Source organism: Odocoileus virginianus, chromosome 5, assembly GCF_023699985.2.
Source record: "Odocoileus virginianus isolate 20LAN1187 ecotype Illinois chromosome 5, Ovbor_1.2, whole genome shotgun sequence".
Taxonomy (NCBI): Eukaryota; Metazoa; Chordata; class Mammalia; order Artiodactyla; family Cervidae; genus Odocoileus; species Odocoileus virginianus.
The window spans coordinates 48,577,907-48,722,085 of record NC_069678.1 but is presented as its reverse complement, the minus strand read 5'-3'; the positions used below and the strand labels follow the sequence as shown (position 1 = coordinate 48,722,085).

The 144,179-nt window shown below is 38.5% G+C and overlaps 1 long non-coding RNA gene across 1 annotated transcript; it reads left to right on the top strand.

The window, feature by feature from the left end:
- The first annotated feature begins 26,735 nt into the window (after nucleotides 1–26,735).
- LOC139035058 (uncharacterized) lies at nucleotides 26,736–135,360 on the top strand. Its single transcript, XR_011487571.1, has 3 exons — nucleotides 26,736–26,857; nucleotides 130,491–130,587; nucleotides 135,272–135,360. It is a non-coding gene; the product is annotated as an uncharacterized lncRNA (long non-coding RNA).
- Nucleotides 135,361–144,179: the final 8,819 nt, after the last annotated feature.

Sequence of the window (144,179 nt, the reverse complement as noted above, 5' to 3'; positions counted from 1 at the left end):
TGATTCCTCCAGTTCCATTCTTCTTTCTCAAGATTACTTTGGCTCTTTGAGGTTTTTTGTATTTCCATACAAATTGTGAAATTATTTGTTCTAGTTCTGTGAAAAATACTGTTGGTAGCTTGATAGGGATTGCATTGAATCTATAGATTGCTTTGGGTAGTATAGCCATTTTGACAATATTGATTCTTCCAATCCATGAACACGGTATATTTCTCCATCTGTTTGTGTCCTCTTTGATTTCTTTCATCAGTGATTTATAGTTTTCTATGTATACGTCTTTTGTTTCTTTAGGTAGATATACTCCTAAGTATTTTATTCTTTTTGTTGCAATGGTGAATGATATTGTTTCCTTAATTTCTCTTTCTGTTTTCTCATTGTTAGTGTATAGGAATGCAAGAGATTTCTGTGTGTTAATTTTATATCCTGCAACTTTGCTATATTCGTTGATTAACTCTAGTAATTTTCTGGTAGAGTCTTTAGGGTTTTCTATGTAGAGGATCATGTCATCTGCAAACAGCGAGAGTTTCACTTCTTCTTTTCCTATCTGGATTCCTTTTACTTCTTTTTCTGCTCTGATTGCTGTGGCCAACACTTCCAAAACTATGTTGAATAGGAGTGGTGAGCGTGGGCACCCTTGTCTTGTTCCTGATTTCAGGGGAAATGCTTTCAATTTTTCACCATTGAGGGTAATGCTTGCTGTGGGTTTGTCATATATAGCTTTTATTGTATTGAGGTATGTTCCTTCTATTCCTGCTTTCTGGAGAGTTTTTATCATAAATGGGTGTTGAATTTTGTCAAAGGCTTTCTCTGCGTCTATTGAGATAATCATATGGTTTTGATGTATCAATTTGTTAATGTGGTATATTACATTGATTGATTTGCAGATATTAAAGAATCCTTGCATTCCTGGGATAAAGCCCACTTGGTCATGGTGTATGATTTTTTTAATATGTTGTTGGATTCTGTTTGCTAGAATTTTGTTAAGGATTTTTGCATCTATGTTCATCAGTGATATTGGCCTGTAGTTTTCTTTTTTTGTGGCATCTTTGTCTGGTTTTGGAATTAGGGTGATGGTGGCCTCATAGAATGAGTTTGGAAGTTGACCTTCTTCTGCAATTTTCTGGAAGAGTTTGAGTAAGATAGGTGTTAGCTCTTCTCTAAATATTTGGTAGAATTCAGCCCATCTGGTCCTGGGCTTTTGTTTGCTGGAAGTTTTTTGATTACGGTTTTGATTTCCTTGCTTGTGATGGCTCTGTTAAGATCTTCTATTTCTTCTTGGTTCAGTTTTGGAAAGTTATACTTTTCTAAGAATTTGTCCATTTCATCCAAGTTGTCCATTTTATTGGCATAGAGCTGCTGGTAGTAGTCTCTTATGATCCTTTGTATTTCAGTGTTGTCTGTTGTGACCTCTCCATTTTCGTTTCTAATTTTGTTAATTTGGTTCTTCTCCCTTTGTTTCTTAATGAGTCTTGCTAATGGTTTGTCAATTTTGTTTATTTTTTCAAAAAACCAGCTTTTAGCTTTGTTGATTTTTGCTATGGTCTCTTTAGTTTCTTTTGCATTTATTTCTGCCCTAATTTTTAAGATTTCTTTCCTTCTACTAACCCTGGGGTTCTTCATTTCTTCCTTCTCTAGTTGCTTTAGGTGTAGAGTTAGGTAATTTATTTGACTTTTTTCTTGTTTCTTGAGGTAAGTCTGTAATGCTATGAACCTTCCCGTTAGCACTGCTTTTACAGTGTCCTGTAGGTTTTGGGTTGTTGTGTTTTCATTTTCATTCATTTCTATGCATATTTTGATTTCTTTTTTGATTTCTTCTATGATTTGTTGGTTATTCAGAAGCGTGTTGTTTAGCCTCCATATGTTTGAATTTTTAACAATTTTTTTTCCTGTAATTGAGATCTAATCTTACTGCACTGTGGTCAGAAAAGATGACTGGAATGATTTCAATTTTTTTGAATTTACCAAGACTAGATTTATGGCCCAGGATGTGATCTATTCTGGAGAAGGTTCCGTGTGCACTTGAGAAAAAGGTGAAGTTGATTGTTTTGGGGTGAAATGTCCTATAGATGTCAATTAGGTCTAGCTGGTCCATTGTGTCATTTAAGGTTTATGTTTCCTTGTTAATTTTCTGTTTAGTTATCTATCCATAGTTGTGAGTGGGGTATTAAAGTCTCCCACTATTATTGTGTTACTATTAATTTCCTCTTTCATACTTGTTAGTGTTTGCCTTACATATTGTGGTGCTCCTATGTTGGGTGCATATATATTTATAATTGTCATATCTTCTTCTTGGATTGATCCTTTGATCATCATGTAGTGTCCATCTTTGTCTCTTTTCACAGCCTTTATTTGAAAGTCTATTTTATCTGATATGAGTATTGCGACTCCTGCTTTCTTTTGGTCTCCGTTTGCGTGAAATATTTTTTTCCAGCCCTTCACTGTTAGTCTGTATGTGTGTCTTGTTTTGAGGTGGGTATCTTGTAGACAGCATATATAGGGGTCTTGTTTTTGTATCCATTCAGCCAGTCTTAGTCTTTTGGTTGGGGCATTCAACCCATTTACATTTAAGGTAATTATTGATAGGTGTGGTCCTGTGGCCACTTACTTTGTTCTTTTGGGTTCACGTTTATACAACCTTTCTGCATTTCCTGTCTAGAGAAGATCCTTTAGCATTTGTTGAAGAGCTGGTTTGGTGGTGCTGAATTCTCTCAGCTTTTGCTTGTCTGTAAAGCTTTTGAATTCTCCTTCATATCTGAAAGAGATCCTTGCTGGGTACAGTAATTTAGGTTGTAGGTTATTCTCTTTCATTACTTTAAGTATGTCCTGCCATTCCCTTCTGGCCTGGAGGGTTTTTATTGATAGATCAGCTGTTATCCTTATGGGAATCCCTTTGTGTGTTATTTGTTGTTTCTCCCTTGCTGCTTTTAATATTTGTTCTTTGTGTTTGATCTTTGTTAATTTGATTAATATGTGTCTTGGGGTGTTTCGCCTTGGGTTTATCCTGTTTGTGACTCTCTGGGTTTCTTGGACTTGAGTGACTATTTCCTTCCCCATTTTAGGGAAGTTTTCAGCTGTTATCTCCTCGAGTATTTTCTCATGGCCTTTCTTTTTGTTTTCTTCTTCTGGAACTCCTATGATTTGAATGTTGCGGCGTTTCACTTTGTCCCAGAGGTCCCTGAGGTTGTCCTCATTTCTTTTGATTCTTTTTTCTTTTTTCCTCTATGCTTCATTTATTTCCACCATTTTATCTTCTAACTCACTTATCCTATCTTCTGTCTCCGTTATTCTACTCTTGGTTCCCTCCAGAGTGTTTTTGATCTCATTTATTGCATTATTCGTTTTTAATTGACCCTTTTTTATTTCTTCTAGGTCTTTATTAAACATTTCTTGCACCTTCTCAATCTTTGTCTCCAGGCTATTTATCTGTAACTCCATTTTGTTTTCAAGATTTTGGATCATTTTTATTATCATTATTCTAAGTTCTTTTTCAGGTAGATCCCCTATCTCCTCCTCTTTTGTTTGACTTGGTGGGCATTTTTCATGTTCCTTTACCTGTTGGGTGTTTCTCTGCCTTTTCATCTTGTTTAGATTGCTGTGTCTGGAGTGGGCTTTCTGTCTTCTGGAGGTCTGTGGTTCCTTTTTATTGTGGAGGTTTTACCCAGTGGGTGGGGTTGGACGATTGGCTTGTCAAGGTTTCCTGGTTAGGGAAGCTTGCGTTGGTGTTCTGGTGTGTGGAACTAGATTTCTTCTCTCTGGAGTGCAATGGAGTGCCCAGTAATGAGTTTTGAGATGGGTCTATGTGTTAGGTGTGACTTTGGGCAGTGTGTATGTTGACGTTCAGGGCTATGTTCCTGTGTTGCTGGAGAATTTGCATGGTATGTCTTGCTCTGAAACTTACTTGCTCTTGGGTGGTGGTTGGTTTCAGTGTAGGTATGGAGGCTTTTGGACTGTCTCTTATTACTTAATGTTCCGTGTAGTCAGGAGTTTTCTGGTGTTCTCAGGTTTTGGGCTTAAGGCTCCTGCCTCTGGATTTCAGTTTTATTCATTCAATAGTCTTAAGACTTCTCCAACTATACAGCACTGATAATAAAACTTCTAGGTTAATGGTGAAAAGATTCTCCCCCGTGAGGGACACCCAGAGAGGTTCACAGAGTTACATGAAGAAGAGGAGAGGGAGGAGGGAGATAGAGATGAGCAGGAGGAGAAAAGGGGGACTCAAGAGGAAAAAGACATATCTACGCAGTTGTCTGTTCCCAGAGTGTTCTCCGTAGTCCAGACACCCATAAAGATTCACAGAATTGGATTGGGAAGAGAAGGGGAAAGGAGGAAATAGAGGTGTTCTGAGGTAGAAAACAGAGCGTCAAAAGTAGGAGAGAGTAATCACCACACTCCTGAATAAAAATGGGAACTGAATATTGGATTCTTAAATGTCCAAAATTTATATCACATACTGAGAAACAAAGATTAAAAATCTAGAGTAGACGTTAGACTCTTAAAAAGACAATATTAAAAACAAAACAAAAACAAAAAATTTTAGAAATATATATGAAGTTCGGTTTAAAAATAGGGCTCCTTTTTTTTTTTGCAAGGTTATAGTGAAATGAAAATGAAAATTAAGGAGTAGTAGAGGAGTAATAGAGGACTTTAAAAGGAAATAAGAGAGAAAGAAAAAAAAGAAAAAAGAAAAAAAAAAACAAGAAAAAAAATTTTTTTCCTAATTAAAAAAATCGTAAAAACCTATGAAAATGAAAGTTAAGGAGTAATGGGGGAGTAATAGGGGATTTTAAAAGAAAAATAAAAGAGAAAAAAGAAAAAAGAAAAAAAAAATTTTTTTTAATTAAAAAAAAAAAGTAAAAATATATCTAGGAATTTCTCTGGAGCTGTTGCGGTCAGTGTGGGTTCGGTTCAGTTTCAAATAGCTCCTCGTTCCAGCTTACACTTCTCGATATCTACAGGCCCCTTCCAGTGTAGTCAGTGTTATCTACAGGGATTTTAATCTGTTGCACCTGTCCCTTCTGAAGCGGTTCCCTTTGTTTATTTGGCTTCTGTGTGCCGGTCTCTTCAGTGCCTAATTTCCGCCCTGACACAGGCGGGCGGAGGTGGTCTCTTGTTCAGGTTGCTAGTTCCGTAGTGCTTCGGGGAGGGACTGGCGCTGCTTTCCCCGTCTATGCTGCTCAGGCTCCTAGCTGCTCATATGGAGCGTGCCCTGTGCTGCGCGTGGTTCCAGCCCTCTGGTGTTCCACAAAAGCTCGGACTCGGCTGCGCCTGCATTTTGTGCCTTCCCCGCCAAGCGGCTCAGGCAGCCAGGAGCTTGACGGGCGCACTCTCCCCTGGTGCGGCGCGCCTTCTCCCCTCCATGGTCTCAGCCTCAGTTTCCGCCCACGCCAGTTGGGTGCCTGCGCCTTCTCCCCTCTGCGTCCCCAGCCCCAGTCCCCGCCCGCGCCCGTTGGGTGCGTGTGCCGTGTCTTGCCTCGATCGTCTTTGATTAGAAACTGGAGGCCTGTTTGCAGTGCAGTAGGGGATGCGGTCCTTGGGGCCGAGCCTGTCCCTTTCCCCTCCCCCCTGCCTCCTGCCTTCGGCGGGGCTGGGTCAGTCCGCAGCTCTTCTCTGGACTTGCTCAGTCCCTTTGTTCTGCGAACGGCTGGCAGTGTGTTCGAGCTGGTTAATTTTCTCTCTCTCTTTTGCTGCCCCACAGTTTAAGTTGGTAACTCACAAAAGCTCCCTCTGATTGTCCTCAGGGCACTCAGGCCCGGTCCTTACCCTAAGCAATGCCGCCCGCTCCTCTCCATTCCGCCCCCACTTGCTGATGGCGGATGCAGGCATCTGGGGTACTTTTCTGCTGGGAGTTGCTTTTAGGCACGTAATCTGTGGGTTTTATTTATTTTTCCTCCCAGTTAGGTTGCCCTCCGAGATTCAAAAACTTCCCCCAGACCCGCCAGTGCAAGGGTTTCCTGGTTGGAAAACTTCCTCTATTAAGACTCCCTTCCCGGGATGGCTCACCGTCCCTCGCTCTTTTGTCTCTCTTTTTATCTTTTATATTTTGTCCTACCTCCTTTCAAAGACAATGGGTTGCTTTTCTGGGCGCCCGATGTCCTCTGCTAGTGATCAAAAGTTGTTTTGTGAAGTTTGATCAGCATTCAATTGTTCTTTGGATGAATTTGTAGGGAAGAAAGTGGTCTCCCCGTCCTATTCCTCTGGGATCTTGGCTCCTCCCCCTGTCTGTTCATTTTAGAGTACATAAGAATCATTTATTCAGTTCACCAACACTGTTCAGAGCCCTGGGGATCAGCAGTGAACATGAAGATGAAGCTTCTGCCCTCCTGGATCCCAGTGTAGCAGGGGAGACAGATAATGTAGGAAGCATGATAGGAGGTGTTGGGGTTGCTTGTAGGCTTGGTGAGGGTCCAAAAGAGACTTTACTGAAGGTGCCATTTCTTAGCTGAGTTTTGATGATGTAATTATCCAGGAGCTTATTAAGAAGGGAGATCTCTAGCCTCCAACCTCAAAGAATCTTATTCACGAGATCTGGGGCAGAGAATCTGCATTTCGCACAGCATGGTAGGTGATTCTGGTGCAGGTGGACTCATCGAAGGGTTCAATTTTTTTTGATTCCATTAAATGAATCTCAGATGTTGAAACTTCTCTATGTCCTGATTCAGAAGGCTCAAACCGCAAACAGCCTTATTGAGATGTTGTAACACACGTGATACTTAAGAAAAACACTATTGCAATAAATTAGAGCTGTCCAACCCACATCTGGATGTCTCTTGAATGATTCAGAGGGAAACTTTGGATGGTATATGGTTAGAAGCAGTTTGGGAAGTTCCCTTTAAAAGATTGAGTAATGTGAGAGCATGCTTCCACAGATGACTGAAGAATGGGTGAACAGTCCCTTCCATAATTCCTCTACTAGCTTCCATCAACTTTCTGCTTTTGTCTCCCACTGCTTTTCAAGAAAATGGGGCTCAAGTATTTAATCCTTAGTCAGGAATTTGGGCTGCGGATATCTCCAATTCCTGTGTAGAACTAGCATCTCTGCAAAATTTCCCAGATGGTAAATGATAGGTAAACAATTTAGATCTTTTTATTCCAGGAAGCAGAGTAATAGAGTAGAAACAGCACACACATTTTGTATGTGTAGTTTTATTTATTAATTTAATTTATTAAAAATTTCTATAGTGCTTTATGGTTTTCCAAAGTTTTACATACATGATTTCATATAATCCCATAATAACCCCTTTTATTATTATTATTATTATTTTTTATAATAGCCCCTTTTAAAAAAATCCCCAGTCCCTGTATTGCCTCTCCCCACACTGGTGACCACTAGTTTGTTCTTTATAACCATCTAGTCTGCTTCCCTTTTAGAAACAGCATAGAATTTGAAGCCAACCTTCTCAGTGAGTATTTACCTGCTTTGTACCTGGCACTGTGCTAAATGCTCACAAAACAAAAAAGAAGATCTTGTCCTTGATCTGTAGAAGCTTACAGTTGAGTAGAGAAGACAGGTAATCTTAATGACATTGTGGTAGTGAAATGACAGAGCTAACAGGATACTGTGGAATAAGAGATAAGACCTTCACTTGAGTCTGGAGTAAGGGCTCACAAAATAGATAAACCCTTAGCTGGGACTTGAAGGTTGGGTAGACATTAACTGGAATAGGAAAGTGAGGGTAGTGCACATTTTATTTCTGTCTTTTATACTCCGTGTTTCATTTCTTTTGTGTCTAACCACAGAGCCTTTTTATGGTGTGTACACAGCAGGTTTGTGGTCTGATAGAATCACTGTTTACATATCTTTATTAACTTTTTAATTGGTTGGAATGAAAAGATCACTTATTTCTGATTTGGATGACCTAAATTGGCAGTTTACTCAGAGTTTACTAATAGATCATGTTCAAAGCAGAATACATTTATTTACAATGAACTTGCCCTTTGAGGCAATACTCAACCAATCTATTAGCTTTGCTTGAAGTCTTATCAGTGCACATTTAGTCCATTCGGTTGTTTGGGGATGCAGTATGGGTAGAGTGGATAGTCATGGTGGTAGCCTACTTATGGACCAATCTGACTGTGAGAGAATAGTCAGGTGGCCTTGCTCAGTTCCTGAGAATCACAGTGCTCTCCCTACCCCTGCCCCTCCAGCTCCCTCCCTTGTTCTTTTGATAGTTCTTAACAAATTCAACAAAACTTTTCAGATTATGATGAACACCAAGACTCTGCTAGAAAATGCATAAGACAAAAATGATTAATATTGGAATGTTCAGATATTTTTCTCACCACCTTCCTGCCTTGCAAATAGAATCCTCAGCCCAAGTGAAGTGATTTTTTTCTTTCTCTTCCTTCAAAAATTTATTTTTGCAGAAGAGAAGCTAGGTTGATCTACTTGATAAAGTTCTTAAAGAGGAAGGGAAGAAGGGATGGATAGAAGAGAAAACACTCTGGGCGATGAAGGGTTGGTGGAGGAGTGTTTTACCCTGGGAGTTTTGAGGAGAGAGATCCTGGTATAACTAACTGTAGGAGAGGACTAAAATGGGCAGGAGATTGGAAGGTATTTTAGTAAGTGCTTTTATGCATTGTGTTTGAGTCCCTTTAAGTAATATGAGTAAAATGTGGGATTTCTTAATTTTTAAACTTATTTTTGGCATTGCACTGTGATTCTTAGATGTAACAGAACTTTTAGACTAAATCACGTTATGGGTACATATGCATCCTCATATGATTCTGTAAATATAGCATCTAGGAAATTGTGGATCACTCCCTCCCAAGCCTATCTATAGGCTCCAGGTTAAGAATGTCTGTTTTGGGGTCTGGATTACAGAGATAATCTGCTAACTTGTCTTCTTATTACCACTTTTCCTTTTCTCCAATCTCTTCTGTATACTGTAGCCACACTGCTCTTAAAATATAAATTGGATAATGTTATTTTCTTGCTTAAATCCCTTTAATGGGATCCCTGTTTGTGTAAGTTTTATGGGCTGAATTGTGTCCCCCCAAAATCCATATGTTGAAGCCCTCACTCCTGCTACCTCAGAATGTGACTATATTTGGGGATAGGGTCTTTAGAGAGAGAATTAATTAAAATAAAGTCACTAGGGTGAACCAAAGCAATCTTGAGAAAGAACAAAGCTGGAGGTATCATATTCCAGACTCCAGACTATACTACAAAGCTACAGTAATCAAAACAGTATGGAACTGGCTCAGAAACAGATACATAGATCAGTGAAACAAAATAGAGGGCCCAGGAACAAATGCATGCACTTATGGTCAATTAATCTATGGCAAAGGAGGCAAGGATATACAATGGAGAAAAGACAACTTCTTCAATAAATGGTGCTGGGAAAGCTGGATAGTCATGTGAGGAATATTCAAATGGGACTACTTTCTCACACCACATTAAAAAATAAACATGAAGTGGATTAAAGATTTAAATCTAAGACCTGAAACCATAAAACCAGAGAAGAAAACATAGAATACTCTATGAAATAAAGCCTAGAATTTTTTTTTGATCTGACTCCTAAAGCAAAGGAAACAAAAGCAAAAATAAACAAATAATTGACCATAAGTGCTTGCATAAGGACCTAATTAAACTTAAAAGCTTTTTCATGACAAAAGAAGCTATCAGCAAAATGAAAAGACAAACTACTGAATGGGAGAAAAGCTTTGCAAATGATATGACCAACAAGGAGTTAATATCCAAAATGTATAAACAGTTCAAACAACTCATCAAAAAAACAACCAGATTAAAAATGAGCAGAAGACCTAAATAGACATTTCTACAAAGGAGACATACAGATGGCTAACAGTATATGAAAAGATGCTCAACATTGCTTAATAATTGATTATAATTTTTGTATTATATTTATATTATTATATTATATTTTCTTATAATAAGAGAAATGTAAATTGAAACCACAATGAAATACCATCTCATGACTGTCAGAATGACTGTCATTAAAAAGACCACAAATAACAAATGTTGTAGAAGATATGGAGAAAAGAGAATCCTTGTAAACTGTTAGTGGGAATGTAACTGGTACAGTCACTATGGAAAACAGTATAAAATTTCCTCAAAAAAGCTAAAAATAGACTACCATATGATAGTAGTTTAGGTATATATTTTATCCTAGGTATATATTTAAAGAGAATGAAGACACTAATTTGAAAAGATACATGCACCCTAGTGCTCATATTAGCACTATGTATAATACCCAAGATATGAAAGCAACCTAAGTGTCCATCAATGGATGAATGGATAAAGAAGACGTAGTATATATATACAATATAATACTGCTCAGCCATAAATAAGAATGAAATTTTGCTATTTGAAACAAAAAGGATGGATCTGGAGGGTATTATGCCCAGTGAAATAAACCAGAGGGAGACAAATACTGTATGTTTTATCACTTATATGTGGAATCTAAAAAATTGGACAAATGGTAGAAACAGACTCACAGATATAGAGAACAAACTAGTGGTTATCACTAGGGAGAGGAAAGAGAGGAGGGGCAAGATAGGGATAAGGGATTAGAGGCACAAAATACTATGTATAAAATAAATAAGCTACATGGATATATTGTATAGCACAGAGAATGTAGCCAATATTTTACAACTTTAAATTGAGCATGATATGTAAAAATTTTGAATCACTGTGTTATCACCTGAAACTCATAATATTATAAATCAACTATACCTCAGTAAAAAAAATTAAAAGGTCTTCCAATCAATGAAAAAAATACGGTATAGTCATGGAGTGGGATAGTATACAGCAATGAATATTAGTGAATCAATGCTCCAACAATATGAATCAATGTATGAATCAATTACACATTTATAATGTTGAATGAAAGAAGCTATACATAAAATAATACATATTATAGGAATCCATGTATGCAAAGTACAAAAACAGGCAATAATAACCTGTCGTGCTAGAAATCAAAATAATGGTTAAGATTGGGGAACAGGGAAAGGATAGTGATTAGGAAGGACTCAAGGGGGGCTTGTGGGATGCTGACATACTTCTCTTTCTTCACCTGGAGATGTTTCCTAAGTCTATTGATTTTTTGATGGTTTTATCAAGCTACGTGCATATGATTTTTGTGTTTTTATGTTATACCTCAGCTATCATTTTATTATTGAAAAAATGCATATGCAACAATATTCATCATTGCATTATCCACATGTCAATGGATTCATCACTTATGGTATTAATTGAATAAATTGGGGAACATCTATGAAATGAAGAAAAATCATCAGAGTGAACCCTTTTACAATATGACTGGTGTCCTTACATGAAAAGATTTGAACAGAGACAGATACAGGGGGAAGACCACAAAGATACAAGTAGAACTTGGTCATCTACAAGCCAAGAAGATAGGCCTCAGAAGAACCTTGTCCACAACCTTTATCTTGGACATCTTGCTTCCAGAGTTGTGAGAAAATAAATCTTGTTTTGATGCGGACTATTTTTAAAGTCTTTACTGAATTTGTTACAATACTGCTTCTGTTTCATGTTTTGATTTTTTGACCTGGACGCATGTGGGATCTTATCTCCCTCACCAGGAATCAAACTTGGCATCCCCTGCATTGGAAGGCAAAGTTTAACCACTGGACCACCAGGGAAGTTCCAAATTTTTGTTTTTATTTTTTGAGCCATCAAGTCTATGGTACTTTGTTATGACAGTGCTAGTAAACCAATATAGCAAGTAAAATGCAAACATTTTATTGTGTCTTACAAAGCTCATGATTTGATCCTGCCTAAATTTCTGCTACTCTTTAAACTCTAGGCATCATGGTCTTCTAGAAATTCCTTGATGACAAGACTTTTTTTCTTTTTTAACGTATTGAGTCTTCATGCTCATTGTTCCCTGTGTCTGAAGTTAGTGTTCCCTTATTACTTTCACCTCTTTGGACAGCTAGCTCATTTTCATCCTTCATGGCTCAGTTTAATTGTTACCTCTGTCTCTACCCTCCTTCCCATTTATGTATGCACCTACATATATATTTTACTTTTGTTTTCTCTCCCAATACATAACACTGCTGTTGTTGTTGTTTAGTTGCTAAGTTGTGTCTGAATCTTTGTGACCCCATGAACTGCAGCATGCCAGGCTTCTCTGTCCATCTCTATCTCCCTGAGTTTGCTCAAACTCATGTCCATTGAGTCAGTGATACCATCCAACCATTTCATCCTCTGTCACTCCCTTCTTCTCTTGCCTTCAATTTTCCCCAGCATCAGGATCTTTTCCAATGAGTCAGCTCCTTGCATCAGGTGGCCCAAGTATTAGAGCTTCAGCTTCAGCATCAGTCCTTCCAATGAATATTCACGGTTTATTTCCTTTAGGATTGACTGGTTGGATCTCCTTGCAGTCTAAGAGTCTTCTCCAGCACCAAAGTCGAAAGTGTCAATTCTTCAGCACTCAGCTTTCTTTGTGGTCCAACTCTCACACCTATACATGACTACTGGAAAAACCATAGCTTTCACTATACGGACTTTTGTCGGCAGAGTGACATCTCTGCTTACTGTCTAGGTTTGACATAGCTATTCTTCCAAGGAGCAAGCATCTTTTAATTTTGTGGCTGCAGTCACTGTCTGCATTGACTTTGGAGCCCAAGAAAATGAAATCTGACACTGTTTCCACATTTCCTCCATCTGTTTGCCATGAATTGGTAGGACTGGATGCCATGATCTTAGTTTTTTGAATGTTGAGTTTTAAGACAGCTTTTTCATTCTCTTTCACCTTCATTAAGAAACTCTTTAGTTCCTCTTCATTTTCTGTCATTAAAGTGGTATCATCTGTGTAACTGAGGTTGTTGATATTTCTTCTTGCAATCTTGATTCCAGCTTGTGATTCATCCAGCCTGGCATTTCTCATGATGTACTCTGCATATAAGTTAAATAAGCAGGGTGAAAAAAATACAGTCTTGATGTATTCCTTTCCCAAATTTGAACCAGTCTGTTGTTCCATGTCCAGTTCTAACTGTTGCTTCTTGTCCTACATACAGGTTTCTCAAGAGGCAGGTAAAGAGGTCTGGTATTCCCATCTCTTTAGGAATATTCCAGTTTGTTGTGATCTACACAACAAATAGCTTGCAATTATTTTGTCTCACTGGACTGCTAGCACCATGGAGGCAAGGACTCATTTGGTCTCGTTTACCCTTTTATTTCCAGACCAGATCATAGGTTTTAACAAATAATGAATGAGTGAATATGATCATTTTTTAAGGTCATCTTTATTTTGACCATTCCCATCCTTCCACTGAAACAGCTTTTGCTAATGTTACCAATCACCTCCTTGTTCTAAATCCAGTGCACAATCCAACTACTCACCCTACTTGACCTCATCCTTCTCCTGGCTTTTAAATGTAGGAATTCATCAAGACTTTATCCTAGGCACCCCCTTCTTATCTGATGTTCTGGTTTTTCCAAAATGCAGACAAATCATCGCCCATATAAATGTTTAGACTTTTGTTGAAGTTTCAGATGCTGGAGGAGCTTACACTTGAACATATCCAAGTCAAAATTTATGATCTTCCTTCCAAAGCCTGCTTCTCCCTTGGTGTTTATTGTTTCAGAGATTGCACCACAATTCAAACAGCTGTGGAAACCACCTCACCCCTGTTTCTAGTCTATGGTTAAAGCCCTGTTTGATCTTGCTGCATGAATATCTCTAAAATTTCCTCATATATCTCTCCATCTTTACTACTGTCATCAGCCTAAGCCAGCACGTTCTCTTGCCTGCACTGTTACTGCAATAGTCTCCAACGGGTCTCCCTGTATTAACTCTTGCCTGGGTCCTGTCTGTTTTACATTCTACATCCCAAACTATCATTTCAAACCGCAGATTTAATCATGTTATTTTTCTGCTTACAACCATTTAATGGCTTCCTCCTGCTCTTAGAATAGCAACTGAAATCATTAACAGGGCTTCAGAGCCTACATGTCTTCTTTCTGCTACCTCATCCTGAATCTCTTCCTTTCATCTCCCTTCCAGTCACATTTGTTTTCATCACTCCTGAAATGGCCCTTCCTTCCCCTTTGCTCAGGCCTTTTGTGCTGTGTGCTCCTGTGCACTTGTGCACACCACAGCCCACTTTACCCTGTGTCATCTAAAACACTTCAGCTTGTCCTTCAGATCCTTGCTCATCAGGTCAACTTCTTAAATGTATTTTTCGGTGCACTGAATGCAGTTTGTAATGATATTTGGGTGATTAGCCAAAGCACCCATATGGTTAGGACAGGATAGAATGTTATACAGTGACAAATAACCTCAAATTTCAGTGGCTTAATATAATAAAAATATAGTTATCCTTCATACTATGTTTAGCAGGGGAAGCTCCACTTACCATTGTCACTTAAGAACTCAGGATGATGGAGGTCCCATCAACAAGTGTTCCATTATCACCTTGTCAGAGGGAAGAGAATGTGGGGACAGGAGCCATGACTTACAAGTTTAGCCCAAGAGGGACATCAGTCCATCCTATTCATGTGTTGGCCAAAGGAAGTCATAGGGGCATACCTAATGTCGAGGCAAATATAGTATTATCCCACCATGTATTTGGAAAGAGGAAAGCTGCAAATATTTCATAAGCAGCACTGCTGACTCTGTACTACAGCAACCCTCCAGATACACAGGAGGAGATTTCCATGAATCAAGTTGGTTTTGTTTTTTCCCTCTGAACTCTGGACAACCTGTCTAGACTCCAAGTTCTGTAAGGACAGGGGCTGTGACTGTCTCGGTCATTTTTGTATTCCCACTGCAGAGCATCTGACACACAGTAGGCTGTTGCTAAACATTGACTGAGCAAATGAATACGAGCAGTCATTGACTGATTATTGTGTTAAGCCCTTCTCAGGTATTGCCTCCTTTACTCCTTATGATGTGCCTCAATACAGGTTTTATTATTTTGTAAATGTGCAAGCAGTTTCCCACTAGCTATTTTACACATGGTGGTGTATATATATCAATGCTACTCTCTCAGTTCATCCCACCCTCTCCTTCCCTGCTGTGTCCACAAGTTCATTCTCTATGTTGGTGTCTCTATTCCTTCCCTTCAGATAGGTTCATCAGTAGCATTTTTCTAGATTCCAAGTATATGCATTAATATATGATATTTGTTTCCCCTTGTGAATTACTTCACTCTAACAGGCTCTCAATTCATCCACCTCACTAGAACTGACTCGGATTCATTCCTTTTTATGTCTGAGTAATATTCCATTGTATATGTGTACCACAACTTCTTTATCTGCTCATCTGTTGATGGAAACCTAGGTTGCTTCCATGTCCTAGCTATTGTAAATAGTGTTGTGGTGAATATTGGGGTTCATGTGTCTTTTTCTGTATTGATAAGATTTTAACTAATCCCCTTTTTTAGATGATTGGTTTCCATTTAAATTGGAAATGTAATCCAGATTCTAAAACAAGCAAGTTAAAATGAACATTCCTTCTCTTTCCAGAGATCAGGTTTGGAGGAAGGAGATGAGAAAAATATGCTTATCTAAAGTCTTCCTGAACCATATTTATTGTTGTTGAATGGACATCCCTTGACATTTTTGAGTTGGAACTGTCAGGGAGAATTAGGTGAATGCCTGAAGGGAGCAAGGTGGAGCAGGCCTAGGTTCTTCGCCAGCCAAATGTGCTCCCCCACAACTTACATGGGTCAGCTTTCTGGAAACCCCAACCTTCAGTTTATTCATAAAACACTTTTGTTCACTGATAAGTATCTTCAAGAGAGGAAGTCTAACACTTGGTTACCTGCTCTCTTGTGATACCTGTCAGTTTGCCTGTTTTCTTGGATTAACTGAAAGACAAAAATGCTGCCGATGGCTGCTGATTGAGCTGATCGTTCTTGTTCAGTTGCTCCAGTCGTGTCCGATGCTGTGTGACCCCATGGGCTGTAGCTCGCCAGGTTCCTCTGTCCATGGAATCCTCTAGGCAAGAATATTGGAGTGGGTGGCTATTTCCTTCTCTCGGGGATCTTCCCAACTCAGGAATTGAACCTGCATCTCCTGCATTGGCAGGCAGATTCTTTACCACTGGTTACCTGGTCTCCTGTGGTACGTGTCAGTTTGCCTATTCTCTTGGATTAACTGAAAGACAAAATGCTGCTGATGGCTGCTGACAGGGCTGATCATTATAAAAACCCCTATTTCATCTCATTTCATTACTCAGTTCCAATGATGCATCTATGGCCTTGCTGTTAGGTATTTACTACATCTTAGTAAATCTTAATGCTCAGCAGAATACAGTGTGATGAAGACAAAGGGGATAAATACCTGTTCTTTTATTTGTTTTGCCTAAAAAGACCACAATTTAAGAAATGATAAGGTAGGCTCTTTGGAAATAAGTTGATTTCCTAAACTGAACTAATACTGAGCAATTCAGTGCAGTAAAAGAAATAAAAAAAATTCAGCTATCATGTCATTTTACTTTTTTTTTTAATCTTGTCATTTTAAGTGTTCTATTTGTTCTCAGGATGAGAGGTTTCTTTAATAGCTTTCAATGTGAGAGTATCCTTAGAATTTTGCTCATGATTATATGGGCTATTAGTATTACATGGCACATGTATCCTGTCAGTAGGGCATGAAATTCTTTTAGTTCCTGGCATTTATTTGCTGTTAGAGGTATTTGATTAGACCAATATCTCCTTGTGTTATAAGGAACTGTTTTCTTATTTGCCTTTCCCATATGATTGGGAGATTGAGGGCAAAACTTATATCTTCTGAATATTTCAGTTAATTTAAAATTATAACTCAAAATGCTTAATTGCAGCTAGGACTCTGTTGTTGGATAAAAATGATGCAATGGGTTTGGGGATTAACCCAGTTAGAGATGCTGGCCTTAGCTGAAATCAGCCTTTTCCCTGGCCCATGTGCTCCAGTCCTTCATTGCATGCTGTGTGATGGGCCTTGGGCCATCATCACTCTGACTCCTCGGGTTTGCTCAGGTGTGTTGGGGATATCAGGCAAGGTCCCAAGCGAAAGTCTTTATTCACAGTTCCAGGCTCACACCTCCCCAAACCCTTGGAATTTCCCGAGCAATAGAGCAATGGGATAATATTTGGTCTCTTGTCCCAGTTCCGGAAAATATTTCAGGGAAGGTGACTTTTGGGTTCTACCCAAGGGCAGGTGCTTCCCTGATGGCTCAGATGGTAAAGAATCTGCCTGCAGTGTGGGAGATCTGGGTTCAGTCCCTGGGTCAGGAAGATCCCCTGGAGAAGGGAATGGCAAACCATTCTAGTATTCTTGCCTAGAGAATTCCATGGACAGAGGCTGCGGTCCATGGAGTTGCAAAGAGTAGGACACGACTGTTTGGAACCTTGCCTGATACATGTGTACCTTCATTTGGCTGTTGATTCATAACTTTTAATATCCTTTTATAATAAATCAGTAATCTGGTGTGCAACTGGGTTTTCTTGAGTTCTGTGAGCTGTTCTAGCAAATTAATTGAATCAGAGAAGGGGGTTCATGGCAATCTGATTTGTAGCCAGTTGATCATCAAAAGTACAGGTAATAATCTGGACTTGAAATTGGTGTCTAAAGTGGAGGATGGTCTTGTGGAACTGAGCCTTTACCTGTGGAATCTGATTCTATTTTCAGATAGTGTCAGAATTGAGTTGACTTCTCAGACACCTGGTGGAACCTGAGAATTGCTTGTTAGTGTGGGGAAGCCTCCACACACACACACGTTGGAATTTGGTCTGGGAACCCCTTTTCAGTGCCAAATATATGCTTGGTGAATGAACAAGTAAGGGTGTGTGTGAATGCCTTAAATACCTCTTGTGCTGATTTTTCAAGTTTCCCATCACAACAGTTCCTCCTTTGGGATTTAAGCATTATTTACAAAGACCTAAATGAAAACCCCTTACAGGAGAGAGACATCATTGCTTTTTTGTATCAGTTTGGAGGACAGATCTTAAACAAATTGATTCAACTTGGAACAGAAACAATTTGGTGGGAGAAAGGAGGATGGAGGATTACAGAGGCCCAAACTAGGGATCCTTCCTCAGGGTGCCAAGCTAGGATGCCTGCTGGTGAGGTCTCTGAGTGACTAGGGATCAGTAGGAGGGCCCTGAGCTCTATGGAAGTTTATGATATTGTTGAAAAAAGGAGAGCTAAAGAGGTCAGGCCCAACCCAGAGATCAAACCCAGGTCTCCTGCATTGCAGGCAGATTCTTTACCAGCGGAGCCACAAGGGAAGCAAAGAGGATGGGAGGGGGTTGCCAAAGGCCAACAACTGGCTTTAAGATTTTTTGTAGGGAGACCTATCTATCCTGCCCACAGCAAAGCTTGTATCTAATGAAATCGTGAGTGTGGTAAAAACAGACTGACTAAATACAGGGTCACTCGGAAGCCTGTGAAGATCCCAACCCCTAACTTACCCTCTGTCTTAGGAGTGTTTATAAAGCAAGATCAAGGTCATGTTGAACATAATGAATCAAACAAAACAGAAAACAGAAAATACCCATAGATAAATTGCTAGTTGACTGGGAACTCATAAAGGCTTGCTTGCTGAATGTGGAGCATATCTGATAAACAAAATATTAACAGTATTAACAGCTTGCGCATAGCACTTCATCAGTGTTTGTTTTTATAATTTTGTTTTTGGCTGTTCTCTAGTTGAACAGGCTTTTCTCTAGTTGCAGCAAGCAGGGGCTTCTCATTGCAGTGGCTTCTCTTGCGGCTTCTCTAGGGCACATGGGCTTCAGTAGCTGTGACAAATGGGCTCAGTAGTTGTGGTACACAGGTTTAGTTGCTCTGTGGCATGTGGGATATTTCTGTATCAGGGATTGAACCCTTGTCTCCTGCATTGGCAGGCGAATTCTTTACCGCTAAGGTACCAGGGAAGCACCACACTTCATCATTTATAAGGCACCTTTAGTATTCCAATAAAGCAGGTAATTCGTTGTTATCCCCCATATACAGATAGGGACACTGAAGCTTGAAGCATTAACTTGACATGTATTTGCTTATGTGGCTGGTGAGTGGTGGAGGTTAAGACCAGACTTCATTTGAGGTCCATGTGTTCTTTTGTGCCAACCTGCCTGGAGCATTTTCCAGGAGAGCAGCGCAGGTTTAATTGCCCAGGGCCTTCTTACCTTGCCATGTTGACCCAAACACTTGTAGGATAATTTCTTGTGTTCAGTTTTGAACTTGGTAAAGCTGTTTAAATAAAGGTGGTGAAAGTTTGGGCTGATAGAGAGTAAGATTATTATGTTTCCTCTTTCTTGAATCTGGTGTTCATTAAGGTTTTCCTGGCCGTAGCTGAAGTTACGATATTTACACAATGTATTAGTGTGGGGGTGGAAGCATATTAGTGCTGAGAGGTATTTATACAGCTTGCAAAAATTTGGAACCCTACTGATGTCTTGACCATGTTGTGTTTCTTGGAAAGAGAAGTTGCTCATGGAAGTGTGTGGTACCCTTAGGTTGAAACTTGATTGTTTCCAGCAGGCATTTTAGGGTACCCCACAAATCATGTGGGGGAAGGGAGTCCTTAACCATGACCTCAGTATAGGGTCAGCTCTGCTTACTTTGAGTAATTATTATTATAATTAATTATTAATAATGGATGCCACTTATTGAGTGCCATCTTTGCCAGGCACAGTGTTGCCCACCATATATACATTATCTTTAATCTGAAAACCATCAGATAAAACAGGCATTGAGATCTCTATTTTATCAGTAGTGGGACCAGAGAGGCTAAATATACAGATTCTAAAATTAAGATGGTTTAAATTTGGTCAGTTTCACTCTTGTCTATGAAATGTTAGTGATGGATGATCCTATAAAGACTTAGACATATACTGAATTTTATTAATTCTTCTACACTGTGGATGAAAAAAGAGCTTTCCTAGTGAATGTGTCTAATTGTGGGACTTCTCTGAGCATGTTATTGTATCTCAAGTCTTTTGCTCCAGAGGTGATGGGTATGTATCTAGCTACACCTGGAGTCTTTTCTTTCGTGGGGGGAGAACAGGATAGTCCTATGCAATTCTCAGATAAAAGGGTCCCCTTGAACATTTTCTCCACCCCCCCACCCCGGTTTTGATTAGTTGAACTTCTCATTACTTCTCAGTTCAGTCACTCAGTCATGTCCGACTCTTTGCAACCTCATGGACTGCAGCACACCAGGCTTCCCTGTCCATCGCCAACTCTTGGAGCTTGCACAAACTCATGTCCATTGAGTTGGTGATGCCATCCAACCATCTCATCCTCTGTCGTCCCCTGCTCCTCCTGCCCTTAATCTTTCCCAGCATCAGGGTTTTTTCCAATGTGTCTGTTCTTTGCATCAGGTGGCCAAAGTATTGGAGTTTCAGCTTCAGCATCAGTCCTTCCAATGAATATTCATCACTTCTGGATCAGTGAATTCAAAGGGTTCATGCTTCTGCTAAAGGTAGATGTAGACCCAAACAATTTACCTTAGAGAATACCTATCAGGTAGGCATACTGGCTCTTTAAATTAGTGTCTTAGAGTTGTTTGCAGTAACTGCTATCCTGATCTCCTATATGAGTAATTTATCTCAGGAAGTGGCTTGAGCCTCTGGGAAAATCTGGCTCCTTACAGCATCAGCACAGCTGGGCTTAGGAAAAATTGTGTTGGTGAGGCTGCTGTGGTGGAGTGGACTTGACCTGGAATTAGAAGACTGAGCTAGGGCTCCAGCTTTACCAGGTAACCGGCTATACAACTTTGGCAAGCTCACCTATCTTATTAGTGCTCAGTTTGTGTAATTTGAATTTTCATATGAAATCCAAATTTCAGCTGCTTGAATGATGGGCCATAAATCCTCTGGTGATCTGGAATGACCCTTAAAACACATCTGTGTAAAATATCTTGATTTCCTAACATATGTGATATGAACATGTCATCACCAGTATTTCTATGAGTAATTTTCTTTTTTTGGTGAAGGGGATGGGAGAGCTTAGGTTTCTCCTGATGCAAGTTACTATGAAGCCTGCTTCTTTGTTGTCCCTCTTAAAAAAATTATCAAAACTACACTGATACCAAACACTCACGAATGCTGGGGGAGAGCAGTGGACAGGGTATGTGGGGTCACTACATCCCAACATGGAGAAGCAAACAGCTTAAAATGGAATGTTAGCCATTATTATGGCCAAATTCTCAGTGGCTTAGGCTGCTCTTTCTTCTAGCATCTTCTTCCTAATCCTACAACATGCTTAGTCACTTCAGTTGTGTCTGACTCTTGAGACCCTATGGACTATAGCCCACCAGGATCCTCTGTCCATGGGATTCTTCAGGCAAGAATACTGGAGTGGACTGCCATGCCCTCCTCCATGGGATCTTCCCAACCCAGGGACTGAACCAGCATTTCCTGCCTTGGCAGGCTGATTCTTTACCTCTGAGCCACCAGGGAAGTCCCCACAACAGAGCAGCCCAAATCTGTGTCTACCCCTTCTTACAGGGGAATACTAAACATTTGCCAGTTAATCATAAAGGGTAATTTCACTTTTTTCTATTTAAACCTCTCCCATCTGCGATCTGCCCCAGGTGAAGCTTACCTTAAAAATCAGACAAGTTCATTAAGGTTTTTCCCGTTGGACACAAGTGAAGCGATTTAGCAGCAGCAGCAGCAGTGGAGAAAGAGACTAGAGCATGGAAAACTTTTTTTGTCAGTTTGTTTTCATAGCTGTTAGTTCACTCTGTGAATATATTCACCTTGGTCTCCCACAAAAGGCAGAATGATTGTTCTAAACACGGGTTAGATTATGTCTCCTTTTCTCAAACCTTTTCACTGTAAAACTCAAAGCTCCTGGTTGGCCTTCAGGGCCCAAAGTGCGGCTGCCCCAGGTTCCCTCTCTGAGTGGCCATGGCCTTTCCTCTCTGTGGTCCCCCCCACAGCAGCTTCTTAGGACCAGCCAGACTCCATATACCTCAGGGCCTTTGCAGTTCCCCGAGAGCCAGCCCACAGCTTCCCCTAGCTTCTTTCGGCCTCTGGTTAAACGTATCAGACTCAGGAAGGCCTTCTGTGGCTGCCGTGTAAAACTGCACCCCTCCCCTGTTCCTCTGGGCTCCCCTGGTGGCTCAGATGGTAAAGAATCCACCTGCAATGTAGGAGACCCGGGTTCGAGCCCTGGGTCAGGAAGATCCCCTGGAGAAGGAAATGGCAACCCACTCCAGTATTCTTGCCTGAAGAATTCCATGGACAGAGGAACCTGGTAGGCTCATGGGGTCACAGAGAGTTGGACAGGACTGAGAAACTCACACACTTCACTGTTCCTCTACCCTAATGTGTTATTGTTAAATCATTTCTAAAGTGTTATTATTAAATCATTTGCATAATTATATGATTAATTTCTATTTCCCTGCACTAGAATGAAAGCCCCAAGAGTAGTTTTGTTACTCTCTCCTGGCTTATTGCTCTTTCCACATCTCCTGGTAACAGTGTGTTGCACTTGGTAAGCTCTTGATACATATTAACTGAATGAATGTATTTAGCCAACAGATATTTCTTGAGTACCTACCTGTGCCAGAGCCTGTGATATCAATCTTTGCAGATTATACTGTGAGAATTAGTTATTCAAAGATCCTTCCTTAAAGGCAGTGTTCCCAAATGGAAAGCATTATTACTTTAAATTCCCCAGCTCCTCTTTCTTTTTCTCTTGACTTCTAGGATCCCAAGAGGCCCATTGTTCTATATCAAGAATTCATAAACTTTTTCTGTAAAGCACCAGATGGTAAATATTTTAGATTTTGTGGGCCATACCATCTCTGTCTCACCTCTTCCACTGGGTTGTTGCAGCAGGAATAAGCCATAAGCAAGAGGTGAGGAATGAGCATGATTATTTCCAGGAAAACTTTGGCCCATAGTTTGCTAATCTCTGCTGAAAAGAAAAAGCTCTTTCACAAACCAACCCAAAACTTGTTAGGGCACAGTGTGATACCTTTCTTATGGTAATTGTCATTTTAGGGGATCCTGAGAGAGAAGGCTTCATTTAATACAAACCTGGGGCTTTTGTGGTGGAATCTACCTGCAATGTGGGAGACCTGGGTTCCGTCTCTGGGTCAGGAAGATTCCCTGGAGGCGAAAATGGCAATCCACTCCAGTGTTCTTGCCTGGGAAATCCTGTGAACAGAGGAATCTGGTGGGCTACAGTCCATGGGATTGCAAAGAGTTGGACACAACTGAGTGACTTTCACTCAACCAAATCATTCTAACTTCCATTAAGTTCAAAGTGGTGTGAAAAATAAGGTGGCTTAGATGGTAAAGAATCCACTTGCAATGCGGGAGACCTGGGTTCGATCCCTGGGTTGGGAAAATCCCCTGGAGGAGGGCATGACAGAGGAGCCTGGTGGGCTACAGTCCAAGGGGTTGCAAAGAGTCAGACAAGACTGAGTGACAAAGCACACAAGTTCAAAGTGGTGTGAAAAATAAATGTTCTTTCACGATAGGTTTAATACATTTACTAGTGACGATCTGTGTCATCTGAAAATTATAGGACCTCACTTGCCAGAATTGTTGTGCATCTTGTAGGCAGTATATTTCTAAAGACACATCTGGATTACCACTGGTGCTGGGAAGCTATATCTCAGGTTCAAGTTTCAAATTGCCTTACGGTTTATTTTTTCTTGGCTTTATTTGTTATCAAAACTGTCTTTTGTGAGTGTACTTGATGACACTGCTGAATTTCTGGATCTACAGACTGGCTCCAATCTTTGTAGCCATAGGAGAAATTTTATTAAATGAATTTTTAGGTTATGGGCAAGTCAGTGTGTTCCATATGTTCACTGTCTTATGCCAACTCTGTTAATTTGAAACATACTGATATCTGGCAGGGCCAGAATGGAATTTTGATTAGTCATTATGTAGGTGTATATGTGTAGCATTTCTTTTGCAAAAAATTACTAAGGGGAAAAAGAGCTGATGAGTCAAAGTATTTCATAAAACCAAATTTCCACATATAGATGACAGAAAAATGTGCCTCATTAGTAAGATGCTATTGTATTCTTGTAACCAAAATTAAAAGCATATTTAGGAAACATTCCATCACTTTTTCAAGATTCCAAGTTCAGTATGGACTATGCATTACTTAAAAAAATTTAGCGTTTATTCTTCTTGAGTTATAATCAGCTTATAAAATGATATTTCACAGTGGAACATTGAATGGTAATGTCATGCCACTGTATATTTGTAGTTTATTTTATTTGATGCAGAATGGACTTTATCCTGAGTTAAAGCACATTCAGAAGCTCACATCTAGTAAAGCAGAGACTGGAAAGGCGGTACAGAGGTGGGTGGCCAGGAGAGCAGAGTAGAACCACCCTGGGCCCACCTCCTCCACTGGGCACAGCAAATCACAACTACTTACAGAGCAACTACCCATGAGAACGACCTGAAGACTAGCAGGAAAGATTTCCCACAACTAAGGATACAAAGAAGGCTTACCAATGAGATCTGTAGAAAGGACAGAGACACTGTAGTCAAGACCCACACCCCTGAGGTGGATGACCCACAAATGGGAGGGTACTCCCAGCTGTAAAGGTTTTCCTCAAGGAGTGAGGGGTCTGAGCCCCACATTGGCTGGCCCAGCCTGGGGGTTCTGCTCTGGGATGATGAGCCCCCAGAATACCTGGCTTTGAATTCCTCCAGGGCTTACATACGGGAGAGGCAGGTGGCTATAGGAAACAGACTCTGATCATAAAGAGCACACACAAAATCTCTCATGCTCTGAGATACCAAGGCAGAGGCATTGATTAGAAAGGAGCCTGGGTTAGACTTGCTGATCTTGGATAACCTCCTGGAGAGGCTAGAGGCAACTAGGACTCCCTTTGTGGATACAGACTCTGGCAGGAACCATTTTTGGGAGCTCATTCTACCACGAGGACACTAGTGATAACAAACTGCGTTTTGGAGCCTTCCTTCTGGTCTATTAGCACCTGGGGCTCACTCACCCAGCAGCTGGCAGGAACTAGCCATCCCCTGCTCCACCCCTTGTAAGGGCTGCATAGCCAACAACCGCAGGGACCCTAGCTTGCCCACTCGTAGTCTGGCACCTGCCCTGGCCCCATCCACCACCTACCAGGCATGCTGCCAACTCACTGGGAACTGGCCCAATCCACCGGCAAGCCAGCACCAGCCTCAGGCTCCCTGAGCTGCACAGACAGTGGTGCTGGGTCCTGGCCCCGCCCACCAGTGGACTGGTAGCAAACTGGGCCAGGCAGTAGCCCCACCTATCAGCATATCCATAGTAGCTGACCGACCACAACAGAAGGGACAACACAACTCAGAGAGGGGCACCCCTACTGCACATGCGGTTCTGATGGCCGGAGCGGCCCCATAATTTGCTCCATGTAGCTAAGATCACATGTATATATACACACTTCAAATAGGAGTTTATCCATCAGACTGATTACTTGCCAGTCTCAAATTGTTTTTATTTCTTCCTTCTCCTTCCTTGTTTCCTACTTCCCCTTTCTCCTCATTTTTTACTTGAATCTATTATATTTTTTTAAAAAGTAACATTAGACAAATATTTAGTTTTAAAATGAGTTTTATGTAATAAGACAATTCACATAATGTGGACATTAAATGCAAAGCCAAATTGTTTGGTTAGCATGAATGCATGCCCTTCCCGTTTCTAGGATAAGATGTATTTACGTAAAACCCTGATTGTTTTTCCTTTTAAAATCCAAGTTAGCTCAATTATGTTAGTATCAGCAGATGGATTTAATTTGTGTGATTTTTCACTTTGGACCACCTCATGTGTTTTTCTGGGAGCCAAAAATGAGAGTGATCTCATAGAAGGGGTTGCATAAATGATACAGGTTGTTTAAGAACCTGAGTGGACATGCCCCATTGATATTAGAAACTAAGCAATAATTTAACATTATCAAAAACTCTACCAAAACTTTTTTCATATCTCTGGATATTATAGGAGCTAAGTCAGTTATTTTGAGTAATATGTTATTTGGAAAGTAAATTTAGGGCAGTTTTTTTTTTTTTTTTTGCAAGTTTGACCTTTCAAATTTTACATAAATAATATATTAATTTTATTTTGATTTAGCGATTTAACAGCATTTCTGTCTTTATTATTTAATTTGCTGATCATGTTAACCACCTGAGATGGGCATATTATCCCTGTTTTACTGGAATGGCAAGCAGTCCCCAAAGGTTAATCCAATCCCTGGTGAGTAGGAGTGAAATTGGACTGGGAAACAAGATAGAATTGACACTCAGATGTGACCACTAGATTTTGACCTTGGACACATGCTGTGTGAATTTGTGAGTTTTGTTTTAGAATGAATACAAAGTGGTAGCTTCTTTAATTCAGCCTAAGTCTAACAGAAACTTTAGAAATAGCTAGAAGATAGCATTCTATAACTGGACATTTGCATAACATCCCACTAAAAGCTACAAATTAAAACAAAACTTATATATTATCTTCTTTACTTTAACAAAGCAAAGAGAAATAGTTTCAGTTAAACTATTCACATTAAAAACTATTTGTGGAATCATGTTATTTATACATGATGTTTGCAACTATGCATGGTAGGTATCAGGCTTCTCTGGTGGCTCAGTGATAAAGAATCCACCTACCAAGGCAGGAGATGTGGGTTTGATCCCTGATCCAAGGAGATCCCCTGGAGAAGGAAATGGCAACCCACTCAAGAATTCTTGCTTGGGAAATCCCATGCACAGAGGAGCCTAGTGGGCTGCAGTCCATGAGGTCATAAAGAATCAGACACGACTTAGCAACTAATCATGACAACAATGGTAGATATTACTTTTGTGCAGTCATCTGATTCTTTCCTTTTCCCTTTGGCCATATGAATGAAACAGTTCTCTGTCCCTGGGAAGGTAGATACGGCCGTGTGACCTGCTGTTGTCAATGAAACCTGAGGTGAGAGGCCCTCTAGGGGGAAACATTTAAGAGCTGGGTGTGTTTCTGTATGCTCTCTTCCTTCACTTTGACAATCACGGAGGCACATGTTGAGATGGAGATGCTATTACTCCGAAGCAGCCAGGAGTACCCAGCCAACACATGGAGACCAGCTGCCCTGGAGAAAACCCTGCACCAGCCATGGACTCTGAAAGAGAAGTAAACTTGTGTAGTCTTAAGTCACTGGAATTTTGGTTACTGTGGCAACCTCCTGTGTCCTCATAAATTAAAAATGAAACTGAGCAAACAGTTTTTTTATTTCCAAAAGATTCCAACTGGGCCAGGAGTGCTTTTACCCCTGTCAAGTGAGCCGTTTTCCTCCTATACCACCCTCAAAAACAGTATTTTTGAGTAACGTGGATCATATTATCAAAGAGTTTTTGAATAATGAATTTGTAGAGAGTCTAGAATCATGAACACAAATTGTCCAAAATGTCTTTTAAGTTATTTTTTTCAGTGATGTGAAGCCAGCCAGTTTACTTTTTGAGAACTATAAAAAATATCTAACCAACCCATCAATCACATTTTATCATTAATTATCAGAAACATCTGTTTTAATGTAATGCATATATGTCAGTGAACTAGTTCAAAGCTTATTGATTATATATATATAATATACACAAATAAAATATATACACACACACACATATATATAAGTATTTAAAGTTATATGACTATTTTGTAACTTTTCTTTTACTAGGTGCTATAGAAATGAATCACCATTTTAGGGGTTTGTTGCCTTTCGGGGGAGAAGTACAAACTAGATCATAAACTCCATGCTGGCAGTGATGATACGTATAGATTTTTTCACTTTGTACCTGAAGCCTATAATGCAGGCCCATAGGTGGGGCTTAATAATTATTTAAAAGAATAAACCAGTGCTGGGAATTTGAGTGATTGTGCCCACAGGAAGTGAAAGGTGTGGTCTGTATGCCCACAGGTGGCTCTCACCTTTCTAAAGCATCTGGGCAGTGAGATGGCAGATGAGCTCGGTCTGGACGGGTTGTCTGTGGAGCACCGAGATAACCGTATGTGGGTATTAGGAAAAACGTCGCATTTGGAGTCAGAGGATCTGGGGTTCGCATTTCTGCTCATTGACTCATTACTTTGAGAAAATTAGTTGACTCCTTTGGGACTCAGTTTTCTTCTAATAGGAAATTACCTCACAGAATTTGAAACCTGGAGTCAACCTGAAATCCCTTGGAGTTATATGCAATTTGAGGGTGAGCATATATAAGTATATATGTGCTTTTCTAGGCTTGAGAGTCAGTAGCTTGGCTCATTCTCAAAAAAGTTTAATGAACCAAAAAGGTTAACAATAACTGATACAAATCTGATGTTATTGAGCTTCAGAACAATGAGAGCAGAGTTGGGACTGAGAGTACTTTTATCTCCAAACATCCATTTAGCTCATTTTGTATGCTTAGTGGCTAGTCCCAAGGACCAGTTTTAAATGTAAAATAGGAAAATCAGTATAAATCAACAAGAATTTGCAATGTACATGAGGTTTTCTTACCCATATCTTACGGTGGAGACAGGCAGTGTGATTAGTTCTTTGAGTTGCGTTGGAGATTGACTTGGAGCTGAGTGACCTGAATTAGTGGTTCCAGGAGCCTCCCCCTACTCCCCTCAGTGATGGGGGCTGCCCTGACTTCACTTCCTGGAGCACCTGGTCCTCCAAGGCATCCAGGTTCTGGGCAGCTCTTGTTTCCCGCACTCCTAACCAGTAGCTATGCTCACATTGCCAGCTGCCTGAACCCAGGAGTTCTTTCCCCCTTTGAGAGTGAACTCATGGCTGTCCCATAAAAAGAGAGAAGTCTTGAGTGGAGTCCCACACCAGGAGCCCAGCTACAGGGCACAGCCACCCAGTTCTGCTCCAGCCTGTGAGTGTCACAGGCGACTTCCTGAAAGGGGACCCTGAGAAACCTACCAAACCTGTGACCTGTGACCTCCAACTTGCTCCAAAGTGATGCTGACGTTTGCTGAGCCTCTTGCCCGACACGTGTCTCAATTAAAAATGTAATCCTAGCAACAAGACCGTGAGGTAGACAACCTTCTCCCTTCTCCAGGGCTCAGAGCACTTAACTGATTTGTCAAAGGTTGTAACTGCAGGACCAGAAAGCAAATGCTGGCTTGCCCACTCAAGTCTGGGGTTCTCTACCCTGAAGCTGGCTCTTTCTTAATTTAATAGTTTTGAGCCTTTTTATGGATGTGTAAAACAGTAATAATGATGTCCACGTCCCAAATTGTTGTGGGGACAATGGGTCATGTGTGTGAAAAGGCTTTGTGAAGAAGAGGAAGTCCCAGGGATTAGCCTGGGACCTTTCCCTGTCGTCGTCGTTGTTTAGTTGCTCAGTCGTGTCCGACTCTGCGATCACATGGCTTGTAGCCCACCAGGCTCCTCTGTCCATGGGATTTCTCAGGCAAGAATACTGGAGTGGGTTGCCATGTCCTTCTCCAGGGGATCTTCTTGATGCAGGGATCAAATTTTTGCACCTCCTGCAGTGGCAGGTTGGAGAAGGCAATGGTAACGCACTCCAGTACTCTTGCCTGGAAAATCACGTGGACGGAGGAGCCTGGTGGGCTGCAGTCCATGGGGTCGCAAAGAGTCAGACATGACTGAGCGACTTCACTTTCACTTTTCACTTTCATGCAGTGGAGAAGGAAATGGCAACCCACTCCAGTATTCTTGCCTGGAGAATCCCAGGGACGGCGGAGCCTGGTGGGCTGCCGTCTATGGGGTCGCACAGAATCGGACACGACTGAAGCGACTCAGCAGCAGCAGCAGTGGCAGGTGGATCCTTTACCACTGAGCCACTAGTGGGGTTTATTCCAACAGCCATCTAGGAACAAGAATGGGAGCTTGGAGGAATATGAACACTGGGGACAAAGATACAGTTATTAGAAGGAAGGAAAGGGTTCTTTTGTGGGAGGGAGAGGTTTTCTGTTTTTTCCAATTTTATGTCACTGGGTACTAGATATGGTCATATTCCTTTCAATGGTGTCAGACTTTGTTCTGCTTTGAAGTTAAGTTACTTAAGCTCAGTTTGATCCCTTTGAGGCTTGCCTTTAAGTTTTACTAGGGCAGACCAAGCTGTATTTAGTCTAGGGCTCATTTAGTCTCACTACCTTTCTGAAGACTTTATGCAATACAGTGGGTATTAGGCCATCTTTCCGTTCTGGCTGGTGGGAACACAAAATATTCCCAGTCTTGGGTGAGTTCAAGGAATTGTTTGGTTTATTAGTTCTTTGCCTGACCTGGGGCAATTTCAGTTCATGCATGCCGAAATAGTCACATTATAATTGCCAAGGTTGGAAGAGACACCTCTGCATTCTCTCTGTGCAGCTCTCTTGACTTTGGGGAGCTTTTCCTACACATTCTAGCTTCCTTGGCTTCTCTCTACTTTTATCTCTGTCTCTTCAATCCAGTGATACCACTGATTTCTGTTTGGGTCACCCATGCTGTGTGCTGCAGCCTGGAAATTCTTCTAGGGCTTATCTCATCTGTTGCTATCTTCCCAGGGATCAAGTCTCATGCTGTCTGTTGTCCAATGTCTGAAAATCATTTTTTCCATATATTTTGTTTGGTCTCCTAGTTGTTTAAGGTGGAAGGGCAAACTGGTCCCTGTTACTCCATCTTGGCAGGAAGTGAAAGTTCCTGACATGCTGATTTCTCATTGATGGCTAAGAGCAATATGTTTTTCCACAAATATTCTAAGAATTTGTTTTTTAAACATATAAACAAAGGCCTGCTATGAAAATAGCTTGTTTTCTATTTCTTTCCAGGTCTAAACCTCCCACAGTGGAAAGTTTTTCTTCTTACTATGTTGAATAAATTTTTTTAAAAGAATGAGTTTTCAAGAAAATCTGCAGAAAAATAGATGGAAAGAGTAAGAATTCAGTTCTGACAGTCATTAGCTTCTTGAGAGAAATACCTCTCAGTAATAATTAGTTTTCACTGCAGAGTAGTTTTTCCTGCAAGATCTACATTAGTTATAAAATGTATTAATGACAAATGCAGGCCCCTCATGTGCCTCTTAGTTTATCTAAAAATTGCCTTCCTGTGTTATTAGAATCTGTAAACAACAAACAGCCTCACCAGTCAAATGTGAAATCATTTTCATTTTATGTTTTCATTGACTGTGAAAGAACTGAAATGAATTGCAAATTGCACACCAACAGCCTTCTAAATACTGTATTCCCTTTGTAATAGTTATTTAAAAAATGTTTTTATTGTAGTATAGTTAATTTACAATGCTATGTTAGTTTCAGGTGTACATTTAAGTATATGTATCAGTTATGCATATACATATTGTTGTTGTTAATGTGCAGTCGCTAAGTCATGTCTGATCCTTTGCAATTATAGACTACCAGGCTCCTGTGTCCATAGAATTTTCCAGGCAAGAATACCGAAGTGGGTTGCCACTTTCTACTCCGGGTAAATCTTCCTGACCCAGAGATCGAACTCACATCCCTTGAGTCTCCTGCATTGGCAGGTGAATTCTTTAGCACTGGGTCACCTGGGAAGCCGCACGTAAACATATGCTGCTGCTGCTGCTAAGTCGCTTCAGTTGTGTCTGACTTTGTGACCCTGTAGCTGGCAGACCATCAGGCTCCTCCACCCCTGGGATTCTCCAGGCAAGAATACTGGAGTGGGTTTTCCTTTCCTTCTCCACATACACATATATTCACTCTTTTTAAGAGTCTTCTCTTATATAGGCCATTATAGAGTATTAAGTAGAGTTCCCAGTGCTATACAGTAGGTTCTTATGTAATAGTTATTTACACAAATGATTCCATCTCTTATTGACTCCAGAGTGAGGAGCAATAGAGAGAAGTTCTAAGGCAGCAATCCCTGTCCAAGCTGTAAACATTGCCAGTGTATGTTCTGAAACTGGAACGAATCTTCACTAAAGGTTGAAGCTTAAAGCATATCCTTATGAAACATTTCTTTTTCTACTGAACCATTTTAGAAACTTGTTTCATGGAATCCAATCTTTCTGCTCGGGTTAGTTTTATACAGAAATTTCCGAGAGAAAAATTCACTTTTGACATAGTTTTGAAGAAATTTCAGATTAGAAAGAGATTATAATTTCACTGAGGAATTAGGACAAAGGAATGCTTTATTGCCAAGACACATAAAACTGTCCTTCACTTATTTGTCAAATGTGTATTGAGTGATCCACTGTATTTGGGGTACGGTGCTGACACAGGAGAATTCAGACAAAGAAACCAACAAACCTTTCTCAAAGAAAAAGTGACTGCTTTGAATTTCATTGCCATTTGAGTTGCTTATTTAATATTAAACAATATTTTCTCCATTGATTTATAGAACACCATGAAACAGAGGGTAATTCTTTATCCTAAGGCAAAATTGATCTTCAAGGTTTTGTTTTCAACTGCCACCAATGCGTTAATTTTGGCTTTTAAAAAATCTCTACAAAAGAAGAATTCTTTTCCATTAGCTATGCTTGTTAAAAATTTAGGGCGATTTTTAGTGTTCAAATAAAAGTTGCATTGTGTAGCAATACTTTTTAGATTTTAAATTAAGGTACTAGGGATCCTTGCCTATTGTTTGGCATGGTTCTGCTGGGTTGTGTTAAGTTCAGTTTCTGTATTGACCTTAAGTTTTTGGCTTTTGATCTCATCTATGACTGCCTGGTTTTGACTGAGACTCCTTTCCTCTGGATTTCTGTCTGCTTGACTGTTCCAATTTGAGACCAGCTCAATTAAACTCTTTTGGCTCTTGGACTTTCTGCATCACTTCCCAGTCGATGGTTTGCTCACTCCTGGCACAGGATTTTCTTTGGATGACTGTCCTGTTGGTGGTTACTCATTCCCCTACTCCACCCAGCACTGGGTCTCTGGCACAAGCCTAAGGCAATGTAGCCGTGCACCTAGAGGGAATCTGTAGACAGGACCAGGTAAATACCTTTAGCTTTTATACTTTCTTCCAAAAGGGGTTTGCTACCTATAGTACTTTTGTATTGTTGAGGCTTTTATTTTGTATTATAACTTACAGAAATCTTTGGGCTATGTGTACATTGGGCTTATCCAGGGCCTCACTACTTAGCTCTGAAAAGTGAAGAATGAAATCTCAACTCACTATCAACAATCTTGCAGGTTATTTTGGTCAGTGTAGCTCTAGCACTTTCCAATCACCAGATTCCATTTAAAGAGCTGTCTTAACTTTGAGTGTATTCTTTTATTTTAAATTGGAGTATAATTGCTATTCAATGTTGTGTTAGTTTCTGCTATACAATGAAGTGAATCAGCCATATGTGTACATATATCCCCTTCCCCTTGAACCTTCCTTCCCCGCCACCATCCCAGCCCTCGAGGTTATCACAGCCCACTGAGCTGAGCTCCCTGTGCGGTACATCAGCTTCCCACTAGCTATGTGTTTTACGCACAGTAGTAATATGTGTGTGTTAATCCTGCGCTCTCAGTTCGTCTTACCCTTCCCTTTCCCCTTTACGTCCATGTTCTCTCCTCCTGCCTGTGTCGCTGTTCCTACCTGGGAAGCAAGCTTATATGTGCCATCTTTCTAGATTCCATACATATGTTTTTTCCAAACTTTTAAAAGATTCACTTATTTTTGGTTGTTGCTTTGTAGGGGTTTTCTCTAGTTGCTGCACGCTGGGGCTACTCTGTTGCCATGCAGTTTTCTCGTTGCGGTGGCTTCTCTTGTTGCAGAGCAGAGGCATGCAGACTTCACAAGTTGTGGCACACAGGCTCCATCGTTTTAGCCCGTGGGCCCCAGAGCGTGTGGGCTTCTATGGTTGCAGCCTGTGGGCTCGGTCGTTGTGATACAGGGGCTTAGCAGCTCTACAACACGTGGAATCTTCCTAAGCCCATGTCCCCTGCATTGACAGGTGGATTCTCATCCACTGAGCTACCAGGAAAGTCCACACATGCATTTTAATGTCATATCTATTTAAGTATTTGATTAATTAGAACAGTGAGAAGTTTTGTTAGTTTAGGTATCTTACTAATTTTCTTAGAACTCTAACTAATAAAATAAATAAGCCAATAAAATTCAAATCTGTCCTTGAATCACCAAGGACATCATTAGGATAAAGTAGCAGTGACTAGTAATTGTTAATTGAATAAAATATACAAAGTTGAATAAAATATAAAAGTCAATATACAATATATGTACTAAATACCAGGTTCTGGGGGTATAATGGTAGGTAAGACACGGACCGTATCCTTTCAGAGCTCATGGTCAAGGTGGGTAGGTGGACGCTCAGCAGACAATTTCAAGAAGATGGAGAAAGTGCCGTGACAGTGCTGGCTGTGCACTGTGAGTGAGGACAAGAGGCCATCCGATCCAGTCTGGAGTTAGAGGTGCTGAATCAGTTGAGCAAGAAAAGGCCCCAGAAGAGGGAGATGGAATTGAGTCCTAAAGAGCAGACTTATCCAGGTAAAGAAGCGGGGGCAGGGAGTTACAGGAAGAGTCATAAATGACTTGCCCTAAGTGAGGAAGACGTGATCTCTCCCCTTCTGGAGGGAAATGACTTTATTGTAATCCTATATTTTATCTTGGGGTTCCTCTGGTGGCTCAGATGCTAAAGAATCCGCCCGCAAGGCAGGAAATCCCGGGTTTGATCCCTGGGTAGGGGAGATCTTCTAGAGAAGGGATTGGCTACCTACTCTAATATTCTTGCCTGGAGAGTTCCATGGATAGAGGAGACTGGTGGATTACAGTTCAAATATGTTTGAATTTTGTGTAACACTCTAGTATATCAACATTAGTATCATACATGTTCAAAAAAATTTTTTACAATGTTAATATAACTATCATTCCAAGAAAATGCTCTATGTTTATATTGTGTTTTGTTTGTTTTTTAATAGCCCTGGCATATCATCAGGTACTCTTGTGAAAAGGAGAATCTCAGTTTGAGAGGCTTTGATGAACATTTAAGAACCTTGATTGTGGATTTAGATTGACCTGGTTTGAATGCTGACCCCCTCTTCCTTAATGGACATTTTCCTTAATTATTACTCTTAAACTTTAAATCCTTCTAGTATAAAATGGGGATTCTGCACCACATTATAAAAATAAGTTGTCTTACATTAATTCAGTGTAATGAGGCCAAGGGTAGAACCTTGACAGCCAAGGCGGTCTCAAAAAACCCTTAAAAATAAGGTAAAGGGATTCTGGGAGACAAAGATGAGAGCATAAACTTAGGGATCCTGTACAATATCCCACTAATTCATGAATGGAGATTATATGGACTTCTTAAAGTTGGGAAATGTGTCTTTCTTGGTCCTCCATGTATGCTTAACACAATGCCTGGCACCAAGGAGGTACACAATAATTAGTTATTAAATTAATAAAGTGATGACATTATGTTGTGTTTTTTAATCTATAAATTAAAAAGTCTCTTTTTATATATAAATAGATAAAAAAGTCTCTTTTAATCTATAAATTCTTCTTTCACTCCTATCTTTCCCTTGCAAAGTTTCTTTGAAGAACTTGGGCTGTTTTGTTTGACTTCCAGAGTTTCCCACCATCTGGAGTGAACACTCATGGTGCAATTCAGCTTTCTTTGTTCCTTGTAGTTTCTGGAAATTGGCAGCTTTATCCAAGTAATGATTAGATAGAGCTTCTAACCCTTTGACAAGACTAGGTGGTGTTTTTCCCCAGCCATCTTTCTCTCTCTCTTTCTTACTGAGATGTAATTGACATAAAACATTATGTTACTTTCAAGTGTAAAGCACAATGATTAGATATTTGTCCATATTGCAAAAGGATCAACACAATAAAAAGTCTAGGTAACATCCATCACCATACATAATTACTGATTTTTTTAAAAATATGACTTTTAAAATTTACTCTCTTAGCAATTTTCAAATATGCAGTATGATATTATTAGTCTCTATGCTGTACATTACAAACCCACTACTTATTGTTTATAATTGGAAATTTGTACTTTTTGACTCCCTTAACTCATTTCTTTCATCTCCCACTCCAACCTCAGGAAACCAATGTTTTTTCTGTATCTGGGAGCTTATTATTTTTTAATTAGTTTTTCCAAGTAATGTTTTAATTTCTGCTGTACAGCAAAGTGACTTGGTTCTAAATATATGTATCTTTCCCATGTTTGTTTCCATTATGATTTATCACAGGGTATTGAATATAGTTCCCTGTGCTACTCAGTAGGACCTTGTTGTTTACCCATTCTATTTATAATAGTTTACATCTGCCAATCCCAAACTCCCAATCCATCCATCCCTCACATCCCTCCTCCCTAGTAACCACAAGTCTGTTCCCTCTGTCTGTGAATCTGTTGTAGATAAGCTCATTTGTGTCATGTTTTAGATTCCACATAAAAACGGTATCATATGGTATTTGTCTTTCTGACTTACTTCACTTAGAATAATAATCTCTAGGTCCATCCATGTTGCTGCAAGTGGTATTATTTCATTTTTTATGGCTGAGTAGACGCCACAGTATATAGGTACCATATCTTTATACCTTTATCTGTCAGTGAACATTTAGGTTGCTTCCATGTCTTGGCTATTGTGAATAGTGCTGCTGTGAATGTCAGGGTGCATGTATTTTTGAATTATAGCTTTATCTGGAAATATGCCCAGGAGTGGGGTTGCTGGATAATATGACAAATTTACTTTTAATTTTTTGAGGAATTGCCATACTTTTTTTAATAGTGACTGGAGAGATAAGAAAGCCTTCCTCAGTGATCAAAGAAATAAGAGGAAAACAATAGAATGGAAAAGACGAGATCTTTTCAAGAAAATTAGAGACACCAAGGGAACATTTCATGTAAAGATGGGCTCAATAAAGGAAAGAAATGGTATGAACCTAACAGAAGCAGAAGATATTAAGAAAAGATGGCAAGAATACACAGAAGAACTGTACAAAAAAGATCTTCATGATCCAGATAAACACGATGGTGTGATCACTCACCTAGAGCCAGACATCCTGGAATGTGAAGTCAAGTGGGCCTTAGAAAGCATCACTACGAACAAAGCTAGTGGAGGTGATGGAATTCCAGTTGAGCTATTTCAAATCCTAAAAGATGATGCTGTGAAAGTGCTGCACTCAATAGGCCAGCAAATTTGGAAAACTCAGCAGTGGCCACAAGAGTGAAAGGGTCAGTTTTCATTCCAATCCCTAAGAAAGGCAATGCCAAAGAATGCTCGAACTACTGCACAATTGCACTCTTCTCACACGCTAGCAAAGTAATGCTTAAAATTCTCCAAGCCAGGCTTCAACAATACGTGAACTGTGAACTTCCAGATGTTCAAGCTGGATTTAAAAAAAGCAGAGGAACCAGAGATCAAATTGCCAACATCTGCTGGATCATCAAAAAAGCAAGAGAGTTCCAGAAAAACATCTATTTCTGCTTTATTGACTATGCTAAAGTCTTTGACTGTGTGGATCACAATAAACTGTGGAAAATTCTGAAAGAGATGGGAATACCAGACCACCTGACCTGCCTCTTGAGAAATCTGTATGCAGGTCAGGAAGCAACAGTTAGAACTGGACATGTAACAACAAATTGGTTCCAAATAGGAAGAGGAGTACATCAAGGCTGTATATTTTTACCATGCTTATTTAACTTATATGCAGAGTACATCATGAGAAGCACTGGGCTGGATGAATCACAAGCTGGAATCAAGATTCCAGAGAAATACCGATAACCTCAGATATGCAGATGACATGAACCTTAAAACAGAAAGCAAAGAAGAACTAAAGAGCTTCTTGATGAAAGTGAAAGAGGAGAGTGAAAAAGTTGGCTTAAAGTTCAACATTCGGAAAACAAAGATCATGGCATCTGGTCCCATCACTTCATGGCCAATAGATGGAGAAACAGTGGAAACAGTGGGAGACTTTGTTTTTTTGGGCTCCAAAATCCCTGCAGATGGTAACTGCAGCCATGAAATAAAAAGACGCTTACTCCTTGGAAGAAAAGTTATGACCAACCTAGCCAGCATGTTAAAAAGCAGAGACATTACTTTGCCAACAAAGGTCCATCTCATCAAGGCTAAGGTTTTTCCAGTAGTCATGTATGGATGTGAGAGTTGGACTATAAAGAAAGCTGAGCACCGAAGAGTTGATGCTTTTAAACTGTGGTGTTGGAGAAGACTCTTGAGAGTTCCTTGGACTATAAGGAGATCCATCCAGTCCATCCTAAAGGAAATCAGTCCTGAAGGTTCATTGGAAGGACTGATGTTAGAGCTGAAGCTCCAATACTTTGGCCACCTGATGTGAAGAGCTGACTCATTTGAAAAGACCCTGATGCTGAGAAAGATTGAAGCGGAGAGGAGAAGGGGTTGACAGAGGATGAGATGGTTGTATGGCATCACTGATTCAATGGACATGAGTTTGGGTAAACTCCGTGAGTTGGTGACGGACAGGGAGGCCTGGCATGCTGCATTTCATGGGGTCACAAAGAGTCGGACACGACTGAGCGACTGAACTGAACTGAATTGTACCAATTTACATCCCAGTAGCAGTGTAGTAGGGTTCCTTTTTTTTCATGCCCTCTCCAGAATTTGTGATTTATACTTTTTAATAATGACTATTCTGACTGGTGTGAGATCACCACATAATAGTTTTTTAAAAAAATTTTTTATTGAAGGATAATTGCTTTACGGAATTTTGTTGTTTTCTGTCAAACCTCAACATGAATCAGCCATAGGCATACATATATCCTCTCTCTTTTGAACCTCCTTCTCATCTTCCACCCCATCCCACCCCCTCTAGATTCATACAGAGCCCCTGTTTGAGTTTTCTGAGCCATACAGCAAACTCCTGTTGGCTATGTATTTTACATATGCTAATGTAAGTTTCCCTGGTACCCTTTCCATTCACATCACCCTCTCCTTCCTTCTCCTACGTCCATAAGTCTATTCTCTGTGTCTGTTTCTCCACTGCTGCCCTGTAAATCAATTCTTCAGTACCTAGATGCCCATCAACATATCAGTTTTGATTTTCATTTCTCTAATGAGATAATTAGAAGGTGTTGAACACCTTTTCATGTGCCTGTTGGCCATTCTGAAGACATCATATGTTTTCTTTGGAGAAATATCTATTTAGGTCTTCTGTTCATTTTTCTGTTGGATTATTTGTTATTGAGTTGTATGAGCTGTTTGTATATTTGGAAATTAAGCCCTTGTTGTTTGCAAATATTTTCTCCCATTCTGTAGGTTGTCTTTTCATCTTGTTTATAGTTTCCTTTGCTATACAAAAGCTTGTAAGTTGATTAGGTTCAATTTGTTTATTTTTACTTTTATTTCTATTGCCTTGGGACACCAACCAAGAAAACATTGGCAGGATTTATATCAGAATGTTTTGCCTCTGTTCACTTTTAGAAGTTTTATGATGTCATGTCTTGTACTTAAGTGTTTAAAGCCATTTTGAATTTATTTTTGTGAATAGTGTGAGGGTGTGTTCTAACCACATTGATTTACATGTGGCTGTTCAACTTTCCCAGCATTATTTGTTAAAGAGAGTGTCTTTTCTTCACTGTGTATTCTTGCCTCCTTGTTGAAAATTAATTGACCATAGGTGTGTAGGTTTATTTTGGGGCTCTTTCTTCTATTCCATTGATGCATATATATGAACTTGTTTCTTGTTTGTTTTTGTTTTTAGATTCTACATATAAGTAAGATCATACATTATGTGTCTTTCTTGGCCTGACATTTAATTTAACATAATACCCTCAAGGCCAATCCATGTTGTTATAACAATTAATTATGTTAAATTAAATATCAGAAAGGAAGACATATACTGTATGATCTTACTTATATATAGAATCTAAAAACAAACAAAAAATATGTTCATATATATGGATCAAAGGAATAGAAGACTTAACTTATATGCAGAGTACATCATGCAAAATGCTGGGTTGGATGAAGCACAAGCTGGAATCAAGATTGCCGGGAGAAATATCAATAACCTCAGATACACAGATGGCATCAACCTTATGGCAGAAAGTGAAGAAGAACTAAAGAGCCTCTTGATGAAAGTGAAAGAGGAGAGTGAAAAAGTTGGCTTAAAGCTCAACATTCAGAAAATGAAGATCATGGCATCTGGTCCCATCACTTCATGGCAAATAGATGGGGAAACAGGGGAAACAGTGAGAGACTTTACTTTTTTGGCCTCCCAAATCACTGCAGATGGTGACTGCAGCCATGAAATTAAAAGATGCTTGCTCCTTGGAAGAAAAGCTATGGCCAACCTAGACAGCATATTAAAAAAAAAAAAAAGACATTACTTTGCCAATTAAGGTCCATCTAGACAAAGCTATGGTTTTTCCAGCAGTCACGTATGGATGTGAGAGTTGGACTATAAAGAAAGCTGAGTGCTGAAGAATTGATGCTTTTGAACTGTGGTGCTGGAAAAGGCTCTTGAGAGTCCCTTGGACTGCAAGGAGATGCAACCAATCAATTCCAAAGGAAATCAGTCTTGAATATTCATTTGAAGGACTGATGCTAAAGCTGAAACTCCAATACTTTGGCCACCTGATGCAAAGGACTGACTCAGGGTCTCAGAAAAAACAGTGATGCTGGGAAAGATTGAAGACAGGAGGAAAAGGGGATGACAGAGGATGAGATGGTTGAATGGCATCAGCAACTCGGTGGACATGAGTTTGAGCAAGCTCTGGGAGTTGGTGATGGAGAGGGAAGCCTAGCATGCTGCAGTCCATGGGGTCACAAAGAGTTGGACATGACTGACTGACTGAACTGATACGTATGTGTGTGTGTGTGTGTGTGTGTGTGTGTTTAACCACAATTTATTTATCCACTCATCCATTAGTGGACACTTTAGTGATTTACATATCTTGACTATTATAAATGATAGTACTTCAGTGAATATGGGGTGAATATATCTTTTCAAGTTAAGATTTTTCATTTTCTTCAGATAAAGAAGTGGAATTGTTTGATCACATGGTAGTTCTAGTTTAAAATTTTCTTTTGGAAACTCCATACTGTTTTCCTTAGTGGCTGCATAAATTTGCATTCCTGTCCATAGCACCTGAGTTTCCTATTCTCCATATTGTTACCAAGTCTCATTATTTGTTGCCTTTTTGATAATAGTCATTCTAAGAGGTGTGATGTGATATCTTGTTGTGGTGATATTATTTTGATTTGCATTTTCCTGATGATTAGTGATGTTGAGCACCTTTTCATGTACCTGACTCGTGTATGTCTTCTTTGGAGAAATGTCTATTTGGATCTTCTACCTGTTAAAAAATCAGATTATTTGTTGTGCTGTCTTGTTTCATTGGGAAGTATACTGTGCCTTGATTTTCATACATTTGCTTTTCCTTGGTGTTAGAAACTGTTAATACTCAAAGATTTAATTTGTTACTTCAGTGGAGAATTTCTAATTCTGTAGTTTCTTGTTTATATCGTAACTGGAATACTGTTTATAAATAAATGCTTTATTTCTTTACCTATTTGTTGTTTAGTTGCTAAGTCGTATCTGACTCTTTGCAACCCCATGGACTCCGGCACACCAGGCTTCCCTGTCCTTCACTATATTCTGGAGTTAGCTCAAACTCATGTCCAATGAGTCAGTGATGCCATTCAGCCATCTCATCCTCTGTTGCCCTCTTCTGTCTTGTTGACCACTGTTTCACTTTATATAAGAAAGGCAGGATTAATTCTTTGATCCTTTATCAAGGCTGGATCTCCCTTCTCCTTCTAAACCATTACTTAAGATATTAAATTTGTTCTCTATTATCTTTTGAGTTTTCAAAATATAATGGAGTCATGGATTTAAGCATATTTGATAAGTTTCATTGACATTGTGGGAATCAGTGAACTAAAATGGACTGGAATGGGTGAATTTAACTCAGATGACCATTATTTCTACTACTGGGGGCAAGAACCCTTAGAAGAGTGGAGTAGCCATCATAGTCAACAAAAGAGTCCAAAATGCAGCTCTTGGGTACAATCTCAAAAATAACAGAATGATCTCTGTTCGTTTCAAAGGTAAACCATTCAATATCATAGTAATTCAAGTCTATGCCCCAACCAGTAATGCTGAAGAAGCTGAAGTTGAATGGCTTCTGTGAAGACCTACAAGACCTTCTAGAACTAACACCCAAAAAAGATGTCCTTTGCATTTTAGAGGACTGGAATGCAAATGTAGGAAGTCAAGAGATACCTGGATTGGCTGATTCTTGTCAATGTATGGCAAAAACCACTACAATATGGTAAAGTAATTAGCCTCAAACTAATAAAAATAAATGAAAAAAAAAAGAAAGAGATACCTGGAGTAACAGGCAAAATTGGCTTCAGAGTACAGAATGAAGCAGGGCAAAGACTAACAGAATTTTGCCAAGAGAATGCACTGGTCATAGCAAACACCATCTTCCAACAACACAAGAGAAGACCCTACACATGGACATCATCAGATGGTCAATACCAAAATCAGATTGATTATATTCTTTGCAGCCAAAGATGGAGAAGCTCTATACAGTCAGCAAAAACAAGACTGGGAGCTGACCGTGGCTCAGATCATGAACTCCTTATTGCAAAATTCAGATTTAAATTGAAGAAAGTAAGGAAAACCACTAGACCATCCAGGAATGACCCAAATCAAATCCCTTATGATTATACGGTGGAAGTGACACATAGATTCAAGGGATTAGATCTAATAGACAAAATGCCTCAAGAACTATGGATGGAGGTTTATGACATTGTACAGCAGGCAGGGATCAAGACCATCCCCAAGAAAAAGAAACATAAAAGTGCAAAATGGTTGTCTGAGGAGGTCTTACAAAGAGCTGAGAAAAGAAGAGAAGCAAAATGCAAAAGAGGAAAGGAAAGTTATACCCATTTGAATGCAGAGTTCCAAAGGATAGTAAGGAGAGATAAGAAAGCCTTCCTCAGTGATCAATGCAAAGAAATAGAGGAAAACAATAGAATGGGAAAGACTAGAGATCTCTTCAAGAAAGTCAGAAATACCAAGGGAATATTTCATGCAAAGATGAGAACAATAAAGGATAGAAGTGGTATGGACCTAGCAGAAGATATTAAGAAGAGTTGGCAAGAATACACAGAAAAACTATACAAAGAAGATCTTCATGACCCAGATAACAACACTGATGTGGTCACTCACCTATAGCCAGCCATCCTGGAATGTGAAGTCAAGTGGGCCTTAGGAAGCATCACTACAAACAAAGCTAGTGAAGGTGATGGAATTCCAGTTGAATTATTTCGAATGCTGAAAGAAGATGCTATGAAAGTGCTGCACTCAATATGCCAGCAAATTTGGAAAACTCAGCAGTGGCCACAAGAGTGTAAAAGGTCAGTTTTCATTTCAATCCCAAAGAAAGGCAATGGCAAAGAATATTCAAACTACCACACAATTGTACTCATCTCACACACTAGTAACATAATGCTCAAAATTCTCCAAGCCAGGCTTCAACAGTATGTGAACCAAGAACTTCCAGATGTTCAAGCTGGATTTAGAAAAGGCCAAGGAACCAGAGATCAAATTACCAACATACATTGGATCATTGAAAAAGCAAGAGAGTTCCAGAAAAACATCTACTTCTGCTTTATTGACTATGCTAAAGCCTTTGACTGTGTGAATTACAACAAACTGTGGAAAATTCTGAAAGAAATGGGAATACCAGACCACCTGACCTGCCTCCTGAGAAGTCTGTGTGCAGGTCAAGAGGCAACAGTTAGAACATGACATGGAAGAATAGACTGGTTCCAAATCGGGAAAGGAGTACGCCAAGGCTGTATATTGTCACCCTGATTATTTAACTTATATGCAGAGAACATCATGCAAAATGCCAGCCTGGATGAATCACAAACTGGAATCAAGATTTCTGGGAGAAATATCAATAACCTCAGATACACAGATGACATGAACCTTATGACAGAAAGCAAAGAACTAAAGAGCCTTTTGATGAAAGTGAAAGAAGAGAGTAAGAGTTGGCTTAAAACTCAACATTCAGAAAATGAAGATCATGGCATCTGGTCCCATCACTTCATGGCAAATAGATGGGGAAACAGGGGAAACAGTGAGAGACTTTATTTTGGGGGGCTCCATAATCACTGCAGATGGTGACTGCAGCCATGAAATTAAAAGATGCTTGCTCCTTGGAAGAAAAGCTATGACCAACCTAGACAGCATATCAAAAAGCAGAGACGTTTCTTTGCTGATCAAGGTCTGTCTTGTCAAAGCTATTGTTTTTCCAGCAGTCATTATGGATGTGAGAGTTGGACTGTAAAGAAAGCTGAGTGCTGAAGAATTCATGCTTTTGAAATGTGGTCCTTGGAAAGGCTCTTGAGAGTCCCTTGGACTCAAGGAGCTCAAAGCACTCAATCTTAAAGGAAATCAGTCCTGAATATTCATTTGAAGGACTGATGCTGAAGCTGAAATTTTAATACTTTGGCCATCTGATGCAAAGACCTGACTCATTGGAAAAGACTGTGATACTGTGAAAGACTGAAAGCAGGAGAAGGGGATGACAGAGGATGAGATGGTTGAATGGCATCACTGATTCGATGGACATGAGTTTGAGCAAGCTCCGGGAGTTGGTGATGGACAGGGAAGCCTGGCATGCTGCAGTCCATGGGGTTGCAAAGAGTTGGGCACTACTGAGTGACTGAACTGAACTGAACTGATGAGTTTCAACCCATCGCATTTCTTTTCTTTAGCAAAGCTTATATCACCTCATCATTAACCTGTGGTATCCTGTTCTTATTGACTCTTGAATCATGTTTATAGCCTCCTTGTTGTCTGGTGTGTTAAGATATTACAGATTCTTCTTGTACATTTTCTGTCTTAGACTTGAGATCAACAATTTCTTTAAGAAATTTTGGTTTCTTTTAATAAGAATTAATTGCATTAACGGGATTTAGCTACTGTGCTGATCATTTTCTAGGCTTCTTCAATGGACAGTTAGGACATACATAATAATACATGTATATGTATATTTGTGTATATATTCAAAGATGTATTTTTTTAATTGAAATAAATACCTCAGAGCTATTTCAAGTTTAGTGCTTGTTTCATGTACACAAGCATTTTTAATAGGCAAAGTAGAGAATCTGGCTAATACTATGTCAGCTGACTCTGAAGCCACTTGATTAAATAATGAGTTCCTAAGGCTTTCAAATATTCGATATAACAATGCAAAATGACCTCAAATATGTGCATGCTATTAACAGTATATCATTTCTGTACACTTGAAACTTCAAGGTGTTCAAGGGGAAAATACAGAAAGACTACAAGGATATTTATAGTAGACTGTGCTTCAGTTTTACAATTCAATTTAGCCTATGTTGTTGTAACAGTATTCTATTTGGTACAGCCCTAAATAAACAGTAATCTATAAGCTCTCTGGGTGCTTGCTCTTCAGTTTATTCCCAGAACCTAGTATAGTGAGCTTAGTGGGCTCATAGCAAGTGCTTAACTAATGCTTATAAAATGAATATTATTGCTGATAATACACTGATGAGTAAGTTGGGAGACATTGTCCTTTCTTGGCCCCCTCTCAAAACATTATTCATAAGCATTGACATTAGTTTTAAGTAATTTGTTGGGTCTGTCTGACCTATGCTGGCAAGTGAATTGAGAGTTTTAAAAGCTTATGAGGGGCTTAACTTAATAAACAATATTAAGAGGTTCTTAATATTATCGTTAGAGTCTGTAAATTTCCTAAATGCAGTCTCTCTGTGGTTTGTACCTTGTATTTTTCACTACATCATAAAGGTTAATTTGGTAAAACAGATGATAAAAAATGCATTTTAAGGATAATACTAATTAAAAATTAAAAGAAATAATGTTGATGAATAAATTCTGGAATTGGAGATAATGTTAACATCTAAAAGTTTTCATTAAATGGCTTTTAATTAATTCCTGAAGGGTTACTCATTCTGCAGCATTATGTAAAAATATTATCAGTCAGTTATCAGGAATTTTTTCAGAAATTATTTTATTCTGCTACTTTCTCAGATAGAATTTGTTTTTTTACCTTTATGACTAAATTATCGAATTTAAATATGAGTTATTTATCTCCCATTTCTCCTTTGGTTATGGTATATTTTGTTTTGTTTTTACTTGGTGATTTCAAGCATTCTGGTACTTTTAATATTGGGAAGCCATAGAATGGCTTGATCCTTTCAGATTTGATAAAACAGAGAAGGGAGGGAAAAGGAGAACAGTGGTAGCTTCATTGTGTGTAAAGACTGAAGGGAAAAGGTAACTTGATTCCATTTATCTTTCTATTTCAATATTGCCCCAAGTGAACTTGCATTGACCCTGGGCCAGAGATCTGTGGTTTTGTTGTTTAACTAGGAGTACAGATATTTTTCTGGAGAGTTTTGGAAACCAATATTTAATTACTTGCCGCTGGAATCCTCTGTTTCTGTGGGAACCTCCTAAGTATTTTAACTTAACTTTGTATTTGATATGGTAACATCAACAATAGAAACACTGAAGCCTTTATTGGAGCCTCAAATGGATCTACTATAGGCTATCCCTGGCCAGTGATGTGTTTTATCTGAGCTATATTGTATTAGAAAAAAAGTGAATTATTTGGCAACATTAAAATTTTTGAGTTTTTTAAAATCTCAAATGTGTATTTCTGGTACCTCTTGAGAGATCAAGATATTTCACAATAGTGGGCCCACATTTTCATACCATAGTTATCGACTGGAGGTGGATACTGGAGTTGTTCTTCATATAGTCTCTCTGATGTTGAGACTGAGTGTAAGTTACCATTTATTAATAGAGAAGTGGAACACTTCTTGTATCCTTGTCTCCAGCACCAGAAGCAAGGTAAAAGACCAAGAAGGTTGCCTATGTCAAGAAAAATGGGAGAGAACAAGAGAGAATATTTTGTGTGTGTACATGTAAGAGAAAAATATTCCATGCATTTAACATCAGAGTATGTCTGCTTTGAAAGAATACAACTTAATAAGACCTTAAGGAAGCAAACCATCCCTAGGACTGTTAATGGTAAAAGGTAAAGATAATTGATAAAAAAAAAAAGAAGAAATCATAATGGTCTGATAAAGGAGCTCACATTTCAGTAGAACTTGTTTTAGAATGTGGATAACATAGGTGCAGATGCTGTAAAACACAATTAGTTATTAACTGAAAAAAAAAAAAAAACTGACCAGGTATCAGAACTTTTTGCAGATGGTAAACTTGTATAAGATTATCTACTGAATGTAGCAGAAATCATGTGCTAAACAGAAGCAAGCATTTACGGATGTAAACCTCTCTAGAAATACTGCTTCTCAGTATGTTGTAGTACATATGGGAGTATTTGCAGAGTTTTAAAATTGTGGATGCTGGGAACACAGATATTTGTCTTGGAATTAAGGGAGATTTAGATGTGACTGAAGAACTTTCAGATATGGTACCTATGACAACTGTAACATTAGGATATGTGATAATATGTTGGGAATAATATAACACAGGATGGTCAAAATTAATGGTTGGGACTCTTCAAATGGTCAGCATTAATTTGTATTTATTATGATTTTATAACATTTATGTCCAAGGTGGCAGCATTTTACAAGGATATGAGACTTAGGTCCATTCATTACAACATCATCAAGAGTCATTTGTAGTAAAAAGTGAAATATAGTCAGGCCATTGACTGAAGGTACTTGCGGCCTAAACTCTGGACAGCTCAATCACAGTGACTGGAGCCCCTGGTCAGTGGTCTATTGTGCTGAAAAGATTTGTTTCTGTTTCTAAAGGAAATTAACTGCTGAGGAAAAATGCCTACCTTGACTCATCAAGTAGGAATGGAATATAGACTTAACATTTTTGGTTGTTTCTTTGAATATTTTCTGTAAGCATTTACATGTAATTGCAATAGTAGGATTTGACCTGCTCATTCTTAGTAAAATTCTGTTTTTGAGAACTGATTAACGTCATTTTACTCTTCCCCCACATAGAGGGCTTTCCATGGGCTGTGTTGGAAGGCAAGGCCTAGGCCTGAGGCTGAACTAAGTCTTTTTGTTAATACTTTCTGCCCCAAATGTAGCCCTCGGGGCTGCTTGTTTGATGGTCACAGTTGACTCTGTCCACTCAGCAGCCCCGGAGACATGCAGCATGTTTTACATCTCCGTGGCCAGAGAAGCAGAGAAAACCACTGAGAGACAAGAGCCAAACCTGCATTGCCCTTTTAATTCTTGGTTGTATTATGTATTTACTATGTATGAAATAGCAATATACCAAGCATAAAGGTAAAGCGAGCACCTGTGTATTTCCCATCCAGCTAATAAAGAGAAATTCTGTACTCTCAACTCATCCTACCCTTCTTTCTTAGCATCCAGACTCTTGATTTGATCAAGAGATCATCTCTCTTGATTTTATATTTTCTCAGTCTCTCACTCTTGTCTATAGTTTTAGGAGATAGTCATGTATCTCTAAACAATATGTCGTTCACATTTCACATTTTTGAACTTTACATAAAGGGGGTCATACTACACATACTCTTTAGTGACTTGCTTTTTGCTTAACAGTCTGTTGTTAGAACATGTTGATGCATATAGTTCACTTTTTTCACCATTGCATGATATACATTTGTATGCATATGTCACAGTTTATCCATTTTAATGTGGATGGATGTTAGGGCTATTTATTTATTTTTTTCTTGCTAAGACAAGCATGACTCTATATTATTTCAGTGGCACGTCTGCTATATGCCAGGCATTGTTCTAGATTCTGGGGATATGTCAGTGAACAAAGAGACCAAAATCCTCACTCTTACTGAATTTATATTCTAGTTGGAGGAAGCAGATAAAATAATAAGTAAATTTTATGTTTTGTGGTAATGTGATTAAGTGTTATAGACACATGGCGGAGAAAATGATAAGGATGGAAATGATTGGGAATGGAATTGGGATTTTAAACAGGATGATCAGAGAGGATCTCACTAAGCATTTGAACAGCTGAAAACAGACTTGAAAAGGAAAGAACCATGCAGTGGTCTAGGGAGAGTGCTCCAGGAAGAGGAAACAGTACAGAGGCCTCAAGGGGGTTGCTTTTCTTATATTTTATAAGTATGTCCTGGTGCACATGTGTAAGAGGTTCCTGAGATATATTACTAGGCATGGAACTTCTGGATCATGAGCTGTACTGTTATGTACATCCTTAATTTTACTTGTGTATTAATTTGTGTGGACTGAGGATTGAGACATACAACCTTCTCTTTAGTTTCCTTTTCCTCTCATTTCGTCTCCTCCTTCTTACATTAGTTTGGAAGTTAAACACTCAGTGCTTCCCTGAAAATTTTGACTTGCACACTTAGGAAGTTTAAAGTTGATCAACAAAATTACTTCGTGAATAATGTAACCTTAAATGCAATGATTCAGTAATACCCATCCCATTTTATATACATTTCTGTGATATATTTTAGTTCTTTTAAAAAAAAACCACTAGCTAGACACCATTGCTACTGTTTTGGACATGTTTATTGTTATTTTCTGCAACAATGCTTATTCATATAAGCATTCTAATCTCTTTTTCATCATTTCTTCTCACATCACATACTTCAACCTAGGATCATTTTATTTTTCCTTATAACATAATCATGTAGAATTTCCAGAATTCTGGCAAAATTTTCCTGTTTATTGGATGAATATACCTCCTTTCTCAATTTCCAAGTAAGCCATTTTCCATTTCTAGCAGTTTTATGATTTCTTTTCAGTGATCATTCAAATTCGGAATCTTTTTTTTTTTGCAATGAATGCTTGGTGAGGCTGGCAGTTATTCAGAACTCTAGTCAGACATCTGGAGAGCAGGAGGTACTAATAATTTTCTTGTTCTATTTTTTTGTGCTTCTATGTATAAATATTATGTAGATGTGGTCATTAGATAGTGCTTCAAAAATAATAAAATGTTAATTCATAGAGTAAGATTAGATATCACTGTTTTTGAAAAAGTGGAAGTTAGAGCAACATATTTTAGAACTGTTTCATGAATCCGGGTTTATAGGACATTTGTTTTCCTTTTCAGCACATTAGCTAGATTCTTTTAACTATCTTGGGACCAACTTTGCTCCACTGTCATAAATTTTCCGATAATAACTGTGTCAGCACCAGAAAATTCTAGTAAAAGGACTGTATTTTCTAACAGAGATTGAAACAGATTGACTGTATTTTATACTTTTTTATGATTCACTTAGTTTTTTAACATAACTTCTTCACTTGCTTTTGACAAAGCAGATTCCATATTATTGGTGCATTAATTCTTGACTTTTTTTTAAGTGCCAAAGGGAGGAGAGGAGTAGTCAAAGTTTATATACTGCAGCATTTTCAAATATCCTTTTTTCACTTCCTTCCTGAATCTTGGCTCTTTTAATTGTAAACAGTGTGACCAACTTTGGACAAATTACCTGAACTCTGTTTTCTCATTTGAGAAATAAACATAATTAATAATAGTACCTAATTGAGAGTAATAATGTCAGGGTTAAATAAGACAGTCACATAAAAATACTAAGGCTATTTCTAGCAAATAGTAAGGACTTATTAAATGAACATGACTTTTATTACTATTAATTCTGGAATTGTAGCTGAAGTGATATGAAATTGAATGCATTGGAATTAAGGAAATGAAAGTATTAAAAAGAGAGTGTAATGAGTGGTTGTCCACATGAATGTCAGAGTCACCCATCAGTCTCCTGATGGCAGGAAAAGGCTAGAAGGTCTAAGTTATCTGCCAATGTCTTTGGTTAATCAGGGAGATGTGAATGGAGGCTGGTAACAACAGTGATGAGGAATAAGAAAGGAATGGTCATAGAGAAACAGAGATTTTTACCTGAAGGCAGGGGAGAAGGTCTTCAGATAGCAGACTGGGGAAGGAGGAAAAGGCTGATCCAGATACCTAAATCCGGTATATATGGGAGTATGGGCGTTGGACCCTGAGTGCCTGTGGGAGGGTTGTGTACTTGTGGTGTATCCAAGATTCGGTTTAGGCAAGGAATTGGAAGAAGCTGAGGATTTGTAAAGTTATTTTTAATCTGAGGAGAGTTTCTCTGAGATACAATAAATAAGTTTTAGAGGGAGAGAAGCATTATGATTGGTTTAGAGGAAAGAAGTGCAAAGAAAAATAGGAATGAGACAGTGGAAGAGAACTGACTAGTAGGAATTTTAATGATGATCAAGAGTAACGTGAGTGTAAGGTCCAAGGTTTTCAGGAAGAATTAGAATGGTTTCTTGATTCCTGTCAAGATGGAGAAATCAATCCTGAAGAAACTATAAAATGAGGGAGTGGGGCTAAGGCTATCTTGCTCTGGTGAGTGTGGTGGCTGCAGTTCAAGGCAGCAGGCTTCGAGAGGCAGGGTGGAGGGAAGCTTTAAGTTATGCTCTTGCCTCTCTCCCATTTCCTTGGGACAATCGGTGCCCACCCTTTCTCCACATAAACTGGCAGCAGATGCCCAGGGGCAATAATGAAGTGGCACACAAGTTCCACTGAGGCGCGATGTGGCCAAAAGTAGCCATGTAGAGACCAACTGTCCTCGGACCTTAATTCCTCAGTCCCTTTCCTCTCCAGAGCTCAGGGATGATGGGATTACAATGTAGGCAGACTTCCTTCTTTCACTGGTACTTCTTTCCAAGCATTTACAAGAAGCCCAGGTTAGAGGATCTGCCTGTGGCGTGACAGCAAAGGGGACTATCAATGGTAGTTTGTTGTGTCTGCAACTCTCTACCCTCTCTTCTCTCAAATAGAGCCTGGCTTTCAAGTGATTCTCATTACACAATTCCAGACAGAATAGCTAATGCTATTCACATGCCACGAAACAAACAGATACTAGGTCCCTGAAGAGTTGACTACGACAAATGAAAGACGGTGAACTGAGCAACATATACCGTCTGGAGTAGCATCATCAGAAGAGAACGTACCAATAATTTAAAAAATGCATGGAAAATATGCTTTTTAGTAATATGAAGCAAGAAAAAAAGTTATAAATAAGAATTAAAGGGAAATATCCAGAGTAAAGAATGTGATATTGAAATAAGGTATATAAGCACTAGTATCAGAAAGGATGTAGCCAAGGAATGAATTAGTGAAGGAAAAAAGATTGAGGAACCTAACCAGAGGAAGTAAGATAAAATACAGAGAAAAAAGTTAAATAAATGCTGAAAGATAGATAAGGAGGAGAAGTGCAAATATCCAGTTGATAGAATTCATAGAGGGAGAAAAGAAAGAGAGGGGATAAATACTTGAACACATAATAAGGCTTAATTTCCCACTATTGATGATGGAAAATCCCAGCTTGAGAGAGAAAAGAGAACAGCCATGCACAGAAATTTAATAGTGGAATATAGGAACGTTAAAGACAGAGACAATTCTAAAAGCTTCCAGACACAGATTCCTCACCAAGGCAAATGAACTAGATTGAGACCATGTTTCTCAACAGCAACATTACATGTAAGAGAATAATAATGTTTTTAAGGTGTTGAAGAAAAATAATTTTGAACTAGAATTTGTTTATTCAGCTAAATTTTCATTCAAATGTGAGAATATAATAAAAAATACTACTCATTTGTAAGGCCTTGTTATACAAACTCCCCACCAAATACTCTTGGAGAAAAATCTCTAATCAGAAGAGATAAGGGGTTAAGTAAATAATAAAATATCATGTAAGTTTGTTGTAAAACATAAAATCCAGTATCAAAGGAATGAAGATAGGAAAGTACAATAGAATGAACCAGGAAAAAATACTTAAATAATTTTACTAATTATTTAAGTGTGTGTAGGAATTAAAAGGACATAAGTGCATGCCAAAGGACCTTTGTTGAAGGGAAAGATGTCAATGTTGATAACTGAGAAATCATTGGGGACTTCCTCGGTGGTCCAGTGGTTAAGACTCCTTGCTCCCCAATGGTTGGGGAACTAAGGTCCCACATGCCACATGGCACAGTAAAAGAAAAAAAGAAGAAATCATCAAGGGTAAATAGATGTCTCCTATAAAAAATAACCACTGTAAGAACAAAAATAGTATTTTTATTTTTTAAACCTATGGAAAGAAACAGTTATATCCAAATAAAAATCATGGAAGGAGGAAAAAAGGGAAAATACAAGAAGTAGAAAATATGAAATAAGATGGTTGAAATATATATGAATATAAAATAAATACAAATAGTTTAAGATCATCAATTAAGAATCTACAGTCTCAGATTGGATTGACAAGACCCAATACAAGACTAACATACTGTTATAAAAATATACCTTGTGTTAGCCCATAAAGTTTCAACAAATCTTAAATGAATAATAGGAGCTATGTTCTTTGGTCTCAGTGCAATAAAATTAGAAATTATTAACAGAAAGGTAGCTTAAAAAAACCCCAATTTGTGTTTGAAAACTACATTATTACTATTATTTATTATAGTATAAAATAATTCTTGGATTAAAAAGGAAACTATATATTGAAATAAGAAACATTTAGACCTGAATGATAATGAAAAAATTTGACAGACTTTTGGGGTACAGCTGAAGAAGTGCTAACTTGGAGAGAAATATATAGCCTTAATGGAACTGGTAGGAAATAAGTTTTAAGACAGATAAGATGAGCATTCAATTCAAGGAAGCGGAAAAAGAGCAAACCCAAAGAAACCAGAAGGAAATAATGAAGACAGAAACAGAGAAAGATGGACTGTGTATCAAATGTAATAAAGAAAAAAGTTTTCCAAAATAAAAAATTGGCTTTTTGAAAAGGTTATTACGACAACTATATTTCAGACAAGACTAATCAAGAAAGCATCAAAATTCATATAAACATGAAACAAAAAGGCCCATTGAAAACCTTCTTCCCTTTTTATTCATGTGCCTGATGGAGTAAAGGATTGCCTGAGATCCATAGAATGGGCCATCTTGCTCATCTAATTATTAAGATTCTCCTCTGCTAAGAGGACACATATTTACACATTGTGTCCCCATTTGGAGAGATTTGTCAAGATGCTTCCCCCTTCCAAACACTCATACCCTCCTAAACAAGTGCACAGTGAGTGAAATGTATACTAATATCCCAAGCTGGAAATGTTTTTGAGCTGATACAGGCATGTTGTGTAGTTTATATATAGAAAAGCCTTTGAGAGTTGAAAATGAATACAGTCAAGAATGATGACAACAGGCTTGAAAAATTCCTTCCAGCCCAGCCCAGTCCTGTATGGCTTCCTCAAACACCCGTGCTTGCCTCTTTCTTCCTACTCTTCAGATATCAGATATAAAGGGCAAATTCTGTTCAAAGGCAGAAATATCAAATCTTTTTACTCTCTCATACTCCCCATATTTTCTTTTTGATTATTTAGGACAACTGTCTCTTCTCTTGCCTCTCTTTTGAGTTGGCCTATAATGCCACTTTCCCAAATGGGACCCTGGTTGTCCTTGACTATGAATTCCTCTTGCATCCTGGAAATAGATCCTCAGGTCATCTCAAATGATACCCCACAGATCTTAGCTGCTGCTTCATGACCCAAGTCTATGCATTTTCATCTGACTTTGTGGACTCTTTTAAGGGAGTTTGACAGCTTTATCCAAGTCACCCCAAGGTAGTACATGGGTCTGCTTTCAACAGAAAGATATCATTTATTTAGTCTATCAACTGTTATTGAGCACATGGCACCTTCTGTCTAATCACACCTTTTAAGTGGATTTCTTCTCAATTTCTTGATTGCCAGAATAATAGAAACCAACCCTATTTGTTTCTTCTGTTTTTTCCTTAATGTCACAGGGCTTCTAGAAATCTCAGGAATAGAAAAGAACTTTTAGCATATTGACTTCTGGGGACATGAAAACTTCTGTTACTCATGTCAGAGCTGTTTGTTTTAAAGATAAATTTTGTGTCAGAGTTATCAACTATTAATATTTATGGTTTCAAGTTCATGACATTGTTTTTAAGTAAATGAGACAAAATCAAAGAAGCACTCTATCAGCTAATTAGAATTTATTCCAAGTTGTAAAAACTGTTTATTAAGTTGATGTAAGTTAATTTAGAGACCTTCAGAAATGAGTTTGAATTAAGATGTAATAAATCTATTACTATTATCTCATTCTTCAGGTGATTGTGGCCTTGGTAGTTAAAATATGGCTCATAAAATTTATATTTGTAGTAAGGTTAATTGGCTTTGAAACTTTTTAGAAAGTTTCAAAGTTTCTGACACCTTCAGAAAAGCATCAAGTTGGAGTTGATAAATGTAGAAAAGATGAACCAAGTGAATCAACATAAGCCTCAGAAGAGAATCTTAATGATAGGTCAGTCAAATGGTACATCCACACTTATTTCATGTGACGTTCTAGATATGAACATCATATTGGCATAAGATTCTGGCATATTCAACATTGGCATAGGATTCTGGGCAAAAATACGTTCTCTCCCAAAAGGTGATTGTAGAGTTTTGGGGGCCCCTTCTTATGGGAGTGGAGGTAAATGTAATTACAAATATGGGTCTTAAAATATTTTCCAGTATGCCAATGGAGCACAAAGCTGAAATAGCTAGGTTACAGCTACCCAAGGACAGATTCCTTCCCCACCCAACATAATTCTTGGAATTACTTATAAGCAATTAGGCCCTTGTGGCTAGAAACAGGATCAGTTAGGTTTCAGCTAGGGTTCCTCAGAGAAGCCAAACCACCATGAATATTATGGAAATAAAGGATTTATTTTAGGATTAGACCTTACACAAATATGGGAAAAAAGCAGAGAATGTGAAGGTCTAAAAGGGAGAGTTGGAGGATCACTGAACATCCTTCTGAAGTACTGGAGTGGGTGGAGTTGACACAATGTGCAGACAATTCTGAAAGGCCAAGCATATCCAGCTGTTGAAGTGGGACTTCAAAGTAGGAGAGGTGGAGAGGTCTGTTGCAAATGGTTGCCTCTGTGAATCCACAGCCAAGATCCTGGTGTTAGTCCTGGGGCTGCTGGGTCAGCAGGGCCAGTAGTTTGGAAGACAAGCTGAATGAGGAGCAGATGAGAGTGATTTACATGCTGGCCACCTCTGCCTCTGTCCCTCACTGTGTCTGTGATGAACTTCTCAGAATAATAACTGCTGCTTCACTTCTGCCTTCCAATTCTTGAACAAACTGTACTAGGAAGAGGATTCTAGGAGTTGTAAATTGCATTTTAAACAAATGCACCTCTTATTTATTGGAATTTATGCATACTTTTGACCATATTTAACATCCAAAAAATTTCAGTACAATATCATCCTTCAAGCTAATGTGATGCAGTCAGTCATTCCTCATACAAGCAAAAGCATGCTAACCTTCTTTATTCATTTGTAACTCCTTTATATATTTTTCACTTTATCCATTTTTTAACTCCTATCTGAGTCACACTTCTCTCTTGATAGTCTATATCTTAAATATTGAAACATAAAAGGACCCACTATTAACATATAGTATGTTTAGTAGAAGGAAAATAGGAAAGGAAAAAATAGAAACAAAAATAGTTTATAACACTCCAGTTGGTTATACTTCTTTATCTGTTGGGGTGACCCAAATCTTCCTAATTGAAAGATCTGAGCCATTAACAGTCCTGTCTGTATTGAATAGAGATTCCCTGGTGGCCAAGACTGTAAAGAATCTGCCTGCAGTTCAGGAGATTAGGGTTTTACACCTGGGTATAAAGATTCCCTGGAGAAGGGAATGGCAACCCAGTATTCTTGCCTGGAGAATTCCAGGAGAGAGGTGTCTGGTGGGTTCCATCGGGTCGCAAAGAGTTGAACACAACTGAGTGACTAAGACTTTCACTGTACTGAATTGTTGTTTTCTATTGACTTAGATCACAGATCTTAGAACTCCTAAGATGCACTTCAAGGGAATTCTTGCATTTTATTTTTTAATTTTTATTTACTTTTTAAAGATATTTTTGATGTGGAACATTTTTAAAGTCTTTATTGAGCATTACAATGGTCTCTGTTTGGTCTCTGATAGGTTTGGCATTTCTTCAGCTGTTATAGCTGAATAGGCCTTGGTGAGTGAAAGTCCAAATTGTTGAGCTCATGTAGAACTTCTATCCTTTTGTTCTTATACCCATCATAGGAAAGATTGCCCGAGATCCACAGAATAGCCATTTTACTAATTAAGATTTTCCTCTGTTGACGTCACTGAAAGAAACTGCTTCTGATGGCCTTCACTGACAGGTATACAGGAGTAAAATCAACAGATCAATAACTGCCTATCAGAGAGAGTGTTGATTTACTTCAAGTAAAGGAAGAGCATCTGGAATAGTAGCTGGATTTGGAGTTGCCACCTGATTAAGTTTATGAAAACATGTTATCATTTTCCAAGCTACATCTGGAGAGGTCAAACATGTGAGTTGAATGGGGATGTGGAGAGAATCTCTGCATCCTTCAAATTCTTTTTGATGTATTTAATTTGCAATTCCTCCAGAAATACCATATTATTTCTTAAAGTACTACTTAGCTTTTCCATAGTAGCCCTCATTTCATGACATAGAGGACCAAATGTGGGATTTTGCTAGTTGCTGATGATGTCTGTTCCCACTATGCATTCCAGAAACTGGGGAAATAACCCCAGTGTGGGTTGGGAAACACTGAGCTCACTGTATAAAGATGTACATTTAACAGAATGACCTACCCCAAGCCAAAACTCTGTTGACTGCCTACTCTACAGAAGCTCCTCCTCTGACTGGTAGACTCCACTGGCATTTGAGATAGAAGGAATTGGTGCCAATACAGAGCCAATGTCCAGTAATACCTCATAAGTCTAAGTATTTTTTTTTTCTCCAATTGCACAGTCACCTCTAAGTCCCTTTGGAGAAGTATAAAATCAGAAGTGTAACAGTTTAAAGTGTTCTGACTCACCTTTTTTATATGTAGAGATGGTATATATTAGTTTTTTTTTTTTTAAAAAAACAGCATTAATTAGCCAGGACATGGAAACAACCTAGATGTCCATCAGCAGATGAATGGATAAGAATGCTATGGTACATATACACAATGGAATATTACTCAGCCATTAAAAAGAATACATTTGAATCAGTTCTAATGAGGTGGATGAAACTGGAGCCTATTATACAGAGTGGAGTAAGCCGGAAAGAAAAACATCAATACAGTATACTAATGCATATATATGGAATTTAGAAAGATAGTTATGATAACCCTATATGCAAGACAGCAAAAGAGACACAGATGTTTAGAACAGTCTTTTGGACTCTGTGGGAGAGGGCGACGGTGGGATGATTTGGGAGAATGGCATTGAAACATGTATATTATCATATGTGAAGTGGATCACCAGTCCAGGTTCGATGCATGAGACAGGTGCTCGGGGCTGGTGCACTGGGATAACCCTGAGGGATGGGATGGGGAGGGAGGCGGGAGGGGTGTCCAGGATGGAGAACACATGTACACCCATGGCTGATTCATGTCAATATATGGCAAAACCACTACAATATTGTAAAGTAATTAGCCTCCAATTAAAATGAATAAATATATATATAAAAAATAAAGTGCTTTAGAATATATGTCTGATAAAAAAAATAAAAACAGCATTATTCAGATATAATTTACATACCATAAATTTCATCTGTTTAGAGAGTAGAGTTCAGTGGTTTTTAGTATTAATACATTTATAGAGTTTTAAAACCATCACTATGATATAATTTTAGAACATTTCAGCATTGCCCAAAAAACATTCCCTCCTCTCATTTCCCATTTTCACCTCCCAGCCCTAGGCAACCACTAATATATATTTTATCTCTATAAATTTGACTATTCTGAATATTTTAAGTATGATGATGCAATATGTGGTCTTTTGTGACTGGTTTCTCTCACTAAGCATAATGTTTTTGAGATTCAGCCTTTTTGCAGCTATCAGTACTTCATATATTTTTTTTGATTCTGAATAATATTCCATTGTCAGGATGTACTATATCTTATTTGTTCAATGGATGAAGGAAATTTGGGATATTTCCATTTTGGCTATTTTGAGTAATACTTCTTTGAAGATTCATGTACATATATATATATATATATATTTTTTTTTTTTTTTTTTTGGTGTGTGTATGGGAATATGCTTCATTGTGCTTCAAAAGATACCATAAAGAAAGTGAAACTATAACCCACAGACTGGGAAAAAAGTTTTGAAAATCATATATCTGATAAGTACTCATACACAGGACATAAAAACAACTATTACAATTCAGTAATAAAAAGATTATCCTATTTAGAATAAGGCAAATGATTTGAATAGACATTTCTCCAGAGAAGTGATTCTTATATGGCTAATAAGCACATGAGAAGATGTTCAACCTCACTAGTCATTAGAGAGATGCAAATTAAAACCACAGTAAGATCCTGCTTCACACCTATTATAATGTTTGTAGTTAAAAAGACAGACAATAACAAGTGCTGGCCTGGAGGGTGTGAAGTAATTGCAGCTATGCTATGTTGCTGGTTGAAACACACAATGGTGCAGCCACTTTAGAAAACAGACTGGCGTTTTCTCAGAATGGAATAGAGTTACCATATGATCTAGAAATTTCATTCTTAAGTATTTAATCATGATGACTATAACTCTTTGAGAAACTTACTGAAAGTCTTGGTTTAAAGCATCTTTGGAATTAATTGAACTGGTTCTGGTTCTGGAGTCTCAATTTAAGTTTCAAAATTAAGAAGACTGAAAATTTGGAAAATTTTAAAATTATGGCAAAATATTAATCAAAAAAGATGAAGACATCTTTGGAAAAATAGTTGTTTACAATTTTCACTCCAAGAAAAAAAGGGATAATGTAATCTGAGTATTCTCTGGCCCAAAAATCTGATCTAGAAGTCAAAACTACCACAATAGCAAGTTGGCTAAGTGATGTCAATGTGAGTAATCATGGAAACCAGTCAGTGAAAAACCTCTGAAGAGGGAAGCAACTTCAAGATTTTCTTGTGGGCTTTGCCAGTGTTTTCTTTGATGTTGTTGCTGTTTGTTTCTCTGGTTGTCATACTTCACCATCATCAGAGGTAGGATTTCATAACATCACTAAATATTTTTCGTGTTAAAGAAATAAAAAATTATCACAGCACTGTTCATAATTGCCAGGACATGGAAGCAACCTAGATGCCCATCAACAGATGAATGGATAAGGAAGCCATGGTACATATACACTATGGAATATTACTCGGCCATTAAGAAGAATTCATTTGAATCAGTTCTAATGAGATAGATGAAACTGGAGCCCATTATACAGAGTGAAGTAAGCCAGAAAGATAAAGACCAATATAATATACTAATGCATATATATGGAATTTAAAAAGATGGTCATGATAACCCTATATGCAGAACAAAAAGAGACACAGATGTATAGAACAGACTTTTGGACTCTGTGGGAGAAGGCGAGGGTGGGATGTTCTGAGAGAATAGCATTGAAACAAGTATACTATCAAGGGTGAAACAGATCACCAGTCCAGGTTGGATGCATGAGACAAGTGCTCGGGCCTGGTACACTGGGATGACCCAGAGGGATGGGATAGGAAGGGAGGTGGGAGGGGGGATCAGGATGGGGAACACATGTAAATCCATGGCTGATTCATGTCAATGTATGGCAAAAACCACTATAATATTGTAAAGTAGTTAGCCTCCAACTAATAAAAATAAATGAAAAAAAAAGAAATAAAAAATTATAGTCTAATAGCTATAATTATTTTGTTCTCTTGAAGAAAATGCTAATTTGATGCAAAATAGATTTAGAGTGTCATCTTTTAAAAATCTGGGTTTCTATTTCAGGCCCCAAAATTTCTTCTGAAATACAGTAGAACAGTAAATTGTTTCTGAATTTATAAAAAAAAAGTCATCTCATTCAACTAAATGTTTTATGTTACAGTATTTGTTTTTATGGATGATGATGATTTGGTAGTAAGACTGAATGTTTAAGTTGAAACAGACTGAGTTACTGCAAATTTAAAGTATTTAAAAACATGCTGTTTATAAGTTCTCTAGTTTTAGTTCTTAGATGCTTACAAGTGAAGATCAATTTTACCTTGAGGGTAGATTTTAAATGAAATGTAGCAGAATATCTTCAATTTTACATTAATTATCTTTGAAAAATGTTTCTTTTTACTGAATTGATAAAGTAATATATTTTGCAATGAAATGTTAACTTATAGCCTTCATTGCTTACTGATAGGATTAGTTAGAAATGAATAACCACACATACCAAAATGATAAGCCATGTCAGCACACAGACTGGATAGAGTGCTCCAAAAAAAGTTAAACTTTTATAAGTTCCCATATACAGTCTGAGAAATTGTTGAAATGATGCGAGAAGAACAAACCTATTCCGAAGTTGATCTATGACAATTTTTTCCTGTGAAATTCTTTGGGATAGAAATCTGGAAATACTTCTTTTAAAGAAGGGCACACATAGAAAATGCAGGCCAGTGAGAAGGAGAATATATACTACCAAAGAATCAAATACATTAACATTAAGATTGCATTTTGAAATTCAAAGTTTACTGAAAAGCAATGTCCAAAAGCCAGTGTGTAAAACTAGACAACCATTTAATTTTTTTAGCAAATAAATCTCAAACTCATTCTAGATTCTATTAAACTAAAATTTTTTCATAAATCTTATATGTGGACACATACATTTATCCTGAAGGTAGATCCACTAGTCCTCATCAAGTCAATATTTTTTTAAAATTATTTACTTATTTATGATTTATTTTGGCTGCACTGGGTCTTAGTTGAGGCAAGTGGGATCCAGTCCCCCTGCACTGAGAGCTCGGAGTCTTACCCACTGGACCACCAGGGAAGTCTACATCAGGTCAGCCCTTTGCTTTCTTCTTTTCTAATTTTCTCGCTGCTCTCTCTTTCTCTCTCCTTTTTTCCCTTTCTCTCTCTTTCTCCTATACTCTCATCGCTTTCTCATTTCCTCCTTTTCTTAATGTCTCTTTTACTTTCCATTCTCTTTCTTTCATTTCACTTGTTCTCTCTTCTTCTCTCCCTCCTTCTCTTCTGTCTTACTCTCACCATATCTTTCAGCCTTTATCTCTTTCTCCTCTTACCCCTCTTTCCATCTCCCTTTCTCCCTGCTTCTTCCTCTACTTCCCTCCATCTTTCTCTCTCCACTCTCCTCTTCTTCCCTGTCCTTCTCTTCTTTATCCTTCAATTCTCTTCCGTGTTTGAGTTTGCTATACTGATAAGGTAACGTTGCTAGAACTCTATTGCCTGAGAAAACAGGTGGCCCTGATGTATGCATTTGTACAGGTGTAACTGGAGAAATTTCAGGTTGAGACCCATAGGGATTCACTTTCCCAAGGGATGAAAGTGCCTCCTTGGGAAAATTCTTTTTGTAAGGAATATATATATACATATATATATATATATATATATATGTATATATATATTAACTCAGTTCAATGTATATAATTAATATTTATGGAGAGCTGTATGGTTCTTAGTAAATGGGGGAATTTAACTCAGGTGACCATTAATCTACTTTGTGGGCAGGAATCCCTTAGAAGAAATGGAGTAGCCATCATAGTCAACAAGAGTCCGAAATACAGTACTTGGATGCAAGCTCAAAAGTGACAGAATGATCTCTGTTCGTTTCTAAGGCAAACCATTCAATATCACAGTAATCCAAGTCTATGCCCCGAACAGTAACACTGAAGAAGCCGAAGTTGAACGGTTCTATGAAGACCTACAAGACCTTTTAGAACTAACAACCAAAAAAGATGTCCTTTTCATTATACGGGACTGGAATGCAAAAGTAGGAAGTCAAGAAACACCTGGAATAACAGGCAAATTTTGCCTTGGAGTACAGAATGAAGCAGGGCAAAGGCTAATAGAGTTTTGCCAAGAGAATGCACTGGTCATAGCAAACACCCTTTTCCAACAACACAAGAGAAGACTGTACACATGGACATCACCAGATGGTCAACTCCGAAATCAGACTGATTATATTCTTTGCAGCCAAAGATGGAGAAGCTCTATACAGTCAGCAAAAAAAAAAAAAAAAAAAAAAGACCAGGAACTGACTGTGGCTCAGATCATGAACTCCTTATTGCCAAATTCAGACTTAAATTTAAGAAAGTGTGGAAAACCACCAGACTATTCAGGTATGATCTAAATCAAATCCCTTATGATTATACACTGAAAGTGAGAAATAGATTTAAGGGACTAGATCTGATAGACAGAGAGCGTGATGAACTATGGACGGAGGTTCGTGACACTGTACAGGAGACAGGGATCAAGACCATCCCCAAGAAAAAGAAATGCAAAAAGGCAAAATGACTGTCTGAGGAGGTCTTACAAATAGCTGTGAAAAGAAGAGAAGTGAAAAGCAAAGGAGAAAAGGAAAGATATACCCATTTGAATGCAGAGTTCCAAAGAATAGCAGGGAGAGATAAGAAAGCCTTCCTCAGTGATCAGTGCAAAGAAATAGAGGAAAACAATAGAATGGGAAAGACTAGAGATCTCTTCAAGAAAATTAGAGATACCAAGGGAACATTTCATGCAAAGATGGGCACAATAAAGGACAGAAATGGTATGGACCTAACAGAAGCAGAAGATATTAAGAAGAGGTGGAAAGAATACACAGAAGAACTGTACAAAAAAGATCTTCATGAGCCAGATAATCACGATGGTGTGATCACTCACCTAGAGCCAGACATCCTGGAATGTGAAGTCAAGTGGGCCTTAGGAAGCATCACTAAGAACAAAGCTAGTGGAAGTGATGGAATTCCAGTTGAGCTATTTTAAGTCCTGCAAGATGATGCTGTGAAAGTGCTGCACTCAGTATGTCAGCAAATTTGGAAAACTCAGCAGTGGGAAAAGGTCAGTTTTCATTCCAATCCCAAAGAAAGGCAATGCCAAAGAATGCTCAAACTACTGCACAATTGCACTCATCTCACATACTAGTAAAGTAATGCTTAAAATTCTCCAAGCCAGGATTCAGCAATACGTGAACCATGAACTTCCAGATGTTCAAGCTGGCTTTAGAAAAGGCAGAGGAACCAGAGATCAAATTGCCAACATCCACTGGATCATCGAAAAAGCAAGAGAGTTCCAGAAAAACATCTATTTCTGCTTTATTGACTATGCCAAACCTTTGACTGTGTTGATCACAATAAACTGGAAAATTCTCCAGGAGATGGGAATACCAGACCACCTGACTTGCCTCTTGAGAAACCTGTATACAGATTGGGAAGCAACAGTTAGAACTGGACATGGAACAACAGACTGGTTCCAAATAGGAAAAGAAGTAATAGGAAAATGAGTTCCAAATAGGAAAATGAGTTGGCGATGCCATCCAGCCATCTCATCCTCTGTCGCCCCCTTCTTCTCCTGCCCCCAGAGACATTACTTTGTCAACAAAGGTCCATCTATAAGGCTATGGTTTTTCCAGTAGTCATTATGGATGTGAGAGTTGGACTATAAAGAAAGCTGAGCACCGAAGAATTGATGCTTTTGAATTGTGGTGTTGGAGAAGACTCTTGAGAGTCCCTTGGACTGCAAGGAGATCCAAACAGTCCATCCTGAAGGAGGTAAGTCCTGGGTGTTCATTGGAAGGACTGATGCTGAAGCTGAAACTCCAGTACTTTGGCCACCTGATGCAAAGAGTTGACTCATTGGAAAAGACCCTGATGCTGGGAGGAATTGGGGGCAAGAGGAGAAGGGGTTGACAGAGGATGAGAAGGTTGGATGGCATCACCGACTCACTGGACATGAGTTTGGGTAAACTCCAGGGGTTGGTGATGGACATGGAGGCCTGACATGCTGTGGTTCTTGGGGTCGCAGAGTCAGACACGACTGAGTGACTGAACTGAACTGAAACTTTAGAAAATAGAAATTCGGAATCTTTACAGATCAGTAATGGCATGACATAAAATGTATCCAGACAGTGAGGGGAAAAATAAGAAAGTGAATTATCATTTCCAGTATTTTTTCTATTCTTTTTCACCAAAAAAGAAGGTCGTCCTAATCCTCTGAATGCATTAGTAAGTTGTTATTGCTCCTAATTCATCAAACTTTTCATGTCTCTTGTTTGTGTTCTTCCCTTGCCTGGCTACCTTCTCTGCCCTTCTGATCTTTTCCTTACCCTTTATCACTCAGCTCTTAATTCATCTCTTGAAGCCCACTCTAGCTCTTGGAGCCCACCAGCTATGTGAGTTTCTCCTGGCTTTGTGATTCTGTAACTATTTTCATATACATTTTTTCTACAGTAATAACTACAATTAGTCTTTCAAAGGTCAAGGTCTGTCTTACTCATATTTTCCAGAGTTGATAAAATGTAAAAGAAAGAACTCGATGTGTTTATGGAACACATACTATTCAGTGGAAAGTGGGTTAAAAATGTGTATATTTGTGCAAGGATATCAACAGCCTATTTTTTTTTCCTCAAAATTGATTCAGTGTCACTTTTATCTCAACATATCCCAATGAGATTTCAGTAAAATAGCTCTTTTACATATTAATTGCTCTTTTTCAACAGCCTCCCTTCCCCTCCCCAGAAACTCAGGTTTTAATCTGTATGGTCTGAGCCTGATTATAAGCTCAGTTATAAATTCACAGTCATACTTCCCCATCCCTGAATCAGTATCCCTAGACCATAGAGCTTGAGAGCAGTATTACAGGTAAGAGAAGTCAGAGAAAGACAAATACTATATGATTTTACTTTCATGTGGAATCTAAACAAGCAAAAAACAAACAAAAAAAATAGCAACACCCCCTCTCCCCAAACTAGACTGATGGGAAAAGAGATTTGATTTGTGGTTATCAGAGGTAGGGGGGGTGGGAGGATGAGAATTGGAGGAAGATGGCCAAAAATTACAAACTTATAAGATATATAAGTACTCAGAATATAAACATAATGACTGTAGTTAACATGGTTGTATGATAACATGAAAATTGTTGAGAATATATTCTAAGACTTCTCATCACAAAGAAAATATTTTTTCCTTTTCTTTCCATTGTATCTATATGAGATTAAGGGTGTTAACAAAACTTACCGTGGTAACCAATTCATGATATATGTAAGTCACACCATTATGGTGTACATTTTAAATTTGTACACTGATGTGTGTCAGTTATTTCCCAAGAAAACTGGAAAAAAAGTCCCTGGACCGCTTTTGGTGGTAACTTGGGATGAGGATGAGTTTTTCTCTAGAAGGCTTCTGCACCTCCAGTGTAAATAGAATTCTGCTGGGTCCACCTAATTTTTTATACACAGTTGAATCATAATATCAACATAACTTGAGTTTCCAAGTTGGGACTCCTGGACCAGTAAACAAAACATGCTTAGGTCCATGAGAATGCTACAATGATTTTCTTGAGATCTTTTTTGAGAGCAGAACAATGACTTACATCGTCAATGCTAAACACAGTCTTTTACATAGAGAAGAAACCTACATAACACTTGTTGAGTAAATGAATCAACTTATAAGCATTTCCTCACAGAGTTGCTTTTTTCTTAATTGTAAAATCTATTTTGCTTCTCAACATTTTAATCGTTTGTAATTAGAAAGTACTTCCCTTGACCGTCCACTAGAGGCAGCACTGACTATGTGGAAGCTTTGCTGGGTCATGTTCCCAGCATATCCTTTAAGAGATAAAGCAGTCTCATGTGTAAATCTCCACACTCACAGAGACAGCATTCTATTGTACCTTGCATGAAGGATTGGAGAGAGAACTAATGTTAATGTTATGGTATTTTATAGACATTTTGGAATATGCGTAACTTATTTCCAATTTTCGAGGGAATGCTGAAGGGCCCTTAAATGTATTCCCAGGAATGTATTTCTCCCTCTGTATCCAGCATAGACCAGGAAGCTATAGACTTAGTGAGCACTCAGTTTAAGAAATCGGTTGACTCCAAGCTTAAAATAATTCTGAATTTAAAAATATCTGTACATTTTGTAATGTATAGAAATATAGAATCACTGTGTTGTACACTGGTAGTTAAAATAGTGGTGTAAGATAGTTATAAGATAAAAAAATTCTAAGGATAATGTATAACATGATTGATGTAATTGATACTGATGTATCTTATATGAGAGATTTTAAGAGAGCAAGTCCTAAGAGTTCTAATCACAAGGAAAAATGTATTTTTCTTTTTTTTCTTTTGTATTTATGTGAAATGATGAATGTTCACTAACCATATTGTGGTAATCATTTCATGAGGAATATGAGTTTATGTACACCTTAAACTTATACAATGCTGTATATTAAACCTCAATAAAACTAGAAGAAAAAATAAAAACATTTAGTAAATGCCTATAGGTCTGGCTAAGAACTGTAAAATGTAAAGGAAAGATGGAAAGAGGAAGAAGAAACTGAAAGAAAGCAAAAATAAATAATTGGAAAGTAATAATTACAGACTGATTGAAACCTAGTTTAATTGGCTTTAAAACTAGGAATTGTCTTTCTCTGTTGCTGTATGGATTATCATTGTATTTTAAGACTTTTGAGACCCGGCAGATGGAGGTGTTGAGAAGTTAATGGTTGCTATTGCATTTTGTATATCATTTCACTGTGTGGTTGTTGAAACTATGCAGTGGGTGTTGAAAGATGGGCAAACCTTTCGTTTAAAAATGTTTTATCTTAACATGTATTTGGGAAAGTCAGTTTCTAATTATGGTAAGGTTAGAGATCTAACTTGGAAATTTCTGTAATTTTCATCATGAAATGAAAAGAAGAAATGAAACAGGATATTAGATCATTATATATAATTTTCTTCCTTTTTCAGTTAAAACTGAGACACAAGGTGACTGACTTAATTGATTATGTAGTTTATGTAGTTCATTAGTATAACATTGGTCTAGTTTCATGTCTCTTGATTCTTGATCTAGTGTACTTAGTAATTAAAGGATATTTCAACTAAAGAATGAAATGTAAGGTAATGAAATGTATCAACTAGGATACATTTTCTTTATATAATTATGGATTTAAAATAAATGTTTAAGGTAAATGTAAAGGTTCCTTACATACTGAAAAGAAAGTGACTCTCATTTTTACTGTTTGACTCACGGATATTCATTAGATTTGCTTCCCTTCCAATCTGGCCTGGACCCACTAATGGATTATTTCAACTCTTCTCACAGTCAGCCTTAATTCCCTTAAGACCTTTACTGCTCCTCTCACCCCTTTGTCAGACCCTCTGCTCTGGATCAGTGATCTGCCTTCTTGGTTCTGCCTCTGGCTTTCTGAGAAATGCCGAAGAAAGTTGCATAACCACATTGATGGTGCTATTACCACTGCAAGTGTTCCAAACTCACTGGGGCTTCTGATGATGCTTAGAAATTCCTTCATTAATCCATAGCAGGGTTCCTCTTCTAGTCTTATATGAATTTTGTAAGTGTCTGCTCTCTCTCTCTTTTTTTTTTTTTCAGTCCATAGCCTCATCCTTGTTCCTCCATGAGCAGATGTTTCTTCTACGTTTATTCAGAACATCAGGGCCATCACGTAAACATTTTCTCAGTATTCTTCTATTTGTGGCTGAAATTGAATCCATTTTTATCATCTTTCTTTCCTTAGGGAAAGCATGGAAGTGGTCAAAAGCAAGGGATCTGGAGTCAGATTGACCATCTTAGTTCTTCAGTCTATTAGGTGTGTGATTTTAGGGAGATTGCTTACTCTGTCTATGCTTAGGTGTCCTTCGTTGTATATTGGGAGTAATGACAGTATTTGCCACATAGTCTTGATATAAGAAGTAATGAGGTAACGTACATGTAGGGCATGGTACGTGGCATAAAGCAAGTGCACAAGTTAGCACACCTAGTTTGTTGTTGTTGTTATTGCCTAGGAAAGAAATTGTTCCATTTCTTTCATCTTTCTTCAGCCAAGTTCTCCCCAATACCATACTCTTTCCAGTGTAACATTATGCTCAAATATTCCATTTCCTGAAAATATCAGTACTGAGATCCTGACTATCTTGTTAGTTAATACCTAACTCTCACCCTATCCTGACCACCACTCTGCCTTAATTTTTTCTTTCCATTATCACATAATGTGGGTAATTCTCAGTAGCTTCTCAGCTGCCACTGGAACTCAAGTGCAGAATGCATAGTTGAGTGGAATGGTAATTAAAATCTACTCATCTGAGGTGCTCTGACCAAGACTAAAGACTCTATGACTAATAGATGTAGAATCGTCTCCTCCTTATCATTAAAAGTGAATTCAGGGACATTAGAAAGATGGTGGAGCAGGGAGCCGTGGACTTTCCTTTCCCCTATGGAAAGGAAACAATTAATGGACAAATCAGCAATAGTTCATGGAGAAATTCCTTTTTGAGAAATCCAGAAGCTAATTGACTTCAGGAAAACATAAAACTAGACTCAAAGAAGCCAACAGGAGGTTCAAGATATCTTCCTGCTGGAATCTCAGTCCCTAAAACTAGACTCAAAGAAGCCTGGAGGTTCAAGATACCTTCCTGCTGGAATCTCAGTCCCTAGCACAGTGTCATACAACTGTGAGGAAACCCCACATCTCAACCTTCAGCTTCTCTCAAGGGGAGGGAGAGAATTGGTCCAAATGTCTAGTACTCCAAGTGTTCTGTGAGGTCTCCCTAGGAGACTGACATCTGTTTTTCCAGTCTGAGAGTGCTGATGGGATCAGCATAATCTAATTGCCTATAGAAAAATAAAGATGTTGACTAGGGCTAATAGTCACCGTAGCTCTTCCTTTAGCTGAAGCAGAATGAGTGGAGGAACATTCCTAGCCCCTAACATCTTCTTAGGGAGGGAAAGAGTGGGTTCATCTGTCTAACACCTCAACTTTTATGGGAGATACACAGAAGACTGGCTTCTTTCAGACTTTAATGACTCAAGAGTACAAACAGAAACAAGGAAAGTCTAGCCAACTAGGGATTAGTGAGAACATAAATAGAGATTTGAAAAGACCCTGGTGCTGGGAAAGATTGAAGGCAGGAGGAGAAGGGGACGACAGAGGATGAGATGATTGGATGGCATCACTGACTCAATGGACATGAGTTTGAGTAAACTCTGGGAGTTGGTGATGGACAGGGAGGCCTGGCGTGCTGCAGTCTTTGGGGTTGCAAAGAGTTGGACATGACTGAGAGACTGAACTGAATGAACTGAGATAGAGGTTTGGAAGTAGTCATAGCCCCTCCCCTGTCTCAGTACAGAATGAGTGGATGAGAAGCCTCAGACCCAACTTCTGTTTGGGGTGGGAAAAAGTTGGATGCAATGTTCAATGCTTCAAGTTTTCTGAGAGCTGCCTGAGGGACCAGCTTCCATCTGACTTGTTCTGGTATACTGGATGCTTGAGGGTTGTAAAAGAAAAAACAAAGAAAATGGATTGTACAAGCAAGAAGATTTGAGAGGCCCCCGAAATCTCTGGATAGGCTGACTGGTGGTGGTCTTTCCCTGACTGAAATCAATCTGTGGAAACGAGGGTAGGTGGCTGATTTGTCTAATCCACTGACACCAATACAGAGAATCAAGCAAGATGAAGAAGCAGGCAAATATATTTCAAGTAAAGGAACAAGATAAATCTCCACAAGGTGATCCTAATGAAATGGAGATATATTGTTTACCTGATGGAGAATTCAAAATAACCATCATAAAGGTGCTTACCAAGGTCAGGAGAACAATGCATAGAGAAAGTAAGAATTTTAACAAAGAGATAACAACAAAAATGTAAAAACATACCAAACAGAAATCATGAACCTAAAGAATACAATAACTTAGCTGAAAAATTCACTACAGAGCTTCAGTGGCAGTCTTGACAAAGCAGAAAAAAGAATCAGTAAACTTGAAGATTGTTATTGGAAATCATCCAGTCAGAGGAGCCAAAAAAAAAAAAAAAAAAGTGGGAAAGTTTAAGGGTCTTATGGAACAACATCAATAAGATTAATATATGCATTGTGGGAGTCCCAGAAGAAGGAAGAGAGAGAGAAAGAAAGAGAATCTTTCTGATTTAAAAAAAAAATTAAATCTTGACTGGAAACTTCACAAATCTGGGGAAGGAAATGGACATCTAGATCCAGAAAGTATAAAGGACTACAATAAGATGAATTAAAAAAACAAAAAGCAAGCAAAGAAACAAAAAACAAAACACTGAGACAATCAAATTCTCAAATGTCAAAGACAAAGAGAAAATTTGAAAGAAAAGAAAAGAAAAGTGGAGCTTCCCTGATAGCTCAGCAGCTAAAGAATCTGCCTACAATGCAGGAGACGTAGGAGACACAGGAGACTGTGGTTCGATCCCTGGGTCAGGAGGATCCCCTGGTGAAGGAAATGGCAACCCACTCCAGTATTCTTGCCTGAGAAATCTCATAGACAGAGGAAGCTGGAGGTCTATAGTCCACAGAGTCACAAGAGTCAGACTGACTTAGTGACTGAACAACCACAGCCTCCTACTTTCAGCAAATTGCTGTATTTTTATGCCCCTACTAATGGCTTTCGAACAGACTTAGGAAAGGAAGGGCAGGGAAAGAGAACTGGACAGTTGTACTCACTGCAATTGATCTCTAATCCTAGCATCGGCTTCCAATGCAGACCAACCATAGTCCATCTTGCCTGCTTACTGAATCATGAATCTTGTTAGTTCATCATAATTTCTTACTGATTCCTGTCTGTGGTTTGTTCCACCCCTATCTGTGCCCACTGAATGTAACCTTGGCTTAAACTGTTCCAGTGCTGCATCCCCATCCAAGCTCCTAGATAGCAAGCAGTTCAGGATCAAGTACCTTCTGATTCAGCCTGTTTCTGGAGCAGTCACACTGTTCTCAGGAGGAACAGATTGATGAGTGACATCAAGCCAAGAATCATCTCTGAAGGGTGGTTGTTGAAACTGTAGGTATGGAGGAGCTTGAGAGTGAGGAAAAAGAAGAGAAAACTGAATATACCATGGGAAGAATGTTTATGTGTTTTTATTTAGGGAACAGCAAGAGGACGGAAACCAGAGTTAGAGAAGGGATAACTTGGGCTTAATCTACCCCATGGAAAATTTCAAGTAATTGCTCTAAAGTGACTAATTTCTTGAGAAGAATTTGGCTTAATACTGTGTCTTTAAACAATTTAAATTGGCAAAGTAGTGGTATTATTATAGACCTGGGGTAGACTGAGAAATATGACATTATAGAATGACTTGTTACAGTAAGAATGACTCAGTGTCTTGAGTCAAACCAAGTGATTCATCTATACAGCCTGTCATCCATCTGACAACCATTTGGCCTGACTTTGGAGTTCAGGGTCAGTTAGAGGGAGACTTTCCTCTTCTGTTTTAGTCGACTTTTGGGTGGATAGTTTGTTCTGATAGTAATAGTGTTGGGAATGCTTTACAAAAATCTTGTGGGAAAGAGCTTTTGGAAAGCATAGAGCTGTCTCTTAGGTTGCTTGGCTGAGTTTATTTGCTGAAAGAAACTTTTTTGCCTAGGTGACCTTGCTCAGATTGGCAAATTCTCTAGAAAAACATGGGTAGTATGTATGTTCATTATATTCACCACTGTATCCCCAACACCTAACACAGTGCCTGGGACACTGCAGATTTTAGATAAGTACTTGTAAAGTGAATGAATGCAGGGAAATTGTTCTTTACTTCTTTGTGAAGTCATCATCTAATGGTGAGAGAAGCAATTACAGAAGGTTTTTTTTTTTTTTTGAGACAACTTTGGGAAGATGGTGACAGCTTAAAAATTTTCCAAGACAACCCTCAAGGAACATTAATAGATAATATATTAAAGATTTTATCTGCGACAATGACTTTATTGTGCATTCCCTTCATATAAATAGATACTATTTAAAAAATTGTGCTTATAATTTAAACCTCTCCTAGAAAGTCAAATGGTAAATCACCAGAGAAACAGGCAACGGGATGAAATACATTTGGAAGTACTTTTTAGAAGCAAATAGATGCAAGTGGCTGCACACCATTCAGAAAGACAACTATGCTGACTGGATCTCTCCCAACCTTGTGTCCTGCCTTCATCCTGCCCCTTTCAACATACATAGTAAAATTCAAATAACTATGACAATAAACCCATAGCCATGTATAAGAAAATTATTGCAGTAATAAAGTAGTTCAATAATAATATGTCTTCCAGATGAATTAATGAAAATTATTGTAAGATGGTATTTCCATCACAAAGTTGTGTTCACCCCTTCTGTTACATTAACCAAACTACATTTTCAATAGTTCAGGACTTACCTTTTTCAGAAGGCAGCATTCAAACAAATCTTTCCCAAATGGGAAGAAGGGAATTAACATTTATTAAGCTCATACTCTATTAAATAGCAGAAGGCTATTTAATCTTAAAAGATTTATTTTTCTATTAAGTGAAACATAGATAATAATTAGTGGATATATTTCATTAAAGAAAACTAGTTGTAAAAAACCCAAATGATTAAGAGCCAGTACTCAATAGCAGACAGATTTGGGTTTAAATTCTGGCTTCTTTCTTTTCTCATTGGACTTTTGGGCAAGTTATCTAATTTCTTAAATTTGCACATCAGTAAACTGGATTTAATCATATTGCTTACTTTGCTGAGAGGTTTGGAGCATTCAATGAGATAATGCATATAAAGCACTTAGCTTAGTACCTGGCACATAATAAATGCTCAGTAAATATTTATGTTCTTTATTATAGAAGGATTTGCTACTGATTTTCTTCAAATACTGTGCTCCATTTAAGTGAATCAGTTTACATGGTACTTTCTAGAAATTCATGGATTAGATAAGTTATGCACTGTGTATGGAAGAATTATATTTTTTGTTAAGTTTAACTCATAGACATATGGTTCTCAATGCAAGTAGGATGGAGAAGAGGGTACTGCTTCCCTGAGGATGACTTTTGGAAATGTGTATGTAGGTTGTTTTTGCTACTCAGATACTAGATAAGGATCTCTGAGCGAGTAAAATTTACCTTCCACAATGTAAAGAACAGTGCTATTTAGCATTGTCTTTGTCAAGTGTGTGGGATGATAACCAATTTCATAAATGCTTATTTCCACTTAGACATTAGAGAGAAGCATTTTAAGATTTGGGATATATTTTCTTATGAAATCACTATTTTGACTCATCATAACAATTTAAAATGATGTCTAATAAAATAAATCACTGACTAGAAGTGTTGGCTTCCCAACAGAGGGAATAACCATTTCCAAAATTTTACCTATTAGGTTCAGTTTTTTCATTCATTTGTCACTTATTTATTCAACAAAATTTTATTGAATGTCTGTTATATTTAATCTGCTTTGTTTAGTTAGCATCTAATCCAATGACTGGTGCTTAACAAAAGTAGTTTGGATGATAGACTGAGGAGTGAGTGGCCACTAAATAATAAATACATGGCCTATGCCTTCTAGGAGCTTATATACCAATGCTTTGGAGAATGGAAAACAAAAGGTCTCTCTGAGAACATCTTTTATGCCTTTTGTTTTTGCTTCAGACTATTATGTAACACGAATCAGGGCAAATATGCAGATTCTAAAATCTGATACACAGAGATATTACTAATAGGCCTGGAACAAAGCCCTGAAATCTACAGTATTAGCAAGTGTTCCAGGTAATTGTTGTGCGTGTAACTGGGCTTTGAGATAATATCTTAGTCCTTGTATTAGATTCAGAGAAAAGTATCCAAATTATTTTCAAATTACTTCCACATTTCCTTTTCATTGCTACTACCAACAGCAAGAAGGACAGCAAAGCAAACCAAAATAAAACACCCTTAGATTGCCCCAGGGAAGGAGAGAGGGAAAAGTAGTAAAAATGAGTTAGTCGGCATGTGAAGGTATTTCTGAATTCAGGTGAATATGCTCTTAATCTCCCCAGTTAGATTCCCTGGGGGATGAGAATGATGACATATGGGCAAGCCTCATACTGAACCGTTTCTGTGACCTTCTCTGTATTATTTTCTCCATCTTTCCAGGAAGAGAAATTGTCGGTCATATCAGTTTTTACAGAACTGATGGCAAAGGGCACAAAAGGTGCTAAAGGCTTATCTTAACCTTTTCCTGACTTTCTGTTTCTCTAGCTGTGGTTACCATTCAGAGCATCTGGACCTTGGTGGTTGCAGATGCTGTGAAGCAGTCCATATAAGATGTGACGTTCTTAGAAACAACCTTCGTTAAAGGAGAGATACATGCTCACACAAAGCGATAGGTTCAGCCATTTGAAGAACAGAAACTGAAAAAGGACTTTGACTCTTTCCTATCACTTGGTGTGATTCTACACAGTCTAAGCATAACAATGCTTTTCAGTTTCCAGAGAGCTTGACTGCTCTGGAAAAGAATGAAATCCAAAAATTCAGTCTACTCAGGGGCCCCTTTTATTTGAATATCTTGGAGGAGACACTGAGTCCTGCTTTTTAACATTTTTTTTTTTTTTTTGGTGACAGAGTAATTGTAGTGACTTGAATCCCTTGGTGAATCCTGGTTTATAGTGGAGTCAGCCATGAGTGCTAGAACATTCGCCTTACAATAATCTAATCTTTTGGAGGTTAGGCTTCTTACATCCCCAGTGTTATGTTGGATAAAGATGAGAGAGCTTTGGTTGGAGGGCTCAGTGCTGCGGGGCACCACTTTCTGGACAGATCAAAAATATTGTGGGAGGGGGGATTGGGATGGGGAATACATGTAAATCAATGGCTGATTCATGTCAATGTATGACAAAAACCACTACAATGTAAAAATAAATAAATAAATAAAACCCCCCCAAACCCCAAAAAGAATAAAAATGTTTTTGTGAAAAGCTAATAAACAAAACAAAACAAAACAAACAAATAAAAAATATTGTTGTTTAGTTGCTAAGCTGTGCCTGACTTTTTGTGACCCCATGGACTGTAGCCCACCAGGCTCCTCTGTCCAAGGGATTTCCCAGGCAAGAATACAGAATGGGTTACCATCACAGTAGATAAATATCTCCAGTGGAACATATAAGGCTATTCGTGGTGGTGGTGGCAGTTGAGTCTCTCCAGCAGACATGAGCCAAGGAAGACTTCTGCTGAAACCAGTCATAAAGTTGAGGCCAGGAGCACAATGGCAGAAGTTGAATCCTTTGTCCAACTGCTCCCATGAGCATTGGACAAGGATTAGTGGGAAAAGATATCCCCTCAGTATTACACTTTGTTGTAAGACCCTTGTGCAGTATCATGCAGTATCCCAAGGTGTTAGAGTCCTTTCTGTAAGCTTTTTCAGTTCAAAATATGAGTGTTCCAAATTTTCCAAATACTCAGCCAAATATTTTCCATCTTTACTATTAGTAATTCTAGTGTTGAAAATGGTATCTCATTGAAGTTTTGATTTGCATCAATCTGACGACTAATGATGCTGGGTATCTTTTCATGTACTTCTTGTCAGTTTGTATATCTTATTTGCAGAGATGTCTACTCAAGTCCTTTGTCCAACTTTTAATTGTATTGTTTGCCTTTTGTTGTTGAGGTGTAATAATTCTTAATATATATTTGGTCACTAGATCCTTATCAGCTATATTGCTTACAAATAGTTCCTCCTATTCTATGGGATATCTTTTTACATTCTTAGTAAATGTATGATGAATAAATATTTTTAATTTTGATGAAGTCCAGTTTAGTATATTTCTTTTTTGCTTTGTTCTTTTGGTATCATATCTAAGGAACCATTTCCAAATTCAAGGCAATGAAGATTTACTCACATGTTTTCTTCTATGAATTTTATAGTTTTAACTCTTACGTTTAGGTCTTTGATCCATTTTGAGTGAACATCTGTGTATGGTGTGAGGTAAGGGCCTAACTTCGTTCTTTTGCATGTGGATGTACAGTTGTACATCACCATTTTTTATTATTTTATTTTGTTTTATATTGGAGTATCAGTTGATTAACAGTGTTGTGTTAGTTTCAGGTATATAGCAAAGTGATTAAGTTATACATATACATGTATCTGTTCTTTTTCAAATTCTTTTCCCATTTAGGTTTTACATAACACTGAGAAGAATTCCCTGTGCTATATGGTAGGTTTTTACTGATTATCTATTTTAACTATAGCAGTACATGTCAATCCCAAACTTTCAGTCTATCCCTGCCCCTGCCTTCCCCCTCTGGTAACCATAAGTTCCTTCTCTAAGTCTGTGAGTCTGCTTTTCTTTGTTGATTGGTTTTTGTTACTGATTCAATCTCGTAGCCTTTCATATAAGCTTAAAGGGCTATCATTAGCATTTCTTACAGAAAAGCTCTACTATTAATGAACTTCCTCAGTCTTTATTTTTCTGGGGATGTTTTAATTTCTTTATTTTTAAAGGATGACTTTGCTGTGTATAGAAGTGACACATTTGTTTGCTAGCTTCAGTTCTTAAAAATGCCATCTTATTCTCTTCTGGTCTCCTTTGCTTCTAGAAGAAATTGGTTGTTAACCTTATTGAGAATTCCTTGAATGTAATGAATTCCTTACCTCTGGCTGGTTTGAAGATCCTCTTTTTATCTTTTCCTTTGGTAGTTTTATTATAATGTGTCTAGGCATGAATCTCTTTGAAGATTTATCCTGAGTGGAATTCATTGAGCTCCTTAAATGTGCAGATTCATGTCTTTTATCAAATGTGGACCATTTCAACCATATTTCAAGTATTCTTTCTTTGACAGAGAATTCTTAAGTACTGCAGTTTGGCATCTTCTTTCTTCCCTAAGTATTTCCCTGGTTGTTGTAAGTTTTTGATTAGTTTCCAGAGATCCAAACAAGGTGATTATGAATAGTAATGTTTTGTAAGGGATGGAATTTTGGATTTTCCTGCTCTGCCATTTTTTGTTGACAATACATATTCCTACTTTTCTTTTTAATCATGCAAAGTTATCCACCTCTGTATCAGGCTGAATAATGGCCACCAAATATTGTAGGGAAAAAATGTCTTTGCAAATATAATTAAAAAAATCTTGACAAAGAAAGATAATCTTGGGTTATCCAAGATTGTATCATGTGTCCGTATAAAAGGAAGAGAGTGGGAGATTTTAAGACACGTCTAAAACAGGAGGCAATCTAACCATAGCAACAGTGATTGGAGTGTGGTAACCACGAGGCAAGGAATGCCAGCAGCCACTAGCATCTGAAAGAATCGAAAGCCAAATTTCCCCCTAGATCTTTTGGAGGGAGTGCTGCTCTGCTAACACCTTGATTTTGGCTCAGCGAAACTGATTTCAAACTTCTGGCCTCCAGAACTCTAAAGAAATAAATTTCTGTTGTTTTAAGTCACCAAGTTTGTGGTGATTTTTTACAACAGTGCTTGAAAACAAATACCATTTCCACCATATTACTGAGCTCCTCTATATGAGCTTCCTTTATGCCCACTTTCCAAAAGATGCTATCTTTAGTAATCCCAAAGTGATTTTTTTGACCTATATATAATTTTATTTCACACACACATACACAGACTATAGCTATAATTGGCACTTGCTATGCTAAAGAAATATAAATTTAACTTTTGATTTGGCATTCTTCCCATAGGGCATCCCATTACATATCCTATATATTTTCCAAAAACTAAAGGAAGTTGTAAGGTAATTATTTAGTCTCGATGAAAAGAAGCTGAGTTCAAGTCAAGGATTTGTATTTCATTAAGGCAATATGTAAAAAGTTAATTATAATTCAGTGTGATAGCTAGCATAATGCGAAAATCTGTGGAGTCACGAGGAAGGAGTTTGATTCTTAGGGAAACTACGGTTGACCTCTCAAAGATGTCCAATTTGAATCAAGTCTAAACAAAGGCCAGGAGTTTGCTGGGCAGGGAATGCCTGAATATGATATACTATGTGCAGAGGCACCAAAGCATGAAAGAATGTGACTTGTTTAAGAGATATTTGGCTGGAGGGTAGGAGGTAGGGAAAAATGGATAAAATAGTACTGGAAAAGTAGGTTGCCATTACCTCATGAAAGTAGGTCCTCATTACATGAGGAGGTCATGTAAGCTCTGATAAAGGATTTAATGATTGCTCTGTAGGAAACTGGTAGCAAATAGAAGTTTCAAAGAAAGAAGGAAGATTTTGGAGGTGATATGGGCAATGGACTGGATTGGAAGGTTAGCATTAAGAGAAGAGAACATCTTGAATTTAAACATTGGTATTGGGAGTCGACTTGGGGATTAAACTTGAGAAACAGTGCTGTTTACAATTGATAGTGACTAATAGGACTTGGGGTAGAGATAGAACAGAGAGGGTGAAGTTGATAATGCTATATGTTGGCTAGCGTTACTATAGTCTGAATGCTTAGGGTCCCCCCCACCCTGCCCCATTCAAATGTTGGAATCCAAATACTTAATGTCATGGTATTAGGAAGTGGGGCCTCTGATAGATTATTAGATTATGAGGGAACTAATCCCTTATGAATGAGGTTAGTATCCATACAAAAGGAATCCCTCAGAGCTCTCTCGACCATTCTACCAGGGAACCCGGAAGAGGGTCCTCATCTAATGATGCTGACACCCCAATCTCAGGTTTCTAGCCTCCAGAGCTTCTAACCTTGCTAGGAAGTAAATCTATGTTTTTATAAGATACCCACTGATATACTGTTATAGCAACCCAAATAGACTAAGACATATACAAAACTTAAATACCAATTGTTAGTGATATTTGACATACTTGGAAGATGAGGGTTGAGCATGACTTTTTTTTTGATCAACATAACTGAAACTTGAAAATCTAGAGCATGAAAATCAAAGTAATTGTTATTACTGACTGATCTAGTACCAGAGAGTGATAGAGAAATATTGCTGTCAGGACTCAGTTATTCTTATCATTCACAGTGTCAGATAATTATGTACTTGGATGTGGGTCAAGGCTATGACGTAGATTAGGGAGCCAAGGCCAAAGCATTCTAGTTGAAGAGCAACTGGTCATACATGTATTTGTCAGTTAAAAGAAGTAATAGTATGCCATTTTGACAGGATGGTTACAAACTCTCAAAAAGTTTTGGAGACTATTTTTATGACACTGGACATAGAATAAAGAAATATATCATAGTTGTTGAGGTTGTTTGAGTTTTCTCTATTAGGTTTGTTATGTATATGGAAAAATCTGTGAAAATTATCATATCAGAGTAACTCACATTGGAACATGGTTTCCTTATAGAATAGAATACATATTACTAATAATGTGACCTTGTATGGTACTCCTTTTATTACCAAATCTTGTAACCTCATAATTATTTTAAAAAATTATTTCCCTTTCCATATCTCTGCAGAGATTTAGCAGCAGAGTGCCTGATTATTGTTTTGTGATACCAGATACTATTGACGTTCTATTAGCTTTATAAACTAATCCTCACTAGGGAGATCAGAAGCATTGGCATAAATAAGTAAGATTTAATTGAAATTGATAAATATTAAAAAAAAACTCTAAAGGTATCTTAGTGATTTGTGCAATGTGCTCATCCAAAAGTGCCACTCCCTTTTATTCAGTTATGGAAGTACTTATATACATGATTGCATTCCCATGAGTAGATTCTCATTGCATAATTTCCTATTGCTGCTATATCAAATGCTATAAATTTAGTGGAGTAAGCAGCACACATCTGTTGTCTTACAGTTCTGGTGATCTGAACTCAGAGGGTGGGCAGAAAACAAAATGATTAGTAACAGTCCCAGACTTAAAGAAGTTCATGATTGAGTCTGAGATATACATGCATAAAGGTGTTTAAAACCTGTATGAGGAACACCATGTGAGGATGTACAGAGGGAATACAAGTGGCCAACTCTTCCCAGGGCACTCAGGGAATCTTTGCAGGGAGACTGACAAATGATCTAGGTCTTTGTGGGGATAACAGTTGGCCAGGCAGAGAATGGGATCAATGACGTTCCAAGCAGATGGAAACTCATAGGCAAAGGCAGGCAGGTGGGAAATAGTGGGAAATTATGTTGCATGTAGCATTTGTTGTTATTATTTTGTTTTTGCATGTAGTATTCGAATAGAAGTAAAAGGATATCTCAACAATGACAATGTAATTTTTTGTTTATTTAAAGTGTCAACAAATTAAGAAAGAAGTCTTATATAGACTGCTACCAAATACACTATTAATTCTATATAAATTAATAAAAGGAAAATATCCAAATAATACAACAGACCGATATGACAGAACAATGGTAATATAGAACTATCACTTCATTTTGGTACTAATCGTTTTGCTTTGATCTTGGGCAAGTTTATTACTTAGTAAAATAAAAGGGCTGAAACAGATGAATTTTAAGACTTTTTTCCCCCTAGCCTAACATTCTATGAAGCAAAATAAACAACTGACTCCACACTTTTTCTTTGTGACTGAGAAGTCTGAAAGTTAACTAATCATTTAGACTAGTTCACGTGTGTGGAAGCAACCCAGACGTTTTGTTTATTATTTCCATATGGCCTATTGGTAGCCATCATGAAGCATTTTGCCTGGAAACTTCCTCTCAAGATAATGCAGAGAATAAAGAAACAGCATGTTGCAATGACACATCGGCTAGGGTGGTTTTCACGCCTGTGAAAACTCTGATTTATCAAGTCCCCTATCATCTAGTCTACTTTCATCCTTTCTTACAGATCTATGTGCTTTCACATGGGAAAGGCTCTCTCCAGTATATTTTTATCTTGCTTGAGTTTGCAATCTAACTTTTCCCCCTGAGAATCCACGAGACAGGTAGAACAAGTGGTTCTTTTGAAATTTGGCAGATCTTCATATGTGCCAAATTTTCTGTCTTAGCTCTTAGCAGCTTCTTTTTTCCTTAGCGCCCCCTGCAGGCTTTTGACTTTTTTTTTCTTTTCTGGAGCTTTTAACCTTTCATGTTTCTGATCTGGAGAGAAAATTTCCCCTGAAAACACTGGACAAAGGCTGGTGGCCTCACTGGGGGCTATAAAATAAGATCTCAAACAGCCATGGAGATAGCTTGGGGGATATTTTCCGAGGAGTCTCTCATGAAGATTGTGTTACTTCCACTGGAACACCTAAAATATAATTTAGTGAAGGAAAGCCCAGAAATGTACTTGTTAATAAACAATAGCCTTACACATTTATTACCACAGGTCTCATTCATAATAGAACATGTCTTTACTGCTGCAAATAAATAAGACTGAGTTTTATATTTTCCAAATGGAAGGAGCTCCTGTTTGTCACCGACTGACCTAGACTAATTTAATTGTACCCTGATTTTAGATTTCTTTGAATTGATGGATGATAGCTGTTGAAATGAACTATATCGTAGATCAATCCAGGTCACACAAATAGACATTTGTCAAGCAAATCTTTCCTAGCTAGCAAGTATAAAATGTTTCGTAGATCCTGTGCTGATCTATGTTTCTGATCTAGGCTTCTGATCTTTCTGGGGCTTTGATACCACCTTGCAAGAGTGGGTCTCTCAAGGCAGATGCAGTGGCATTTATTTTTTTAAATGGGTCTTAGACACATTTATTTATGACTCTGCTGGGTCTCGGTTGCTGTGAGGGCTGTCCTTTAGCTGTGGCGAGTGGGGGCTACTCTTTTTTGCAGCGCGTGGGCTTCTCATTGCGGTGGCTGTCTTGTTGCAGAGCCAGGCTGTAGGGCGTGAGGGCTTCAGCAGCTGTGGTTCCTGGGTTCTCGAGCACACTCTCAGTAGTTGTGGCCCACAGACTTAGTTGCGCCGCAGCATGTGGGATCTTCTCGGACCAGGGACTGAACCTGTGTCTCCTGCATTGACAGGTAGATTCTTTACCACTGAGCCACCAGCGAGGCCCTGCCATGACGTTTAGAGGCAGCAATTCTGATTCTTTTAGGTTTTTTATTAGTCAATCAAAAATTTTCTAATAATAGGGGCATTTATAGATCAAGCCATGGGCACCGTCATGAAGGTGAGGCTAACAGTCTCACTAGATTCTTATACTCTGTTCATTCAAGGTTGGTGAATGTTTCCAAAATGTTTTAGCCAGCCCATATATCTTGTATTCTTTGTATATTCACCAAGGGACGATGTACTTCTCAACATTCACTCTGCTAACTAACAAGCCTCTGATTTCACCTATAAGATCCTGTTTTTTGACATGTGCTCAGTTGCTAAGTTGTGCCTGACTCTTTGCGACCCCATGTACTGTAGCCCACCAGGCTCAGAGTTTGTCCATGGCATTTCCTGAGCAAGAATACTGGAGTGGGTTACCATTTCTGTCTCCAATTTTTTTTTTTATATGAAGTATGGAAACTAATAAAACATCTGCTGATAATCAGTGAAATTGGCAACAGGAGGAGTGGTCACATTACCTCAGGAGTGTGGCTTTAAGGGTGTAAAGCTAGCTGGCCTTCTGTGGAGTACAAGTTCCTGATTAGAGCATGTAATTGTACCTGACTTGTAATCAGCCTAATAATGTGGCATCATGTGATACTGATATCACACCATCTGTGCTGAAGTCCTCTAAGGAAAATTATAGACAACCACTCAGCAGTGCCCTGTGTATTAGTTTCCTCTAGCTGTTGTAACGAGTTACCTCAAACCTAGTGGCTTGAATAATAGAAACTTATTATCTTACAGTTCTGAAGGTCAGAAGTCCAAAATTATCTTGCTAAGCTAAAATCAATGTGTTGGCAGACCTCTGTTTTTTCGGGAGGTTCAAGGGGAGAATGTTTCCAGCTTCTAGAGGCTACCCTCATTCTTGGCTCATGGCATCACTTTTCTATCTTCTAAGCCAGCAAAGGTTGGTCCAATCTCTCTCATGCTTCATTATTCTGGTTTTCTGCTTCCATTGTCATATTTCCTTTTCTTACTCTTCTGTCTTTTTCTACTCTTGTAAGAGTAGTTGTGATTATGGGACCTATGTTGATAGCCTAGAATAATTTTCCCATCTCAGGTTCTTTAACTTATCACATCTGTGAAGTCCCTCTTACAAGTTCTGGGGATTAGGATACGGACATCTTTGAGGAGTCATTATTTTGCCTCTCACACTCTGTTAATATTCTAAGTAATTTTCTTAAAGATTTTTAATTTAACATCAGTCATGGAATCCTATAGTGAGAATGGAAAATACATGGTCTTTAGGCCTGACAGATACTGGTGGGTAAATCCTGGTTCCTTCCCTAATAAGCTGTAAGCCACAGGAAAGGAAATAGAATAATAAATACTTTGCAGAGTTGTCATGGGGATTAGATAAAAATGATGGATGAAAAGGAGCTGGCACATGGGAGACACTAAATGAATTGTAGTGAAAGGTAGCTGTCATGATCATTAACAGAATTTTAGGGCTGTAAAGAACCCCAGAGATCATTTTAACCTCTTTTAGCAACAGAACTACTGTTTTATAGTGTCAAAAAAATCTTATGCAGAGTCTCATGAAGAGCCTTAATCTATAGGAAAAATAAAGCAATAGATGATTCCTTAGGTAGAATAAATTTCCTTCTGCTCTGTGCTCTCATCATCTCTCTCCTCCCTTTCTCTTCCTTCTCCTTTTCTTTTCCTCCCCCTCCTCCTTCTTTTTGGCAGAGAGTACTCTGCTGTTTCCAGAACCCTGGCCTCTGTAGTGCAGGTAGGATAGCTTGAAAGCCATGAGTCTGATCTCTCATTTTGCACTGGAAAAAAAAGAGGCCCAGAGAAGTTAAGTGATTTCCAAGGTTGCACAGCTATTTAAAGGAAGATGAGATGTCAGAATTCAGTATTCTTGATAGTTAGTTTAATGCTCTTTCTCTATATCATGTTGGAGGTGGGGTAGGAAAGAGACATCAGAAAACTTAGAGAAATGAAGAATTTTAGGAAATTTAATTAAGGCTAAATATCCTAAATGATGGCAAAAGTAAAAGAAACCTTTCTCCCATCACAAAATCTGGTTTTGTATGTTGCAAAAACAGTAGGCACAAGTTCAGAATTTGGCACTTCACCAGCACTGCATAAAAGGAATGTTGTTTGTGAGATGTACTAGATTAGAAACAGCTTCTCTTTGACATAACAGTGTTAGAAACTTTGTTTGAAGCCTGGGGTTCTCCACAGGAATTTAGAGTTTTGAATTTGGGTTCCAGAGAGCTGGGGCTCTGATGTAATTCTCAGAACACATTGTGAGGACAAGGCAAGTGCGAGCAAGGCAGAGTGTGGCTGTCACGAGGGAGACCAGATGTCTTCGTTTTCAATTTCCCTTTCAGTTCTGGGGTCAGGGTTTTCTCTCTACCAGGTGCTCTGCAGTGTCACAAAAGAGACAATTTGGCTGCCAAATTATGCTATAAAAGCAATTTTAGTCCAGCTCATCCCTGAAACACAAAATTTCTTTCCTTTCAGATTTAAACATTCAACAGTCTAATGGAACAGTGTAGCCTTTGTCCAACATTCATGCAGAACTAACAGGTTGCTAATTTTAAAGTCAGTGTTACTTATCTCTAAGATGCACAATATTTAATGATTTAATAAATGAGCACAAAAGCAAACACTGAACTATATTTCTTCCTGGACACACTTATTGTGATATCTTGGGGTTATACTTTAGGTATACGAATGAAAGTGTGTCTATTATATGGACAGTAGATTCAGTCCACAGTAAAGACTCACAGTGGAATTGCTTAGTTCAGGTTATCCAAAGGCATAAATATTATACATGATGATTAGAGCCTTCAGCAGGAAAATTAATGGTAAGTTAATTTCCTTGCCAAAAGAACTTGTTGATTTCATGTTGCTGTTTTTGAGTTGCTAAGTCGTGTCTGATTCTTTTGTGACCTCATAGACTATAGTCTGCCAGACTCCTCTGTCCATGGGATTTTCCAGGCAAGAATACTGGAGTGGGCTGCCATTTCCTACTCCAGGGGATCTTCCTGACCCAGGGATCAAACCCGTGCCTCCTGCATTTCCTGCATTGGCAGGTGGATTCTTTACCACTGAGCCACCAGGGAAGCCCTGTTCAGTTCATACCACTTATCACATATCCATAATCTACCCAGTTGATTGTTCAAGTCTACTTTTATTATGACTGATTTCATTGTTTCATTTACTACTGATGAATTGCCTGGGAGAGGTGGCTAGTGAGAAACTTGAGACTAGGTTTTATCTTTTTAAGATTTATCATTTTATAATATTGATTTTTGTTCAGGAGCACTCTGCTATAGTAATATAATAGCAAAAGAATAGAATTTAGTTTCAATATGATTGGTTAGAATTCTGGCTTTAACCCTTGTTAGCCTTAGTGACTTAACAATTTTAGGAAAATTATCTGCAAGATAATATGTGCCTTGCCTGGTTTGGGGAAGGATTAAGTGAAATACTGATGTGAATGTGTTTTGTGAAATATTATGGAATGTTAGTCTTTGTTTCTCTGATATGTGCCAGATACCTCTCTAGTCAGCCTTTTTAAAAATTTCAATAGAAAGTGAGTAGCTACCATGACCTGTTACTTTTATAGCAGGATGGTAACAATGTTTCTTCTTGTTTTTCTTCCTTGTGTGTGTGTGTGTGTGTGTGTGTGTGTGTGTAGCCAGATTCATGTTTCATGTAGAATTGGCTTTTGCCTTTTTTTGCAAGGCCTGAATTAGTCTTCTGTGGGTAACATTGTATTCTTATTCAGTTATTCCAATGCTACAGTTTCTTTACTTATTTTAACTTATAATGAAAATTTCTGCTTGACTGACAAAAGTCAACTTGACTTTGACTTTTGAATCTTGTCTGTCTCCTTGGAATCATTTTCTTTTGGCTTTCTTTCTTGAATGGTTCCCTTCATTCTCAGGAAGAAAAAGATGCATGTGATGCAGAAGGGGAAAAGTCATTTCTGTAAAGCTATCAAATGGTTTATTATAGAAATAAAAACAGCATGAAGTATTAATTGTAGTAATTCATGTAAGAAAATACTTGGTAAAGAAGTTATAAAATAGTTATATCTCCAATATGTCTAAAAGCATAGCTCATATGCAAGATACATTTGATATTATGACAAAGGGTAATAAATAGAAAATTATACATGGTGGGATGGAACCTAAAATGCAGAATCTGTCTAATGGTTCTGTACCCATTGTCAATGTATAGGGATGGTTCTCCCATACTATCAAGCAGTTCTCAGATCCCAACTGGGTGTCCTACAATTCAACTCAATTCTGACACTATCTACCTGGACCTCGCACTTTGTTGTTTAGTTGCTAAGTCATGTCTGACTCTTTGGCAACCCCAGGGACTGTAGCCCGCCAGACTCCATGGGACTTCCCAAGCAAGAATACTGGAGTGGGTTGCTATTTCCTTCTCCAGGGGATCTCCCCACCTCTATTCAAACTGGTGTCTCCTGCATCTCCTGCATTACAGGCAGTTTCTTTACCGTTGAGCTCCAGAAGCACTAGATCCCACATCAGGGCTCAGTCACTCAAGTCACTGAGTCTCCTCCAACACCACAGTTCAAAAGCATCAATTATTTGGTACTCAGCTTTCTTTACAGTCCAACTCTTACATCCATACATGACTACTGGAAAAACCATAGATTTAACTAGATGGAACTTTTTGGGAAAGTAATGTTTCTGCTTTTTAATATGCCACCTAGGTTGGTTATAACTTTTCTTCCAAGGAGCAAGCATCTTTTAATTTCATGGCTGCAGTCACCATCTGCAGTGATTTTGAAAGTGAAAGTGAAGTCACTCAGTCGTGTCCGACTCTTTGCGACCCCATGGACTGTAGCCTACCAGGCTCTTTCATCCATAGGATTTTCCAGGCAAGAGTACTGGAGTGGGTTGCCATTTCCTTCTCCAGGAGATCTTCCCAACCCAGGGATTGAACCCAGGTCTCCCGCATTGTAGGCAGATGCTTTACCGTCTGATCCACGAGGGAAATTTGCAGTGATTTTGAAGCCCCTCAAAATAAAGTCTGTCACTGTTTCCACTGTTTCCCCATCTATTTGCCATGAAATGATGGGACCAAATGCCATGATCTTAGTTTTCTGAATGTTGAGCTTTAATCCAACCTTTTCACTCTCCTCTTTCACTTTCATTAAGAGGCTCTTTAGTTCTTCTTCACTTTCAGCCATAAAGGTGGTGTCATCTGCATATCTGAGGTTATTGATATTTCTCCTGGCAATCTTGATTCCAGCTTGTACTTCATCCAGCCTGGCATTTCACATGATGTATTCTGCATATAAGTTAAATAAGCAGAGTGACAATATACAGCCTTGACGTACTCCTTTTCCTATTTGGAACCAGTCTGTTGTTCCATGTCCAGTTCTAACTGTTGCTTCCTGACCTGCATACAGGTTTCTCAAGAGGCAGGTCAGGTGGTCTGGTATTCCCATCTCTTTTATTGAGGCTTTATTGCATAGGCACAGTTGATTAAATCATTAACCATTGGTGATTGAACTCAGACCCTAACCCTTCTCCCCTCCCCAGAGGTTGGACTCCCAGAGTGGGTGTGGGGGGCGAGGGGAGCTGAAATTCCACTCCTCTGTTTACATAGTTGTGTCCTTTGGTGAGCAGTTTCCGTCCTGAGGTGCTTTCTGGAAACCATATCATCAACATAAAAAAAAATATATTTATTGCTCTCATCCCAGGAAATTTCAAGAGGTTTAGGAGCTCTTGCCAAAAAAGCAGACAAAGACCAAATATACTTATCTTACTATAAATCACAATATCACATTATATTAGAAAAGACACAGATTTTCTTTGGAGGAGAGAAGAGATAGCCTATATACAAAGTGCATGCTATGTTGCTTCAGTTGTGTCTGACTCTTTGCATCCCCATGGACTGTAGACTGCCAGGCTCCTCTGTCCATGGAATTCTCCAGGCAAGAATACTGGAGTGGGTTTGCCATGCCCTCCTCCAGGGAATCTTAATACTTAGGTAGCAATCCACCATGGGGTTGACACATACTGTTGAAAATTATAATTAAGATACAAATAAGAGATTTTGAAATTATATGAAGGGACTATTTAAGCAGACAGAAAAAAAGTGATTAATGTGTCTCTAGTTCAAAATATAAACTTGACATACAGGTTGGATATCTTAATTCATGAGGACTTTAACTGTCAAGACATAGACTGGAAATTTTCTTAGGCTAAACCAAAAACATTGAATGAGGAGTGTTTGACTTGTATTGTTGACAGTTTCATTTGCCAGTAGGTATAAAAGTTGACCTGGTAAATCAGTGGTTATAACAAGAACTGCATGACAAAGTAACCCTGCCATCTTAGTGTCCTTTGCTGCCCAGATCTCTGGGTTCATAAGATAAACTTTAGCTATAGGAGAACTGAATGTTTGAAGACACATTAAATAAGATAACACATATGCAACATTTAGTATAAGGTTTTAGATAAACACTAAATTACTTCTTAGAGCTCTAGTGTATAGCATTATTCATGAGATCGTCAGTATTTCTGGATCTTTGATTTTTAAGAAAGTCAAAGTATTCTGTATTTAACATAGCAACATACTTTCTTAGTTTGTTAACTATAAAATATTTTGTTTAAATCTAAGTTTATTTATTAGAATGTGTCATTGAAACAGTGCTTGTTAGGACGACTAGGCACCAGTGTGGGTTCACAAAACCAGCTCATTTTGTATAATAGACTTACATTAATGCTTTCTTTTATTTAAAAAATAGAATAAAAATGGTATATATTTTAAAACATTCTCATAGACATGTAGGAATAATGTGAGTTGGATGGTTTTTTAACTAGATGAATGTGTAGTTGACAGACCATACCCAAAGTAACTATAAATGGATTAATTTGAGCCCAAGGGAAGTAGTGGAAAAATCCTTCCACTGGTTTTGAACTGTTCAAATTTTATCAGGAGCTTCAGAATAGATGTTTGATACAGATTTAATTTGCATTAGATAAGTAGTAGGAATATATTTTGTGAAAGAGTTAACATAAAAATATATTTTATATTTATATAAATATAAAGATTTACCAAGATGATATTTTATGAAAATAAATATAATTTTTATATTTTTCATTAAATAAATTATGCAGCTGTTAGATAATGGAAATATGACTTAAAAAGATATAGAAGATGCCAGCAACTTCTATGCCCACAGAATTAGGTCCAAAGTGGACCACTAAGATCATAGGTTTCTGCTCAACCTAATGGATTCTATAGAGTTCCTCTGAAATGGAGAAGTGAATATTTAAAAGTGGGATACACAGTTAGCTTCTCTGGTGGCTCAGAGGATAAAAGCATCTGCCTACACTACAGGAGACCCAGGTTCAATCCTTGGGTCGGGAAGATGCCCTGCAGAAGGAAATGGCAACCCACTGTAATACTCTTGCTTGGAAAATCCCATGGATGGAGGAGCCTCGTAGGCTACAGTCCATTGGGTCGCAAAGAGTCAGACACGACTGAGCAACTTCACTTTCACAATGTTACAGAAGAGTGAATAGTTTGCCAATCTGACCCTTCCAATGCTGTTCAGTTCAGTTCAGTTCAGTCACTCAGTCGTGTCCAGCTCTTTGTGACCCCATGAACTGCAGCATGCCCGGCCTCCCTGTCCATCAATGACTCCTGAAGTTTACCAAACTCATGTCCATTGAGTCAGTGATGCCATCCAACCATCTCATCCTCTGTCGTCCCCTTTTCCTCCTGCTCTCAATCTTTCCCAGAATCAGGGTCTTTTCAAATGTCAGCTCTTCGCATCAGGTGGCCAAAGTATTGGAGTTTCAGCTTCAAGATCTGTCCTTCCAATGAACACCCAGGACTGATCTCCTTTAGGATGGACTGGTTGGATCTCCTTGTAGTCCAAGGGACTCTCAAGAGTCTTCTCCAACACCACAGTTCAAAAGCATCAATTCTTCTGTGCTCAGCTTTCTTTATAGTACAATGCTGTAAAGAACAATATTGCATAGGAACCTGGAATGTTCAATCCATGAATCAGTAAACTGGAAATGGTCAAACAGGAGATGGCAAGGGTGAACATCGACATTTTAGGAATCAGTGAACTAAAATAGACTGTAATGGGGGAAATTTAATTCAGATGACCATTTAATCTACTAGTGTGGGCAAGAATCCCTTAGAAGAAATGGAGTAGCCCTCATAGTCAACAAAAGAGTCTGAAATGCAACACTTGGGTGCAATCTCAAAAATGACAGAATGATCTCTGTTCATTTCCAAGGCAAATCATTCAGTGTCACAGTAATCCAAGTCTGTGCCCCAACCACTAATGCTGAAGAAGCTGAAGTTGAATGGTTCTATGATGACCTACAAGACCTTCTAGAACTAATACAAAAAAAAACAAGAGAGAGAGAGAGAGAGAGAGAGAAATGTCCTCTTCATTGTAGAGGACTGAAATGCAAATGTAGGAAGTCAAGAAACACCTGGAGTAACAGGCAAATTTGGCCTTGGAGTATGGAATGAAGCAGGGCAAAGGCTAATAGAGTTTTGCCAAGAGAACGCACTGGTTATAGCAAGCACCCTCTTCCAACAACACAAGAGAAAACCACACATGGACATCACCAGATGGTCAACACCGAAATCAGATTGATTATATTCTTTGCAGCCAAAGATGGAGTAGCTCTGTACAGTCAGCAAAAACAAGACTGGGAGCTGACTGTGGCTCAGATCATGAACACCTTATTGCAAAATTCAGATTTAAATTGAAGAAAGTAGGGAAAACCACTAGACCATCCAGGAATGACTCAAATCAAATACCTTATGATTATACAGTGGAAGTGACAAATACATTCAAGGGATTAGATCTAATAGAATGCCTGAAGAACTATGGATGGAGGTTTATGACATTGTACGGGAGGCAGGGATCAAGACCATCCCCAAGAAAGAGAAATTCAAAGAGGCAAAATGGTTGTCTGAGGAGGCCTTACAAATAGCTGTGAAAAGAAGAGAAGCTAAAAGCAAAGGAGAAAAGGAAAGATATACCCATCCGAATGCAGAGTTCCAAAGAATAACAAGGAGAGATGGGAAAGCCTTCCTCAATAATCAATGCAGAGAAATAGAGAAAAACAATAGAATGGGAAAGACTGGAGATCTCTTCAAGAGAATTAGAGAAACCAAGGGAACATTTCTTGCAAAGATGGATACAATAAAGCACAGAAATGGTATGGACCTAACAGAAGCAGAAGATATTAAGAAGAGGTGGCAAGAATACACAGAAAAACTATACAAAAAAGATCTTCATGACCCAGATAACCACAATGGTGTGATCACTGGGCTAGAGCCAGGCATCCTGGAGTTTGAAGTCAAGTGGGCCTTACGAATCATCACTATGAAAAAAGCTAGTGGAGGTGATGGAATCCTAGCTGAGCTCTTTCAAATCCTGAAAGATGATGCTGTGAAAGTGCTGCCCTCAATATGCCAGTTAATCTGGAAAACTCAGCAGTGGCCACAAGACTGGAAAAGGGCAGTTTTCATTCCAATCCCAAAGAAAGGCAATACCAAAAAATATTCAAACTACTGAAGAACTGTAGTCATCTCACACTCTAGAAAAGTAATGCTCAAGATTCTCCAAGCTGGGCTTCAACAGTATATGAACAAAGAACTTCCAGATGTTCAAGCTGGATTTAGAAAAGGCAGTGGAACTAGAGATCCAATTGCAAACATCCATTGGATCATAGAAAAAGCAAGAGGGTTCCAGAAAAACATCTACTTCTGCTTTATTGACTACACCAAAGCCTTTGACTGTGTGGATCATTCCAAGCTGTGGAAAATTCTGAAAGAGATAGGAATACCAGACTGCCTGATCTGCCTCCTGAGAAATCTATATGCAGGTCAAGAGGCAACAGTTAGAACTGGATATAGAACAGACTGGTTCCAAATAGGAAAAGGAATATGTCAAGGCTGTATATTGTCACTCTGCTTATTTAACTTATATGCAGAATACATCATGTGAAATGCTAGTTTGGATGAAGCACAAGCTGGAATCAAGATTGCCAGGAGAAATATCAATAACCTCAGATATGCTGATGACACCACCCTTATGGCAGAAAGTGAAGAAGAACTAAAGATCCTCTTGATGAAAGTGAAAGAGGAGAATGAAAAACTTGGTCTTAAAACTCAACATTCAAAAAACGAACATCATGGCATCTGGTCCCATCATTTCATGGCAAATAGATGGGAAAACAATGGAAACATTGAGAGATTTTATTTTCGCGGGCTCCAAAATCACTGCAGATGGTGACTGCAGCCGTGAAATTAAAAGAAGCTTGCTTCTTGGAAGAAAAGCTATGACCAACCTAGACAGCATATTAAAAAGCAGAGACATTACTTTGCCAACAGAGATCCATCTAGTCAAAGCTATGGTTTTTGCAGTAGTCACATATGGATGTGAAAGTTGGACCATAAAGCAAGCTGAGTGCCAAAGAATTCATGCTTTTGAATGTGGTGTTGGAGAAGACCCTTGAGAGTCCCTTGGACTGCAAGGAGATAAAAGCAGTTAATCTTAAAGGAACTCAGTCCTGAATATTCATTGGAAGGACTGATGCTGAAGCTGAAGCTCCAATATTTTGGCTACTTGATGCAAAGAACTGACTCCTTGGAAAAAACCCTGATGCTGGGAAAGATAGAAGACCAGGAGGAGAAAGGGATGACAGGGGATGAAATGATTGGATGGCATCACTGACTCAATGGACATGAGTTTGAGCAAGCTCTGGGAGTTGGTGGTGGATAGGAAAGTCTGGCGTGCTTCAGTCCATGGGATTGCAAACAGTTGGACATAACTGAGCAACTGAGCTGAGCTGAACTGACCCTTCTAAATCTGAGATTCCAGTAATGATCTTTCAGTTTTTCCAACACACAAATGCACTGAGAGGCATTCCTTAAGCTTTCTGCTTTCATCTAATAAGAAAGCAGGAGTATTTACAGCATATGTGACAGGTCACCTTGGGCAGGGTCTCTGAGTAAACTATCCAGAGCAGGTCCCTGGAATCAGCCCATGCTGCCCAGATCTTTGGGTCATGAGGTAAACTAGCCTTTTGTGGTTGCTTCTGTAACCACATCAATTTGAAAACATGACAATTAGAGGCCCAGTAGTTAAGTTTTGCAAATTAGTATGAATATGGCAGGTCTGGAAAAATAGCTTGAAGGAACAAGTTTATGTTCTGAAATACTTTATATTCTGAAATACTGCAGCCTGAAACACTCTTAATCTCTGTTTATGGTTTTAGTGACTGCAGCTTTATCATCTAAGTTGCAAAATCATTTCAACTGCCGTAGTCTGTTGAACAAAAAGCATATGCTTTGGTGCCTTGTGTTTTTATACTGAATCTGTAATGACTGAGAAGGATCATTGCTAGTTCATCTTGGCCTCCTAAGATCACAGTACCCAGGAAGGCTGGATGGAACATAGCTCAACTTTCATGATTATTATTATTCAGAGAATAACACTATGTAGAGGAGTACATAATAACACTATGTAAAGACAAAAGATGACAGCATCACTGTGAATGATGGAATAAAGAGAAACTAGCAGGGCTTCTCTCCCTGTTTTGGTGCAGAGAAGAACAGTTAGGAATCATTACAATTTGAGAGTTAATGCTAATTTGTGAAGACTGAATGAAATAATGTGTATAACACAAGACCTAGCAAATGCCTGCCACACAGGAAGCAGGCAGTAAATGATGGCTATTATTAGGATTGTGATTGTCACTTTCTAACCAGGTGGTGTAGGATCATAGCCCCTTAGAATGACTTGGCTGCTTGAAGAGGTTACCTTCTTCAGAGAGTACAGAGTGACCTGATTAGCCTGAACAATTTTCTTTTTTTTTCTTCATTTATTTTTATTAGTTGGAGGCTAATTACTTTACAATATTGTAGTGGTTTTTGCCACACATTGACATGAATCAGCCATGGATTTACGTGTGTTCCCCATCCCGATCCCCCCTCCCACCTCCCTCCCCATCCCATCCCTCTGGGTCTTCCCAGTGCACCAACCCTGAGCACTTGTCTCATGCATCCAACCTGGGCTGGTGATCTGTTCCACACTTGATAATATACAAGTTTCAATGCTATTCTCTCAGATCATCCCACCCTTGCCTTCTCCCACAGAGTCCAAAATCTGTTCTCTACATCTGTGTCTCTTTTTCTGTCCTGCATATAGGGTTATTGTTACCATCTTTTTAAATACCATATATATGTGTTAGTATACTGTATTGGGGGTTATCTTTCTGACTTACTTCACTCTGTATAATGGGCTCCAGTTTCATCCATCTCGTTAGAACTGATTCAAATTTATTCTTTTTAATGGCTGAGTAATATTCCATTGTGTATATGTACCATAGGTTTCTTATCCATTCGTCTGCTGATGGGCATCTAGGTAGCTTCCATGTCCTGGCTATTATAGACAGTGCTGCGATGAAATTGGGTTACATGTGTCTCTTTCAGATCTGGTTTCCTCGGTGTGTATACCCAGCAGTGGGATTGCTGGGTCATATTAGCCTGAACAATTTTCTGAGAAGTGCGGACTGTTTTCCTATCAGGGTTCTCTAATCCTCATCTGCCCTGCCAGTCCAATCATTCCAGTCCTTAATCTTTGAGAACTCATAGACTGGTGGTGCAAACAACTATCTATCCTTGTATTAACAACATACTAAATGGGTGCTGTCTCTCTAAGCCCAGTTACTTAACAAACCTTTCCTCCCTGTTTGCCTTTTCATGCTGTAACATTCACATTGCCAATATAATTAGAGAAAGGAGTGCTGTCATGGGTTGAATTATGTTCTCCCAAAAGATATGTTGAGGTCCTAACTGGCACCAGTGAATATGATGCTATTTGGGAATAGGATGTTTGCAAATATGGTTAGGTTAAAATGATGGCCTACTGGACTAGGGTAGGCCCTAATTCGACATAGCTGATGTCTTTACAAGAAGAAGAGGATTTGGACACAGACAGACACAGAGCTGATAGCCATGTAAAGACAGAGGCAGAGATTGGAGTTTTGCTCCCACAAGTCAGGGGATGCCTAGAACTTCTAGAAACTGGAAGGAAGGGAGGAAGGATTTTCCTATAGAGCCTTCAGAGGGAGCATGGCCCTGCTGACACCTTGATTTTGGATTTCTAGCCTCAAGAATTGTGAGAGAATCCATTTTAGAGCTATCCAGTTTGTAATTTTATTTGTAAGAGCAGCTCCAGGAAACTAATACAGGTTAAGAAATACAAAATAAGCAGAGAAGAAAGAGGTAGAAATAGAATTGCATAACTAATAAAAACAAGTGTATTAGGGCTGAAGGTATTTTAAAAATTATTACCACTTTTTAAGCCAAAAGGGTTCTGCTTGTGGATGATGAATAGTTTAATTTTCAGGTGGGATAATAAAACTAACATACTTCTGGGCATTTGAATTTTGAATTGTCCTGCATTAGAACAATTGTTCCAGTGATTCTAACAAGGTCTATGTGCTTCAGAGTGGAACTTCATTATTTCAAGAAATGGATGCTGACAGAATTTATTTAATATATGCTACTTAATATAGGCATGATGACAAAGCTGAAATTAACCCCATTAGACATTTCTTGTACAAAAATTTGGTAGTGGGTGGTTAGTTCTAACCCTCTTTCACTTGGCAGTGGAAAGGCAAAATTTCAACTGATTGGGTCCTGAGTAGGCAACATTTTCAAAGAAGGTCCCTTTGATTCATGATCAGAACCAGCTGGCTCACTGCACTTCAGAAGTAGGCCAGAGCTTCTTGCTAAGACTCAATTGTCTGATTCTCCCCCAAAATTTTGGTGATGGTGTACTAGCATGTGGAAAGGTATGAATGCCCACAAAGGAAGGGGTGGGAGAACTCGCGTGAGAATGCTCATCCATCGTGGTTGGTTGGAGAAGAGACATCACCTGGAGTGGAGAGCAATCCTGATTTTTACTACAGAGCATTGTCATACTTCAGTTCCAGATGGCTGAGGCCACATTTCTCATTGCTCTTAGCTGTTAATGAAGCTAAGCCACAGTGATGTTGTGTTTTGGTTGAAAGCCAACCACTGATATTTTGCTGTATTTTGCAAATTCTAGTTAATGGCCTAGAATCAGTCTTGGAAACAACCTGAGAAAATATGTAGTGCAATGTCTTAATTTGACAGAAGAGAAACCCAAGGCCAAGGAGACGATTTAGCCAAGTTTATGCTGTCACAGTACTATGTTTAGAAGTTGGGTCCTTTAGCTTTTAGTGCAAGCTGTATCTATTATGCAGTGTCCCCTACTTTTCCTTCATGATTGCAAAGTCTTCATATTCTGTCAGTTAACCATATTATCATGTTGTATGGACACAAGGGTGGAAATATATCACTTTGGGGAAAATTTTACTATGGCATATGCCTGGCATTACTAATTAAGTAATATTAATTATGATTGACCTTAAATATGTAAAAATTAATTCTAGTTGTATCACTTACTTATTTGTGTGATCTAATTTTTCTTGTTTAGGCGTTGTGTTCAACTCTTTTGTGACCTCATGGACTGTAGCCCACTAGACTCCTCTTAGGGATTTCCCAGGCAAGAATACTGGCATGAGTTGCCATTTCCTTCTCCAGGGGATCTTCCTGACCAAGGGATTGAACCTGAGGCTCCTGCATTGGCATGGCTCTTTACCACTGAGCCACTAGTGAATCCTAATGTTTGGTATCCCATACATGATCAAAATACATTAATTGAATCTGAGTGTGGCGGTTAAATTTGTTATTTGTTTTACTTTCTTCTTACAAGTGGTAAATTTCATAGTATCTATTGAGCTGATGTGTAGTTTTTCTTAATGATGATAAACAAACAGTAAAATTTATGAAGACTTGGTATGAGGTGGGTACCATGTAAACACTTAACATAGGATGCCTCATTTAACACTCATCACAATCTGATGTACAGATATGATAAAGACCCATGTTTTGAAAATGATATAACTGAGGTTCAGAGAAGTTAAATAATTTGCCTAGCATTTAGGAGAATTTAAGTGATGAATCCAGAATTTGAACTATGCTATACTCCAAAGTTCTTGATGGTACTTGTTCTACCATAATGCATCTTGTGGATCAGAAAAATTGTATGAGTTATACATTAAAATTATTTTCTTTCTTTAAGGTTAGCATCATAATAGCTTTAAGTTAAAATTTTCATTTCTGGGAAGTAACCCTTAGGAATAAATTGATATGGTTCTTGAAAGTGAAAGTGAAAGTCACTCAGTCATGTCCGATTCTTTGCGATCCCATGGACTGCCAGGCTCCTCTGTCCATGGAGTTCTCCAGGCAAGAATACTGGAGTGGGTAGCTGGGTAGCTGTTCCCCTCCTCCAGGGAGGCCTTCCCAACCCAGGGATTGGACCCAGGTCTCCCACACTGCAGGTGGATTCTTTACTTTCTGAGCCACCAGGGAAGTCCAAGAATATTGGAGTGTGTAGCTACCCTTCTCCAGGGGCTCTTCCCCACCCAGGGATCAAACCAGAGTCTCCTGCATTGCAGGCAGATTCTTCACCAGCTGAGCTACCAGGGAAGCCCGTTATTAAGTCATTTCAATTCATGAGTTACTTTCTAATAAAGTCATTTTCAAAGATTCTTCACTTAGTCACATACAAACATCCTCATATACACATATACACATAACTAACACAAACTTTAAATTCTTTCTCTTTTTTTAACTTCTGTGAAGATAACATTATGGCATATACATTTTTCCTGCTAAATGTAAAGAAGTTAATTTGATAAAATTATATTTATTATTAAAATGAAGACATATATTCATTTGTGGGTCAATAATTATGTAACTTTAAAAGGTTTTATAATTAACACATATATTTGATAATATAGAAACCTAACAAAGGTTTTTTAAAATGATTCTAAAAATGAGGATAAATTTTACATTTTCATAGTCAGATATTAAGATTGTTCTGTGCATAAAACATTTTTATAGGCTCATTATCTTATTCAAATGTATATTTACCTATCATAAAACAAAATAACAACTATATTAAAATGTGCTTTTGTGGGCAAAGAAATGATAAAAAAGAGTTGCTGTGCCTTTCTATTTATCTTAATGATTGCTATTGTCAACATAATCTAATGATTAGAAACTGGTCTTTATGAAGGTCAGGAGAAACATTTTTTTGAAAAATACTTTTGGGGGGAACCTGAAAATAGACATGGTCTTCATGATTTAAAGCATAACATTTGGCAAACATAAAGCATAACAATTGGCAAACATTTTTTGGGACGGTGTTCCACAGAAATTTTGGAGTGTCTCTTTGGAGAGCAAAACTTGCAAATTTTACTTTATGGGTTTTGTGTGAAATCTGACTGCAAGTAAAACCACTTTAATCCTTGTATTTTTAATTTTTGGTTTTCTGTGAACAACTTTATTATGTTTCATCAAAAACTTGCCAAATTTAGAAGAAATGTCTTCTTTCATTTTGCACAGTTTTTGACACTAGAATTTCATGAGTTTGTTTCTTTTACATTGTTTTCTTTCAATCTATACTTTCATTGTTAGATCCCATCTAAGGAATAGTAGTTCTTAGCTTTTCTTTCTGCTTTGTGGCTAGAATTATTTGGATACACTTTTCAAAATCAGAATAACAGGAGTTCAGGAGAACTGATAATCCTGGAAGTGACTGAAGAGATACTTAAGTGCAAGCATTCTGTGTGCCTGCTCAGTCACATCTGACTAAAAACTGTAGGGGTCCCCCACCCTCGCCAGGATCCTCTGTCCATGGAATTTTCCAGGCAGGAATACTGGAGCCAGTTGCCATTTCCTATGCCAGGGGATCTTCCTGGCCCAGGGATGTACTGTGTCTCCTGCGTCTCCAGCATTGGCAGGTGGATTCTTTACCACTGCACCACCCAGAAGTGTTCAGTGTAAGCATATCTTGTGGTTAAATTATTTATCATTTAGATGCCTTTAAAAGGCTATTTTCTTCTGACTGTTTTGATCTCTCTTTTTTTTTTCTATTTCCCCAAAGATAGCCCTTTTGGCATATACTTTTTCCCTACTAAATATCAAGAGCTTAATTTGATAAAAATATATATCATTAAAATAAAGTTATTTATTTGTGGATCAATAATTATATAATTTTTAAAAGTTTTATAGTTAAATATATTTGACAATATAGAAACCCATCAAAAGTTTTTAAATGATACTATAAAAATGAAGATAAGTTTTACATTTTCAGTCATGTATTAAGATCATTCTTTTAAAAAATTTATTATTATGATTTTAACAATGTTGTATTAACTAAGTTTCAGGTGTACAACAAAATGATTCAGATACACACACATACACACACATATATATATTCTTTTTGAGATTCTTTTTTCCTTTTAAGTTATTATAATACATAATATTGAGTTGAGTTGCCTGTATAGGCTTCCCTGATGGCTCAGATAGTAAAGAATCTGCCTGCAATGTGGGAGACCTCAGTTTGATCCCTGGGTTGGAAAGATCCCCTGGAGAAGGGAATGGCAACCCATTCCAGTATTCTTGCCTGGAGAATCCAATGGACGGAGGAGCCTGGTGGGCTATAGTCCATGGGATTGTAAACAGTCAGACACGACTGAGCGACTAACACTTTTCAGACAGTGGGCCCTTGTTGGTTATCTTTCGTTCTGTTAATATGTGTTAAAACTTCCCACAAGCCTGAATAAACCCTGGGCAAGGATATATGTGGCAAGAGAAATTGGCTGATTATAATGAGCTTGAATTTCACATCAATACAAAAAGCTTATGGGAAGAACAAATAACCAATAAAATAATATCAGATAGTGATGAATTGGGCACATGAAACCAGAGGATTTGATGGAAAGTGACTGGCATTGCACTGGACATACTTTTGATTGGATGGTCAAGGAAATAGGATTGCCATATAAAATACAGTAATCCCAGTTAAATTTGAATTCAGATAAACAACAAATTTTTAGAAAAATGAGTGTGTCCCAAATATTGCACATATATACATACCTATACTTAATATTATTTATTGTTTATCTGAAATCCAAATTTCAGACCTGTATTTTTGCTAAATCTGGCAACTCCTCCTCTGAGGAGGTGATGTTTGAACTGAGATCTGGATGATAAGGAGCCAACTGTCAAAGGATGAGCAAGGAAAGCATTGCAAGCAGACAGAACTGAGGTTAAGAGTCAGCAGGCAGAAAGAGCTTGGTGGGTTCAAGAAAAACACAATTTACTGTGGTTGGGCAACTGACAAGGATGAACGTGGTGTGAGATGAGCAGGGAAAGTGAGTGAGAGCAGACCAAATACTTGTTAGGCTGCACCCTGCAGACCTACAAGGCTTGCCCAGCCTCAAGACAGAAGAAGGAGTCCAGGGTCAACAACAGAGACATCAGTGGTTTAATGGATGAGGGGAAATTGCTGAAGCAAGGTCCTGGAGTGACACCCCACTGTGTGTGGCAGAAGACGGGCAGGACATGATGGAAATATTAGCTGTGGGAGTGGCAGGCTGGGGTGAGGGGAAGAGGAGCTTACCAGTTATAGGGGAAATGATGTCAGGTGTGCTCCTTAGTTACCAGGGAAAACAGTAGAGAGGCATGTCCCTCACCACCCCTTTGGTAAGAACAGTGGCTAGCTGGGGCCTGGGGCAAGAATGTAGGAAGGTCAGTCGTGCTTAGGGTATAGTGGAAACAGGTACTAGTTGGGTAGGGGATGTACACGGAACAAGAGAACTTGCTCCAGTGGACTGACCCTTTAGAATGGGGAAAATTTAGATTTTATTCTAAGTGCTGTGGGGCTTACCCAGTGGCTCAGACGGTAAAGAATCTGAGGTTCAGTTCCTGGGTAGGGAAGATCCCCTGGAGAAGGGAATGGCTACCCACTCCAGTATTCTTGCCTGGAGAATCCTACAGAGGATCTTGGTGGCTATATTCCATGGGGTTTCAAAGAGTTGGCCATGACTGAGTGAGTACGCACACACCCATGCTAACTGCTGTAATTAGCCACTTGAGGATTTTCAGCCAGGGTATTGTGTGTGTGTTGTGTATGTGTAGGGAGGGTTGTGTATGTGTAGAGAGGGTGGGGATGATGTGTGTGGCATAGTACTGACTTATGGCACAAAAATGTGCCCTGGAGAATGGATTGTAGAGCATCAAGTGTGGAAGCAGGGAGGCTGGTGAGAATGTTGTCATGGTGGTCCAGGCTGGAAAGCATGGAGAGAAATGAAATAATTATGTATCTGTTGTAGGTAGAGCCGTCAGAACTTGCTAATGGACTTGTTGTTGAGTGGCAATGAAAAGAGAGAACTCCATCTCCACTTAGCATGAAAGCCCATGGTTCAGTGTCTGGCATTTTTAAGTACTCAATAAATATTGGTTTTACTAGGCTTATTGTATATGGGGAATGAAATTTGTTTATAGTAAAATAGATAATGGAAATGCCATGGATTTATTAAGATCTTTTGGTGGTTTTAAGAGAAATTCTTCATGTAATGTTTTTCTCTAGTCTCAAATTTCTAAGATTTTAAGTCAGATTCATAAAGTAATACATTTCAAGATACAAGAGCTGATTATCTTTCTGAGCAGTAATTCACCATCATGGAGCAATAACATCAGACTCTGTGGGGAGATACATATATGTCTTTAAAAAGTATGTTCAGTACATGGAAGTACCTAGGTTTACACCTGAAAATGAAAAGAAACCTGTTACGTTAATAACACAAATTATGAAAAAGTAAAATTCAACAGAATCTTAGTTTGTTTGGTTATAGAGAAGTCATGATGACCCTCGGTTGGGGTATTCTCTCCCAGGAAGGACAATATTACAACTTCTAGAGACAAAACTGTCCAATCGGCTGTGCTGCAAGGGGAGCTCAAGGCATTCCTACTTTACTATCCAAGATAGAGCAGCTGTGGCCTGGTCAGGAACAAGATGGAGCTGTCAAGGGCACATCACGAATTTTTTAATTCATACAATACAGTCAGAGTTCATTTTTTTCATGGTTCATTCTGTTGCATTTCATCTCTCCCATGCCCTTGTTGTCTTGGGGGCCTTCCGATTCCTCTTGCTTGTGATGATCAGAGTGAAGTGTTAGGCAGAAGGGTGCTCTCTCTTTTTCTTTCTCTTCTTAATATTAGAGCAAAAAGATTCTAATAATCAAGAACTGTGAGATGTGGTGAGGGTATAGGGGTCATGGGCCAGGTTGCTAAAAGTCTTTTAGTCTAGATCTTATTCTAAATGGGCCAGAGAGATTCTTGAACCCCACAAGGCACAGCTTAGCTCAGTGAAGAAAAGGAGCGGATAATAATTTTGAATTGAATTCTTAGCTAAAATAGAGAATCTATTTACATATAAAGCCCTTAAGTAGTTTGTAAAGTAGACTGTAGGATTTAGAGTCTGTCCTGATTCTGAGTTCCAGCTCAGTCACATTTAACTGGGGTATTGAACAAATTATCCAGTTCTCTGAGCCTTAGTTTGGTCATTTATAAAATGATAATAAAAATGAGCGTCCTTAGGATTGTTGGGAGAATTCAATTAGAAATGAGTGTCGTGGCTCTTAGCACAGCTCTGCCTGTTCCATAATGGACACTCCATAAATTGTTGCTATTATTATAATTTACCTGAGTTCCTGAATTTCTTTCTTGGTGTTGTAAGAAAATGAGACTTTCAGAAGTTGGTTGGAAGAAGAGATTTCTTAAATCAGTTTAGGGGTAACATATCTTGCAGAAAATACATAGATAGAAAAAAGAAATAGGAGACCTCAGACCAAAGGTGTACTATAGGAAGGCGTTTTTGGAGTGACTCTCCTGGGTTACATATTATGGTTGATGGAGGGAGTGTTAGGGACACAACTTTAAGGTAGAATCAAGAATTTCAACAACATGCCTGTTTTTTGGTAAACTATCTCATGATCTTAAGAATAAGCATAAAATGACCTTAGGGGACAGTTCTCTTAAAGGAAGAAATAAAGAAGTATATTTGAATGTCAAGACATTTGATACTGCTTGTAGTTTAAGATCCTGGAGCATCCTAGAAGACATCACTACAATGTTTCAGTTCAGTTCAGTTGCTCAGTTGTGTTAAGCTCTTTGTGACCCCATGGACTATAGCATGCCAGGCTTCCCTGTCCATCATCAACTCCTGAAGCTTGCTCAACCTCATGTCCATCCAGATGGTGATGCTATCCAACCATCTCATCCTCTGTGTCCCCTTTCCCTCCTGCCTTCAATCTTTCCCAGAATCAGGGTTTTTCCCCAAGGAGTCGGTTCTTTGCATCAGGTGGCCAAAATATTGGAGTTTCAGCTTCAGCACCAGTCAGTCCAATGAATATTCAGGACTGATTTCCTTTAGGATTGATTGGTTTGATCTCTTTGCAGTCCAAGGACTTCCCTTGTGGCTCAGATGGTAAAGTGTCTGCCTACAGTGTGGGAGACCCAGGTTTAATCCCTGGATTGGGAAAATCTCCTGGAGAAGGAAATGGCAAACCACTCTAGTATTCTTGCCTGGAAAATCCCATGGATGAAGGAGGACTCTCAAGAGTCTTCTCCAACACCACAGTTCAAAAGCTGCAATGTTTAGTACAGTTTAATTTAGTACAATTTTCAGTGGAGTGGCCATTTGGGTATTGTAGCAGAAAGTACCAGATGCTTACCCAAAGTCATTCCACTTCTAGTAGCAGGACACAGATCAACCCAGCTACCTGTGCTTTCCAGCTTGTGGTTAGGCTGGGCCATGTGACCATGCTGACTCCAGTGGAATCTGAATAGAAGTCGAGTGTGACACTTTTAAGCTTCCCATAAAATCTTTCCCAAGTGCTCCTTGAAAACCCCTAACATGTTGCTTATCCTTCCAACCTGTCATCCTGAACTTGCATGAGAAAGTAAATAAACAATGGCAAGAAAGTCCACTGTGGTTGAATTATTATATTCTGGGTTTATTTGTTTGTACTTTCACCTACTGTAAACTTTTGGTCAAAATGATGTGTTAAGTTCATTCTTTGGAATTCATTATCTGTTCCAAGTGTATAACAAAGATAGGGAAACTTTATTTAAATTATAAAAAATACAGAACTTGAAGAAAAATAGGCAAAATGAAAAGGAAGAACAGGTGAATATAGAGGATAAACAGGTGAATGTTGGGAATAAAAAAATGTGATTGTTTCCCCCCCAAAAAAATGTGATTGTGAAATGAAAATCCAACAGAGAAGAAGAAGTCTACATTGGTCTTAACTAACAAATGAATAAATGGTTTGGAATATAACACTAAGATAATTAAACCAGAACTTAGCAATAATAAATGATGAGTTATAAAAATATAAAAAGCATTTTAAGAGAAATGAAAGTTAGATTGAGTGACTTCAATATACATCTAACAGGAGTTTCAGAAGAAAATGGTTGGGTGAATGATAAAAAGCCTTGATTAGACAAATCGTGGCTGAGAATTTTTAAGATGTGATGAAATACATGCATCTTTACCCTGAAAGTGCAATCTGAGTACTGAATAGGGTAATAGTAGCAAGTAACCTGTGGGCTTCCAGAGTGGCACAGTGGTAAAGAATCTCCTGCCGGTGCAGGAGACGTGGGTTTGCTCCCTGGGTCGGAAAGATCCCATAGCGTAAGAAGCGGTAACCCACTCCAGTATTCTTTCTGGGAAAATCCCATGAACAAAGGAGCCTGATGGACTATAGTCCATGGAGTCGCAGTGAGTTGGTATGATTGAGAGACGGAGCATACACACATGCAGCAATCAATCCGCACTTGGAGACAGTGAGGTGAAACCACAGAATACTGAATACACGGAGAAATCCTTAAGGTCTATCAGAGAGAAAAGACAGTTTACTTATAAAGGAACAGTTGCATTACTAGCAGATTTCTTATCAGCAACAGCAGATTTCCAGATGATAATGAACTAATATCTCTAAAGAACTGAGAGAAAATTACTGTCAGCCTTTATTTCATACTGGCTTAGCTATCACTCAGGATAGACACTAGTGGAAGAAACTATTTACACCTTAATGGTAGGAAAATAAACCCACAGAAAGCATGTAGGATGTAAGAATCAGCAGTGAAAGCAAAATTTCCTAAAAATATGTGAATAAATGCAATAATTCATGACTTTGAAAAAAAAATAAGAAGAATGTGAAAAGAAGCTATAAGTAATAATACGATGATGAAAGAGAAGTCCATGGGTAGTCATGTTAATCTCTTGTTTAAGTGCCAGTCAGAGGTACTAAATAAGTCTGATTTTAAATGAACATTTATAGTGAAGTAATAATTTAAGGGAAAATTTTATGCAAGGATGAGCATGATAAAGGACAGAAATGGTAAAGACCTAACAGAAGCAGGAGAGGTTAAGAAGAGTGGCAAGAATATGCAGAACTACATAAAAAAGGTCTTAATGACCCAGATAACAATGATGATGTGGCCACTTACCTAGAGCCAGACATCAGGACTGTGAAGTCAAGTGGGCCTTAGGAAGCATTACTCCAAACAAAGCTAGTGGACGTTATGCAATTCCAACTGAGCTATTTCAAATCCTAAAAGATGATGTTGTTAAAGTGCTGCATTCAGTATGTCAGCAAAAAATTTGGAAAACTCAGCAGTGGCCACAGGACTGGAAAAGGTCAGTTTTATTCCAATCCCAAAGACGGGCAATGCCAAAGGAATGTTCAAACTATCACACAGTTGCACTCATTTCACATGCTAGTGAAATAAAATCCTTCAAGCTAGGCTTCAGCAGTAGATGAACCAAGAAATTGCAGATGTACAGGATGGGCTTAGTAAAGGTAGAGGAAGCAAGATCAAATTGCCAACTTTCACTGGATCATAGAGAAAACAAGGGAATTCCAGAAAAACATCTGCTTCTGCTTCACTGACTACTCAAAAACCTTTGACTGTGTGAATCACAACAAACTGTGGAGAATTCTTAAAGAGACGGGAATACCAGACCACCTTACCTGTCTCCTGAGTAACCTGCCTCATGTTGCAAGAAGCAACAGTTAGAACCTTACATGGAACAAAGGACTGGTTCAAAATTGAGAAAGGAGTATGACAAGGCTATATATTGTCACCCTGCTTATTTAACTTATATGCAGAATACATCATGAGAAATGCCAGGCTAGATGAAGTACAAGCTGGCATAAAGATTTTCAGGATAAATATCAACAACCTCAGATATACAGATGATACTAGTTTAATGGCAGAAAGTAAAGAGGAACTAAACAGCCTCTTGATGAGAGTGAAAGCAGGGAGTGAAAAAACTGGCTGAAACTCAACATTCAAAAAACTATGATCATGGCATCCGGTTTGATCACTTCATGGCAAATAGAAGGGGAAAAAGTCAAAGCGGTGACAGATTTTATTTTCCTGGGCTCCAAAATCACTGTAGACGGTGACTGCAGCCTTGAAATTAAAAGACAAATGCTCCTTGGATGAAAAGCTATGACAGACAAGGACAGTGTATTAAAAAGCAGAGACATCACTTTGTCAACAAAGGTCCATCTAGTTAAAGTGAGATTTGTACCATAAAGAAAGCTGAGTGCCGAATAATAGATGCTTTCTAATTGTGGTTCTGGAGAAGACTCTTGAGAGTCCCTTGAACTGCAAGGAGATCAAACCAGTCAATCCTAAAGGACGTCAACCCTGAATATTCATTGGAATGACTGGTGCTGAAGCTCCAATACTTCATCCACCTAATGTGAAGAGCAGACTCATTGGAAAGGACCCTAATGCTGGGAATGATTGAAGGCAAAAGAGAAGAGGGTGGCAGAGCATGAGATGTTTAGATAGCATCCCTGACTCAATGAACATGAATTGAGCAAACTCAGGGAGATCGTTAAGGACAGGGAAGCCTGGCATGCTGCACTCCATGAGATTGCAATGAGTTGAACACAACTTAGTGACTGAATAACAACAACTTTAGCAGTGGAAACTCAATGGTGCAACACAATTTATTTCTTGATAACATATATTCCAGTTAGGGGCAGATATGGTTCATGGTGATGTCTCTGTTCCACATTATCATTCAAAAAACCAGACTCATAAATTCTTTATCTTCAACACAGGCTTTCAAAAAGTTCCCTAAGGCAATGAGTCCTAGCTGGTGAGGGGTGGAGGTGGGGGGAAATGGAGGTTCTAATGGACCAAACTTAGGAGTGGCATGCCCCACATCTATATACATTCTATCTGCTTAGCTAGAGCTCAGTCCTATATCCCTGTCTTCTCAACTTCAGAGGCTGGCAAAGATCGTTTAGCTGTGTGCCCAGAAGAGGAGTAAAATAAGTTTTATAACTGTTAGCCAATCTCTGTCACTGTATTTATTTCAACAATTTAAAGTAACACCCAGAGGAAAGTTACAGTCTATAGCTTCCAAACTTGCAGAAGAGAAAAAAGGATCATAGAAATTTTTATTCACTCAATAAAAGGCAGGAAAGGGGGAAAAAGCATCAAGGAAAGAGGATGGCAAACAGAAAATACAAAGTAAAACAGGAGAAATCACTCCAAAGGTATCAGTAATCACAATAAATATAAATACAGTAACAAGCCAATTAAAACAATCCAGGACTACTCAATTCTTACAAGGCAAATTCCTAAAACAAACCCACACATGAAGTTTGAAAATTAGAGGCATGCAAGGAAAAGATGTCTCAGTCAATGATAACAGAAGGAAAGTTTGAGAAGCAGTATTAATATTATACAAAACAGAATTTGAGACAAGTTTTATAGAAATAGAGAAAAATTTGTTGAACCAAGTATTTTCATTTTTTTCCTTGATAAAAATTATCTCTGAAAATTCAGACTTCTAAGAAGGGGAATTACCTTTTTAGAAATAAAATTTTCTTAATTGAAAAATGTTCTGAAACTTTAGTGTTCTCACACATTTTGCCAATAATATCTATTACCTATAAAAGGTGAGGGCTCCCAGGTGGCGCTAGTGGTAAAGAACCTGCCTGCCAATGCAGGAGACATGAGAGACTTGGGTTTGATCCCTGCTTTGGGAAGATCCCTGGAGGAGGGCGTGGCAACCTCCTCCAGTATTCTTGCCTGGAGAATCCCATGGACAGAGGAGCCTGGTGGGCTACTAATGCAGAGCATTGCACAGAGTTGGACACGACTGAAGCGAATTAGCACACGTGCACCGTGTGCGTGGCAGAAGCCAACACTACATTGTAAAGAATTATCCTTCAATTAAAAAAGAAAAGAGAAGCTCCTTTCCTATTTCTCCACTAGAAGAAATGGCTGCTCATCTATGGGCAAGTTTAAGCTACAGTTAACTATGCCTGTTAGTTGTTCTACTAAGTAGATCATTTACAAACACATATTGAGCACTTACTTTAATATACGCTGTTAAGAGCTGGACTTACAAAGACGGTGAGGCCTGACTCTCTCCAGGCACAAGTGGACCAGTGAGGGAGAATCAGCACGTGGCCGAGCAGCGTGGGAGATGCAGTGATGTGGGTGAAGAGCAATGGTGGTGTCTACATGCAGAAACCAAACAGGCTGTTGAATGGATTTATCAGATTAGCTTGATTCCTGTTGTCTTGTTGCTGCTTTTCAAACTGGTAAGTAATAAAGAAAACAAAGCAGGCCGTGCATGAATGTATAGAAAGTTGCTCCTAGAAAATTTTTTTGACTAGCTCTTGAGAATCAAGGTCAGTTTACACGTCCTCTGTCGGTTAAGACTTTTCTGGAGAATACAGCTACAAATGGCAAACAGGCATCCTGGGAACAGACTGACTAGTACATGTGAGCCTTGCTTTACTTGTTATCTTAGTCATTGTTTCTCATGTTTTGAGGTCTCAGACGGCCATGTGAGTCAATGAACCACATGTAACCAAGGACAGAAGGTTCTGGTTGAAGGCTTTTTTTTTCCTTTCACAATATTAAAACAGAAGATTGAAGGACAGGACCTTAAAGATGAGACAGACAGAGAAAATATTTCTTCACCTCATCTGGATACTAAAATGTCCTTTCTCTTGCAAGCTTTATCTGCTTTCAGAGATGCTTTGTTGACTTGAAATGTACTTATTCTGCTGGCGGGCCATCTAGTTATTTAATGCTCTGTAATAAACCACACCAAAGCCTAGTGGCTTAAAACAACACTGTTCACTTTGCTTACAAATCTGCCATTGGGGCAGGCCCTGGCAGAGATGACTGTTCTCTTTTCCACATGATGTCAGCTGGGGCAGTTTGACTGCGACTGGTGGATCCGCTTCCAAGATGGATCGTTCTGTGGCAGACAAGCTGGTGCTGATTGTTAGCTTGTAACTCAGCTGGGGAATAAGGCTGGGGGTCTTGTTTCCTTTCTCTTTGGGTCTCTCCCTTGGGATGCTTGGGTTTTCTCAAAACACGGTATCAGGGTTCCAAGAGCAAATATTCCAAGAAACAGGAAATAGAACTGTTAGTCTATTAAGGTCTGGGCCCAGAAACTGTCACAGCTTTACTGCCATAATCTATGGATCAAAGTAGATACAGAGCCCACCGACCTTTGAGAGGGAGGAATGTAGACCCCATCCCTCTATTGGAGGAGTGTCAGCGTATTTGTGGATGTCTTTAATAGATCATGAATGCCAGGCCCTGTCTTATTTCTGTCACTGTTAATCCTGATAGGAGTCTTGGGGCCAAACACATTGGAAGGGCAGAGACATACAAAGGAATACAGCAGGCTTTTGCAACCATTAATAATTCTTGCTGTAGTTTGATTATCATGCTGTTCCCTAAGGAATGCATTTGTTGTTGTAAGGATGTAGGGGCAGGGCTAAGGGGTTTCAAAGATTTCTCTCAGGTCAGTTTCAGTGAATGCATCATCTAGAAGTTACTATCTTTGACCTGTCTTTCTTTTTACACTCATATCTGCTAATTTCCGATTCTGATTTTGTTTCCTCCTGTTCGTTGCTCTGTGCTCATTTCTCAGGCTCAGATGGTTGTTTTTTCCCCCCTCTGTTGGTCTGCACAACCAACTCTCCCTGCCCCACTTTTCTTAAAAGTCGTCTTCTCTTACATCTACTGCTCTGTAATTTAAATAAATTACAGATGTGGTGAAAATATTTGGCCTCCTAATTTGACTCTCAAAGAACATATTGAGAAGACAAATGATTAATTTAAAATGTTTTATCATAGGAGAAACTAAAGCAAATGGGAATATCTTAGCATCTTGAGCCAAGACATTTTTTATTCGAATCATTTATTTGTTCAGGCAGCTGGATACTACTAAATACCTAAACATACTTTCAACTGTTTATTCGTATCTTGAAGATCCATGTCAATTTTAAGTTTATCAAGACCATGCCATAAGGAGTATTTATTTATCATTTATTGAAGTATAAGTTGATTTACAGTATCATATATAATTTCATGGATATAGCATAGTGATTCAGTTATATACTATATATATGAATATATATATAAAAGATCCCCATGATTCAGTTATATATTATATATATGAAAAAATATATATATTTTCAGATTCTTTTCCATTATAGGTTTTTTACAAAATATTAAATATTGTTTTCTTTGCTATACAGTGGCAGTAATGGTGGTTTGGTCAACAGTAAATCCTTATCTGTTTTATATGTAGTAGTGTATATCTATTAATCCCACACTCCTAATTTCTCTCTCCTTCTCTCCCCTTTTGCTTTGGTAATTATAAGCTTGTTTCTGTCTGTGAGTCTTTTCTGTTTTGTAAGTAAATTCATTTGTATTATTTTTTGGATTCCACAAATAAGTGGTATTTGTCTTTCTTTGTCTGACTTACTTCACTTAATATAATAATCTCTAAGACTGTAAGGAGTTTTGTTCAATTGTATCAGAGCCCTTGCCCACATGGGGATCTTAAATTAGTCTAAATGTAAAATTAAGCTGATCTTATTCCAAAAAATTTTTAAAAGTCTTTAAAATACTGAATGATTATCTTCAAGCTTCTCATTGATGACATATTCAATTTTGGATACTTACTTTGGTCTTGATTTGCCAAAATGACTTCATAATTCCTTTCCAAAGGGGGGAAAAAAAGTAATTTTCTTCATGTCATTGTCCTCATCTTTTTTTCTTAAATAACAAATACACAAAAGCAAAAAGATAAAAATATAATAAGGTTATTTCACATTATTATTTGCTGAAGGTCAGGTTGTAGAAGTACCTATTCCTATCTTCTTGCTACTTTTGTTCAAAGTAGAAATCCTTAGATTGGAATTTTGTAATAGAGATAAGATTCTTAATAGCTAAAAACACACTTGAATTATTTTTCTGTGGACAGCTTACACTCTGGCAGCACATGAGACTACACTTGATTGGCTGTATAGGGGAACAAGTACCCGTGGTTAAATCTGTTCCACAGGGAAAGACTGGAGTTGGGCCTGGGTGCTAATTAGATCTAGCACTGAGCACTTGCTTTGTGATTTCATGTCAAAGTTTAACATTCGCTTTAGCTAAATAAAGCTGTTATGCTAAAATATGGGAAAAAATCATATCTTAAACCACATATCTTTTAAAATATAATGATCAGGGTGAAATTTTTGCAAATACATAGAAGTTGTGATTGATGAGAAGAATATTAATTCACTTAGCACACATTTATTAAATGCTTATTTGAGGTAGTTTTGGAGATTTTAATGGGAACCGATAGATATTATTCCCTCTCTTGATGAGGTTTTAACAGGTTAATAGTCAAATATTTACTGACTGCCTAAAAGGGCTTCCCAGGTGGCGCTAGTGGTAAAGAAGCAGACTGCCAATGCAGAAACCTGAGACATGGGTTCAGTCCCTGGGTCAAGATCCCCTGGAAGAGGGCATGGCAACCCACTAGCGTATTCTTACCTAGAGAATCCCATGGAAAGAAGAGCCTGGAGGGCTACGGTCCACAGGGTCACAAAGAGTTGGACATGACTTAGCACACACATTGTTCTAAAAGCTGAGATACAGTCATTAAAATTGACACATGTTCCTGGACATACAGTTGCTTACATTCTAATAAAACAGAATGAATACTGAGGATGGTCGTTATCAATAATAAAGTTAGAAAAACTTGGTTAGTGTGAGACTGAAATCGTCCATTAAATCCTGGGATTCATCAGACTTGCCAATACACCCAGTCTCAGGCAGTGCCAGACCAAGATAGGCCTCCTCATGTGGACGCAGACCTGTGCCTGAACCTAGCTAGCTCCTAAAAGAAGAAATGGGGAGAATGCCCAATTATTCCCAAACTCATCATTCCAATAAGCCATTCTCTCTCCCTTGGGGTGAGGTGAGTCAAGGCGAGAAGTGAGGTACATCTTAGGGAGTCTTATAGTTGTAGGGCACCCACGTGCGTGCATGCCTGCTTAGTCGCTCAGTCATGTCTGACTCTTTGTGGCCCTTTGGACTGTAGCCCCCCAGGCTCCTCGGTCCATGGGATTCTCCAGGCAAGAATACTAGAGTGGGTTTGCCATCCCTCCCTCCAGGGCTTCTTCCCAACACAGGAAGTGAACCCTTCGTCTCCTGTATCTCTTGCATTGCAAGTGTATTTTTACCCATTGAGCCACTGGGAAAACCCATCCCCCCTAATTCTAGTTGTTGGGGTCTGTGGTCTTAATTGCTCGTGATAGACCCTGAGAACCCAAGGCCAGGCAAAAGCACAGGGCAGTAAGCTTCCATTGTAGTGAATCACACAGGTAATAGCAATCTTCAACAAAACATCTCATTTTTCTGGTCAGATCAAATCTACAGTGCTTACTAAGTAGCTATGATATGTAGATTTTGTGCTGGGTGACAGTACACACTGCAGCCCTCAAGGAGTTTCTTCTAGGGCAAAGGCAGACAGACATTTACCAATAATAAAACTACAGCAGAATTTGGAAAACATGCTTCTGGGAAGTATTTTAACAATAGGAATTGTGAAGCCTTCATTTAGGAATGCATTCACCCTAGGCCTTGAAGTTCCAGAGAAAATGTTTTCTTTTCCACGGAGGCTCCTTTGATTCCCATGGCAGAAATCAAAACCCCTTCCCTCTAAATTCCCACTGTGATCTCTTTAACATCTCTTATTGCATTTATTATTCTTACACCTTATCTGCTAGTTAATTATCATGAATCTATTATTTCTCCTTTACATCATAAGCTCATTAAAGCCAGGCAGCATGCTTCTAACACAGGTTATATTCAAGAAATGTCAAGTGAATAAATAGTATACCTACAATGGAGATAATCTGTTGAAATGGTTATGAATATTTCTCTGATTTTTTTTTTCTGATGGAAAATTGAGGTGGTAACATCATCACACCTCACCTTGTGTGTGAAGAAATTATTCCGATGATCTGTCTGCCTAGTCTATGCATTTGAATGTTCATTTACCTACCCAGGTTGTTTGCTATTTTCTGAGTATCTGTCATTTGTGGCTCTTCATATATGATAGGAGAATTTCTGCTGGAATGATTATATAGAATTTGATCCAGAAGGAGACAACTAAAAGCTGTTTATTTTTGCAGTTGCCTTCTACAATTTGGGACTAGGAAACTCCATAATGCTTTTTCAACTCTTGTTATTTGTGGCTCTTTCTGTGATTTTATGGGCTATGCATGATTTGAATAGCACAAATATAATGAGAAACAGATCATAATAGTGCAACTAAATTTTTTAGAGAAAAATTATCTGTAGCTGTCTGTTCCAAATTCTAAAGTCTGTTTCCATTAAGATAACTGTGAAAGATTTGCTGCAGTATTTACTCAGTGTCTAAAATCACAAACAAACAATGTATGAATGGCACTGTAGAATCCCAAAGGTTTCTAAGTTTTCAGGGACTTGAATGTGTGATTGAAGACTTGGCAAGATTGATAACCAGTGCTGGCAAATGCAAAAATGCTGAAAACCCCATTTTCACGCTAGCTTTCTTAATGGTCTGGTCATCTTTATAAAGTGTGGCTCTGATCTGAGCTGGCAAAACTTGTCTGGGTTTCATTTTACTTCTGAAGTTCAGTGTTTCAATAGTGTGGTTTGGCTCCTGCTAAACTGCATTGAGAATTTTGGATGAAACTCCTTAGGTTTGAGGCTATGTGAATAACATCTGATGAAAAGGCATATTGACAGTGCTTAGCTCGTTTCAAGTTCCACAGCCCTGTGGCAACTCTAATCCCTGTTACGCTCAGTATAGTCGTCTGTTCTCCCTTTCATTCACTACTTGAGTTCTCATTAGAGATTTTTAATTGATTATATATGTGCAGCCTCTTTTATCGATGCCTTAGTTATGTCCTCTATGTCCTGTTGGGATGGAACTCAGATATCACTTTCCAGTGTAAAGTGTACATTTCCAGGTTAACTTGGGAATCCTGGATAATTCTGTGGGACACCTAGGAAAACTCACTGGAGTGCAAATTATGAACTAAAGAGTACATTTAGTAGACTTGTGGTTTGATTAAGTTAAGCTGCTTCAAATAATGAACCCAAAGAAATACACATCAGGGTTCCCAGGCTTCCAAGGAATCCTCAGGTCTCTCTTGCATGTATAATATTAGTGTGAATCATGTGTGCCTGAGGTTTGCTGTGCTCTGGACAGTTCTTCTCCGTTGGACCTCTAGGGGACATTTGCAATGCCTGGAGGTATTTTGGGTCGTCACAACTAGTGGGGCTGGGGATGGAGGTAATTTGGCATCTAGAGAGTAGAGGCTTGGGATGTTTAAACAGAACACAGAATAGTCTTCCTCCTAATCCCCCAAATTATCTGACCCGACATGTCAATACTACACTGAGAATAACCCTGGTCTAGAGCTATTTACCAAGTAATCTTGATTCTTGTTAATGAGTTCTTACAGAAGGGAGAGAGCAAGAGAGAGAGAGAGACAGAGAGAGGAAAGAAGAATCGGAGGACATTTTAAGAAGTAGTAATTGCAGTTAAGTAATTGCAGGTATTTCTCTGGGAGAGAATGAACAAGGAAGTTATTTGGGTCTGGCTGATGCCTGCACCTTAGTGAGGTTATAATGAGTTCAGGCTAGTCCTCATGTTTTAAGTTAAGAAAATTAAATTTGAGCAGTTCATCAAGGGTGATCAGATATCTGCAAGAGCTTTCACTTTGCTCTTTGCTCTAATCAGTCATTTAAATTGGACAATCTTCAATGTAAAAATGCATTTCCATGTTAAGGGCCATTTCAGTTGAGGAAGTCCTATGAAGGGAGAGAATTCTACCAAATGGGATAATTACCAAGTTGAGAATATATTTTTCAGATCTCAGCTTTCAGGCCACAGAACTTGTTGCCTAATATTCAGAAATATTTAACACAAATTTTGGGGCATTTACAATGGGGAATTTACAATTCAGGGGTTCCATTAGGTTTTAAATGTGTTTGTTTTAACAATAGGTACACAGTAAATCTTCACCTTGATAGAGCGCCGTGGCACTCAGGTGCTGAAGGAGGGGTACAATTGGGAGAGCTCCATCCTGCTGGCTGTGCCAGGCTGAAGGGGCCCACTCCGCAGTCCTTACCCTCCATCTCCTCCTATTCCCACCACTGTCCCCGCCACCCCAGGTCTTGCCTCTTAGCAACTTTCATTTGCCACTGGAGTTCTGGTTTTCCTTTTTGGTCCTCTATAGAAATGAAAGTGTTAGTCCCACAGTAGTGTCTGACTTTTTGCAGTCCCATAGACTGTAGCCCTCCAGACTCCTCTGTCCATGGAATCCACCAGGCAAGAATACTGGAGTGGGTTGTCATTTCCTTCTCCAGGAAATCTTCCCGACCCAGGGAGAGAACCCAGGTCTCCTGCAGGCAGATTCTTTACGGTACTTAATATAAATTAATCATCTTCTTCCTCTGGCTGTGCTGCACAGCTTGTGGAATCCTAGTTCTCCAACCAGGAATCAAACCTGGGCCCTTGGCAATGAAAGCATAGGTCCTAACCACCAGACTGCCAGGGTATTCCCTACATTGACCTTCCTAAATGTTAATTTTGAGCTCAAAGCCCTTCAACTGTAGAGCACTGCCTCCACAATAAAATCCTAATTTCTGTCATCCAATAAATACTTCATCTGTCCCTAATTTTTCTTTGAAGCATGTATTTCCATTGCTTTTCACATGTCGTAGGCTTCAGCCAGACAGAACTACGTGCACGCTCCCGCCGTGGGTTTTTTCCTGTTCCTTGTGTAAAGGTCACCCTGTCCCCCGTCACTGCCTGTATATGTCCTACGCTTTCTTTGAAGATTAGGTCAAGCACACCATCCCCAGATCTCTTCAGCTGGAAGTTCTTTGCCTCCTCTGAACTCTCCTCCTGAAATTCTCTCTTTTTTTCCCAATGATACAAAATAGTTTTTGCTCTTGATTTATGAGCAAGGAATTTGTTATTCCTTTAGAAAAGAAAGAAATTCTGTGAGAAGGGAGAGAGGCAGCATATAGAACAGTGCTTCTCCAAGTGTGATGTACATACAGACCACCCGGGAATCTTCTCAAAACTGGGTTCTGATTCAGGAAGTCTGGGTTGGGGTCCGAGAGTCTGCATTTTTTAACAAGTTTCTGAGGTTGTTGCTGTGGTTGCTCCCTGGGCCATACTGTGAGTAGCAAGGGTGAATAGGATTTGGAATAATTGTTGTTGTTGTTGTTGTTTAGTTGCCAAGGCATGTCATGCTTTTCACAACCCCATGGACTGCAGCATGCCAGGTTTCCCTGTCCCTCACCATTTCCTGGAGTTTGCCCAAGTTCATGTCCATTCAACTGGCAATGCCATCCAACTGTCTCATCCTCTATTGCCCTCTCCTCCTTCTGCCTTCAATCTTCTCCAGCATCAGGGTCTTTTCCAGCGAGTTGGCTCTTCATATCAGGTGGCCAAAGTTTTGAAGCTTCAGCTTCAGCATCAGTCCTTCCAATGAGTATTCAGGGTTGATTTCCTTTAGGATTCACTGGTTTGATCTCCTTGATGTCCAAGGAATAATAACTAAGAACAAAAGAACAGTTATTGTCTAAACCTGCAGTAGGTTAGCTACAAATGACTAGCAGGTTCCATTGTGCTGAACAAATCTTTTAGGGTTTGAATATTACAGTTCTGGGTTGCATTTTTGGCCCCCCGTCATTTCCTGGCTATGTTACACAAGGTGGTAAATTTCACTAAGCCTAAGCTTCATCATCTGCGAAATGAGGGTTGTAAATTGGTTACCAATCTTGGCTGTCTCTTGTTTGGCCCAGCTGCTACTAGTAATTTGCTTTCTGGTGACTCAGTCCCTTAAAGCCACTAGCCAGTGAGAAGTAGTACTAGATCTTGGTTTGGGGCTCTCTCTCAGTTATCAAGAGTGGCTTGGGAGACTTTCTTGTTGGTCCAGTGGTTAAGAATCTGCTTTGCAATGCAGGGGATATGGTTCGATCCCTGGTGGGGGAACCAAGATCCCACATTCCTTGGAACAACTAAGCCCATGTGTCACAACTACTGAAGCTCATGCACCACAACTAGAGAGTCCGTGTGCCACAATGAAAGATCTCACATGATGCAAAAAAGATCCTGTGTGCTGCAGGTAAGACCCAATGCAGCTGAATAAATTTTTTTTTTTTTTTAAAGAGTGGTTCAGCAATGGTGCTTTGTGGTTTCTATGGATTGGGGGTTGGGGGAATCTTCACAGTTGGGTGAGTTTTGGATTTCAACCTTCCTACCTAATCTTTATCATGGGTGGTCAAGTTTCAGATGGTTTTCTGTCTTGTACCTGGTTTTCACTTAGTCACCTGCTGGGTGACTGACCTCTAATTTTTGTTACCTAGTTTCAGCCAATCCCTTACCTTTAGGGCTAGCCCTCCTCCTGTTCTAATTGGTATCAACTGAAATGAATCTCCCTGGCATTAGTCTAAGGCCTTAGTTGCCTATCCTTTCCTGTGTCAAACTGTTCTAAATGTTTTGTATGTATTTACGCACTCGATTATCACACTAATGACATAAAGTAGGTTCTATTATCCCCATTTTATGGGTGAAGAAGTTTCAGAGGCTGAGTAATTTGCTCAAAGTCATGCAGTTAATAAGTAGAGTAGGCAGAAGTTGCGAAACACACACCTTCCAATTAAAAATTCATATTGATCCTCTCACTAAAATCCCTGGCACCTGCTACAGAGGTCCCATGGTATATCCTTGAGGAATCAAGATTAGTGTTTCTTCTTTGATTGAGAGAAAGGATGATAGAAGCCACCTTGAACTCCTTCAGGAGATTATGTAGCTGGTGGGCTGTGCAGTGTTGAAATATGTTGCCGCAGACAGACTGAGGAAGAAGACAGTGTTTCCTTTTCCCTAATGTTTGGGGAATAGCAACAGCTTCTTGAGAACTTCCAATTCTATATATCAATTTACACTGGAAAAATGTATATTCAAGGTAATGCTAAAAGCATATTTATTTTAGTTAATGGTCTAACAGCTGGTTTTATCAAGGACAACACACAACTGCATCAATTAGTACTTTTCCCCCCTTCATCTTTCTTCTTTCGCCTTTCTTGCCATTGCTCTCTATTCTATGGACATCTGTATAAAATAGGGTTGTTTCATAAAAGAACTGACTCCTCTGTTTTTAAGTGCAAGATGTCCTCTCCCACTTAGTAATTTTTTGTTTAATAAATCATCTATTTCTTTGTGATTTCTAATAAATTGATGCAATTTTTTTCAGTTCAATATTCAATTATGGTAAAACATCCTTAAAATTCATCATTTTAACCATTAAAACTAGTGTACAATTCAATGGTGTTTAATACACTCACAATTTGTACAACCTTACACTATTATGTAGTTCTATAACATTTTCATCACCCCAAAGGGAGACCCCATGAACCAGTCACTTTCAATTCCCTCTTCCTCTTGGCTCCTGGAAAACACTTCTTTTCTCTTTGTCTTTATGGATTTACCTATTCAGGATATTCCATATAAATAGAATCATGCACTGTGAGGCCTTCTGGGTCTGGCTTCACTTAGCTTTCATGCAGCATAATGTTTTGCAGTTCATGCATGTTGAAGCATATATCAGTACTTCATTCCTTTTTATGGGTTGACTGTAGTTCATTGTATGGCTATCCCAGCTTCTCAGGTGGCTCATAATAAAGACTCTACTTGCAGTGTAGGGGACTCAGGAGACGAAGTCTGATCCTTGGATCTGGAAGATCCTTTGGAGGAGGAAATGGCAACCCACTCCAGTATTTTTGCCTGGAAAATACAATGGACTGAGGAGCCTGGAGGTCTACAGTCTGTGAGATCACAGAGTTGGACGTGATTGAGCATACAGGCATATGCACATGTATGGATATCTACATTTTGTTTATTCGTTAATCAGTTAATAGAAATTTGGATTGTTTCCATCTTTTGGCTACTGTGGATAGTGCTGCTATGAACATTTGTGTACAAAAGGTTGTGTTTGAGCATCTATTTTTAATTCTTGGGTATCGACCCAGGTTTGGATTTGTTGAGTCATATGGTAATTTCCATGTTTATTTTATTGACGAATCACCAATTGTTTTTCATAGCAGCTGCACCATTTTATATGCCTGCCAGCTATGTATGAGTGTTCCAATTTCTTCACCTCTCCCAACACTTGCTCTTTTTCCTTTATTTTATTATAGCTTGTCCTAGTTGGTGTGAAGTGGTATTTTGTGTGGTTTGAATTGCATTTCCCTAATGACTAATAGCATTGAGCATATTTTGATGTGCTTGTTGGTCACTTGCATATATTTTTTGGAGGAATGTCTCAAGTCCATTGTCTATATTTAATTGGGTTTCTCTTCTTGTTTGCAAGATGTAAGGGTTCTTTATACACTCTGGATACTTACCAAATATATGATCTGCACACATTTTCTTGTATTCTGAGGGTTGTTTTTTTTTCCCTTTCTTGGTTGTGTCTTTTGATGAACAAAGTTTTAAAATTTCGGTGAAGTCTAAGTTAGCAATTTTTCCTTTTTGCAGTGTCATATCTAAGAAACCATTGTCAAATTCAAGGTGATGATGTATTCCTTGTTGTTTTCTAAGATTTTTATAGTTTTAGCTCTCATGTTTTATCCATTTTGAGTTAGTTATTGTGTATGGTATGAGAAAAGTGTCCAGCTTCATTCTTTTGAATGTAGTTGTTGCAACACACCATTTGTTGAAAAGACTACCCTTTTCATAATAAAAAATCAACTCAAAGTGGATTAAAGACTTATTCACAGATGTGAATCTGTAACATTCTTAGAAGAAAACAAAGGGTTTGACACCAAGGGCACAGGCAAAACAAAAAAAGAAAAAATAGACAAGTGGGACTATAAACAAATACTACATAATTCCAATTATATGAGGTACCTAAAATAGTCAAACTCATAGAATGAGAGAGTAGAGTTGTTGTTGCCAGGGTCCCCCTTGCCCTGAATCCCCCTTATTCATATACTGTTATTTTGCTAGTATGGTATCTGTTTTGATTACTGAAGATTTGTAGTAAGTTTTGAAATTAGGGGATGATACTCTTTTAGTTTTTTGCTTTCTTTTACTGGATAAACTTGCCTTTCTTCAGATTCTGTCTTCCTTTCTTAGATTGTATGTGATGGACCCACAAAACTGCCCCTGTCTGTCTGAGAGGGCTGTTGGTGTAGGTATGTGGTGAGAAAGGAGGCCATTTGTGATATTACTTGCAGTTCTTCATGTTCCAAATCTTTGAGTTAAAATTAGATATGAGAACTTTATGTTTAAACATGCAACACACTACACATTTTGTATTCATGTATGTTTATTAAGCCATGATCCTATTTCTGTTAAGATGAATTTCTTAAAAAATAATGGCTGAATCATAATTAATATGCATAATCACTTGCATATTTAAAAGTGTGATAGGACTTCCAAAATACTGTTAGCAGTTTTTACTTGGATTAATGATACACCAGAGACTAACAACAAGGCCAGCAGTGATGTCTTGAAGCATTTTATATAGAGAACACAGAGTTACTGAGTGATGGAAAGAACAAGGTTGTCAGCAATGACGTAGCAGTCAATTTCACATATGGTGCTATTTTAACTCCCAAGTGATAATTGAAGCCATGCTTTGGTTCACGTCTCCTCTCTTCCCCTCCAGTTTCCTGGTGAAGAGTGACTTACCTGGAGTAGGTCTTTTTCTTCCGTTAAGTATTCTCATTATCTCTAAGCGGTCTTTCCTGGCACTTTTCCAAGTCTTACCCTGGAAAGAAGGATACCTGCTTCTTGTGGTACTTCCGTCCCCTGTCCAGTAGGCTTTAGAGATGTTTTGTTCCAGTAACTTGCTTACAGACTTGTCTGTAAGTAAGAACACAGGTTTGTGTATATTATTTTAATGCATTTCTAAAGAAAGGAAGATTTGACTTTCTCAGAAATGGATTTAGTTTAGAAATTTTGTGGTTTTTAAGGAGTGGAAAGGTAACTGAAGAAATAGCAGAAACATTAGTCAAGCGATAAGATAAAAAGATTATTTCTTAAGATAGAACTTAAGGAATATTCTCGAGCTCAAGTTCAAAAGACATCAAGATTTCTGGAAATTTGCTAGTGGGGTTGAAAATGGGTGGGACAGACTTCAGTGTAGTTTGAAGCAAACTTTAATAAAAATGAAGTAAGAGAAAATAGTTAAAAGTTTTTCTATTATTTCTAGTGATAGAAACCAGTCTTCTTTATTATTTGATGATATGTATATATATGTATCAAAATAGGCTCTATAACTTTATCTTTCTCCTTAATTTTCTCCTCAACTCACACACTAAAATATGATAGGAAAGACATGATAGTATGATATAAAAGACATGATAGTATGATATAAAATTTTTGTTAACAAACTGATAATATATAGTTACTGATTTACATTTTTCCAGAAAACTTTTTCATTCAAGCCACTCAATTCCCTGACTGCCTTGTCATAGCCCACCAACATTTCTAGTGCTGTATGTTAATGAATTGGTTGAAAATTGGTACAGTACTTCCGTGAACTTTAATGTAAAAGTCACAGTTGCTGAAAGTGGGTGCTGAGAGAGTTGAATCACAAGTTTCCCACCAGACTGACCACATTTGTAGCTGGGTGAGCATAGAGGCTACTGAGATAGGCACACCATTACTCATCATAGGCCTCTTACCCTTCTGTCTAGCTGATCACAGTTAAAAGGCACTAGAAGAAAAAGAAAACTTTTAACACTAAAATTCAACCCTAATGTAGAAGATAATTTTATTGGGATGTAAAGAGTTATTTAAGTAAGTAAAATTAAGGACAGTACCTCTTATATTTGCCAACTTTCATTAGAGTCATGGTCACATTAATTTCATTTGCCCAGCATGTTAGTCTTGATTGAGGCTGATGTATAACAATTTCTCTGAATTACTGAAACAAGCCACAGCTCCAGGCCTGCTGTTGTGTGAATTTAGGACACAGTCTTGTTAGTCTGGTCCCATCCCTGAGGCAGGAACGATCCCTCTGTCTGTGGTGTGTGACTCTCTGAAGTGCTCGAAGTTTGTGTTATATATTTCAGTGCTGAGGGCTAAGCCAGCTTAACACTGGCTCTCTTAACCTCTGGGGTAGTGTGGCTACACATCCCATGCTAATTTTCCTTAAGTGTTTTGGATTCCTTGTTGATGATGCTGTTTGGTGTCCTCATTAAATGGAAATTTCTCTTGACAGATGGATACAATTTTATTGGTGCTGACCCAATTTTTATCTTTTAAGAGCACTTCATAGGAAATGTGAAATTGGCAGCAAAGTTAAAGAACTAGCATTCAAATGACTAAGACTACTCAAAGCTGTTTAAGATAGTTCAAGCCCATGGAAAGAGGGAAGGAGGCTGTTCATTATTTGACAGATTAACGATTATCTGAATAATATTAAAGCTTCTGCTAGTGCTGATCCATTGGTTCAGACAGTACACATCGCCATGCAGATAACTAGTGTCTCATGTCCTTAAAAAAAAGTTTGTCAAATCTTCTTCCCGGGATCTTTTCTGAATATTTTGATTCCCACTTAATATTTTGATCCTTACCTATTCCTATACCCATAGCACCTACTGTACCTATTATTATACTCTTGCTCTGGAAAGGCAGGTTATTTTGTTGTTTTCTGGCTGTTTTGTGAATGTGTCTCATATCTCCAGTAAAGAATAGTGAATGCTTCTTGAAAGCAGCATTTTTACTTTGACATCTTACCATGCCTAATGTGGTACTAAACGTAAAGTAAGAAATAACCTGTTGAATTGATTCATACATTTGGACACATAGCAAAGTCTGTATCCTCACATGAAATTTTTGACAATACAAAACCTCTTCCAAACTTCAGTTTCTTTGAGGGAACATGGAAGAAAAGACACCTAAACAATAAGACCTCAGTGAATTTGGATTTTGTGAGATAGAATTCATTGATAACCCTGGATGATCTACTGAAAACCATTTTGTTGAACATCTCTTAAAAATGTGCTTATTAGATTTTCTGCCTTAATACTTGTAATACTACGTGTATAAGGGAATCTATTTTTGATCATTAAAATTATTTTTTAAAAATTCATTTAGTCCAATGCCCATGAAGAAACTGAGGCTCTCAGAAATTAAATTCTTATATATCCCATAATTTAAAGAAACTACGTATTGTTGAATGCTTATTAAGAAATTAAGAGGGATATTTTCATTCATTCATTTAACAAATATTTGTTGAGAATCTATTATAAGCCAGACATAATTCTAGGCCTTTTATATCTATTCCCTTGTAAAGCTACATCTTTGTTAAGGAGTGAAAGTGAAAGTCGCTCAGTCATGTCCAACACTTTGCGACCCCATGGACTGTAGTCCATGGAATTCTCCCAGGCAGAATACTGGAGTGGGTTGCCTTTACCTTCTCCAGGGGATCTTTCCAACCTAGGGATCAAACCCAGGTCTCCCGCATTGTCAAGGAGAACAGACCAATAAATGATACACACATTTAAGTAAATTATCTTATACATTAGGAGATGAGTCACAGAAAAAGACAAAAGTTAAGATGTAAGAGCATATTTGTATCTCTAGGGATGAGATACAGTGTTTAATAGGTGATTTGGTTTAGGTAATATTTGGTTATGGTTTCAGAATATGGGTTAAATATAATCATTCTTTCAGTAACTTAACAAATATTTACTGAGTACCTACTATATGTATTTTAAAAATTAAAAAAAAATTAACTAATTTTATTCTGACTGCACTGGATCTTCATTGCCACATGTGGGCTTTCTCTAGTTGTGGCGAGCGGGGCTACTCTCTATTTGAAGTGTGTGGGCTTCTCACTGTGGTGGCTTCTCGTTGCAGAACACGGGTTCTAGGTCTTGTGGGCTCAGCTGTTGGGGCCCCCCGGGCTCCAGAGCACAGACTCAATAGTGTGGGGCGTAGGCTTAGTTGCTCCACGGGATGTGGAATCTTTCCAGACCAGGGACTGAACCCTTGTCCCCTTCATTGGCAGGCGGATCCTCAACCACTGGATTGCCAGGGAAGTCTGAGTACCTACTGTATGTAGTCACTGTGTCTGGAGCTAGGGAAAAAGGACCAAAGTTTTTGGTGGAGCTTGCATTTTAATGAGAGACAGATGCTAAATAAACTCACAGGTACATATGTATTTACATACTGTGTTAAATGCTATGGAGGGAGATGACCAGAGGCGCCCTTTTTATGTCGGGTGTTGGGGAGAGCCAGGCTTTCTGAGACAGAAACACGAGCTTATAGGACATGGAAGGTGCAGCAGAACTTGAGCGGTGCCTAACAGAGCAGAATTCAGATGTGAAGGGTTGCTTTTTGTGCCTGTGGCATATTTGAGTGGTTAGCACTGAGGACAGCTTAAGTTGCAGGATAGAGAGTTTATTCATCTTCATGGTGCTTCCCTCTGTCTTCCTTCCACCCAGAGCTCCTACAGAGTCTGAGATGTGGAGGATCGTGTTCTCTTTGGCTTGGAGATCAGCCACAGAGGAGAACTGAACCATGTGGTATCTTTATGCCCTACCTAGTGGGAGCACAGCTTGTGAGGAGGCAGGTGAGGGCTGGGCTCACTCCCTACAGGGCTTTGGGCTGGTGCCTACTCTATGAACCTCAGCCTTCTCTTCAGAAGATAGAGGTGATAACAGAATGCCCAGTCACGAAGATAAAAGCTATCTTCTGCTGAATCTCCAGCAATTGACATGATGTTTGGTGCATGGTCGAGATGCTTAATAAATAGTCCTTAAATGAATAAATCTATCTGTGTAGCATGTTGAGGAGAGCAGTTGGGTTTATGTTTTATCTTCAAATTCAGCAAACTCAGTGCCTTCCTTTCTCAGCCTTAAGCAGCCATAATCGGAAATGGGTGGTTTGTCTGACCAGCTGTCTGGTTTTGTTTTGACCTATGGTGAGGTGTCATAAAAAAGGCAAAGAACTCTTTGTTTCTCTTTCCACTGCTATTAAAAGAACTTGAAAAATCTAAGTCCTTGGTCTTTAGGATCTTATAAAGAATCCAAGTGGCTTAACAGATGTGAGAAGCTCTGGAAAATTTTAAACACTTGGGTCAAATGGTGTGTTTGACTTTTTCCCTCAACACCCTGCTCAAGCTGCAACTGCCTTATGTACCACGAAGGGCCTGCCTTTTCTAGCTAGCAAAATCTATACCCCAAACATCCTCTAATCTCACTTTCTATAAGACTCAAAGTGAAAGAGTATTAGTCACTCAGCTGTGTCCGACTCTGCGACACCATGGACTGAAGTCCACGAGGCTCCTCTGTCCATGGAGTTGTCCAGGCTTGAATACTGGAGTGGGTAGTCATTCCCTTCCCCAGGGATCTTCCCAACTCAGGGATCAAACCCAGGTCTTCTGCATCACAGGCAGATTCTTTACCATCTGAGCCACCAGGGAAGCCCTTTATAAAAACTAAGGATCCTTATTTAAAGGCTCCTAGAGGGGTATGCATTTTTAAATTTCTCTTTTCTAATAGTCTTTGTTAGTCCATGTGAAGTTTGTGAAGGATGTAGAAAAGTGTAGCTGACTCTACCTGATCCAACTTTTGCTCATATAATTCATGAGAGCCATCCTATTGCAGCTTGGCATAGTTTTGTGTTACTGTCAGCCCATATTTATGTGATGCTTTAAAATAGAAAAGTGCTTTCCAGCCATTTATTATGGAAGCCTCTGTTATCAGTGACGAATAGTGCCAAGATACTGTTCATCACACACATCTGTCTGCTTTCTGGTCTCAGCTGAAACACTGGACTTTGCCAACACACTCTAAAAGGCGTTTTTAGGACAATGACTCTTTTTTTTGATAGTCATGGGATTTTCAAAGCTTTTGCTAAAGAATTGGTCCTTTTGGTATGCGTTTCTGTACGGGACAGGAAACGATGTGCAGGTGATACTGGAGGATTTGAGTAAGTCTAGATAGGAAAGTGATGGAGTCTCTTTTAAAGTCAAATATCTGATGAATTATGGAAGTTTCTAGAATTGAATGGTTATTTCCCAAGACAGCCCACTGTGACTCATCAGAATAGCAAAATATTTAAGCTTTGAAGTCAGATAAGCCTGGGTTCAAATTCTTGTTCTAGTCACTTACTAGATGACTAAGTGAGAAGGAAGCAGTCAAATTAATGACACTGGCCTTCTCACTTTGACCTTTGACAATCAATCTACTTAAGGCCCTAAGTCTGAATTTCCTCAGTTGTAAAAGAGAATGATGTTCCCTTCCATGAAGACTGATCCCGATGGGTATTAAATGGGGGAAAGCCCAGAACAGTGCCTGTTTGTAGTACTCATTGACTCAGTGCTTCCTCTGCTCCTCCTCTTTTTCTTCTCTTATAATCTCTGCTGTCTCACAAAGAAATCGCGATAGAAAAGGTAAAGGAGGTCAAATGGTTTAAAAAAAAAAAAAGGAATCTTCTGTCTGGAAAGCTTCCCAGACCCCCAACTTTCTTGCTTACAATGCATTTCTTCTTTCCTCTCCTCACTGAGGAGCCTGTCCTTTGTTCTCTGAGTTTCAGGGAGCCACTGAAAAGTTTTGAGGTTTGCTTGGGTTTTCACTTTCACAAGGATGCTCAAAAGGGGTTGTTGGCAAGTTGGTTGAGTTAGACTCATCATGGAGGACCCCAGCCTTACTTGACCCATGAGCACCCCATCCCCCCACCTCCCCCTGCTCCAGTGCTGATCCTCATGGACCCTGTTCTGTCCCTTCCCTTGCTAGAATGGCAGGCGCTAACTCACACTCATCATTCTCTCCCCAGTGTCCAGGATGGAACCTGGCACACTTTTGGTGCTCACTCAATGTACACATACATTTTTAAAAGGAATGTCAAATGCAACTGTTGCCGAAGTACAGGAAAGAGAAAATCAGGGTCTGGATGAGCTGGACCATGACAGTGGGAGGGTGGGTGGAGGGAGAGCAGGGTGGTGGGCAGACCCAGCAGCAGGTCAGTGGCTTCTGATTCCTCTGTGTTTTCTCGTTTGTAAAGTGAGGGTTTTAACGCCTACTCATGGAGATGTTGTGGAGATGAAACCAGAGTGTGGAGTGGAAGCCCAGTGCCAGTGTGATGGCTGGCTGCTGGCTGCCTGGCTTTCCAGTGTGATCAGTCTGTAGACTACTGGGAGCTGAGGAAAAAGGGAAAGTACAATTTGAAGGAGTTAAAGTTCTCTTTTCTACTTTCAGCGCCTCTTTCTGTGTCTAAGAGAGCAGCTGCTGTCCTAGGAGACCATGCCAATGAAATGCATGTTCTTTCTTCTCACAGGTCCCTGAATTCTCTGCCCTCATTTTTTCTAAAAGATGACAGATTTATACCAAAATCAATTCTGAAAAATTCCAAGTACTCTATGAATGAATAAAATGAACAAATGGTATTTAGTCTGAGCTCTGTCATTTATCATGACCTAGAACACCCTCCCTTCCTGAGCCTTAGTTTCAGTTCAGTTCAGTCACTCAGTTGTGCCTGACTCTTTGTGACCCCATGGATGGCAGCACACCAGAATTCCCTGTGCATCACCAACTTAGTTTCCTCTAAATGGGCATTAGGCTGTGTTCCGCACAGGTTTGCTTTAAGAATTCAGTTGGTTAATGCATGTGTGAGCACCTCCAAAATTCTAATGTGCAATAGGAATGTCCTTTTATCATCTTATATCATATCCCTCATAGAGTGTGCACAGAGGGGGTCGTTGGCTGAATGTTGAAAGGGTAAATGGTGTCTATTTGGTGTACTTATTGTTGAGTATCTTGTTAGACAAAGAATTTACAGGCCAACAGATACTTGTGGAGTGGTGGGTCCCAAAGAAGTGGGCAGTGTTACTGGCTTCAGTGGGCTGCCTTCTTTTGGTCAGTTTGACTTTCCTTGATTTTCACCAGTTTGGATCCTGGCACTAATCCTGCTGGAGGAGGCATCTTCCTTCTACTTCCCCATCCTGAATTGCGGAGCTGAGATTTAACAGCTGGGCCCATCTTTGTGCAGGCCCTATATCCTTATCCCCATTCAGCATCCCCACTGTACCAGGAAACACCAATTCATTTCCATACAGGGATATTCAAGAGATGGTACTCAAGTGACAGAGCAGTGAAAGCCAGCTGGAATAACACAGCAGCTGAGGTGTCTCAGATGGGGTGACAAGCATGACTCCATTGCTCCTGGAGGAAGTTGTGGGCTTCCTGAATTTCTGATGCCACATCAACACCTACTGATTTGAATGTCATTTGTTTATATCAAATTCTTCCTTTACAATGCAGATATCCTTGGAGGGTAAATTCTAATGGTCAGTCACCATTACAAATGGTCATTTGTATGCATACAAATATGAGGTTTTAGCTTAGCAACAGAATTTAAGGTAATTTGGCTGCAATATTTGCTACTGCATGGCTCACCAGGGTGAATTTGTCTGATCTGGCCAACTGTGTTCATATCCTTCTGCTCCTCATTTCTTTATTTGTACACATTATAGAGTCTGTGTTCAACATACTAGGTACTCAACCCTAAAGGGAATGACCTTTCAAATAAGAAAAATACCTTTCTTTGGCCTTGTGTATGAAGAGCTGTGTTCCCTTGTTAGAATTAATGAACACCCCAATATGAAAACAAATAAGAGTTGTTTATTAATTCTATTAATGGACAAGGGGACATTTTGCTAAGGCAGAAAGAAGGAACTATACTGGGACTGGCAGAAATGAATTCTGACAGCTCTGTGGACTGGTGAGACTGGTGAGGAGGGTGGAGTTGTAAAGAAATAGGACTCAAAGGGAGAGAGAGAAACTTGGAGAGAGTCTGGGATAGACTAGTGAAGACCAGGCATTCAGATAACTTCTCACAATTTGTTGTAATTAGTTGTGTAATAGATAACTGAATTGTTTATGACAGAGTGTAAGAAATATCATATTATTCTTTGTTAAAAGTCTAGTTTTCAGTTCCTTTTCCAAGGTTGGCAAGAGATAGAGTTTCAGACATTTTTTGAGATCTATCCTCCTCCTTTGGGTAGAATCAGGGCCCTAGTGTTATGCAGTACAGGACAAATGGGGAGGGATCGGGGGTTTGTTAAGGTCACCCCTGAGAGGCTCTGGTTCTTTCAAAGGCAGAGACTCCACTGCTTACCCACTTACTTGGTGCTATGCTGTCTTTGAAGCTAAGACATTATTGGTGACATCTTAGGCATTCTTGTATCTTCTTCCATCTAGTTTTGCCACAGCCAGGGTGTTGGGTATAAACTGCTGTAATCATCTCCATTATTCCCTCCATGGCCAACCCCCACTCTGAACTGTGGGTTTGGACCATTACCCCTTCTCTTCCAAGCATCACTTTCAGTGTCTATCACCCTGTCAGCTCACTTGGCTTGGTTTTTTTTGTGAACTTGACCTACACATTCAAATAAACATCAGTCAAGCTCCTTAGACAAAGAGCTACAAACTCTGGAGCAGAGAGACTTGCTCCTGTAAAAGGAAGATCAATGTAAGTTTTGTTGATGAATCCACAGGAATAAAATATATATGTGTATATATATGTATAAATTAAAAAATTAATCAATTTCTCACTAACTCATTTTTTAAAATTTGTTAATTGTACACCTTTCCTATTACTCTTAGGCCTGCTAAGATAGCAGCTGTGTCTCCAAAGCATACCATGTCTCTCTAGTACTGAGCATATGCCTCAATAAATATTTGTTTAAAGAAGAATAATCAGGTAAGCCTGCTTCAGAGGATCTTTTTGACTCAAAAAGATCCTCTGAAGCAGGCTTACTGACTCGGGGTTTGAACCTGCAACTTTGTGTCTCCTGATTTGGTAGGCAGATTCTTTACCACTGTGCCACCTGAGAGGAGGACTTTGACTGGGGTTATAAGGTCATAAAATAAAGAATCTTCTTAGGAAGTATTAAGGAGAATTAAAGTTCTATTGACTTCTAGAAGTTTAGAACCTAAAGTAACAAAGAAGGACCTCAGGACCTGGCCAGAATAAGAGAACTCTGCTTCTCCACAGACCGGGAAAGCTGAGATAAAGTGTGATCTATATATGGGGCAAAAGAATAACTCAGCTTTGAGGTTAAAGGAGGTTAAACACAGGCAAGACTGAAGATCAGGGTGCCGGAGCCTGCCGGCAAACGAACTGGTCGAGAACGCAATTACCAGAGTACCTAAGAAAAATAAGACTCAGAAAGACTTAGAAAGATGGGGTTGAGAGGGACAGAGTCAGCTTGCGTCTGACTCTGCCAACTTTATTGAAGAATACCACACCTATATATATGCTAACAGGAGTTACTAATAGAGCAAAGGTTTGCATATGTGCAGAGCTACAGGCACAGATGTTTTAAATTCCTCCACTTAAGGACAGTAAAGTATTACCCTAGCACCCAACATGACTGAAATCAATAGAACATTAACTGGATAGATAACAGGCTTCAATCATGACGAGTTTATCAGCACCAGGAAAACAGGTGAAAGATCGCTACAGCAATTTCCTTGAGGGAGGTGAGAAAGGCCAACCTGTGCTTTAATAAATCAGGGGTGGCGGGACAGAGAGGGACCTCTTGATCTCTCTCCGAGCCAAGAAGGAGCCTGAGCAGTCAGGCTGGCTCCCCGCATCAGGGAAAGGTTGAAAGACGAGCATACTCATTTCAAACATTTACTAAGCTGAGTGAGTTGTTTTCATGTGTACATCTGTTCTATGGCTCCTCTCTACAGAAAATTTGCCCTCTGTGTTCATTCACCATAGTAAAGTGAAGTACACTCCTAAGGCAGGTGTAGGACTACTGGAGAAGCCAGTCCTTGAAGCCCTTCATGATTAATTGTAACTTAAAAGTGACTATGATCACAAAAAATTACTATGAGAACTATTTGTCCTAAAGGAATTTGTTTTATTATTTGTTAAATAGCAAAAGAATGTGTGCATTAACATATTTCATCTGTTTACATAAAGATGTATTTTGTCAGTATTTACTATGTTCAAGGACTATAAAAGCTTTAAAAATATCATAAAAGCTTATGAGATGTCAGTTCTGCAGTCTAATATTGATGAAGGTGGCGATGGTGGTGTTGGTGTGTGTGATAAGAAGGAGGGATTAAACCAAGTGTAGAAAAAAAACCTGTAAAATAAGATTCTATGATATGTCCATATAAGTAGGATACACAATAAGCCATTCCCTAGAAGGAGAGATTGTATTTAACAGAGTGATCATGAACAATTTGATGGAGAAAGGGGCAATTATCTGAATATTGAATGATTTTAATTGTTGGAGGTAAGAGGGAAAGATTGAAGTCAAAAGAAGAGGGTGACAGGATGAGATGGTTAGACTGACTAGTTTAACTAGTTCATCACTGACTCAATGGACATGAATTAGAGCCAACTCTGGGGGTTAGTGAAGGACAGGGGATCCTCATGTGCTTCATGGGGTCACGAAGAGTTGGACATGACTTAGTAACAACAGCAACAACAACAGGGGAGAAGGCAGAAAGATATTTCAGATGGAAAAATAAAATGGCATTATCTCTAGAATAGCTTTATCTTCTTCCTGGTAATCAATTGAGTAAGCGTATTGACAGTGGTATGTGGTTGCCCCACTGTTATTGTTATCTTGTATTTATATATTGTGAATTTCAAAGCTTGGTTGGCATAATTTCTCTAGTATTATGAAGGCCTAGAAGTGGTTTGTGGTCTTTGGGTACGGCAAGATTTTCCAGAAAAAATAGTGGTGAGATTCTTAGATTTGGAAAGTACTAGCCATGCATTTTTCTCCGGTTTTGAGTGATTTCTTTTTGTTAACTGATTGATCTGGGAAGATGGTTGTTATTCTATTCCATGCTTTGGACTCTTCTATTTGAGCCTGATCCTGCAGAGGTCATATCTTAGGGTTTGTTATCCTTTTCTAGTAAAAAAAAAAAAAACAAAACACAAGATCTTGCATTATATATGTTAAGACCATGCCTTTAATTTTTTTTACCCCAAAGGAGCTGGGGGAAAGGTAGTTTCTTTTTTGAAATATATTGTGCCAGAAAATGGGAAGTTTTACACAAATACTTGAATACACAAATATTTAAAATATCTTTATGTACTTAAAGAACATAATAAAAATTTAAAAATAAGAAGTTATAACAAATATGATAAAGTAGTAGTATTTTTAATATATACAGAAATAGAAATTGTATATAGAAATTAATGATGAAAGTTCTGACAGCTCAACATAGTTAAAGGGAATGAATAGAAATAAACTTAAAAGAAGAAGCATGAAAGACCAATAAACATATGAAATAATCTTTGGTACAGCTAATAATCAAATAAATAAAAACTAGGACAAACATGAGGCTTCGTTTTCACTTATTAAATACACAAATATTAAAAAAGTGATAATATTCTAATATTCATGGAGAGAGCAGAAGAGGCAATTGCCTATATTTTTGAAAGACAACTTCCCTGGTGGCTCAGATGGTATGGAATCTGCCTGCAGTACAGAAGATCCGGGTTAGATCTCTGTGTCAGGAAGACCCCCTGGAGAAGGGGATGCAACCCACGCTAGTATTCTTGCCTGGAGAATCCCATGGACAGAGGAGTCTGGTGGGCGACAGTCCATGTGTTACAAAAAGTTGGAGATGACTGAGCAACTAACTTCTTTCTTTTGAAAGACAACTTAGTTATATGCATCATGTTTGGACCAGTTCTTTTTCCTTGGCCCACTTCTGGCTTCATGTTCTCCCTCTCTTGGAAATATATCCTAAGGAAAAAATATTTAAAGAACAAACAGTAGAGAAGAATAAAGTTTTATGCATGTTTACTGCAATGTTGTTTGACTTCAGATTCAGAAAAATCTGGATCATTTATATTTACAATGATAAATAGGGAAAACCCAATGGAAATACATTGAAATGTTAGCTCTAGTTATCTTTGATAGGATACTTTGAATAAATATTCTTTCTATATTTTATTTATTTTTAATTGAAGTATAGTTGATTTATAGTGTTGCATTAGTTTCAGGTATATAGCAAAGTCAGTTGTTCATACATATGTATTAATATATTCTCACATATGTATTCTTTTTCAGATTGTTTTCCTTTATAGGTTATTATAAAATATTGAGTATAGCTTCTGTGCTTCACAGTAGGTCCTTGGTGGCTATCTATTTTATACATAGTAGTATTTATATGTTAATCCCAAACTCCTAATTTGTCCCTCTTTCCCTTTCCTCTTTGGTAACCATTAGTTTCTTTTCTATGTCTGTGATTCTATTTCTGTTCTGTGTATAAGTTCATTTGTATCATTTTAAAAGTTTTATATTTTTCAATTTTCAGTTCTCTTAAAGAAAAAAATACATCATGTTATATTATCAGAGAAATTCAAGTGTATGAAAAGTGGTTTGTTGAGAAACTAATTTTCAGTTTTTTAATGGTAGGGTATCTGATTTTATTCATGTCTCATGCTGGAGTTCACAAAGAGTCATCCAAGATGGCAACACAGGAGGCTTCTGAGCTTCAGTCTTCCTGTTCACACAGGGAATGTACAGCTGCACACAGAGCGATTCCTTCTGAAGGGGAGCCAGAAACTAGCTGGGCAACTCCTGCATGTCTGACAACTGAGAAAATACTCACAGAGAAACATAGACAAGGCTGAGGCACACTCTTGCCATACGCCCACTGCCAGTGGGACACCATGCAATTGCGAGGGAACCCTCAACTCCAGGCTTCTCTCTGAGATTTGGACTTCACATTCAGAGCTCCAGTTTTTAAAATTCCTGCCAGAAAGGCAAACTCTCCAAACACCTCACTCTGAAAGCCAGTAGGGCTTGTGTCCTTGGGACCTATAAGACCAAAGTAAACAAAGAAGCAATTCCTAAGGGTGTGTGCTTAGTCAGAAGATAGACCATATTGCAGATTCCTCAAATTCCTGAGTTACATAATGCATTGTTTAGGAGTTGGTTGGAATAGTTTGGGTAGATGTTATGTTTATGATTTATCAGTGTAGATGATGGGAAGTCAGTTCATTGCACTCAGGGACCCCAAGTTCTCTTTCTGTGCCTGCTTGCATTTCACTCCTGTGACCCTAATGTAGACACTTTGTGTTCTCATATATAGCCTCCAGCCTCTTCCAGGTAGGGTACTATCCTTCCCAGGTATAGTATTTCTTAGAGGACCTCTAGACAGAAGGCGCTGGAACTTAACATGACAGAAAGAATTGCTACTGGTGAAATTTAGGGATTTATGGGTGTTAATGGACTGAATGTTTGTGTCCTTGCAGAATTTAAATGTTGAAGCTCTAATCCCCAGTGGGATGGTATTTGAAGGTGGGACCTCTGAGAAGTAATTAAGTTTAGATTAGGATTGTCATAATGGAATCAGTGGCCTTAAGAAGAAAAAGAAGGTGATCTTTCTCCCTTTGTGTGTAGGCACTCAGAAAAAACCATGCAAAGACATAACTAGAAGGCTGCCATCTCCAAGCCAGGAAGAAGGACCTCACTAGACACTGAATCTAAGGTATTTTGTTGTAGCAGCCTGACAGACTAAGACAGAAGGGAAGATGCATTTTGGCTATGGTCATTTTTGCTTTCCTTTTGTTTCTTGGGGATGTGTATGCTCTTTATTTGCTCTTATTTTCTTTTGTTTAACATGTCTCTTCCTGAATGTTGGAACTACTTGTAACCAACCAAAGTCCTCTTTCCCTGGCTTGTGTTTATATTTTTTGACTGATGTGTTGTTGTTTGTTCCAGCAGCAACTCTTGGACTTCTAAGCTCTATTGGTTTATAAATTATCTTTTTTTCCCAAGGCAATTGCCTTCTGGGGCAACCCATTTTAGTATTCAGTAAGTCTTGATTAATATAATTTCAAGTCTCTGCCACAAAATGGTTGTGTCCACACATGCAAATAAATTTGAATTCAGCAAATTTAGTTTCATTTTTCTATGTAAAGGTGAATCACTGATTTGATGGCATGTTCAAATTTTTGGTTGTTGGATTTTGTCCTTGTAGAAGTAACCTATCAGAGTCATTAGTTTATGTAAATATTTTATTGAAAGCTTTTAAAAGTTAAAAAAACTTTATTACAAATAAAATTTGCCTTGACATCTTATTTTACCTAATATTGCCAATAAATTTTAGAATTTTATCTGTAGTAAACTTCTTAACGTAGTCAGTTTTGTTTCATACATAAAGACCATTGTATGTTTTTTTGTCTTTGCACTTATTTGGACATATTGCCATGAAGTTATTAAAAAAATGATAAACTTGTACTGAACAACCCTTAGCTTGATTTATGTGAAATTACTATTAGGTTATTTTTTACTTATAAAAATGGCAACAATTATTACTAATAATTATTTCATAGGCTCACTGATTTTCTCTCTCTGAATTTAATGCTTTCATCACAATTTGGATATTAAAGCACTGTGCTCACTCATTTTTTGAAGTCCTTGGAGTCAGTAATGGGCTTCTGCCATTATCTGATTAATTGATTTTTCACATTTTTGTATTCACAGTATATACATATTGGTAAAAACATATTTATGGCTTTTGGAGGGTGGCTATTTTACTTTTCAAGAATGGATCTACCTGTTTTGCAAATTCAGGTCAGAATGAAATGTGCCAGTAATGATTTGAAACCCTAATTTTGCTAAAGATTGATAGTACTCACATTCCCTGTGTCCTTTGGGCAGGTCTTATGAATGATCTTACGTTCAGTCCAGTTCATGAGGATTTATTATGCTCCTATTGTATGCTGGAGAGTGAGTCAGATGTTAGGAATACAAAGATGACTAGGATATAAATATGTGAAAATACTGTCATGAATTGCAGCATTGAGGGTTAAATAAGGTTAAAGTACAATAGCAATGAATTAATTCAACAAATATTTATGATGGCCAGCCATAAGCCAGGCACCATGTTAGGCGCTGTGTATACAATGAGATAAACAAGACACACTCTTCCTGGCCTCCTGGAGCTAAGCACTTAAGAGATACATGTTTGGCAGTGCATAGAAGACCCTTTGCAGTCGTCTCCAATTTGTTTTGCTCACTGCTGCTAGAGTGAGTGCTCTGAAACAGAAATCCGATTATGTCATTCTCCTTGCTTAACAACCCTGAGTGACGTTCTTGTTGCCTAATGGAAAAAGGTCAAATTCCTTAGTATGGCTTTGCATGCTGATCCTAGATTAATTTTCCAGTTTCTGCTCCTTCTCATGTGTCTTAGGCTGTGGCCAAACAAGAATACTGCAGACCCTGAAACATATCATGTGCTTTCATGTGTCTCTGCCTTTGCTCACATGGTCCCTTTTGCCTAGAGGGTCCTACCCCCTCCTCCTCCCCCAACCACCTGCTCACACACATCCTCCACACTCGTTCTCTTGGCAAACTCCTGCTCATACATCACATCTTCAGTGACCTCCCAAGCATAACTTAGTGTGTTTCTGTAGCAATTTGTCTTCTTATCTAAACTACATAATTTATTATAGTTATTTTTTTCATGTCAGTCTCCTGGACTAGATGATAAGGTCTTTGAGGGTTCTAGGCTGGATGTATGTTTTAATACTAAAGCATCCTCCATCCTACTTCCTAGTCAATTGCTTTTGTTTCTCAAAATAACAACAAAACCATATGCCCCCTTTTCAAGAACTTTTAAGTACATAATCTCATTATAAACTTAGAACTACCTTGTGGAGCATTTAGGGCAAGTAGAATTGTATTTAATTCACAGTCAAGGGATCTGAAGCTAGGATCTGTGAAGTGCTTGTTTCAAAATAAAGTGCTGGAATTAGGACTGTTTACAGTCTTAGCCCTGTCCGTTCACATTCAATTTGCTACCTGTCTACACCAAAAATTTCATAGAGTTACTTCCCTTTTTATAAAATTGTAGCCATATCAGAAGTGGAACCCAAGCCATGGTTTCTATACTGGACTGAATAAATACTGACTGAACAAAATAGGATTCCTCTCTGAGTCCGTATTTGCAAGTAAACCAAAAGCATGGATAATCACAGCGGTGGGCTGTGCTGATCCTACCAGGTGGTGTTCTTGGTCTTGCTTTGACGGTAGCCGAGGGGTGCTGAGCACTCCTGGCCGTGGACTGCAGCTTCTGCTGTTGCTGTGGCTGTTTTTCTTGCCTTAACTCCAGGACTGTTGTCTGTCAGGGTCTCCTCTTCTACCACGGCTCTTGGAGCAGTATTGATGGCCCAGTTCTCAAAACTGGGGGATATTCTTTGCCAGGGCAGGAGATTTGGGGCCCACAGAAGGTAGCCAAGGACATGGATGGACCTCACGCCAGTGGAGCTCAGTCATCATTCTCTAGTAGTGATCACTGTAGGGCCGCATCTCAGTCTTTTGGCATCCTTTTACTTTGGAGTGAGTTTCCTATATTTTGGTGAGTATTTCCTACCGAGATTGGGGAAACTCTTTGTTAGGCTTAGTGTATTAATCTTGAACATCATACCACAGACCTCCTCATTATTTTTAAAGGAACTTTAGGGGTCTGATACATGTAGATTTTTCTTTTAAATTTATTTTAACCATCATTTATTGAGCACCAGTATGTCTCAGGCACTATACTAGATTGCAGAGTGTTTCATTTAATTTTCTTGAAATTGCAGGGTTATCCCCACTGGCCCTCTGTTACAAATGAGGGAACCTAGGATTGGAAAGCTCAGTAATTGGTCCAAGGGAACAAAACAGAGTTGGGATAGAAAGTCAGGTCTGTCTGATGCCACTGTCTTTTGCTTCCTGGTATGATTGCCACCAGGATCCATAGTCACTTCAGATTTTAGTGGACTTAACAAGCAAGAATGACATTATGCTGAAGCTACCATTTGAAGAAATTACTGGGGAATGGACTTTCCCGGTGGCTTAGATGGTAAAGAGTCTGCCTGCAGTGTGGGAGACCCGGGTTCAATCCCTGGGTCAGGAAGATCTCCTGCAGAAGGAAATGGCAACCCACTCCAGTATTCTTGCCTGGAAAATACAATGGATGGAGGATCCTGACAGGCTGCAGTCCATGGGGTCGCAAAGAGTCAGACACAACTGAGCGACTTCTTTCTTTCTACTAGGGTATGCCCTGGCTACCACTGTAAGTGCTAGTAGAATATATAAGATTTATAAGGCAGGATAAATGCCAACAGAAGACAGCTCCCTGTGTGTATTTAATTTTATTATCCCTCTTTAACTGCAAATGTAAGAGGAAGAAAGACTATTTTTTACAACTTAACTTTCTAAATGACTTAGACATTCTTGGGGGGCTTCTTATTTTCTCTACTCTCATGAGTCCTCTAAGGACTAACATGTTAATAATTAAGATTATTCTTTCCAGATGTTGGAGTTTTGATTGCAAGTAGAATATGAGTAGCTAAGTGGTGGCAGAGTTGGCGTTGCTTAGTGGAAAATGTTCAGACAACACTCAAAGATCTGCCAAGACTCTTGCGATGTTTTATTTGTATTGATACGTGTTTGGCTCTGTCAGCTTGGCTTGAGGTTCTGAGGCTGATTGGACTGACCAGACAAAAGAGCTCTGGGGGTGTCCCTCCCCATTCCACTCTGATTCCCAAGTCCTGAGAGATTAAAGATAGTAACAATTCTGCAGTTAGGTAAGAGATTGAACAAAATATATACCGTTGGTGAATCATGTTAAGTATCTTAAGAAATTGCTTAAATCAGGAAGTAAATGAAAAATCAGATCGGGAGGAAATTCAGAGTATTTAAATGAATGTTTGTCTCTAAAATTATCACTGTGTGATTTAAAAAAATGATAGATTCACTATGAAGTCATTTAATTTTATCTTCTGCCTTAAAAAAAGTACTTCAGGTCTTGTTCATTTTTGTACTTCATGGAGATTCCTTATTCCTTGTCTGTCCTAAGAAAATGTTTCTATTTATTTCAGGAATAACTGCTCAGCTTGCCTTTCCATCTCTCTCCTGATGGGAACTAACTTTTGAACCATCCGTGTTTGCCCTGAAGAGTTACCTTGTCAGTCTAGAAGCTGACATGAATCAGTGAACCTGGTGACAATTTTGACCATGACTATATCCCCAGTTTTAAGTAAAGGGTGTTTTGTATTTTTCATTTGTCACTCAACTTTGATCTGGTTTCCAAGGTTGCCTTAGTTTTCAACCATGAGATAGGAGAGCAGGTGTCATAAAGTGGTATGGATGTGTTTGGTTGATACCCAGAGAGGGAATTTCTATGTGAGATTCCTGCATTTTGTTCTTCAGTTTCTGTTATACAAGAGACAAAGTGGGAGAGAGAAAGGAACACTGTATGTGATCAGTCCAAACCTTAAACTGTCAAGGTGAAGCTTTTGTTATTCTAAAGTTACCTTTATTTATTTATTTTTTTTATATTGAGAAATTATTCTGTGTGACAAAATCAAACTGCAGAAAAAGTTTTTGGTGTATGGTTTTGTTGGAATAGTGGTTAGCAAATCCCAGACATCTTTTTGGAGTCTCTAGGAATTCTGGACTCAAGAAGAAAGAACAGTTTGAAAAACAAGTTTATGAATTCAATTTTATTAACAAAAGTCTTCCAGTAGAGGCAAATGGAAAGACTTTGGAGTCAGACAAGTCTACGTCTGAATCCTGGTTCTGCCACTTACTAACCTTGTAAACTGGGCCAGACGATTTCACTTCCGGAACCTTAATTTCCTTGTTTGTAAAACATCGAAATGAATGCATACCTTTCAGAATTATCATGAGGAAGAGATGTATGCAAATATAGATCAGAGAGGGTCTCCTAATAACTTAGAAATATTTTAAAATAGAATATGAAAGTTATCATACAGGTTTAATTTGTGCTACGAAGCATACTGTTCACACAAGGCAAAAGATTACTGTGCCACAGCCTAAAATGTGGATTTGACTCTTCCTCCTTGTTGCTATAGCTGTAAATAAGGATGTTAATGGCTGTCATTTATTGCATTCTATCTCTGTACTAGCTATTGTATAAACATTATATCATTTAATTTTCAGAACTGTCCTATGTGGTAGTTTATGTGATTCCAAACAAAAAGCTTAGCTGAAATAAAAATAAAAATGTAATTTACTTTGTCATTATACAGACAGGGCCACTGGCTTTTTATCAGTATAAGTTAGGCTAAATCACTGCTCTTCATAGACTTTAGAAATTGTGATTCTAGTCCAGTGGGAAAAACTCCAGGAAAAACTGAATTGTAAATAGAACCCAAATGTTTTATTTATTCATTTTTAAAGCAGAGATTTGTTTGAAAAGATAAATCCTAGAACCTACCCATCAACTTTGTTGGGACTATGAACTCTCTGAGCTGAACGGTGTCAGTGAGCTCTGTGAGGAAGCTGAAAGCTGCTTCCATCTGCTTGGTGCAGAGCATAGATGCTTGAACTAGGTGCATTAAGCACCTACTTAGTAGGTATTTCACACAGTAGGTGGGCTTCCCTTGTGGTTTAGCAGTAAAGAATCCACCTACAATGTAGAAGACACAGATTCGATCCCTGGGTCAGGAAGATCCCCTGGAGAAGGAAATAACAACCCACTCTAGTATTCTTTGCCTAGAAAATCCCATGGACGGAGGAGCCTGGAGGGCTATAGTCCACGGGATTGCAAGAGTCAGCCATGACTTCGTGACTAAACAGCAACAACAACGTAGTGGGTACCTACAATGCTTATTAAATGAAATTTTTAAAATAAACAAATTAATTTTTGGTATGGAAAAGTATACCTCCTTAAGATAATTTTTTCTCCATATGGGTAATTTTAAAGTTTTCCAAAACTTTTTTGTTTTTGGAGGGCAAACATATTATTTTGTTTAAAAAAAAAAACCCTTTTAAGTACTTATATTTTACAGTAATTTTGAGTCTTCCCACATGAAACATTCTATTTTGTCATTTTTCCCCTAATGATTTATTTATTTAATGTGAGGAAAACAAAATATAACAAATAAGGAAAATACTCACATGTACCATTGTGAAGTGGGTATAGGGAGTATAGCTTTTTAAATGGGAGGATAACTGCTTTACGGTGTTGTGTTGGTTCCTGCCACACAACGTGAATCAGCCATAAGAATACAAATGCCCCTCCCTCTTGAGCCTCCCTCCCATCTCCCCTCCATCTAGATACTGATTCTGTCATTTTTTTAAAATTTGAAAAATTTTTAATGTGTGAGAAAATGCATATGTAAGAAAATGTCATATTTAAATCTTAAATATATGAAATGCTATATTTTCTAAAACTATTATGAATAGCCAAATGAATAGAAATAATGAATTTAAAACATTTCAACGAGCTAAAATTTTAAATTGAAAAAAATCCAGTTTTATGTTTTCTATTAGTGTTTTCTGGACAGTAAAATAAAAAGGATAATAAAATAGCTAATATTACAGTATATAATATTCTAAACCTTGCAAAGTGCTTTGTATGCATTACATTTCTTAATCTTCATAACAACCCTGTCAAGCAAATATTGCTATCCTTCTCATTTTACAGATGAGAAAACTGAGGCATGAAAGTCAAATGACTGGCCCACATACCCAGCAAATGGCAGGAGCAGATTTACAGTACATCTCCTTGGCTCTCCATCTGCTTGTCTGTTGTGCTCAGAGCTCGGCCTGAGCTTGGTGGACACATCTGTAGAAACTGGTCCCCACAGAGCAGAGCTGAGGTCATTGAGCCCAACTAGCGAATAGCTTGATCCCCCTAAGGTATCAAAATTATTTGCTCTGGCCAAAAGATTATCCACATCCCTTCTCAAGAGAATCAGATGAGGGAACTCTGGGCTTAAAAGAAAGATGTGTGCAGAAAACAAAAGCTCCATTTTAAAACTGAAATTAAAAAAAAATTTTTTTAAAGTGTTACAGAGTCCAGCTGAATCCTGAGGAGCTTCATAAACTCTGGAATTCATTTCCTGAATTAACATTATCGCTCAGTCCAGGAGTTCTCAAGAAATATGACTGTTTGGTTATTTTCCCTTTGTATAACTAGACCAAACTGTGATGTGATGTAGTTTGGAACCTGCACCCGAAAACCATTCAGGAAGATTCATTCTTCCAGGTTAATTAATGCAGAATTTTGATTCTGTTTGTCTTATCCCAAATGAATCTTGTGTTAAGAGCAAGGAAATTTAAATGCAAAAATGATTTTTTATGCAATATTAGGATGAGATTTTTATTATATCAAAGCAAACATTAAAATTAAAAGGACTGCACAGTAATAGTAATATATGCATTTCTCCCTCACTGAATTTATAATCTTTCTACTTTACCCTCTATAATATATTTCAAATAAAAAACAATAATGGGATAGTGAGGAGAGGAAATTCTTCTTTTTGCCAGTGTGAGAAAGGTTAATTTTGAAAAGACTAAGTAAATGTCTGCTTATTTAAGTACACTTTTTTCTAAATGTATTCAATTAGCTAAACCTGATTGCCTATCTTGTGTCTTTGCCCCTTTATTTTTATAATAATGTGAATGGAGTCAACGGCCTTTTAGTAGTACTTTAAAAAGTCAAAACTAAGTGGAATAACCAAAAGAATATACAGTATTGTAATAACTGCTGTCAAAAATGGTATCATGTTTATTTGGCTATGTGATCTTCAGAGAGACCTAAATGAATTTACAAACTTTCTAAAACAAACACACACACACACACATAAATGGCAAACCAATCCAAAACAAAAAAACTTTACCCTCAGGATTAGCAAACACATGAGACTTCAAGCCTAATAGGTAATTAATTTGGAAATTTATGTTTCTAAAAAGAGGAGGGGGGCAAAATGCAAATACTATTGCAACCATAGCTAATTAAAAACAGTTGGTGAATGAGTTGATTTTGGCAAAAAGAATTGAGTTGCAACAGTTGAAGTGACTGGTGTAGAACTCAGAAGTCCAGGAAAGTAAACATTTCTTTGCTTTTTTGGCAATTTACTTTAACCAGATAACACTGAAGGATGGTAGTATCCAGAAGGTTGTTCTCTTTGAGATAAGGAGATAACCAGCCTTTTAGGGCAATAGTATTCTCTGGAAAAACAAACAAACAAACAAACAAAACCCCCTGGAGCTCAAAAGATATTGACTCTCTAAGCAAATTTTTTTTTCCTCAAGGAGTGGTCTACCCAATTAGGTACTGAAGTGAAATATTACCACACTTAAGTACTGGAACTGAATATTATGACACTCAATACTAGTCAAGAGGAATTAGCCTCTTGATGAAAGTGAAAGAGGAGAGTGAAAAAGCTGGCTTAAAACTCAACTTTCAAAAAACTAAGATCATGGCATCCAGTCCCATCCCTTCATGGCAAATAGATCGGGAAACAACAGAAACAGTGAGAGACTTTATCTTGGGCTCCAAAATCAC